The 144,179-nt window shown below is 37.7% G+C and overlaps 1 protein-coding gene and 1 non-coding gene across 4 annotated transcripts; both read left to right on the plus strand.

Moving 5' to 3' along the window:
* The first annotated feature begins 1,307 nt into the window (after positions 1–1,307).
* On the plus strand, positions 1,308–119,856 carry EMCN (endomucin). Of its 3 annotated transcripts, none has more exons than XM_065907278.1 (12): positions 1,308–1,534; positions 40,545–40,661; positions 46,247–46,324; positions 55,134–55,244; positions 70,234–70,272; positions 83,351–83,443; positions 83,876–83,929; positions 89,343–89,438; positions 93,552–93,576; positions 94,737–94,798; positions 100,706–100,779; positions 119,231–119,856. In XM_065907278.1, the coding sequence occupies exons 1-11, from the start codon at positions 1,465–1,467 to the stop codon at positions 100,738–100,740; spliced, it is 780 nt and encodes a 259-aa protein (XP_065763350.1). In that variant the 5' UTR covers positions 1,308–1,464; the 3' UTR covers positions 100,741–100,779; positions 119,231–119,856. The 3 variants fall into 3 exon arrangements, with proteins under 3 accessions (XP_065763350.1, XP_065763351.1, XP_065763349.1); XM_065907277.1 differs by lacking the exon at positions 119,231–119,856 and adding an exon at positions 109,520–109,965 and having other exon boundaries at positions 1,309–1,534; XM_065907279.1 differs by lacking the exons at positions 46,247–46,324; positions 119,231–119,856 and adding an exon at positions 109,520–109,965.
* LOC136148160 (U1 spliceosomal RNA) lies at positions 65,349–65,519 on the plus strand. Its single transcript, XR_010659455.1, has one exon. It is a non-coding gene; the product is annotated as a U1 spliceosomal RNA (small nuclear RNA).
* Positions 119,857–144,179: the final 24,323 nt, after the last annotated feature.

Raw genomic sequence — 144,179 nt, forward strand, 5'->3', positions numbered from 1 at the left:
GAAGTCTCCACTGTGAGTTCTTGGCCACACCCAATTTATTTCTGGAAAGTGCATGTGACATCTATTCACATACATTGCTATCTTTATACTGTCCAGGATATGCTAAATTGAGTAACAACTGCAAAGGCAGTCTGTTTTAGAAAATTACTTAGAAGGGAGAGTAAAATTAGGCTTTATACACAAAATAGACACTTGGAGGCTCTTCTGGGACTTGGTGTAACTTAGGATAAAATAAGCTAGTGTTTTATGGTGTTTTTCAGTGACTTGTTCTAACCACTCTTGTCATGAGTCCTGCCCAGCACCGTGCAGCAGTGAAATGTGTGTTCTCCTTATGAACAGGTGGAGCTGTAATCTGGGAATAGCTTTATTGGTGGAGCAGATGAATTAGTATTGATCCATTGACACTCTTTTGTCCACAGGGCTTCATGCCTGAAGGTATATAAAAGGATGATTGGCTGAGATTAGATGTGCAGCCTGTGACTGGGAAGAAGTGTAGAATTACTTGGCACACACAGGGATTTTAGCCAGGACTGTGACTGCATTACATGTTTTAATCAATTGCTGCTAACATCAAAGAGATCCCTGATACACCGAAGATCTTGCCTGATTGGTATTCTGGTCCAAGGACTCCATCTCTCTCAACCTCACTGATTTGTTACAAGAGCATTCTACCCACCCCAATGCCTTTTCAATCACATTTCCTAGAGAAGAGTATCTGTGGAGTATTATAAGTAATTTTTCCTTTTCCTTCATCAGATTCCAACAATAAGACTAGGAATGACCAGTGGACTTTCACATGATTTTACGTAATTCTATGAGAAATATCCTGAAAAACCTCCTTGGCCATTAAATAAGAAGTCTTTTCCCTTACTCAGAGCATGATCTACTTTCATAAAGTTTTGCATTTATCTCCAGAAGGTGGTTTTTACTAATTTGGCTTTCAAGTTGGAAAAAGAGAAGCCGATTCCTTGTGAATTCTGCTTTAAAATTTAACCCTCAGGCAGTTAGTTAAAGCCTCTTTATCCAAACCTAGTCACTGTTTAATGAGGCCCCTTTATAATCACTCCGAAACACACTTTCAAAACAAAAGTTAGAAAGCCTGTATGATCCATTCTCAAGAAAGATCTCTTTCTGTTCAAAACCCGTCCTGACCTTTTTGTTGAAGAAGAACAAAATAATGTAGTAACAAAAACACAAATGGCTGCCAAAGGAAGAGGAAAAAAAAAAAAAAAGAGTTCCTGTAAGGGACTGAAACAATAAATCTCCTCTCTGTTGAACTCCCAAAGGGAGTGTGTGCATTTCCTCCCGTTCTTTATCAGAGCCCCCGAAATAAGTAGGAATGGGCAGCGGCTGTTCACATCCAGCACACCTTTTCCATTTGCTAAGAAGGCCCTGCCAGGCTGGGAGGGTGTTGTCCCTGCCTGACTCTGGAGAGAGGAGCTGCTGTGACCGTCCTCGGGCACTATGAAGCTGCTTCAAGGCCCCATCTTTTGTCTTCTTCTGGCCAGTATTTCTAGAAATGCGCAAAACGCAGGTACGGATTTCTCTTGTTTTTCTGATGGTGTGGATTAGAAATCACCCTCAGGCACTCTGAGCCTCAGTTTACCTTCAGGGAGTTTGCCCTGAAATGAAGATGCAGCAGTGCATTTGCTGAGCTGAGCGTGTGCGTGTGGCTGGAGAGTGCATGGAAAAGGCACCACAGAAAGGATGCTTGTTTTCACTGGAGGAAAACGTTTGCTGCGGCAGCGGCCTTCCAGTGTGTTCCGTGGCATCCAAAAGGTGCTGGGAATGTACAGTAGCCTTTTTGGAAAGTCACAATCTGAGGATTATATGCTGGTTAGAAATGGGCTATTTCTCAAAAATGTACTCTTTTCAAATGTAAGTCTACATACAAGAAGTTTGTCATGTATGGGTGAAAGGCTATAATAATCAGAAATGTTGTGTTGCAGTTGCTGGTCAATTATTTGTCCCAACTGTTTTCTGCCTCTGAAAGAGCGGTTGGATAAAGCTCCCTGGGGAGGTGAATCTAAAAATCTTGAGAGGGGAGGGTGAGAAAGGAGGAGAATCACTTGATTAAAGTGTAGAGATGCTTGCTTTAGAAATAAACACATATCTACACATATATGTACAAAATTTTCTGTAACATTTCAGGGAATTTATAGACATAAAAACCCTACTGATTGACTGCAGGTTCTGAAACTTAGATAAAGGATATATATACACCTATATAAGCCCTGACTATATTAATTACCATTTGCAAGTAATGATTACATTTGACTTTTAACCCTTCCAGAGAGATGTACTGTAAGTAATTAAATTTAATCAATATTTATTAGGCTCCCACCATGTACTCAGCAGTACAAGGTATGCAAAAATGAGTGAGACATTGTCCTTGCCCATAGTGGTAAATACACCACTGGGAGAAATAAAACATGCACTTCTAACACAAGACAGATTTAATAAGTGCAAAAACCAAAATACAAAATACTATCATAAAGGAACACAGTTGGGACACATTAATTCTGACTCTGAGGAGCCCTGGAAGAAAAACAATTCTAATTTAATTTTTCCATGCCCTCCTCTAGGGGATCTTCCCAACCCAGGGATTTAACCCAGGTCTCCCACATTGCATGTGGATTCTTTACCATCTGAGCTACCAGCACAGCCCCTAATTTTATTTCGCATGTGCTCTTTTCAAAAGTCCACTGATTACAAAATTCCAATTTGCAGTGATTATGTAAGAAAAAATAAACACACTCCTTCTTGAACAGTATTTATCATTAATTTCTCAAAATATGTGTATACATTTAGGACAAATATCCAAACACTACAAAATCAAATTGATTACAACCTATCTGGGAGCTTCCAGATTTAAGTCGCAGTGGGTATTAAAACCAAAAGTTAGCTTAGATGATTTACAAAGTTCTGATTTTTTCAGAACAAAAATTATTCATGAGGTGACACAGAAATCAATGCACTAGCTTATAAATAACTCTGCAGTTCGCATGGGAGAGATTGATCGGAATTGGTGCTATGAGAAACACTGCTCATAAACACGTGTCAATATAAATTCTGAACGTCTGAGTTCAGCTGTTTGCCATCCCAGGTGTGCAAGCATCAATAAGTATACTACTTCCCTTGCATTGTTAAACTCTGAATGGATTACATGTATTTCTGAAAGCAAATTGGAATAGAATCCATAGAATCAGGCTGCAAAACCTGACTGTAAGGAAGATGGAAAGGTGAGGAATAACCCAGAGATGACCTGGCAGATTTCTTCTGTTATGGTCATGTTAAGAAAATACCGAGGTCCGTTAGCTCACTGGCAATGATCCCAACCTCTCTGTTAGTAGTATCTTCTTTCTAAGGAACTTTTAACCCAGCTGAAATAATTTCTCATTTAAGCAGAGACAACAGTTACATAATGACTATCTGCTTCAGCCTCTGTCAATGAGCCTTTGTTAATTTAAGGCAAGTGTCTGTAAAATCCACCCCATTTATCCTAGAAAAAAGAGCATTAGCTCCAGAGAGCATAAATTGACCAGCTGAGTGAGGTCCAGAAGGAATTGGAAGAGATTTTCCCATCCACGTATATGATTTTGCTGCACCTGGTTCTGCCTGTTTTATGTTTTCCTTCCCAGATATGGTACAGGAAATGAAGCATTTCCTAAGCTGATTTATTAAGTTCTTTTCCTAATCCCCTGTACCGGAAACACATTGATTTCAAAGCTTTATATGTTCCCCAAGCTTAGAATACTTAACATACTTCATCAGCAGAGTTTATTATAGGGGTACTGCAGGAGGCATTTCATCTGCCTTAAATTCACAAGTTATCAAGAAGGTCCATGCCTTTTTTTTTTTTTTTTTTTTTTGGCATGGTAATTTATTCCCAAATAATGATCTTTTAGAGAAATTACTACTTTTCTTTTTCTTTCTGATTTTTTGTCAGTCTCAGATTTAAATAAATACAATATAGCCTTTTGTACTCTTCATGAAAATCAAGGAAATCTTTCTGCATGGCAGTGAGTGACTTTTTCTATTACTTCATTGGTGGTATAATATTTTATAATCTCTGATTTGGAGAGTTGTTCTATTGAAATATGTATGGGAGCTTCCTGAAAAAGAACTGTCATTCTTTCTCAAGGTTTTCTAAATTGTATTTAAAACTGAACAGACCCCTACAGTGACCTTTAAGCTCCTCAGGCTTTTAAGTCTAGATCGATGAGTTTTTGACTGTCAGGAATGAGAAAAATTAAATGAAGAAGGATTCCAAGAAAAAGGAGGCCCTGGAAGTAATTTATTTTTCAAGTGTCATTTGCCTCTTTGAACTTTGCATTAACTTAAGAAAGATTAAAATGTTTAAGGCTTTTGCAAGCAGGAGCAAACATCACATTATTGGTATCTGAAGATGAATTTAACTGCTTGTTGAAAGTTATTTGTTAGGGGTTGAACATTCTATTTCACAGGAAAAAAATAGATTGAATACACTATAAGACAGATAACTATGCTAGACACTGTAGGTTTATAGAGATCAATAAGACTCAACTCTTGCCCTAGAAGAGGGGAAGAGGAGGATTAGTCAAATAATTGGCTCATCCTCCAACCTTAACTCTAACCCCAATTTATAAGTTTGATTATATTAGAAGTCTTAAGTAGTAGTAATGTTTATGGAGAATTCACAACTAGCTTAGTTTGGAGTATAGGAATATCAACAAAGTCTTCATATAAAAATGGAAATTATGATAAACTTTGAGACTTGAAAAACTGGAGATCCTGGATGGATGAAATGTCTTGAGTAGGAACTTTAAAGCACTATGTTCTAGTCTAGAAATATAAGGAGATGACAGGTTGGACAGAGGTTAAGTGTTGGAAATATAGTCTCAGAATATAGGTTAGAAAGGTTAGAAGGTTAGAAATATTGACTCAGATAGTTAACTATTTTGAAGACTCTAAATGTGTTTGAGCATGGGAATTATGTATTTGGGGCTATGAATTGAGAAGATTAATCTGTCAGCAGAATAAAGATTAGACTATTATAGTCAGGAGAAATAAAAACTAAAAAAAAATGGTGCAAATGTTATTACAAATCAATAAAATGAAAAGAAGGGTCAGTGAAGAGCTTTAAGGAGGTAGACAGTTTGTGATTTGACATATTATTGACTGATTATGAGAGAGAAAATAACTGAGATGTAGAGAGAATGTTATTTGAATAACAAATAGGGAAATAGTTTGGCACCAGGGCTGGGGAAAGATAGGAGGAAACGGTTTAGGTGAATTTGATTTTGGACATGGTGAGTTTGAAATCCTAATAAAATACTCAAATAGAGATGTCCAATGATAGATTAAATTTGTCTGGTGCATAGTTGCCCACCTGTGCCTAGAGGTGATGGTGAGGAATGAGTGTTCTTTACACTTGTTTCCCAAGAGTTTTTAGTCTTGTCCTGCCCAATGGAAGATTAGTAATGTAGAGAGGCAATTTATTTTTCCTCTGGATGTTGATACTTATAACTGACTTGTGGCAATTATTTTCATAGTCATTTGTGTGCATATCTCCTCTATCAGACTATAAGCACCTTGAAAGTAAAGGTCATATTTATTATAATTTGTGTAGTAACAGTTCTAAATATAATAAGGATATAATAAGCTGAATGAATACATAAATGCATGACATATTATTCCTTTTTTTCCCATTTTTAATGTCTTCATCGGATAATCACATTGTTTACTACCTTATCTTTGAGAAAGGGCTTCCCGGTGGCTCAGATGGTAAAGAATCTGCCTGCAACGTGGGAGACCTGGGTTTGATCCCTGGGTAGGGAAGATTTCCTTGGAGGAGGGCATGGCAACCCATTCCAGTATTCTTGCCTGGAGAATCCCCAGGGACAGAGGAGCTTAGCGGGCTACAGTCCATGGGTTCACAGAGTCGGACATGATTGAGCAACTAACCACACATCTTATCTTTGTGAAAAGATTATGGACAGGTAAGAATCACAGAACATAACATGGAAACAAGTGAATTATTTTGATTCCTGGCTATGGAAGTGAGCACCAAATATAAGGAAAGGGGCTTCTCATCAAAATAAGTCTTTTCCAAACTGTAGCAGAGGAGATGATAGGGATAGGTAGATGACCGAGTATCAGGTGATAGTAATTTACAACAAATCTGGAAGGATAAGCTATTCTGACCATAATCACTGGGAGAAAGAATATCTAAATAGAATTGGTTCTGTTGGGTAGGCCAGAAACTTCATTTGGATTTTACTGTAAGATGTTATAGAAAAACCAAAATGAATTTTGGGCCAATTGAATGCTTTGTCTCTTTTTTGGATGTCAAATATTTTATGTAATATTTTCTTAAAGTTATACATATTCAAGGAGAAACCTTGCTCCTCACTTCTCAAGCCATTACAAAATGGCTTTTTTTTCTTAAAGCAAAGTTCACAAAAGAGAAGTTGGAATAAAATCAAATAAATATCATACATCATTAATTCATATGTTATTTTAGGTAACATATGAGTTACTTCAGAGCAGATTATCTTACTTATTACCTTCTCTTAGATACTTACCGATAGAACTTACCTGAGATGGGTGACCTACTGTAAAAAGAGTGAACCAGTGTGGAAACAAATTAAATGGGAAAAGTATTCAATTTCCAAACCATTTATTTTGTATTTTTTCTTTACTCCACTTTTTTTTTCGTCAATGATCTCTGTCTAAAAATAGATGTGGTCATTCTAGAATTTTTATTTTCAAGAGATTCATAACAGTTGTCAGCAAATTGTCTGGCAGTTTTATCTTGCTGATCATAATTATTTATATATTGACGGTAAAAAGATAAACATTTGAAGGTTTCAGAGAGCTTCTAATTTACTGGATAATTGCCCATCCTTTCCTTTTCATTGATGAAGCTGTATTTCAAGCTTCAGGGAAATACTTTTACTTGCGAATAATTGTCTAATCCAAGTTCTTTATATTCTTTTTGTCTTGGTCATTACTTTCCAACTTCCTCTTCATCTTTGAGAACAATTTGAGATATGCTTTTCTAAACACTGAATGTCAAAGCAGGAATTTACTCTAAGCGACATTCCATTCAATTCCTGTGTAATGAGTGTCTCCTTTCCTGTTACCGAATTCCTGTGGGTCACTATAGCTCTATCAGGTTAGGATGATAATGGCTGTTGAGTGTTTAAAGAAGTTCTTTTAGTTGACAAATAAGATCTTTTTGCACCCACATCAGCAGTAGCAAGGGAAACAGTAGTGATGTCAGTTACATTTAGAGAGGCCACTATATGATTCCCCAATTTCAGCAACCATAAAAAAGTAGTTTTCTAAACATCAATAGAGGTTTTGTGTCTTGTAGCATACATATCAGTAGGGATAATCACAACCAGTCTCTAAATAGAAGCAGCCACCTACATCCTCTCCGGATGTGTTTAGTCTAACCATTGCTATGGCAACCTGTCAGGTGTAGCCTGACAGTATCTTGTCTCACATGAATGAGTATCTCTTGCTTTCCTGTCTGATATTGTTCTGATCCTAAGGCATGCTTCACTTACAGAACCGTGCATGGCCCAGTTATGTATCTGAGCTAGACATATAAGAGCCTTAGCACTGCTGCTGCTGCTGCTAAGTCGCTTCAATCTAGCGTTTGCCAAAAAGAAGAATGGGACCAGTGAATAAATGCTTTCCTCTTCTATGGCTGCTCCGATTCCACTGTTTTAGTCCTCTACTCCTTTTCCTGTGAGTACTTTCCTCTACAAATTGCACACAAACCCTTGTTTGGCCCTGCTTTTTGAGAAAGCCAGGATTTATAACTTTTTGATGGGAACATTTTGGTTTGGATGGTAATGTATATAAATTATACCCGAATTTCTCTGATACTCTAATTAATATTCACTACTTTCTTCCTCTTCACTTCAAGAAAAAAAAAATCTAAAAAGCTTTTGTTGAATAAGTTAAACAGTATTCCAAGCAGGTCCTTTTCTAAGGCAATCATCTGTCTGTATTTGAGTTAGTAATGAATTATATTGTAAGGTCGATAGTCAAAATGTCAATGACATTGATTTTACTCTTAATGTGCTGCTCATCTGAAATGTGGCTACCCACTCCAGTATTCTTGCCTGGAGAATTCCATGGACAGAGGAGCCTGGTGGGCTGCAGTCCATGGGGTCACAAAGAGTTGGACACGACTGAGTGACTAACACTTTTACTTTCATCTGAAATGTAAAGTGATTTGTATTCTGTTTAATCAATCATATTCTGACCCCAACCTAAATTAATTGTGTCAAAACCCAGAGAATGGCAATCACAACGGGGTCTGGTCTAAGTTAACCCAGATAAATATTGTCACAACATCTGCTGACATCTACTGTTTGTGATGGCTGGCACTTTACATGCCTTACTTCTTCTATCACAACATTTCAATGCCTATTTTATCATTTCCATTTTACTGATTAGAACACTGAGGCTTGAAAGTTATCATAGAGTGATAGTGCTTAAAATCAGAGAACACTGTTCTTCAAAATTTCCCTTCTAGCTTGCTATCCTCCAGTGTAGTGGAACTGCAATAAGTTGAGTTTCTCTGACTGAAAAGATTAAGGGTAGAGACTCACTCCTTGAGTAATTTAGAAGCACTGCTGCCTCTTATAGCGCCTTCAGTACCTGTAAACATCAAACTAAGGCTGCAATGCAGTGAATGAATTTCTACTTGGTGATAATTAGCCTCTGAATATCTTGAATTCAATTAATTATTAATAATTGAGTTGAAAGAAATTTTAGGCATTTCCCTACCTACCCACTATTGTGTTGGTTGAAAAAAAAAAGTTCTTTGTTCTAGTATAAATGTCAGTGAAGCTAATATAGGACTTAAAAGAGAAGGAAAGAAGTGAAGAGGAAATAACTACTGGTAATTAATTACCTAGTGTCACATTTATAATTCTCCTGGAGCCAGACAGTCTGGATTCAAATTCCAGCTCTGCCACTTACTATCTGTGTGAACTTGGGCAAGTTACTTAACCTTCAACTTTTTCAGCTATAAAACATGGATGAATACAGTCTTACCTCATGGGGACATTAGAAAGATCATGTGAGGTAATATATATAAACACCAAGAATAATATCCCAGCATATAGTGACTCTATGTTTTGCTGAACTTGAGAACTCAGAATCCTACAGTTTATAATATCTCATTCCTTAGATAAACTTCTTCATTGCCAAGTTGATTTCAATCTAGGATCAGCAAATATTTAAATAATTACAATGTGGATTCTCACAAAGAGAAAAATCAGCACACAAAAAATGTTCACAATAGAACTGATGTTGGATTGGAATATGATTGCCAGTTCTGTTCTTAACCGCATTATATACAGGCATAATTTGACATATACAGACTAGTGTATTATCTAGTATCCCTTTAAGGTTCATAAGTTATTTAACTCCATGTATAAACTAATCACTCAAATTAATAAACAAAATTGTATATGTATTTAATGAAAATTCTAACTTTTCAGACTGAGATTGTGAACTTCCTCAAATATGATTTCCTATCTTAAAACATTGAGCATTGCTTACTCTGAGAGGTGGGATATGTTAGTGGAAGGAACTTTGGTCTTAATGTGAGAACCAACTTTGAATCCACCTTCTTAGTACGCTAAAGTTGACCAAGATCCTATATGCTTGTTATCCTCAGTTTCTATATCTAAAAATGAGAAAAACAATCATTGCTGACAGAATACTGGTGTTAAATGCTAAGTGGAAAACAGATTTTAGATGCTCTGTAGGTCATACATCACTATTAACATTTAGTTATTAATATGCAACCTAATATTTAACTCATGGAATCAACAGATGAAGAACACATTTAATAAATTTGAGAATTCTTTCTAACTGGCTGGGCCTTTAACTGCCAACCCATTATAACTGTTTGAATCATATATCTTTAAATATGTTTATGGCTGCTACACATTCAAATTACCATGTGTTGAAATCATACCCAAGTTATAAAAATCACACACACAAAACACAGGAAATCATTTGTATCACACATTGAACTTATTTTTAACTGAAGTGGGAAAAGAAACGACTTTGTGTGTATATGTGTGTGTGTTTGTGTATGTGTGGTTTGAACTGTGAAGTCGGCCCTCGAGGGAATTTAGAAAGTGTCAGGACATCCATACTGAACTCTTGGACACTTTCCCTGGGGAACTGAGGCCACTCCTGCAGTTGTCAGTTCAAGGCTATTGTGACTATCCCTCTATCCCACAATGAGGCATCCCTTAATTATCCCTCCTTCCAAAACTCCAGTGGTTTTTTATTTCTTTTAATTTATTTTTTTATTGAAAGATAATTGCTTTACAGAATTTTGCTGTTTTCTATCAAACCTCAACATGAATCAGTCATAGGTATACATATATCACCTCCCTTTTGAACCTCCCTCCCATCTCCCTTTCCATTCCATGCCTCTGGTTTATACAGAGCCCCTATTTGAGTTTCTGAGATATACAGCAAATTCCTGTTGCTATCTATTTTACATATGGTAGTGTAAGTTTCCATGTTACACTTTCCAAACATCTCACCCTCTCCTTCCCTCTCCCCATGTCCATAAGTCTATTCTCTATGTCAGTTTCTCTATTGTTTCCCTGTAAATAAATTCTTCAGTACCATTGTTCTAGATTCCGTATATATGCGTTAGAATACAATATTTATCTTTCTCTTTCTGACTTGCTTCACTCTGTATAATAGGTTTTAGGTTCATCCACCTCATCAGAACTGACTCAAATGTGTTCCTTTTTATGGCTGAGTAACATTCCGTTGTGTATATGTACCACATTTCTTTATCCATTCATCTGTTGATGGACATCTAGGTTGCTTCCATATTCTAGCTATTGTAAATAGTGCTGCAGTGAACAATGGGATACATGTGTCCCTTTCAATTTTGGTTTACAGGGTATATGCCTAGAAGTGGGATTGCTGGGTCATAGGGTGGTTTTATTCCTAGTTTTTTAAGGGATCTCCATACTGTCTTCCATAGTTGGCTGTATTAATTTACATTCCCACCAACAGTGCAAAAGTGTTCTATTTTCTTCACACCCTCTCCAGTATTTATTGTTTGTAGACTTTTTGATGATGACCATTCTGACTGGTGTGAGGTGATATCTCATTGTAGTTTATTTTTTGTTGTTGTTCATTGTAGTTTTGATTTTCATTTCTCTAATAATGAGCACTGTTGAGCATCTTTTCATGTCTTTGTTAACCATCTGTATATCTTCTTTGGAGAAATGTCTCTTTAGGTCTTTCTCCTACTTTTTGATTGGCTTGTTTGTTTTTCTGGCATTGAGTTGGATGAGTTGCTTATATATATTAGAAATTAATTCTTTGTCAGTTGTTTCATTTGCTGTTATTTTCTCCCATTCTGAAGGTTGTCTTTTCATCTTGCTTACAGTTTTCTTTGCTGTGCAAAAACTTTTAAGTTTAATCAGGTCCCACTTGTTTACTTTTGCTTTAATTCCCATAACTCAAAAACTAGGAGATGGGTCATAGAGGATTTTGCTTTGTTTTATGTCATTGAGTGTTCTGCCTATGTTTTCCTCTAAGAGTTTTATAGTTTCTGGTCTTACATTTATGTCTTTAACCCTAAATTTTGAGTTTATTTTTGTGCATGGTGTTAGGAAGTGTTCTAACTTCATTCTTTTACATATGGCTGTCCAGTTTTCCCAGCACCATTTATTGAAGAGGCTGTCTTTGCCCCATTGAATACTCTTGCCACCTTTGTCAAAAATAAGGTACCCATAGGTGCAAGGGTTTATTTCTGGGCTTTCTATCTTGTTCCATTTGTTCATATTTCTGTCTTTGTACCTGTACCATGCTGTCTTGATGACTGTAGTTTTGTAGTATAATCTAAGGTCAGGAAGGTTGGTTCCTCCAGCTCCATTCTTCTTTCTCAAGACTGCTCTGGGTATTCGGGGTCTTTTATGTTTCCATATGAATTGTGAAAGTTTTTGTTCTAGTTCTGTGAAAAATGCCGTTGGTAATTTGATAGGGATCACATTGAATCTGTAGATTGCATTTGGTAATATAGTCATTTTTGCAGAATTGATTGTTCCTACCCAGGAGCATGGAATATATATCTCCCTATCTGTTTATGTCATCTTTTATGTCTTTCACTGGGGTCTGATAATTTTCTGTGTACAGTTCTTTTGTCTCATTAGGTAAGTTTATTCCTAGATATTTAATCTTTTTTGTTGCAATGGTGAATGAGATTGATTCGTTAATTTATCATTCTGATTTTTCATTGTTAGTAAATAGAAATGCAAGTGACTTCTTTGTATTAATTTTGTATCCTGCAACTTTGCTAAATTCACTGATTAGCTCTAGTAATTTTCTGATAGTATCTTTAGGGTTTTCTGTGTATACTATCATGTCATCTGCAAACAGTGAGAACTTTACTTCTACTTTTCCAACCTGGATTCATTTTCTTTCTTTTTTCTTCTCTTATTGCTATAGCTAGGACTTCCAAAGCTATGTTGAATAATAGTGGTGAAAGTGCACACCATTGACTTGTTCCTGATCTTAGGGGGAATGCTTTCAGTTTTTCACCATTGAGAATAATGTTTTCTATAGGCTTATCATATATGGCCCTTAGTATGTTGAGGTAGGTTCCTTCTATGCCCATTTTTTGAAGAGTTTTAATCATAAATGGGTGCTGAATTTTGTCAAAGCCTTTTTCTGCATCTATTGAGATTATCATATGGTTTTTATCTTTCAATTTTTTGCTATGGTGTATCACATTGTTTTATTTGCATATATTGAAGAATCCTTGCACCCCTGGAATAAACTCAACTTGATCATGGTGTGTGCATTTTTTGATGTGTTGCTGAATTGTGTTTGCTAAAAGTTTGTTGAGGATTTTTGCATCTATGTTCATCATTGATATTGGCCTGTAGTTTTCTCTTTTTTGGGGGTGTCTTTGTCTGGTTTTGGTATCAGGGTAATGGTGGCCTCTTAGAATGAGTTTGGAAGTGTTCCTTCCTCTGCAATTTTTGAAAGAATTTTAGAACGATAGGCATTAGCTCTTCTCTAAATGTTTGATAGAATTCTCCTGTGAATTCCATCTGATCAGGATGGAATCTGATCCATCTGATCCTGGGCTTTTGTTTTTTGGGAGATTTTTGATCATAGCTTCAATTTCAGTGCTTGTAAATGGGTTGTTCATAATTTCTATTTCTTCCTGATTTAGTCTTGGAAATTTGAACTTTTCTAAGAATCTGTCCATTTCTTCCAGGTTGTCTATTTTATTGCCGTATAGTTGCTCATAACAGTTTCTTATAATCCTTTGTATTTCTGTATTGTCTTTGTAACCTCCCCTTTTTCATTTCTAATATTTGTTTATTTGATTCTTCTCTCTTTTTTTCTTGATGAGCCTGGCTAAAGACTTGTCAATTTTGTTTATCTCCTCAAAGAACCAGCTTTTAGTTTTATTAATTTACTATTGCTTCTTTCATTTCTTTTTCATTTATTGCTGCTCAGATCTTTATGATTTCTTTCCTTCTACTAATTTTGGGGGGTTTTGTTCTTATTTTTCCAGTTGTTTTAGATGTAAAGTTAGGTTGTCTATTCAATATTTTTCTTGCTTCTTGAGATAGGATTCTATTGCTATAAACTTCCCTCTTAGAACTGCTTTTGCGGCATCCCATAGGTTTTGAGTTGCCATGTTTCCATTGTTATTTCTTTCTAGACATTTTTTAATTTCCTTTTTGATTTCTTCACTAAACTGTTGGTTGTTTAGAAACATGTCATTTAATTTCCATGTGTCTGTGTTTCTTACAGCTTTTTTTCTCATAGCATTGAGGTCAGAGAAGGTGTTTGATACGATTTCAATTTTCTTAAATTTACTGAAGTTTGATTTGTGACCCAAAATGTGGTCTATCCTGGAGAATGTTCCATGCGCACTTGAGAAGAAGGTGTATTCTTCTGCATTTGGATGGAATGTCCTGAAGATATCAATGAGATCCATCTCATCTAAGTATCTTTTAAGACTTGTGTTTAGTTATTAATTTTCTGTTTTGATGATCTGTCCATTGGTGTGAGTGGGGTATTAAAGTCTCCTACAATTATTATGTTACTGTCAACTTCTCCTTTTATGTCTGTTAGTGTTTGTCTTATGTATTGGGGGTTTCCTATGTTGGATGCATGGAGATTTACAATTGTTATGTCTTTCTCTTGGATTGATCCTTGATCCTTATGTAGTGTCCTTCCTTATCTCTTGAAATATTCTTTATTTTAAGGTCTATTTTATCTGATATGAGGATTGCTACTCAAGCCTTCTTTTGCTTTTAATTTGCATGGAATATATTTTCCATTCTCTCACTTTCAGTCTGTATGTGTCTTTAGGTCTGAAGTGGGTTTCTTGTAGACAGCATATATATGGGTCTTGTTTTTGTATCCATTTAACCAGTTTGTGTCCTTTGGTTGGAGTATTCAATCCATTTACATTTAAAGTAATTATTGATATATATGTTCCTATTGCCATTTTCTTAATTTGGGGGGTTTGATTTTGTAGATCTTTTTCTTTTCTTGTATTTCTTGACTATATAAGTCCCTTTAACGTTTGTTGTAAAGCTGGTTTGGTGGTACTTAATTCTCTTAACTTTTGCTTGTCTGAAAAGATTTTTATTTCTCCATCAATTTTGAATGAGATACTTGCTGGGCACAGTGATCTTGGTTGTAGATTTTTTCCTTTCAGTACTTTAAATATATCCTGACATTCCCTTCTGGTCTGCAGAGCTTCTGCTGAAAGATCAGCTGTTAAGCATATGGGGTTTCCCTTGTATGTTACTTGTTGCTTCTCCCTTGCTGCTTTTAATAATCTTTCTTTGTGTTTAGTCTTTGTTAGTTTGATTGGTATGTGTCTTGACATGTTTCTCCTTAGGTTTATCCTGTATGGGACTCTCTGTGCCTCTTGGACTTGATTGACTATTTCCTTTTCCATGCTGGGGATATTTTCAACTATATTCTCTTCAAAAATTTTCTCAGACCCTTTCTTCTCTTCTTTCTGGGACCCCTATAATTTGAATGTTGCCATGTTTGATATACTCCCAGAGGTCTTTGAGACTTTCCTCAGTTCTTTTCATTCTTTTTACTTTATTCTGCTTTTCAGAAGTTATTTCCACTATTTTATCTTCCAGCTCACTGATTTGTTCTTCTGCTTCAGATGTTTTTCTATTGAGTCCTTCTAGAGTATTTTAAATTTCAGTAATTGTGTTGTTTGTCTCTCTATGTTTATTCTTTAATTCTTCTAGGTGTTTGTTAATTGATTCTTGCATTTTCTCCATTTTGCTCTCAAGGTTTTTGATCATCTTTACTATCACTATTCTGAATTCTTTTTCATGTAGTCTGCCTATTTCCTGTTCATTTATTTGGACTTCTGTGTTTCTAGTTTGTTCCTTCATTTGTGTAGTATTTCTCAGCTTTTTCATTGTTTGTTTTTTAACTTATTATGTTTGAGGTCTCCTTTTCCCAGGCTTTAAGGAAAGTTGAATTTTTTCCTTGAAGAAGGTTGAATTCTTTCTTCCTTTTGGTTTGCCCTCCTAAGGTTAGCACAGTGGTTTGTGTAAGCTTTGTATAGGGTGAGATTTGTTTTGAGTTTTTGTTTGTTTGTTTTTCCTCTGCTGGGCAAGGCTGAGTGAGGTGATAATCCTGTCTGCTGATGACTGGGTTTGTATTTTTGCTTTGTTTGTTGTTTAGGTGAGGCATCCTGCACAGGGTGCTATTGGTGGTTGGGTGATGCTGGGTCTTGTATTCAAGTGGTTTCCTTTGTGAGAGTTCTCACTATTTGATACTCCCTGGCACCCCACTTCAGTACTCTTGCCTGGAAAATCCCATGGACGCAAGAACCTGGTAGGCTGCAGTCCATGGGGTCATGAAGAGTCGTACATGACTGAGCGACTGTACTTTCACTTTTCACTTTCATGCATTAGAGAAGAAAATGGCAACCCACTCCAGTGTTCTTGCCTGGAGAATCCCAGGGACAGCGGAGCCTGGTGGACTGCCATCTATGGGGTCACACAGAGTCAGACACGACTGAAGCAACCTAGCAGCAGCAGCAGCAGCAGGGTTAGTTCTCTGGTAGTGTTGGATCTTGGAATCAGTGCTCCTACTCCAAAGGCTCAGGCTTGATCTCTGGTCAGGAACGAAGATTTCACAAGTGGTTTGATATGGTATTGAGATTAGAACAAATATCCAAAAACGAGAAACCAAAGATGAACCCCAGACAAATGGCAGTTACTAAATCAGGCAAATGATAATTAAAATAATGAAATATACACATATACATATACATCCATGAGCAAAGTCAAAATAGTCCAACAAAAATAAAGTACAGTAGATAGACCAGGCAAACAAAGAAATAAAAAATTATATTTACAAGTTAAGAACAAAACTAACTAAAGCAAAAACTGGAAAACAAAACTAAACAAGGTTCCAAGTGGGGAATAAAACAATGAAAACAATCTAACAAATACGTTGAGAGGAAAGAAAAGAAAGAATAGATATCCAAAGTTAAGTAGAGGTAGATAAAGAAGGTTTATCTACATTAAAGATTAAACTGCAAGGGGAAAAGAACAGTAGGAAAGGCAAATAAAGGAATAAATGTAGAAAAAATAATAGGTTTAAAAAAATTAAAGTTATAAAGAAAAAAGAAAAAAAAAGGAGAGGAAAGAAAAAAGGGGAAAAAAGGAAAACTCTGCAGAACTGCAAAGCACAGCATAGAGGCAGAGGTTTATAACAACAATAAAAAGTGCTGACTGAATGTACACAGATACATATACACCCATAAGGAAAATCAAAACAGTCCAGCAAAATTAAAGTATAATAGATTGACCCAGTGAACAAAGGAAACTAAAAATTATATCTACAAGAGCAAAATTAACTAAAGCACGAACTGGAAAACGAAACTAAAGCAAGGTGCCAGTTGGAGAATGAAGCAATGGAAATAAAAGTAATAAATATATTGAGAGGAAAGGAGAGAAAGAAAAGAAAGAATAGATATACAAAGTTAAATATATGTAGATAAAGAAGATTTATATGCATTAAAGATTAACTGCAAGGATAAAACAACAGTAGGAAAAGAAAACAAAGGAATAAATGTAGAAAAAATAATAGTAGGCTTAAAATTTTTAAATTAAAAAAAGAAAAAGAAAAAAAAGGAAAACTGCAGAACTGCAAAAGTTCAACATAGAGGCAGAGGTTTATAAGAAGTATAAAAATTGTGACTAAGGAAAAAACAAAAAAAGCTCAAAAGCTTAACTGGATTTCTCAGTGCCAATAAAATTGACAACTACAACGGGGGGAGGGGAGGGGGAGAAAATCCAAAATAAGCTACAGAATAAGTCAAAAAATAAGAATAATAAATGTTTTTCTTGAGTCACTGTTGTCAGAGTCCTTTCCCTCGCTGGGAGTCACAGTCCACCTCACCTCCCTAGGATGTCCTCCAACACTGTGCTGATCTCTGAACCTGCTGTGGGGGCAGCTCAGATTCTGACCTGGTCCTGCTCCTGTGTGTTCTTGCTTCCAACATCTGCAGCTATCAGAACTAGTCTGTTTTCTTTTGTGGGAGCTCTCAATGTCCTCTTATATATTCCATAGACACAGAGTCTGCCTAATTGATCGTGTGGATTTAATCTGCAGCTGTACAGCTGGTGGGAAGGTTTTGGGTCTTCTCCCTTAGCAACACTGCCCTTGGGTTTCAACTGTGGTTTTATTTCTACCTCTGCATGTGGTTCCACTGGGGTTTGCTCCTGAGGCTGCCCTGGAGGACTTGGGTTCGCCCCTGTGAGGGCCAGGCGTGGAGGTGGGGCTGCTGCTTGGGTCGCAGGGGTTCTGGCAGCACCGGGTACTCAGGGGATTGGAGGCTAGGGCAGCAGGAAATATAGTGCTCTAGAAGGGTATGATGACCAGAATTGGCCAATACACTCCAATATTCTTGCCTGGAGAACCCCCCTCTCTGACAGAGAAGCCTGGTAGGCCACAGTCCACAAGGTCACAAAGAGTTGGACATGACCGAAGCGACCCTGTGCACATATACCCAAGATGTTTTTTGCCTGTGGCAGCTCTGCCCCAGTGAGAGTTGAGCGTGAAGGGGGCGCAGCTGCTTAATTTGAGGGGACCCTGGTGGCGCCAAGTGTGCAGGGACACAGACTGCCTCTGCCACAGGAGTTATGTCCCTATCAGAATCTTTTTTCAAGCCTCTTGTAGCTGGTGATCAGAAGGCCTCTTTGGCCAGTCTTTCTCCATAGCTCTGCCCATTCAGGCACTTAGAGGGCTCCCTTGGGGTCCTTCTCTGTTGTTTGAAGCATCAGGCACATAGAGGGGTCCTTCAGCCTTGGGTTCTACTCTGTAGATCAGCGCGTCAGCCACTTAAAGGGGCACCCTGGGTGGGGTTCTTGTCTGTAGTTCAGTGCGTCAGGCGTTTGATGGGCCAGCCTCTCTATTGTTCACCTGCTGATGCTGGCCTGTGGGGAGTGAGGCTATGGTGATGGCTCCACCCCCTGCGTGTGACTCAGCAGTACTGCCTTGCATTCATGTCTCCTTGGCTTTCCTCCACCAGCATTTCCCACCATGATCTCCCTCATATCCCCTCAATCTGTCTCTCCGCAGTCAACAGCAGCCCTCACCCTGGGATTGCTCCACAATCCCTAAACTCCAGCTCCCAGCTGTTGCGCCTTCCAGGGGACCAGCGTTCCTGTCTGGGGTATGTATGGCTGCAGCAAGGACTGTCTGATTCTCATTCCATTTAGGCTGCCACAGGTCAGTTTTTTCACTCTCAGCCTTAAATGTTTCTCCTCTGACTCAGACAGTTGCCCCTTTGTGGGGGTCAGACCCCACTTCAGTTCCCCCACCCACCAAGGGCAGGTCCAGTCCTACTAACACCCCTGTTTTTTCCCCCTAGTTCCTTTGTCCTACCGAATATTGCATGGTTCTATATATTCTTTCCCACTGGTCAGGGTACACATTTCTGTTCAGCTGGTTTTCTGCATGCACTTCTGTGTCTGAAGCTGTATACATCAGAAGATGTATCCATAGAGGGAGATGTACTCCACACCCACCTACTCCTCCACCATCTTTGTATATCTGCAAATCCAGTTTTAAAAGTGAGAATCATCTTTTTAAATGCATAGAATCAATTACTTTAAAGGTTTAGTAATAGTAATTGCATTATTGGGATGAAGATAATTAAATTATGAGTCAATAAGCTTTTCCTTATTTTTCATTTTCTAACAGCCTCATTTGTTGGGTACAAGTTTTATATCAAAGTTTAAAACTCTATAGATTTGCAAAATAGAAAAAAGAAAAATGACAGTGCTATTTCTTAAAAACCTGTTAATAGACTTTATTACACCCCAACAGAATATAGATCTCTTGAAAGCAAAGACAGCATCTATTGATTATGTTTTTTTCTGAATATCTGTCTTTGGGCACATGGGTGATGTTTACTAACTGCTTCTTGCCTTAATTTGAAAACCTATATTTCTTAAAAAATCAGCAGAGTTGAAAATACTAAGGCATTCCTGGATTTGTCTTCAGTGACTGAAGGACAGTGTTTTTTATAATCCTTGGTCTGTGTTGGGGAGAAGCTGTGAGTGTCATTTTGGGATACTGTCTTGGTTGGCTGAACGTGTTTGATTTGCTTTATGAAGCTGACCTGCTGTCTTTTTGTTGTATAAATAGCAGAAAGCGCCTGCCTTTAGTTTATATTGACTGTCCAAATCACAAAAGAATGGAGTGATTATCTGAATGCAAGTATTGAATCATTCCTTTGTCTTGCTCGCAAGAAAAAATTGATATCCTATTATTCTGGGCACCATTCATCAGGTAATCCTGATTCATTTAGGTCAGACTTATTCTCACCCCTGCTATAAAATTATAGAAATTCAAGACACACTAGTTACAGATTTCACCTTTCCATCTCTGAAGGCTTCTTTCAGAATGCTGAATAAATAACTTCGTCCTAACTAATCCAGTCCAAAAGTAAAGTCATCCAATAATTCAGTTATCCCTAGGTTTTAAAATTATCACCAATCAATAAATAATCAAAATGCTCTAAGGGCCCTTGACATAGGACTAACATCTTTTTGTTTGTCAAGTAAAGACACAGAAGTCCTACAATGTATATACTATTTATGAGCATATTTCATAAGGAAAGGTTGGTTGTTGTTCCATCCCTCAGTCATGCCTAACTCTTTGAGACCCCATGACCCTATGGACTGCAGCATGCAAGGTTTCCCTATGCTTCACTGTCTCCCAGAATTTGCTCAGATTCATGTTCATTGAATCGGTGATGCTACCTAGCCATCTCATCCTCTGCTGCCCTCTTCTTTTGCCTTCAATCTTTAGAAAAGATACTTTCTTCATTAGAAAAGACCCTGATAGTGGGAAAGATTGAAAGCAAAAGAATGCCTACTTTATATATAAGTCTATATACTTGGAATATAATACTGTTCTTATCCTTTTTTCTCATTGAACCCTGGCTGGTGTCACAGGCTAACTCTGTGCAGTCGTGAGGGGTGCACTGTCCTCTGAACCAAGACTCACTGGTTTTAGTCACCAGTGACTATGAGTTCGCTGCATGACTGAGCCAAGCAATCTTTCAACCTATCAATGCTTTCATTTCTCCATCTATAGAATGTTGCAGTTTGACTGAATGGTACTGAAGTTCTCTTTCAGATCTCCAATTGCATGATCTTACTATAACATGCAATTTCTGTATATTTAGCCTCAAGTTATCCTGCTTCATTTGCATTCTGTTATTGCTAGATATGTTCATTCTGGAGCAAGATTTCCAATTCTGTTCCTTAATGTTTACCTCCTTTGGGAATTTTCAGCTAGGGCTGTTAGAACAGATCTGCTTTGCATGGAGAAGAGTCAATTCTCTGCCATGAGCAACATTTCTCAGCGTGCACAACGTAAAAGACATTACCCCCACCATGTTTTTCTACATGGCATTATTTGTATTTAGTTTGGATGAGGGAGGGATAGAAAAAAAAAAAAAAAGGACTGAGAGAAACAGAGAGGGAAACTCAAATCAGAAAAAGATTCAGAGTAAAAATAAGGTTAAAAGAAATTGAGAAAGCGATTGAGACTGGGAAAGAGAGCCTTTTTGAAAGAGCCTCTTCTCCTTGGAATGGAAATAAAGGTCTAGAATGACATGAATGAGAAGGAAGTTCAAAAGGGAGGAGTTATATGTATATGTAAAAATATCTACTTCTGCTTTATTGACTACACCAAAGCCTTTAAGTGTGTTAATCACAACAAACTGTGGAAAATCATTAAAGACATGAGAGTATCAGATCACCTTACCTGCCTCCTGAGGAACCTGTATGCATGTCAAAAAGCAACAAAGCCAGTATTATTTGTGCTCATTATCAGAGGAGAAAAGCCTAAGGACATGTGCTTTGTGACTCAAACCTCAATGTTTATTACTCATGAGAATCACCTAAAGTATCTATTAAAATATTTTTTTCCTAATGTTCACTCCCAGTAATATCCAGGCTACCCCCTTTCAGTAACACTCAGAAAAATATGTTTCCAGTAATTAACTGCAGATCATTTTGGCACACTCATACATTGACACACACTCTGGGAAATCCTGGAGTAGACTCAAGTTTGTGACTAGTCATCTGAACTCTTTTCACTGTCGCTTACAGCAGGATAACCAAAAGTGTTTATCTTTCAGAAAAGTGCTAGGGTATAGTGCCCTCAGGGAAAATTTTGGTATTAATTCAGCGTAATCTACTTTTTTTTTTTTTTTTTGCTTATGCTACTTTAGGATAACAGGAAATTTGACTTGGCCAAGACAAATATTAGTGGAAACATTGAGATCTCCCTAGTCACATAGACTCAAATTTCAGCTTTTTTGGATTATCTCTTTATAAGGAGATACTCTTCATTCTCAGTTAATTATAAGATCTTATTGCTTTCAATTCTACTATTCATCTCCCTTCCGTTTTCATTGACACCAAAAGACTATGAGCCTCTGCTGAATAGGCTGCTCAAGAAAATTAGCCTCTTTGAATAATAGTTTGATTACAGAAACAGATACAGTAATCCTATCGAAGTTTCAAATGAGGTCAGGATGTGTTTGATAATCCATAGAGCCAGAGGAGTTTGAGAAAGTAGGGAGGATGAAATGACTAGCATTGGAGCATGAAGAGAAATGGAGAAGCTGTGAGGTTATGAATCTGGCCTAATTATACAGGAAAAATTCTAGCATTAGAAAACGACAAACTGAAATCTGTAAACTGGTCATTATCCTGCTGTTACTTTATAAATTAGGATAGGAAGAAGTCAACAGCCTCTCCTCCAGAGTTTCACAAGCTAGAAACATCTAACATCTAACCAGCAGACGTGTGTTGTTTGGCCACACCATGTTTTGTGGCTGCATGCATGTGTACTAAGTTGCTTTGGCCATGTCTGAATCTTTGCGACATTATGGATTGTAGCCCGCCAGGCTCCTCTGTTCATGGAATTCTCCAGGCAAGAACACTGGAGTGGGTTGCCATGCCCTCCTTCAGGAGATCTTCCCAACCCAGGGATCGAACCCGCTTCTCTTATGTCTGTGCATTGGCAGGAGTGTTCTTTGCCACTAGCGCCACTTGGGAAGCCCGTTTTATGACTACAGGATACTGTTTAAAAATCAACAAGTTTTAAAAAACAGCAAAGAAAGAAAGAGAAAGTCTTATTTTCAGCTCTTTTGGCAACTCCGGGTCTCACGTTTCCTCACAGCAGCATTTGGCTAAACCTGAGTCACAAGTGCCTCCTTTAAGTTGGAAGATGGTCTCATACCTACATACCTACATGTGTTTACAGCCAACCTAAGCCTCTCATTGCTGCCCTGCCAAACCCCTGTGGGCACCAGGTTAATCCCTTCACTTGTTTCCTGAACCTGTAGGATTTCATCTAAGTGCTAGGTGTGCAGAGTTATCACTGTGTGTATGGTTGTTCAACAGATTTTAAAAGGACAGGGTTCTGGGACAATTTTATGCAACTAACTAGACTTGCCAATTCAGCCTCAGAATTTTAAAGACATTCTAGTCATCATTTTTAAAATTTTCAGTAAGGAATAATGCTTTTATTACTATATGCTATAAATAATTAACCTAATGCTGATTGCTATTTGTGTTTCATAGTGTTAAGAAAACATAAAATATAGAAAATAATTTAAACAATTTAGAAACCACAATTCATAGTATATGATTAAAATGCTACTTTATTTTTTTCCTATCCCATCTTTACAATTTATTTGATGAACATAAAATTCCTACCCTTGATAAAAATACTGAAGGTCCATGATTTTTTGCAAGTATATGGTTGACATCAAAACCTGCTAGGAATATTATAGGAAAGGAATACTGTACCAGTTTCATTATTTTAAAAAGATTTTAAAATCCAGTAAAATATTTTAAGAGTCCCTAACTGTCCCCAAGTTGGGATTATATCAGCAATATGAAATTGGTTTAACACTAGGACATCAATCAACATAATTTACCACACTGAGACAATGTGTAAAAAAATATATGATCATCTGAACACACACAGGAAAAACACTTTTAAGGATTCAATATTCTTTCTTTATTAAAAAAAAAAACTTAGGAAACAAGACTACAGGGGATTTTCTTAATCTGATACGGTAGCTTCAAAAACTACAATTACCATGCATAATGGAGAAATGTTAGCTTTCCCTTTGAGAATGAGAAGGAAACAATCTAGTCCAGCAATGCTACTTTTATGAAATGTTGTACTAAAGATGCTAGCTAGTGCAGTAAAATCAGAAAAATAAAAACCAATAATTAGAAAAATAAAGGCAGCTATTATGTATGTGTGTGTGTGTGTATATATATATATTTGAATCACTTTTCTGTACGCTTGAAACTAATTGAATTGAACTGAAAGTCACTCAGTTGTGTCTGAGTCTTTGCAACTCCTTGGAATTCTCTAGGCCAGAATACTAGAGTGGGTAGCCTTTCCCTTCTCCAGGGGATCTTCTCAACCCAGGGAAAGAACCCCAAGTCTTCTGCATTGCAGGCAGATTCTTTACCAGCTGAGCCACAAGGGAAATCCACTGAAACTAATACAACATTATAAATCAGTTATATTTTAATTTAAATAAATAAACAAAAGAATGACCATCCTTTGTAAGTCATTCTTTCAAGTAAAAATGGTGATCTGTAGAAAATGCATAAAGTTCAGTTTGTAACTCAAATTGCATTAAGTGTTTTTCCTGGAGACACAATTGTACTTGGTATTCTAATGAAGAGTTTTATGAATACTTCTCATTTTGTCACAAATAACAATAAAAAGATGTGTATTTAAATAATAACTAATAACTTTTACTGTTCATTAAAAAGATTCTTAAGTGGGAAAAATAAAGAGAAAACCTTAAGAAATACCAAGAAAAAGACTATGGAGAGAAATGTCAGCAACCTTCTGAAGCATTTTGTGAGAAGCACAACCTTGTTTTAGCAAATAAATCTCTGTTGTCATTAATCATGCACTATTTGTGGGTTCTCCATTTCCCCTGAAACTCTGGAACACATCCCTTTATGAATAGGGAAGACACTGGATACTTGAAGTTCTAATTTAGCTGTTACTGATTTCCTCTCGGTCTCATTCTGTTACACTCTTAATGCAGGCTGTCATTCACCTTTACTTATTTAGGGTCAGAGGCCTTCCAAGTAAGACTTGCCTTTGCTCAGTTTTGTCCTCTTGAATTGAAGTAGCTTTTTGTAAAATGTTTCTACCTGGAATTACTGGGTTGACCAAAAAAACTCATCTGGGTTTTTCCCATGATATCTTACAGAAAACCCTGAAGGAGTTTTTGGCCAACCCACTATTTAGTAGTCAGAGGCATTCATCACATTTAATTGAACATGAGCGTTGATTTGTAAATCTGCCCCGCTAGACTTGAAGGCTGACTTGACCCGCATGTCAGTGCACCTCGAGACCTCTGGTCTCCCCGGGCCTCTTTGTGAGGTTAGAACTGCACTTCTGAAATCTAGATTGAAGCTTGTTGTTTATGCCTTTTGGTGATTCAGACAGGCTGTCATGAGATGAAACAATGTTTAATCCTCTTTAGGACTTAATTTCATTCAAATTCACCTTTCTCTTGTATTCATCTAATTTAATGTAAAAGAAGTACTTTAAAAAATGTAGCCATTTTGAAAAACTGATAAAACATTTATTAAAAGCACTTATGAGCAAAGTCATGTGCTTTGTTTTCTATAAAATTATTTCAGCATGGTACCACATCTGACTATATAATTTAACAACAATAATGCCGTATTTGCTTATTAATTAAGGTTTTACAAAGTACTTTTTATATACGTTATCTCTATAAAACCCTAAAAGGCAGGCAAAATGATAAGTTATTTTCAATTGATGAATAGAGTTTTAAATACTTAAGGGTTTTGTTGTTGTTATTGTTGTTATTTAGTCACTAAGTCGTGTCTGATTCTTTGGGACCCCATGGACTGTAGCCCACCAGGCTCCTCTGTGCATGGGATTTCCCCTGCAAGAATACTGGAGTGGGTTGCCATTTCCTTCTCCAGGGGATCTTCCTGACCCAAGGATCAAACCTGTGTCTCCTGCATTGTAGGCAGATTCTTTACCACTGCATCACTGGGGAAGCCCCTAGTCATCTTTGTACTTGAAAGTAATCCAGCAAATTTTGAGTAGTTTGGTAGCCAACCTCCATGATGGCCTCCAATAATCCTTCCCTATTGTATTCAAGTACTTGAATGGCCCATTCTCACATTTATTTAAGATTGAATTGTGCGACTCTTGGAAGTCAGTGGAAATGTTGTGTAATTTCCAGGACAAGGAAGTAAAAGACATGTGACTTTTGCCAGGGTCTCTCAGATTGCTCTCTCAGGGAGAAGCCAGCCATCATGTTGAGTTGTGGGAACAGCCAGGCAGAAATTCCCAGTGGAGAAAACCTGACCTTCCACTGACAGTCAGCACCTAGTCGTCAGCAAGGGGAGTGAGCCACCATGTAAATGGATCTTCCAGATCCATCAAGCCTTGAGCTGATGGCAGAAACTGTGAGAGACAGTAAATAATTGTTGTTTTAAGAGTTGTGCTTAGGAATAATTTGTTGCACAGCAATGAATAGCTAATTAAAGTGTTATCCAATAAAATTTGTAATACATTCAAGGTTTTGACATAAATTTGATATTTATATGAACAGAATGAACACCCTGTATCAAGTGAATTTTTCCCAATTAGCAAGGTAAATTCTTTTCTCTTAAGCAACATTCACAGTAAATGTTTGATTAATATTGGCTGAATTTATTTATGATTCATTATTTATTTGCTTCATAAAGCCAGAAACATGTTTAGGATTATATGCCTTGACTATTAAATTCATTAAATCAGAGCTTTAATTTACCATTGAATAAATGGTACAGAAGAATGATGCTTTATTACCATTTTACAATACTATATTACTACTAACAAAAATAATAGTAGTATATTTTATAAGCATATAGTTTTTTCTATTCTTCCAGCATAGATAATTAAAAAAATTATGCATTGTAATTATGGAAGTTATTATGTTTTTTCATGGCAGATATATTTTACTAATTAATTTAGTTTATAGTTATCATTGTGTTTCCAGAGGTACTTACATGAAAATTAATTTGTTAATGAACTGCATTTTACTAACTGAATATTAGTAAAAGAATTACTGATTTTTTTCGTCTAGTGAAACAAAAAAGTGAAATTTTAAGGTGAAATTCTTTTAACTTTCTTTTGCATATTGGGAAATTAAGTTAAATAGACAAACAATATTAAAGAAATAAATTTGAAAAAGATTAAGTTAGTTTCAGATATTATTTCCTCAGATTAAACAGTGTATCATTCCAACTCCTTTTTCTTCTCCTCCCAGAATTCAGTTTACTTCTCTACTCACATTAGTTTCTGTTCTTTGACAATTTTGCTCCTACTTGTTTAGACTGCAGGGATGGAAATTAAATCCATGTTGTAATAAGAATCTAACCACTCTTAAGCAAAATAACGATAGTTACTACTTAGTTGTATATAATGATCTCACCACACAGTTTTATTTGTAAGTATAATTTTAAGATAAAATGTCATACTAATTATTCACTTCTTGCTTGGGATTTCCTTTGCCTTTACACCTTTTCTTGATGTATTTATTCTGTACTGTTTTACTAAATTTATACATTTTTTGCTTTTGTTGTTTTGTTGTTCACTTTATATTTATCCCTACTAAACTTTGTCCTATAAATGAATAATAATTTACCTAGTTATTTTTCACTGTAAATTTCCTTACTATTATCCAAGATATTAAAAATGTAGCTCAACACACTGTCCTTTAAAAACCTGATTTTGATTCTAACTGGATTGTGATAGGCTATATGGCTCCTTTTTTATAAACAGTTGATCCTTAAACAACAAAGGTTTGAATTATGCAGATTCACTTATATGTGGATTTTTTTAAATAGTAAATACTATAGTCCTACAAGGCTTCCCATGTGGCCCTAGTTGTAAAGAACCTGCCTGCCAATGCAGGAGACTTAAGAGATGTGGGTTTGATCCCTGGGTTGGCAAGTTTACTTGGAGGAGGGCATGGCAACCCACTCCAGTATTCTTGCCTGCAGAATCCCATGGAGCCTGGTGCGTTATAGTCTCACAAAGAGTTAGATACAAATGAAGCAATTTAGCAGGAACGCTTGCATAGTCCTACACAATTGGAGGTCAGTTGAATTGGCTGATGCAAAACCTCAAATACAGAGGTGAAGGAGGAACTGCAGATCAGGAGGGAAGGCTATAAGTTATGTGCAGACAGTACAAGGGATCAGGACCCCTCACCCCCTAATGGTTTAAGGATCAGCTGTACGGCATTTTTTCCACGTAGGCTTTGAGGACATTAACGAATTGTTGATCACCTATTCAGTCCTTCCTTTATACCTATATTATCAGTAATGAGCTTTGGGCTCTTTTGACCTTGATTCTTAAACAAAGATGGGAATAATATATGGTGGCATGAGGTTAAAAAAGGAAGGATAAAAATGGAGTCAAGGCTGACTTTCTGTCATATGGAAAAGCTAAAATTTTGTACATTCAAAATAATTTAAGACTTATTTAGTGGTCTTAAAAAACTTTCACCTAGAGCAGTATTTCCAGGTACTTGAGATAATTTTAGGCATCATTGGAATTAAACAACATTAACTCAAGTCTCTATGATACTTATAGTTATCTAGGTGTATGTTTGGTGTTATGTCTTTACTGCTAGTAACACTCACAAATTTCACTTTTCAATATAAGGAGAGCAGGACTCAAGCATAGAAACATCATAATCAATGACATCTTTATCGAATATGAATTTTGTCATGCTACTTATTTTTATAGTTAAGTTTTAAATGATTTGATTTTAAGGAAAAAGAATAAAGAAGTAATAGTAGATAAAGAGTATGAATAAGCTCATAAAGGTGGTAGAGGAGTGAGTGAAATTTTGGACACAGTTTCCAAAAGATTAAAACTTAGGAGACTGCGACAGCCATTTCCTTTTGCCAGTTTCTTTTTCTCACTAGAAACCTGCTAAAATGGACAAGAGTTTTGAAGACACTTTGAAAGTTGGTAAGTGACTCTTTTGAATTTAGCAAACACATTTCCCTTCAACCTTTATCACCCATGAGAATAGGAAGTGTAATACTTTCAAATGTTACAGAAGTCTCACTGCAAATAATAATAATGCCAAGAACATAGAAAATGCCCCACAAATTCTTCCCAGATTTTGAAGTGACCCTATATCAGAAAAAAAAGCTCATAAATCCCAGTTTATGAACCATAAATTCAACACTGTTGAATTCACACAAAAAGCAGAGACATGTTTACAAATAGTAATAAAGCAAAAAGGAATAATGATTTCCCAATAAATTAAAACTCAGAAATTTTATTTCAATATGAAGTTTCAATAGTAGATCGTATGTTCAATATAAATACAACCCAAGTTTTACTTCCTTTTTTAGTTAATGGTAATCTATTTAAAGTGATAGATTATTTATAAAATTCTGAAGATTCTGGCTATTCAGGTAAAACTTAAATTTAGCATATAAAAAACAGCTAATAAGCACCTACTGTCAAGTACGAGTAGCAGGAGATACACAGATAAATGTTAATGTTATCTATTAGAATTGCTTGAAAATTGATTTTTCTGGTATATTTTACATAATGATTCTAAACTAATAAAAATGTTTAGTTATACCAAGCACCATATTTCTTAAGCATGTTGGATAAACTAAGCTAATTATATATTTATAATAATGCAACATTACATCTATTGGTTTTCTTTTATTAATATTTCTGTTAGGAAAGTAAAATTCAATTGTTCTGGCATGAAGTCATCTTTAAAAATGAAAAAAATCAGTTTACAATTAATTCAACTGTAATATAATGGTAACTTTCATGCTTAGAAAACACTTTATACTTAATACTGGTGGTACCTTAAATACTGGTGGTATCTTAAATACTGGTGGTATGTCAGATCTAAATCTAGATTATCTTAGATCTAGATAATGAGATAATCACTGCTGCACTGAAGTGCTTGCTCTATAGCTCCAAAGTCTATTCATTTTGATTATCCATCCTGCCATATTTGGGAAGCAAATGATTTATAGCCAACCTTGGATTGATTTGCTATAGAATAAATTTACAATTATTTTCTGCCATAAACACATAATTGTGACTCAGCAAATTTGATTCTGAGTCTAGTAAACAGCATTTAATAAAATAAGAATAATTTTTTATAAGAAGAATGGCTCCTGGATATATCAACCTTTAATATAAAAACATGCTCAGACTACAGACTTACTTGTTGCTCTGGGAAAAAGTCCATTGCCCCACATTTCCTCAAATACTTCTTGTTGGAGAAAGAATTAAGTTTTCATGTTCATCTTTATTTCCACCTTCCTGCATCCTTTGAATCTTGTACTCTGTTTGGTTCCTTGTGACATTTTCTTCATCTTCGCACTGGCAGCAACCAAAATGTAATTCCCCATGCTTTCCTGCATGCCCAGAAAGATCCACTTAACTAGAGTCTCGCTGGATATTTGCAGACTTCATGTGGAGTACATTCCTGCGAGCTGCATGCGTAGGTGACATTATGCATAGGGAGGGGGGCTTTACAACAGAGAGGTGCAAAGTGAAGGATGAGTTTTAGATACCATCATTCTTAAAAGGTTTTAGATGTTTCACCTTCTTTCTTGGCCTATTCTCTCTTCTCTTCCTTTACATGTTCTGCTCTCTCACCCTTGAGGATTAAAAATAACAAATCATATTTGCTTTCTTGGGAAGAGCAATTAAGTTCTTGCTTACATCTCTTTCAGTTTTGGGCATCCTTCTGAATTTCCAAAATCACTTCTTGCAAGTGTACCCATGAATATTTGTTCCTGTGCTAGTGCTAAGTCGCTTCAGTCGTGTCTGACTCTTTGCGACCCTATGGACCCGCAGCCTGCCAGGCTTCTCTGTCCAAGGCATTCTCCAGGCAAGAATACTGGAGTGGGTTGCCATTTCCTCCTTCTCAACCCAGGGATCGAACCCACCTCTCTTATGTTTCTTGCAATGGCAGGTGGGTTCCTTACTACTAGTGCCACCTGGCAAGCCTAAATAAGATAAGAAAAACTTTTCGATCCCAGTCTTCATCTTGGCACTTGGGAAAGGAATTTGGAGAGGTTCATTCTTCTTGCTAAATTTTAATGATATTATACAAAAGGGTACTATTTTAAATAATAAGGTGAATGTGAGTTGATTGAGAAATAAAAATATATACTTTACATCTTGCTTTCCTTCTCTTTAAATATGGATGTCCTGATTTCTTCCACTGTCAGCAAAGCAGATACTTCCCAACCAAGCTTTGAAAACATATTCTGTAAACGTGTCTGTTGCACACTATTAAATAACAAAAATCTGTTGCAGTGTTCAGTGTAAGCTCTCTCTTTTTCCAAAGGCTGCATCTGTCCCACAACATGCAGAGTTATTTTTAAATGTGTTAGATTTAATTAACCCACCACAAGGGACTCCTTTGATGGCATCCTGAAGGAGTGTTCAAAATATTTTTAATTTGGAAAATAAACCATATAAAAGCTAGAAAGCTAGTCTCCAAAACAAGAAAGTAGACACCATGACTTCTTTTCTGTTCTTATATAAATACATGATGGGCATCTACTGGGTATGTGGTTCCATATGAGCAAAACTGAGCAATTTTTCCATCTCCAGTGTGGAAAACTGGAGAAACAGATTCACAGAAGGAAAGATAGGCTTTTATTCTAGCACTTGGAACTGGTATGTATTGGAAACAAAGGGCTGTAAATCCCCTGCTCTGTTAAGTCTTTGCTTATTTGTTTCTGATTAAAAGTATGTCATGAGTGTTTAAAGACTGTCCTTCACTATTTGCAGGGAATGAAAAGGCAAAGTATCAAATTCTGGCTCAGCTTGTAATGCTATACAAAGCCATTAGTCAAATGAACAAGAGTATACTGTTATTGATACACCATGATCCACAAAGTAGTGGTCCTCCAATGTTTTGAAAATAAATCCTTCATTTACATGAAAATTGTGAACTACCTTCCCAATAAGATAATAAATGGCACCCACTAGTTGAGAAAACAGAATGCTGCTAAATATCAGCAGGCATGTGTCTGACTCTTTGCAACCCCATGTGTGTGTGCTAAGCGTGCAACCACAGACACGACATTGCAGTTCTAAGACTAGCCAATGTAGAGGAACAGAACAGCAAAGATGGGATTAGAACATCTGAATATAAGCGAGACTCTCACACCTTCTACTCTGAGTCTTGACAAGTCACAATCAGACCTCTATTTCTTCATCTATAAAATGGAGATAATAGTAGTGTCTGTTTTACTGTTCTATGAAATTGTTAAAATCAAGTGATAAGAAAGCGATTATCATTACACATGTTTAATTCTTGAAATGTCTATTATTTAAAGTTATTTGTCTATTCAAATCATTCTTTTTAGGGTAAGAAAAGGTTGTCTTTGATTTTTCAGAAGATAGAAATAACTTTTGTCCTCTTATTTTACCCTTAATAACTGAAATTACCATCTCTCAACAGATACAAATTAAAAAGCATTTAAAATCAGCTAGAGAGTTTTTCTTTACATTTAGAGAAGACAAAGGTAAGAGTTAATGAAATAATAAATATGACATCTCAAATTCAAGCAAATATCATTTTCTAGCTTCAAATGCAATACTGTAGACTTTTTACAAACTCAGCTGTCACTAATCAAAATTAGACATGAACACACATACACAGACCTACACATACACATTGTTGAGGAGTTGTGTAGCTTACTGTATATGAGCTCTATTCATTCATGTTGGTATTAGTTTTAGCTATGTAAAATATTCCATCATTTGCTCTTCTATGTTAAAAAAAAAGAACATTCCAAAGCAAAGTAATCTAAATATCTATTTCAAATTTTGTCTTTCACATCTTCTCTATTTCCAGGTAGACTAACACCTAAAGGGAAATATGTTTTGACCAGATAACATTTTCAGATTGCATATAGAGGTAGTCATTTTGTCCCTTGTAATATAGAATTCCTTTGGGGACTTAGATTTCTCCCAGGTGATGAGTTTATAACTCCATGAAGCCTATGTATATAACTGCTGAAGTACAAACCTCCTTCTTGGTATGTAGAAATGCAACTTATATTTTGTTATTTGCAGTAACGGATATTTGCATTGTAATTTAATCTTAGAAGTATTATAATTTTGTAGCTGAAGTAACTCTATTCAATAGACACTTTTCATAGACAGGAAACCAAGGCCCAAAGCAGTGAAGTGGCTCACGCAGTTACATCGTTAGCTGTCACAACTGCAGAATCTCTGTATCCTTCTACTTTCCATGGTGTCGTTTCTTGTAAGTCACTCTTCTAAACTAATGTCACCTGCTGGAGGAGAGTGTCTAGGGAGACCTTCCCTGTTCCCAAGGAAATGCCAGGAGAGCCAGGATTTCAAGTGGTGACAGTCTGAGCTCAGAGGAAAGCTGGGGGTGCCAATGGAGAGAGCGAAGGTGCTCTCCGCGGTGATTGCTGCCCCTGAGTGGAGCCCAGCGCTGCTCCTCCCAGGACTGAGGGTGTCTGTGGTTTGTCCCCTCCCCTAGACAAACCCAAGAGACTTGCTTGTAAAGTTTGCTGGAGGTGACCAGGGCCTGCGTGTGAAGCCTAAGCATCGGGTTTCCCTGGGAGATTTCAGGATCACAGAATCACATGTCTTCTCTGGGATCCGAGCAGAGCAGAGCTGGAGGGGTCTCGGGATGGTTGTCTTAGAGCCCCGGAGGACGGCCAGGTCACTCCTGTCCCTGAATATTCCCGTTCTTACAAATGTTAAAATCCAACCTTTGTCTTTTTATACCTCAAAGAGCTGACACAAACCTGGTACAGTATATAAAAAGTCCCCTTATAATAGAGCCCACAATTATGGGTCTTGTGAAGGAAAAATACCTGCAAACTCCCATAATTTCAAACCTGACACCCGGATGAATGGAGAAAATTTGCCTTGGGAGCCTCCGTCCATCTGTCAGCCAGAGCACCTTGGGTCCGCGGGTCCGTTTTGCAGATATTATTGCCTTCTGTTTAAGAGCCTCCCCAGCGCGGTGCTGCCTTCCCGTCCTCCCCACGGGGCCAGGTGGCTGCGACACCTGTCCACGCCGGGGCCTGCCGGGCCTGGCGCCCCCGCCCTGCCTCACAGATGGCCGGCGCCTGAGGAGAGTCCCCTGCGGCGCAGAGCGCTCGCCCGCTTATCCGCATGTTTTCTTCCTGTCAGAGATGAGATTCTCCTCTCATTCCCCAAATTCATTCCACCTACGAAAGAGAAGCATTCTCAAACCCTTTGAGTTTGCTATAATATTTTGTTAGCCTTAATTGAAAAAATACTTTAAACTTCAAATCCCTTTTTTAAGAGTTCCCACTAGTTCTAATGCGTTCACTTAAAATGAAATTTCCCTGTTTTCCTCTCCCAAAAGATTCTACTTTTAAGTGTATAATATCCTCAACGCCCCATTTCAGGCCTTATATTGTATAGTCTCTTTATTACTTGGCACTATTGACCGTTCCCCTTCTTTTTGAATATCCTAACTGCTTTTTCTGACGTGAAACAATTTTTTTTCTTTCCTTCTCGTGCAAAATTATCTGATTCCTCTTGAAATCTGTTCCACCAGGGGAAGGATTCCGTTTACCCCAGACACATAGAGACATAACCTTATTTTGATTTCACTGAACTGGCATACAGCCAACTAAACACAGTATTAATTATAGCACCACTAAGAAACAAGTTTATTGATTTATTTTTGGCTGTGCTGGGCCTTCATTGCCGTGTGGACTTTTCTCTAGCTGTGGAGAGCAGGGGCTACTCTTTTGTTGCAGAACACCGGAACTAGGGCACACAGGCTTCCGTAGTCGTGACCCGCACCCCGCCCCCCCCCAGGCTCTAGAGCGCAGGCTCGGTAGTTGTGGCGCATGGGCTTAGCCACTCTATGGCATGTGGGATCTTCCTGGGCCAGGGATTGAACCTGTGTCCCCTGCACTGGCAGGTGGATTCTTTACCACTGAACCACCTGGGAAGCTCCAGCAACATTTGTATACAGCACCTTGACATAACCTTACAGTTGTTTCATATATGTGTAGCTTGGGTATCAAAATAAAGTCTAAATTCTTCTAGGTAAAACATATTTTAAATTTTTCTTAGCTTCTATTAAAATAGACAAATGTTTGTTGAGGTGAAAGTCTCATTGGCTAGTAGCTTACTTATGCACTTCATATAGAAAAATCTTGAAATTATCAGACCAACGCAGATAGAAGAAATCATCATGAATACATCATCACGTAATAATTGTTTTCTTTGAATTGAGGAAAAAAAATTAACTGTATTTCATTTGGTTGTAAGTAAGCCAAAGTGACCTTTGCTGGGTCAAAGGGCAATGTGTTGTTATGACACTGATAATTAAAAGGAATCAATCCCTTATCTTTCATGAAAGTTCTGTTTTGATGGGAATATAGAAAGTGGTATCATATTTCACTATTTGTTGTTGTTATATTAATATACAAATATATTTTATTTATCCTTGTATAAATTTATAGTATACTATATTATATAATATTTTAACATATATTCATGTGTGAGGGAAAATTGAAATTTTCCACTTAAACTTTATTAATTCTTTGTTACTTCTTTTCAGACAAAGAAGATATAGGGTACAATATTGAGCAAAAGTTATTCTAGCCATTACTGACAAAGTACTACAAAAAAGGACCTTCTCACTATTTATAACATCCAGGTTTATGCACTTCCATCACATATAAATATAAGAAGTGGATCTGTATTCATTATAAGCTGTAATACAAAGTGGAGAAGCAGTTACAAGTCATAAATGAAAATTGACAACCACTTTATTTCAATGTATAATCTGTAAAAGTTTCTAAAAGTCTAAGGAATGGTCTTTATAGGAAGTGGCATTGCATGAAGACAATATAAAATAGTAGAAGCAATACATTCTAAGTTTTTGAAATATAAAATTATCTATTTTACCTTCAGTCCCATAAAGCAGTTAATCTAGTTTATGAAGTTATTGTCTAATAATGGTACTTTGAAGGTTTATAAAGAAACCATTCTGTTTCCTTAAAGAACTTAAAACCTTCTGAAGTTGTCTTTATGGTTAAAACTGGCTAAAAAATATGTTTTCTCAGATAGTTCAAAGGAAAACTTCAGCAGTGTCTCTGCCACAAGTGCATTCCACATACACAAATAGTAGAATTAGAGAAGGAATTTAACTAACTGGTGCCGTGATCTTTGAAACTCCCTCAAACTCATACATTTTCTAAGCTGTAAAATGTATGGATTCTATTACATTAGGGTATTTTTGAAAAGTTCTTTCCAGGTTTCAAGTTCTAGAATTTTAAGTTATCATCATTCAGTGTTTGTGCTAATTTAGAAGAAGCAAGATCAATCATCTTTAGTAGTGGATTTTCAGTGGACTTTAGACACAAACTTGGTAGGGGAGAAGGTAGATGGGGAAGTAGTTTTGAAACAGAGCAGAACGCTATGGTCCTTACTCCCCCACCCCTACCCCCTGGCCTGCCTTTTGTCTGTGGATAAACTTTAACCAAACAATAAGTTCAATCAGAGAAGTGAGAACATGAAGACACAAAGAAAAGCAGTCCAATAAAACTAAATAATAACAGTCCAGTCATTAAGCATAGTTAAGGACCTCTAGTTCCTCCTCAAGGGCCATAGATAATATTCTGAGCCATATCCTGTGAGCTGTCTTATAGATACTGAAACCCCCACCAGGTAGGAGAAGTTAATTGCATTATGACCAGATTGTAGCCATGATGTGAGGTGCCACACTCTTGAGAACTGGCCTCAAAGAAATCAGAACAAACTGAGCCTGGAACTGAAGATTACCTGTACTTAAAACAGTCAAGATGACACTGCTCAGACCACCAATGACCAATTTCAAGATGACTGTAAGAGTCAGCCGTGCTGTTTCTGCGTATAGCACATTTCTTCCATCTATAAAAGCACTTCCCCATTGATTGTCAGAGTCGACCTTTGGATAGGAGTCCACCTTCCCCTCACTGTGGGTTGCCAGCATCTGAGATAAAGCAAACTTTCCACCAACCTTGCGTCTTTATTGGCTTTTGAGCGGCAAGCCACTGGACCCCCTTACTTCTGGTTACAGTTGCTCATTATGAGGATGGATGAAATTCTAACTCTCAGAGATGATTTGCGAGTTACCTATAAATGTAATTACAAAACATGTTAAGAAGATTGGAGTCAATGACTTGATCATTTGAAAACAGGAGAAAATATGATACCTGGTTTCTAGCCATAAACTGAATTCTCAAAGTTCTTATTTCATAATTAAAACAGTGATTGTCATTAAAATCCCAATAATGCTTCATTCTTTCATAATGTAGAAAGCTGGTGCTTTGCATCCCTTCTGCTCTCTCAGCGTAAGCATAATGTTATAGGAACTAAAGAGTCTCTTGATAAAGAGGAAAGAGGAGAGTGAAAAAGCTGGCTTGAAACTCAACATTCAAATGCTAAGATCATGGCATCCAGTCCCATCACTTCATGGCAAATAGATTGAAGTCCTTGTAGTCAGTCAATCTTAAAGGAAATCAACCCTGAATATTCATTGGAAGAACTGATGATGAAGCTCTAGTACATTGGCTACCTGATGTGAAGAGCTGACTCATTGGAAAACACCCTGATTCTGGGAAAGACTGAGAACAGGAAGAGAAGGGGGAAGCAGATGATGAGATGGTTAGATAGCATCACCGGCTCAATGGACATGAATTTGAGCAAATTTCAGGGGATAGTGGAGGACAGAGGACCCTAACATGCAGCAGTCCATGGGTTCACAAAGAGTCACTTAGTGACTTAATGACTTAACAGCTCAAATATCTCAATCTTACTATGTTAATTATGTGGTAGAAATTTGTGGCTAGAAATTTGCCTACTAGTTTGCCTCAAACTATACATGTGAACTTACTGATTTCACATGACAACTTCAAGAGGGCCAACGACATTGGTAAACATAAAAATGGGAGCTTTTAGTTCAAGCTCAACTAGTGTCTTCTCATTCTCTGCCCTCCTCATTCCCCAATCATGCTTTCTACAGTTGAATTTCCTTTTGGTCTCTTCCCATTGCTGCAAACAGACTTATAGGTAAAGTCCCATGTCTCTGGGTTGGTATTCAAAGTTTTTTATAATCTGGTCTCCAGAATTTTACGAGATACATCCACCATGTCTTGTCATAGCAATAGCAGTTCAGCCAAACAGAACTCTTTGCCATGCCCTCAAATCCCTCTCATTCCCCCATTTCACACCTTCACTCATGTTCTTTCTTCTTTCAGCGTGAACATGTTACTCACTCTTCAAGCTCCAGCCCCTGTCAACTCTCTCATGAAGTATTCCTTACTCATGCCAGAAGAGCGGTCATCTTTGATAAATTCTTGCCTTAACTTTTTCTTGCCCCACAGTTTTCAAATTTTTAGCTGGAAACACTGTTAAGAAATACATTTTGCATTGACACACATTTCATTCAGACATACACACCACATACACACACACACACACACACACACTCCTAAGCAAAAGCTTCATGAAACAATACCTACTCTCATTATTTACAAAATTACACTACAATATTGTAAAGTAATCAGCCTCCAACTAATAAAAATAAATGAGAAAAAAAAAGAATTTTTCAAACTTCAAAAAAAAAAAAACCTACTCTAATGTTGTCTGTTTTCTCTTTCATTTGGGGAAAAAGCTTTGACTGGAATGCATTAAATAGATTTAAATTTCTCTTTAATTGTTAATAACCCAAAGTTTGAGAAACACTGTTATACACATCTCAGAGTATTCTTTGTTATTTATTGGGTACAGACATATTCCCTACCATATTAAAAGCTCCTTAAGTGTGATACTGTTTGGTACACATAAAGTCTTCCACTGTATTTAACTGTGCTTTTCATATTAGCTACCAGTAAGTGTGCGGAAGCAAAAAGGAAAGAAGGAAGGAAAGAATGAAGTAAGGAAGGGAGAAAAGAAATATGAAAAATATCTCTGGAGTTGTGGATTATACTCAGAAATTAAGGCTGTTTTCTATTTAGTAAGTCAAAGATAGAAATCATTCAAGCTATTTACAGATAAAGTTCCCATCCAAGTAGCATATGCTTCTTTGAATAACTTCTTCTTCAATCTCAATTTAAACTTAGAAGTTAGTATTATATCATGGACTCTAGAACAAAAAGAAAGATAGCAAAAACAATGACTAATTAATAGAGCGAAGGTAACTTCATATGTGCTGTGTTCCTTTCATCTGCTAGATATTGCAAGGCAGGAGGGGAGGGAAGTAAGACCAAGGGTGTGAATGTATCTCCACAGGTGAAAAAACCTTTGATTTGGTTTAGGTAAAGCCTGTGAAAAGGCAATGTTGCTGTTCCTGTGTGCGCAGAACACGTCAGTATATGCTGAACACGTCAAGCAATTTCTGTGAGCTCTTTGTAAACAAAGACAGAGCTAAGCACTGACTCTCTCAAGCCCCTCAAATCTACAAAATGAAGCGTGAAGAACACTCTTATCTCATGACATCTCAAATATTGCTTTTCACTGACTTTCAAGATTAGTGTTTTTTCCTCAAATTCAAAGAGGAAAATTTTGGACGAAATTTAAATTTGACAAGTTATCCAAATGACATGCATACCCAATTTGACTGGAGTTTGAACATAAATTTTTGTTATTCAGAGTGCACCCTCTTATCAACATGTGTTTCTCTGAGTCTATATACAACTAACCTTTGAACAAAATGTGTTTGAACTACTTGGATCCACTTATATGATTGTATGTTTGTGTGTATATGTACTCACTCATGTCCCACTCTTTGTGACTCCATGAACTGTAGCTCCACCAGGCTCCTCTGTCCATGGGATTTTCCAGGCAAGCATACCGGAGTGGGTTGCCATTTCCCTCTCCAGGGGATCTTCCCGACCAAGGGATCAAACTCATATCTCTTGTGTCTTCTTCACTGGCAGGCAGATTATTTACCACTGTGCCACCTGGGAAACCCCATATGCTTGTATAAATGTTAAAAAATTACAATAATATTATGTGAAGTAAATCTTTCCATAGATCACTGAGAAGTCCTACATGCTTCCCTTTAAAAAATAATATTGCAATGGAAGTTTTAAGAGTTATTGTAAGACAGTGACTTTCTATTGCCAAAAAATAATTATTAAAAATAAATATATAATATATATAACATGGTATAGTCTTCACTTCTGTGCTTTTGATTATTACAGCTGAGAAAAATAAATCATTTTAAAAGGCAGATTTATGGGGCTCTATCGCCAAGAATTTAGGCTTGTAACAATTATTGAATTTTTTAATCTATTGTCTACTAATATATTCCCAAGAGACAATAAATTTACATATATAGTTAGACACACACACATATATCTATATCTATATATAGAGAGAGAGAAAAGGGGAGGAGAGAAAGAAAAGAGAATGTATGTCCCAGGTAGAAATGAATTAATACTGAGATTTTAGTATTTAGTAACAATAACTTGCTGTAAAAACACTTGGTAAAATATTCACTGTCCAGAGAGTATTTGTTTAATTATTTCACCTGACAATGTTACTTTAGTTGCCTTAATTAAGTGTCAAACTTACACATGTATTCCTCACTAGTTTTGTAAGATATTATTTTCTTTCAGAACCACAGACTGCTCCTGCAACCATCTTAAAAATTCATGCCATCAGTGAGAAGCTGATGGAGTTAATGAATGAATACTGAACTCAAGGTTGAGTTCTTTTACAATTAGAAAATTAATTCCAAAACCATACATACAGTTTATTTTGTTTAAATATATTATAATGTTGATTGGCAAAATAAATGTAAATTTTAATGAAACTACTTTAACACAATTTATTTTTTTCTGAAGAACCAACTACATCCGTTTCACTATCAACAACTTCTGAAAGAATCACAACGTTGCCAGCAATAAACTCAGCAACATCACCAAATGTTGAGAAATCAGCAGTTGAAACATCTACTAAAGGTAGGATTAATTTTTCATGGAATTTATTCTAACTTAAACAATAAAATTATCACCCATATAATTTAATCATAGGAAAATAATTTGGGAATCTTGTATCTATGGTATGAAAGTCTGGGTTATATCCCTATTTTGAAATGTATGTGTTATTTTGGGTTGAATACAGAACTCTGAGATCATAGTGGACTTCTTTTTTTGGATCACTTTTTGTTTGAGAATGATCTTATTGTAAGGGTTATGCATACAAAGTTTATTTTTAGAGAATAAAGAATTATCATTTCTCAGTCACAAAAATATCTTTCTAACTATTCCAGTTCCCCCACTTAAGCAGCACAGCTTACATGGTGGAACTGTATTAATAATAGACTGATTTTATTAGTTACATTGGGCTGATAGTAGATTTAATCAGTAAATTTCAGTAGCAGTGTCATCATTATGGTTACTGGACTGAGTGACACCTGTATCATGTTTTATGGCTCTTGGTATTAAAGAGAATCACCTTATCATCTATGAAAAATAAAATGAGCCATTAGTATCATTCAGCTAAAAACTCAAGAGATTATTAACCCAGCACATAATGCATTTCCCATCCTGAAAAAAACATAAAATGAGGCATATCATTCAGGTCCAGTAATCAGTGGAGCAGGGGAAATATAAGTGTTTGTTGATTACCTATGGGCAGAAATATGATTAGCATGCTAGGTCACAGAAAGACCTAAAAATCATGTACCCTAATGAACTGAAATCTCCACTACTGTCTTTCTTGCCCTCCTATTCCTCATTTAACTTCCATTCGAAGACATACAGAAGATTGATAAGGGCTAGTTCACTGGACTTGAATGTGATGTTGATACTCAAGAGAAAAGGAGTATTGTGAATATAGTTCATTGTTTCCAAACTGTCTAATTCTAATGTGAAACCAAACCAACCCTTAGAACTTCTTTACCAAACTAAGAGAGAGCATTACATTGCACCTTGAGAGCAGCACAGGGGATTTATTCTCAAAATGTGGTACAATCTGCATTACCAACTAGGGGAAACTCCAAATGACCGTCAGGGAGCCAGGGACCATGAGACCTTCAACCAACACTCCACAGGTTGAATTATTTCATTGCCTATTTTAATTTTTACAAAGCACATCTCTTTCTCTTTCTCTCTCTCTCTCTCTATATATATATAAATGTGTATATTTTTATATAAAAGTATATAATATACTATCACTATCTCCCTTCAATCTCTGTGAGTTGCCAAACGAGTCCTTAGCATAAAATTATTTGATTTTAATAAAACATATTACTTTTGCAAGCAATAGTGTGAAAATGCTAGTCACTCAGTCATATCCAACTCTTTGCAGTGCCATGGACTATACCCCACCAGGCTCCTCTGCCCAGGCTAGGATACTGGAGTGGGTAGCCATTCCCTTCTCCAGGAATCTTCCTGACCCAGGGATCAAACCTGCACCTCCCACATTGCAGACAGATTCTTTCCCATCTGAGTCACCAGGAAAGCCCTTGTAATCAATCATATCCCCCCAAAAGAACCAGAAAACAGAGAATACAAGTGTGGATGTTGCATGAAGCCCCAAAGAGTTAAAGTTCCACAGTTTTTGTTAACTACTTGGAACATATGCTTTCTAAGTGGGAAGATCCCTACCCTGCCTACAATGGTCTATGATGAATAACACTGTCTAAATAATAACACAAGTCCTGACCACTATGGTAAATGATCATGAAAGGGTGGAGGTGGAGGTTTCACTGAAAAAATCCGGAATTGTAATTTGTGATACCAAGAATTCATCTTCCCTTTTTCACTTGAAAGAGAAACTGTACCTACTCTTGTGAAACATAATGGGGAAGACCTTTACATCAGCTTTACCTTTGGTGGCTCCTGTCGAGGGACACTTGATAGAACAGTTGAAATCATGTGTACACACACACACACACATTTCTCCTAATTCCTTTCGAGGGACATTTTTACTGTTTTATATTACCTATGTAAAAAAACTAAACTAATCTGTCTCTGTTTTTCAAAAGTCGTCTAAGTAAGTTCTAAATTATTCACATCCAATTATTAAAATGGTAATAGACCAGAATAGTTTTTCTTTTTTTAAATTTTCATTATAAAGATGTCCATATGTACCCACAAATAAAGAATACTGTAATTCATCTCAGAATCAATAATCATCAAGCTTTTACCCCATTTGCTTCATTTTTCTTTTTCTTTCTCCTTCTTTCCATCCTCCCTCCGTCCCTTCTTTCCCTCTTTCCTGCTTTGTACCTTCCTCTTTTCCTTCCTTCCTGCTTATTTTCTTCCTTTATTCTCTCTCTCTGTGTTTTACTTTTGGATTTTTTTTTAATATAAATTTGTTTATTTTAATTGGCAGCTAATTACTTTACAATATTGTAGTGGTTTTGCCATCAGACTTTATGCCATTTTACTTCTGCACACTAAGAGTGCATCACAAAAAATAACAATAATTTATTACAAATAATAAATAATTTATTACATTATCAAATTTTCCAAATTAATAACAATAAATTAGTATCATTTAAAATCCATTTCACAGGGCTTTAAGGGTTAAAATCTAGTAACCATAAATAGAACAGTGGGAGAAAGAAGGAAATGAGCACATTCTGGGGTCATGATGAATGAATGATCATGGAGAAGAATGATGAAGAATGATGGTGGAGAAGAGATGAAAAAGGAAAGACAGCTTCTGATGTCCACAAACCCCCTGGATCCAGGATGAGAAACAGAGAGTCTGGCATGGTGGAAGAGATGGGTGAAGACATCAGGCAGTCGGGGGTCCATTGCACTTGAAGGAAAATGAGGGAGAAACAGTGGAGAAGAGAAAGGAACTCCTTATCTGATTTACTTGATCACCACTTATATATTAAAGGCATAAGTTAGTTGGACTTAATATATGGATATTGCCTGTGTTCCTAAAAACAATATATTTAATACACAGATGAGGAATATACATCAGAAGGACTGATGCTGAAGCTGAAGCTCCAATACTTTGGCCACCTGATGTGAAGAGCCGACTCATTGGAAAAGACATGCTGGAAAAGATTGAAGGCAAAAGGAGCAGGGGGCAACTGAGGATGAGATGGTTAGATAGCATCCGTGACCCAGTGGACATGAATTTGAGCAAACTTTGGTAACTAGGGAAGGGCAGAGAAGCCTGGTGTACTACTGTCCATGCAGTCTCAAAGAGTGGGACAAAACTTAGTGAATAAACAACAAAGAACACCATGAAAAATTTGCCTCAAATTCTCATACTCTAACCAGTGTATCAGGATATATGGCTTTCTCTTTTCAGGTTTGTGAGGAATTTTATATGTTGTGTTGTCTCATTCTTCAAAGTAACCACTTTTAAATTATATAATAATACCATAAAAATATATCTATAGTGAAATCATTTTTATTCCCCATTCCTCATGGCCACCAAGGTCATTTTAGACATAAAGGATTTACCAAAAAATACAACATGGAGAAATATTTTTATTTTCATTTTAAGTTGTCCCAGTCAGATTTTCTTCTTAAAGATCAAAAGATAGTTGATTTAAGCGTTCATGTTTATCTAAAATATGTACATTTTTCTCCTTCTGACAATGGCAGAAATTCTATCATCAGAAAAATGGTAAATGTGCAGCCAAGATGGGAATCCTTGCAGTGCCGTAGTCACGGTGGCACAGGTGCTGGTAGAACTTTGCCCAGAACAGGCTTGTTTTCAGAAGTTTACTCAATTAGAGAGATGGGATTTGATCTATCTCTAGATGTGTATCACATGCTCTGCCCTTTTTGTTCAAAGGCCAATTGTCCAGAGTTAAAATCAACATTTGGTCAACAATGAATGTCATCATTATAAAAGGAACTTTTAAAAATAAACCTGCAATTTCATTATTAAAATGTTACTATTATTCAACATTTTAAAAACATTTTATAGTCAGATATATAAACTGAATCATTGTGCAGAAATAAAAATTCTCAGCACAGATACTTGCCTTGAGAACCCCATGAACAGTAAGAAAAGGCAAAAAGATAGAATACTGAATGATGAACTCCCCAGGTTGGTAGGTGCCCAATATGCTACTGAAGATTGATGGAAAAATAACTCCAGAAAGCATGAAGAGATGGAACCAAAGCAAAAACAACACACATTTGTGGATGTGACTGGTTATGGAAGCAAAGTCCAATGCTGTAAAGAGCAATATTGCATGGGAACATGGAATGTTAGATCCATGAATCAAGGCAAATTGAAAGTGGTCGAATAGGAGATGGCAAGAGTGAAATACACATTTTAGGAATCAGTGAACCAAAATTGACTGGAATGGGTGAATTTAACTCAGATGACCATTTTATCTACTACTATGGGCTAGAATCCCTTAGAAGAAATGGAGTAGCCCTCATAGTCAACAAAAGAGTCTGAAATGCAATACTTGGATGCAATCTCAAAAATGACAGAATAATCTGTTCGTTTCCAAGGCACACCATTCAATATGACAGTAATCCAAGTCTATGCCCCGACCAGTAATGTTGAAGAAGCTGAAGTTGAATGGTTCTATGAAGACCTACAAGAACTTCTAGAACTAACACCCAAAAAGGTGTCTTTCATTATAGGTGACTGGAATGCAAAAGTAGGAAGTCAAGTAACACCTGGAGTAACGGGCAAATTTGGCCTTGGAGTATAGAGTTTTGCCAAGAGAGTGCACTGGTCATAGCAAACACCCTCTTCCAACAACACAAGAGAAGACTTGTGTTCAACACAAGAAGACTTGTCCACACATGGACATCACCAGATGGTCAATACAGAAATCAGATTGATTATATTCTTTGCAGCCAAAGATGGAGAAGTTCTATACAGTCAGCAAAAACAAGACAGGGAGCTTACTATGACTCAGATCATGAACTCCTTATTGCCAAATTCAGACTTAAACTGAAGAAAGTAGGGAAAACCACTAGACCATTCAGGTATGACATAAATCAAATCCCTTATGATTACACAGTATATGTGAGAAATAGATTCAAGGGATTAGATCTGATAGACAGAGTGCCTGATTAACTATGGACAGAGGTTCGTGACATTGTACAGGAGGCAGGGATCAAGACCATCCCCAATAAAAAGAAGTGTAAAAAGGCAAAATGGCTGTCTGAGGAGGACTTACAAATAGCTGTGAAAACAAGAGAAGCAATAGGCAAAGGAGAAAAGGAAAGATATATCCATTTGAATTCCGAGTTCCAAAGAACAGCAAGGAGAGATAAGAAAGCATTCCTTAGTGATCAATGCAAAGAAATAGAGGAAAACAATAGAATGGGAAAGACTAGAGATCTCTTCAGAAAATTAGAGATACCAAGGGAACATTTCATGCAAAGATGGGCAGAATAAAGGACAGAAATGTCATGGACCTAACAGAAGTAGCAGATATCAAGAAGAGGTGGCAAGAATACACAGAAGAACTATACAAAAGTTTGCCCAGTATCTATAGGAAGATTTTCACTTTCAAATTAGACTTACTTTTATTTACTGCTTGACCAGCAAGATGAAATTGCAACTAATAATAACATTATCTATCTTATCAAATTAGGAACCTCCAGCAAGGAAGCCACACAAATGCCTCACCTATCAACACCGTCTCCAGTAACCCCAAAAGCCGAAGGTGATGGTGAGTAATAGCCATTTGTCTTGCCACCAGTTTTCTTTTATCGTTCACATACCATACTATTCAGTATTCCATTCAGTGCATTTTAGTATATTTACAAGCTTGTGTAATCACCGGGAACATTTTCATCACCCCTAAAATAACTCTAAATCTATCACAATCACTCCCCATTCCACCCTTCCTTTAGTCCCTGGCAACCATTACCCTACTTTCTACTTTTACAGATTGACCTATTCTAGAAGTTTCATATAAATGGAATCATATAACATATGATCTTTTGTGTCTGGCTCCTTTCAGTTACTATAATGTTCCTAGGTTCATCCATGCTATAACATGTATCTGTAGTTCATACTTTTTTATGACTAACTAGATTTCATTGTGTAAACAGATCACATTTTCTTTATTTATTAGTTGATGGACATTTGGATTATTTCTACTTTTAACCTATTGTAAATAACGATGCTAAGAACATTTATGTACATGTTTTTGTGTGATCATGTGTTTTCATTTCTTGGGTATTGTCCAAATTTAATAAACAAAACTTGAATATTTTAAATAGAGTTGATGGGCCAGAAGAGGGCCCTCTTCTGGGTCAATAGCAGAGCCCAACAGGAAGAAAGACCATCTTCTTTCCTGGCAATTACTCAATGAAAAGCCATACACTTTTGTTTACTATAGCCATTCTCACTTCTTCTTCTTCTCTATAAAACTGTTGTTTCCTCGCTGTGTGGTAACTTGCATGTGGCTCACCAGGGTCGCAGACTCTGAATTGCAGTTCCTTTCTGATCCCAAATAAATGCATCTTCGCTTGAGAAATATCTGGTAGTCCATTTGTTTCAGGTCAACAATGAACAGCTTGATGTGTAATTGTGGAGTCACGTGGTAACACTATGTATAACTCTGAGGAACTGATTTCCAGAGCAACTGCATTATATTAATTCCCACCAGGAATGAACAAGGGTATCAGTTCTTCATTTTCTAGCCAATACTGTTGTCTCTCTTTTTTGTCATACCTGTTCAAGTGAGAGTGAAATATTACCTCACTGTGGTCTTGATTCACATTTTCCTAAGGACTGATAATGTTGAGTATCTTAGATGCTCATGGACCATTTATATACCTTGTTTCAAGAAGTTTCAGCTCTGTTTGATTCTTCACTATATTTTCCAGCTCTTTATTAAACTTCTCACTGTGATTCACTCCTGAGTTCATTGAGCTTGTCGTTCTTCTCCCAAGTTCACTGACCATCTTCATTATCATTACCTTGAGTTCCTTATAATGTAAATTGCTTATCTCCACTTAATATCTTTAGTTGTGGAAAATCTTTTCTGCTAGCCATTCAGAGATGGTTTCACTGTAAATAGTTGTAATTTCACTGTACCTGTAGACAGAGATGAGCTCAGGATCTTCCTAATCATCATCTTGTTCACACCTTAGGTTGTATTATCATTTTTAAAGATTATTTTAAAATTATTATTTAAACAGAATGAGTTTCAGAGAGGTTAAATGACTTAAAAGTGCAAATTCAAAACAATTTAGAATTTGAAAGTTAGTCTTTTAATTTCAAATTTTTTTCTCCATTGAACTAATTCATAGTCAAATATTATCTGATGAATAAGTATTATTTGACCTCAGCTATTACACTTGGATATTAAATAATGAGCCTTTCAGGTGTTAGCTGCTTATATAGCTTACTTTTCTTACAACACTAAATAGTCACATAATTTTATAACTTTTTCTTTTCTGTTTTTAGTACATATTCTGATTCTTTCCCTGCTTATAGGATTCTTTTCCCCTTGGGTGAGATTGCTAGCCTGCTATGAATGGTTATTTTAGGTTGCTTCTTTAAGTGGATAACATGTATACACATACATAAATACACACAACAAACTTATTAGAATTGTGTTTCTAAAAGGGTAAATACGTCCAAGTAAAAGGTGATATTCCTGGGCATTGTGTAGAAATAGTAGTAGCATATCAATTTCATAATAATGAAAGGTCTTATTATTTCTGCCTACTGTGATCTTGTTCATCTGACTTTCAGTGTGGACAGACAAGGTCTGAGTTTAGGACCCTCATTATTAAGGCAATAGTTGTCTAAAATTGTTTGTAATTAGCAGAAACATTTCCTCATAAAATCTTTTGAGAAAGTCCAAAATGTGAATATATCAAACAAATAGAATTTGAGCTGCTGTGTTTGAAGCCGTGTAGTTGTGGTAAGTACAGAGTGGACTGCTAGCTATTTTTCTCTCTTACCATCAAAGACAGCCTGCAAGGCTTCCCTACAGAGCCCTTCAGGCTTTAGTGGTACAGTTAAAATTTACTGAGGTAGTCATCATTTTGTTTACTTAAGTTCTATTTATAGTAAAATAAAAAATGAATGTGTTCTGCAACTGGAAAGCAAAGCAACTCTTTTTCACCCGTCACCTGACCTGGGAATGACCTCATTGGTAATCACGAATTAGAGTCTTCCAAAGGGGCAGCTCAAGTGCTGAGAAACTTTTAATGTCCTCATAAACATGATTGCTGATTTTTCATATGTAATACTTTATGAGTAAACAATATCAATAGATAAGAAAAAATAAAGAAGAAACTCCTACTAGTATTTGCTATGGCTCTAAGAAACACTGTTAAAATAGAGTTTAAGGAAATAGAAAGTCAATATCTATTTGTCAGTGAAGTCTCTAAGAAAGAACGAAGAGATGAGAAAATTACGACATTGCTCCAAGGTCCCCAAATATCTCAGCCCTCTTGAGTTGGGTGGTGCGCTGTATGTGCTTGGTCGCTCAGTCGTGTCCAACTCTTTGTGACCCCACGGACTGTAGCCCGCCAGGCTCCTCTGTCCATGGAATTCTCCAGGCAGGAATACTGGAGAGGGTTGCCATGCCCTCCTCCAGGGGATCTTCTCAACCCAGGGATCGAACCCAGGTCTCCCACATTACAGGCAGATTCTTTGCCATCTGAGCCACCAGGGAAGCATACAATGCAAACAGCCACTCTAAGTACAGATAAAAGTTTACTCCTAACCCAGGATCAGTCTCAAGTTCCTATAAGCACTTACCTTGCTAAACTGGGTTAGAGAATAGATAGATCTGGAGATGCCTAAACACCCCATTAGGCCAGTCCTAAGCAATAGGGAGCTCTCAGCCATCTGCTCAGCCTACTTTTCTAGGGTTACTCTAGGTGGTACTTGATGGTTTGGCAAGAGACGTGCTAAACACACCATTCAAATAGACCCTTAATGCCTACCTTAGTCCAGCCTCTAAATAATATGGACAAGAAAAAGGAAATGTAATATAAAGAGACGTTCTCCTCTCCCTGTGTTCCCCTGGAGGCTGCATGCATTGCTTCCTCGCCACCACCCTGTGCTCCTCCGGAATCTTTGGGGACCCATCAGAGTCTCATTTCGTTATTTGAGTTCCTCTTCTTTTGGCATGGGTGTTGGAGGACATGCCATCTTACTTTTTCTCTGAATTGTTCAGATATCTGGACAACACTCCACATCTTTTTTCCCCTTGGACTTGGTATTTTCACTTATTTTCATTCTGAGATATTCCTTTCCACTCCAAGGGAGGTGTTCTGAAGAGACTGAGCAAAACCTCAAGAAACTTCTTTTCCAGCCTTCGTCACTGCTTTGGCATTTCTCCCTAAGACCACTGGTATACACATTTAGGCTCCTCAGCACCCGTTTATGGGCTCCTCAATGTTACCTCAGAAATCACTTAAATGAATCACGATCAATTAGTTTATCCCAGACTACCCTCGTTGTTACGGGTACAGAGTTTCTATGGGGCAATAGTCCATAAAATGATCTGTGAAAATGGAGTGGCTTGGGTAATTATTTTAGAAAATGCTACCATCTTAGGGTTTTACAGTGTATAATAGCATTTATAAAAATTCTTGGTAATCCATTTGATGTTTTTAAAAAATCTATGCAGCTCCTAATAGTTAGACTATAGAAGCATTTTTTAACATAAACAAAACATACCAGAGTACTAGTATTCTATAGCATATGTTTCAGTAAATGTTAACTGTCGAAAATTCATTGATCCCATATTCTATTTCTGAAGACAATGTGACCACACAAAATGTTTTGTGCATTGGATACTGTAAGACAAATTATGTAATTTCAAAGGAATAAAGCTGCTTAATCCCCTTCCTTGCGCAAGTTAACTCCATAAATCCTCTCTCTCAAGTCAGTCTGCTATAAACACACCTTAAATTCCTAATAAGATTAATGTCCACATTTATTGTTTACTTCCCCAGATTTAATCCCCCAAAATATACAGAATGAATCTCACATTGATAATACCAACACAGATTATAAAACAGCCCATATTCCTCACACTCATTCTACTTAGTTCTAGTCAATGGTCTAACATAAGACTCTGGTTGGAGTCAAAGTCTCTTCTCTATGCCTACCCTCTAGTACTGATAAGACTTTCTCAAGTATCTGTTACATTAGATTCTCTTTATCTCTAGTTAATTATTGTATAACAATTTCTTATATTTTGTCTTCCATGCATTCCACATATTGTTGTTGTTGTTGTTCAGTTGCTAAGTCATCTCTGACTCTTTGTAACCCCATGGAATGCAGCATGCCAAGCTCCTCTGTCCTCCACTCTCTCCCTGAGTTTGCTCAAACTCATGCCCATTGAGTCAATAATGCCATCTAACCATCTCATCTTCTGTCGTCCCCTTCACTTTCTCCCCTCAACCTTTCCCAACATCAAGATCTTTTCCAATGAGATGGCTCTTCGCATCAGGTGGCCAAAGTTTGTAGCTTAAGCTTCAGCAACAGTTCTCCAATGAATATTCAAGGATGATTTCCTTTAAGATTAACTGGTTTGATTGTGTGTACAAGGGACTCTCAAGAATCTTCTCCAGCACCACAATTCAAAACATCAATTTTTTGGCTCTTGGTCTTCTTTGTGGTCAAACTTTCACATTCATATATGACTACTGGGAAAACCATAGCTTTCACTATATGGATCTTTGTCATCACAGTGATGTCTCTACTTTTTAATACTCTGTCTAGGTTTGTTATAGTTTTCCTTCCAAGAAGCAAGCATTTTTAAATTTTCATGGCTGCAGTCACCATCTGCAGTGATTTTGGAACCCAAGATATGAAATCTGCTACTGCTTCCACTTTTCCCCCTTCTATTTGCCATGAAGTGGTGGAACCACAGGCCATGTTCTTCCTTTTTGAATGCTGAGTTTTAAGCCAGTTTTTTTCATTCTCCTCCTTCACCCTCATCAAGGGGTCCTTTAGTTTCTCCTTTCTTTCTGTCAATAGAGTTATATCATATGCATATCTAAGGTTATTGATATTTCTCCCAGCAATCTTGACTCCAGCTTGTGATTCATCCAGTCTGGCATTTCTAATGATGTACTCTGCATATAAGCTAAATAAACAGGGTGACAATATGCAACCTGATGTATTCTTTCCCAATTTGAAACCAGTCTGTTGTTCTATGTCTGGTTCTCACTATTGCTTCTTGACTTCATACAGCTTTCTCAGGAGACGTGTCTGGTGGTCTGGTATTCCCATCTCTTTAAGAATTTTCCAGTTTGTTGCGACAGACAAAGTCAAAAGACTTTCTCGTAGTCAATGAGGTAGAAGTAGCTGTTTTTCTGGAATTCTGTTGCTTCCTCCATCTCCATGATCCAGCAGATGTTGGCAATTTGATCTCTGCTTCCTCTCCCTTTTCTAAACCCAACTTGTACATTTAGAAGTTCTTGGTTCTCGTACTGCTGAAGCCTAGCTTGAGCATGAATTTGCTAACATGAGAAATGAGTTCAATTGTATAGCAGTTTGGACATTCTTTGGAATTTCCCTTCTTTGGGATTGGAATGAAAACTGACCTTTCCTAGACCTATGGCCCCTGCTGAGTTTTCCAAATTTGCTGACATATTGAGTGTAGCACTTTAATAGAATCATCTTTTAGGATTTGAAATAGCTCAGCTAAAATTCCATCACCTCCACTAGCTTCTTAGTGATGCTTCCTAAGGCCCACCTGACTTTGGACTCCAGGATATCTGGCTCTAGGTGAGTGATCACACCATTGTGCTTATCTGGGTCATTAAGACCTTTTTTGTATAGTTCTTCTGTATTCTTGCCACCAATTCTTAATATCTTCTGCTTCTGTTAGGTCCCTACCATTTCTGTCATTTATTATGCCCATCTTTGCATGAAATATTCCTTTGATAGCTCTAATTTTCTTGGAGAGATCTCTAGTCTTTCCCATTCTATCATTTTCCTCTATTTCTTTGCATTATTCACTTATGAAGGCCTTGTCTCTCCTTGCTTTTCCCCAGAAATCCGCATTCAGTTGGATATATCTTTCCCTTTCTCCTTTGTCTTTCACTATCTTCTTTCCTCAGCTATTTGTAAGGCCTCCTCAGACAACCACTTTGCCTTCTTACATTTCTTTTTCTTGAAGATGGTTATGGTCACTACCTCCTGTACAATGTTATGAACCTCTGTCCATAGTTCTTCAGGCACTCTACCACATCTAATCCCTTGAATCGATTTGTCACCTTCATTGTATAATTGTAAGGGATTTGATTAGGCCAAACCTGAATGGCCTAGTGGTTTACCCTACTTTCTTCAATTTAAGTCTGAATTTTGCAATAAGAAATTCATGATCTGAGCCACAGTTAGCTCCCAGTCTTGTTTTTGCTGACTGTATAGAGCTTCTTCATCTTTGGCTGCAAAGAATATAATCAGTCTGATTTTGGTGTTGACCTTCTGGTGATGTCCATGTTAGAGTCATCTCTTGTGTTGTTGGAAGAGGGTGACCAGTGTGTTCTCTTGGCAAAACTCTGTTAGCATTTGCTCTGCTTCATTTTGCACTCCAAGGCCTAACTTGCCTGTTACTCCAGGCTATCTCTTGACTTCCTACTTTTGCATTCCAATCCCTTATGATGAAAAGGACATCTTTTGCTGGTGATAGTTCTAGACAGTTTTGTAGGTCTTCATAGAACCATTCAACTTCAGCTTCTTTGGTATTAGTTGTTGGTGAATAGACTTTGATTATTGTGATGTTGAATGGTTTGCCTTGGAAATGAACTGACTTCATGCTGTAGTTTTTGAGATTGCACCCAAGTACTGAATTTCAGACTCTTGTGTTGACTATGAGGGTTACTCCATTTCTTCAAAGGGATTCTTGCCCACAGTAGTAGATACAGTGGCAATTCTATTAAGTAAAATTTTTGGCATTGTAGCCCAGCTAGTCCATTTTCTGGTCTTCTCTTTGTATTTATATAAACTGGTAGCTCCTCTCATCTTTCTTAGCTACATATTCTTTTCCCCCCATCACCAAGACTATTGAATCTGCTTCATATTAGAGAATTCTTTAGGCCATCAGGATAGCTTTTTCATGGTTTCCAATTTTAGCTCAGGAGAATAATTCTCTGAAGATTTATGAAGAACTCCTGTTCTGATGTTTTCCAAGCATCTTTTCTTGTAGTTCCAGTGAAAAGCAAAATCTTTATCCCCATGGATCCTCCATCCTCAAGCATTGAGTTTCTATACCTTTCCACTTCCATCCTATGGCAAAGATAAATTTCTGCTTTCCTGCTATAAGAATAAGACATTCTTTACTTCCTCAAATATTTCCCTCTCAATTTAATACTTCAAGATTCCTCTGAAGTTTGTGCCCATTTTTACTCATTCTTTCTCATATGCAACATTAATCCTTAGCCTATGTTCAAATTTTTTCACTTTCTTTGACATATCAATTCCTAAAGCCTTTTTTTTTTGCCAGAAGACACAGTTACCCATCATCTGTGAGGTCTTTCTACAAACTATCAACTTCTTCAGCATGAATCTCTCAAGTGGAGTAAGAATTTGCAGTACACTATTCATGCCTGGAAAATTCCATGGACCGAGGAGACTGTGGGGCTACAGTCCATGGGGTCACAAAGAGTCGAACACAACCGAGTGACTTCACTTTCACTTTCACTTTCATAGATGCTTAATGCCACAGAATGAAACCTGATTGGTGCTTCTGGAAGGTACCCACAATTCAGGCTTCCAGAACTCTTTGTGATGGAAATCTATTAAACTGTTTTCCCCTCATCTCCAGCCAACACCATATCTAGCTAATATTAACACTAGTCCTATGCCAGACTTTGAAAAACCTGGAGGTCATTGATCATTTTGTTTTATAATATTCATGCAAATATAGATGATTTAAAATATCCCAATGTGATTTTTGAAAACTCAGCTTATTTTTCTTTGTTTCTTTGTTGTTAAATTTCCTTCCCCACTCCTTAAAATGTACTAAATATAATTAAAAGTTTATTCTATTCACTTCCTGTCATCTCTTTCCTCCTAGCTACCCCACCTACATGAAAATTCTCTCCTAGACAGCATGAGAGCCATGGTACCATTTTCAACTACTACTGCTGCCTTACCATCCCCTTTCTAGGGTAGCTGAGAACCAGTTTCACATCAGGAAAAATTTGACTTGCTCCCATTATATGACCGTGGGAAAATTCTACAACTTTTCTGAGTCATACATAAAATTATGATCATTAATTACTACTTAATTCATAGAATTACTATTGTGATCAAGTGAAATAACCTATATCAGACAAATAGGAGAGTCTAATCTCCCTCCACTTTAAAAAATGTAATTAACTGACTCACAAAAGGTAGACATCAAAACACTGAATTTCTATACCTTGAGCAGAAGACTTTAAGTAGCTAATCTTCAAGTTGTAACTAGATGCTTATATTAATATTAATGATACAATCTAGTGATTGATTACACCCCTGATGACTACTCATTCTTTTTTCATAATTAGGAGCTAGAACCGAAAACATCACGGAGACCAAGTTGAGTACTACAAAAGCAACAGTGATAAGTCAATCACTTTCAAATGCTGTTTCCACATCACGAAGTTCCGACTCCAAGAGTAAGTACAAGAATCTGCTAAAATGTTAAACTAGTATATTGGGTAGAACTAAACTCAGAAAGTTTTCCAGCCCACACTTACCGAAGAGCCTTGTCTCACTTATACTCTTCCCTTGTTGTTGTTGCTTAGTTATTAAGTTGTGACCAGCTCTTTTGTGACCCCATGGACTGTGGCCAATCAGGCTCCTCTCTCCATGGGATTTCCCAGGCAAGAATACTGGAGTGGCTTGCCATTTCCTTCTCCAGGGGATCTTCCTGATCCAGGGGTCAAACCCACATCTGTTGCACTGGCGGGCAAGTTCCTTACCACTGAGCCACCAGGAAAGCCTGTGTTCTCTCCTAATCGCTACAAATAAGACAACAATTTGGCAACTTTGCTTTGTATAGTGACACTCTACCCCTCCATAGCTACAAATACGTGGATGCCAAGGAGGATCAGTTGAAGCCTGGGTGATAATCTATGATATCACCTAACACAAAAAGGTAAGGTTGGCCAAAGCATCAGACAACTTTGATGAAATAGGAAAAAAAATTAGAAAGGAACAAATTGTTAAAACTGACTCAAGAAGTTAGGAAGACTGAAAAGACCTAAAACAAATTAAGATTCTCTATTAAAAATTTAAACAAAGAAAGCTCCAAGCAGAATGGCAAAAATTGTGAATTCTACAAAAATATTCTCAGAAGTAATACTAATTTTTCTCAAACTCTTTTGTGACATAGAGGAAACTTTGCACAAATAATTTTCTGAGGCCAGTATTGCCATAACACCAAAGATAGAAAAGAATGAAAAGAAAATGCAAATAAAACTATAGACCAATATCCTTCATGAACACAGACACAAATATCCTTAATACAATATTAGAAAAAATCAGTAGCATATGAAAAGAGATAAAAACATGAACAAATAGGATTTACTTAGGAGTGCAAAGTTGGTCTAAGATATGAAAATCAAGTGTTGTAATATACCATCTTAGTAGAATTAACAAATGTAGAAAAAGCATTTGACAAAATAAGATACCGACTCAATTAAAACTCTCAATTAACTAGAAATAAGTAAAACTTCCTCAAACTGATCAAGGATCTCTATAAAAAATATATAGTAAATGTCTTACTTAATAATGAAAGACTAAATACTTTCCTCTTAAAATCTGAAACACAACAAAGATGTCTACTCTCACCAATACTATTCAAAATTATAACCAGAGGTTCTTTATACTACAAAAAGATTGTAAATAGGTAGAGATAGAAACATTCATCCAGATTGGAAAGGACAAAATAAAAGTGTTTTTCTCAGCAAACTACATCACTATCTATATAGAAAACCTGAAGATTTCACAATAAATCTACGAGGACTAATAAGGAATATTCTATACCATTCTACTATATCCTATACCACAGGAAATAATTCCATTCATAGTAGCATCAGAAAGAATAAAATATTTAAAAGTAAATGTAACAATAGAAATCCAAGATTTGTACACTAGACTAGAAAACACTTCTCTGAGAAATTAAATATCTAAATGGAAAAATTTCTGAGCTGGTGAACATGTGACCGTTTTTTCACAGGAGAGGACATGGGAGCATCATGTCCTTTCCCATACCTTGCCCTGCGCATCTTTCATTTGGCTGTTCCTGAAGTATATCCTTTTATAATTAGTGATCTAATGAGGTAACTGAAAGTGAATCATCAAGAAAGATTGTTTCCATCAGTAGGGCTAGTGGGTACCAGAATTAACAACTTGGCATATCTGATTACTTGCCCTGTGTTCTTGTCTTTATTCCACGCTGCTACCTCCTTAGGTATTTTTGTTGTAGATCGATAGTCACATGAGCACACCTGAACTAAGTAAGGCTAGTCAATGATACCTAGCACATCATCTGGAGGGGCTCTAGTGGTTCTGGGACTCTAAAATGGACACATGATGGGATCAGTTTCTGGGCAAGAGGAGCAAAAGGACTAAGGGACCCTCAAAACCCACAGCAGAGCTGAACCCCTTCTGATCACAATCTCTGAATATTCACACTGTGGAGCCTGGCATCAGAGCACATCTGGAAGACATGGCACCTATGAGCCAGCAGGCCAGACACAGCAGGGCAGAGAGGGGAAGGCAACTTGTGTGCTTTTAATGTGATGCACACATGATTTAAATAATTCATTTATTTTAGCATCATGTGAAAAGACCACTTGTTAATTGTAGTGATTTAGACAAGCCCACTAAGCATCAAAATAGAAAAATTTTCATTAGTACTTGAGCAAAGACATCAGACATTTAAAACATTACCGCCAGTGTGAAAGTGCTAATGAGATGCAAAAGTGGCGTCATTTTGATTCTGACTTTAGCCACACAAAGCCATTTCCAGGGTTCAAAAGAAAGAAGAAATTGTGGTGGGGGTGTGTAACATGTGATTTTAGTTGCTGCTGTATGTTTAAAAAATTTTAAAGGCCTATGATATGTGTTTTGAACATTTACTTGTTTTATACCATAATAATCTACCATCAATTTTCAAAACAAATGTATTTGTTTCTAAGTATATAACCATCAACAAAGACAGAAATAGAAAATAATTAAATGCAAACAGAAGACACTTTACCTAACCATATGTGAATTGTTAATAAAGCACACAAAAAAATGCAAAAAGAATCCAAGTTCTTTAAACAACATAGTCTTAACTGCACACCCTCCCCAGAAGAATGGATAAAGAGGGAGAGAAAAGAAAAACACTGAAAAGAAACCTTGAACTTCACTTGATGAATTTGTTTTATTGAAATGAATATATTAGCTCTAAATACTTGATACAAATGAAAAAACAGATGTGTTCTCAAGGTGAAAAGGGGAGATACAAATACAGAATGGGGGAAGGAAAGTTAAACATTGCACTATCAGATTGAAACTGAAGGCATCAGCATAAATTCATCATTAAAATACAAATATGTAAAATTGCAAAGAACATAAAATAAATAGACACTACATGTTCATAGTTTGGAAGACTTGATGTTTTAAGATGGCAATTCTTCTCAAGTTGATCAGTAACTGATAAAATCGTGAGTGCAATTCCTATTAGAATACCAGAAAGTTTTTTTTCTAGAAATAGATAAGCCAATCTTAAAATATATATGGGCTTCCCTAATAGCTTAGTTGATAAAAGAATCCGCCTGCAATACAGGCGACCCCAGTTCAATTCCTGGGTTGGGAAGATCTGCTGGAGAAAGGATAAGCTAACCACGTCAGTATTCTCAGGCTTCGCTTGTGGCTCAGCTGGTAAAGAATCAGCTGCAATGTGGGAGACCTGAGTTCGATCCCTGGGTTGGGAAGATCCCCTGGAGAAGGGAAAGGCTATCCATTCCAGTATTCTGGCCTAGAGAATTCTGTGAACTGTATAGTCCATGGGGTTGCAGAGTCGGACACAACTGAGCAACTTTCACTTTCACTTTCAAAATATATATGGAAATAAAAGTGACCTAGAATAGCCAAAACACTTTTGAAAAAGAACAGTGTTGGAAGACTCAACGACCCCCAATTTCAAAACTTACTCTAAAGCTATAGTAATCAAAACAGGGTATGGTGAGTTAATGAGTGTTAAGAGTAGCATTATTCATAATTGTCAAATGCTGAAAAAACCTCAAGTGTCCATTAATTGGTGAAATAGAATATCTCATTGGATTTTCCATTTGAAATGAATTTGGAATGTTCCAAAACATGGGATATCCATATAAGACAATACCATTCAACAATTTGAAGATACAAAACACTGATGCATGCTGTAACAGCATGAATCTCAAATACATTATGCAGTGAAAGAAGTCTTTCACAAAATATAACATATGCAATTCCATTTCTGTGAAATATCCAGGATATTTTTATAGGGACAGAAAGCAGATAAGTGGTTGCCTACACCTGGGGACCAGCCTGGGGACTGACTGCAGAAAGGCTCAAGGAAGTTTTTTACCTTGAAGAAAATGTTCTAAAACTGGGTTATAGTGATGGTTCGACGACTCTGTAAATTTCCAAAATATTATTGGGTTGTATACTTACAATGAGTGGATTAAGTGGTGAGTTTTCACCACTTAAATATAAATATTCATTTAAGAACAAAAAGAAAATGTTGATCTAGGCCAATCAAATTTCCTTCCTGGGTAATCTGAACTGAACTAGAAAACCCAAAGAAACCAAAAAGCAGGGGGGACTGGAGCAGCGCAGTGTTAGTAGAGAATCTGAAATGGCCATGATGATTCATGCGCTTGCCTCTGGCTTCAGGAGGCTGAGTTGGCAGAGTCAGTAGAGAGGACTACTGACTATAGAGAGATTATGTGAGGAAATGGAGAGACAAGTAAGGTTAAGTTGCAGGAAAAGTAGCAGGACCTGGAGATCTTCTGATTCCTGACAGATCTTTAGTTCCAGTCCACACATTTCTCCACAAGTACTTCCCTTATTCTGACCTCCATGATTTGAAGTAATCTGTGTGTTTAGTCAAAATACCCTGACTAGAAAAGATACTAATCATCTATAAGAGCCTTATCAAATGCCGCTCATTATACATACTAGATGCATTTTGGGCATACCCATAGTCCTTAAATGGAGAAGGGCACGGCTACCCACTCCAGTATCCTTGCCTGGAGAATCCCCATGGACAGAGGAGCCTGGGGGGCTACAGACCATGGAGTAGCAAAGAGTCGGCCACTACTGAGCAACTGAGCACATAGTCCTTAAAGACATCTCTACAGCTGACTCTCAGTCTGCAAGTCTCTTCTTAGGAGACCTCTAAGATAGAAGGAGACAGCAAGTGGGAACTGTGGACATTCAAGGCTCACTCTTGTCTAGAATTTGTTGGGAACATCCATTTTCCCCCTTTCTATTGTAATCATCTTAGACATGACATGAAGAAGGTTATTTAGAAGTCTGATTCCACACCATAATTGTAAGCTAATAATTGTATATAATTAGTTGCCATGTTCAGAAATTTGAAGAGGAGGGTCATTTTCCCTTCATAATGAGAACATTTCTCTGTGACAGTGTTTTGGGTTCTGATAAGTAGAATTTATATTGTAGACAAATATGTGTCTGAAAAGTACCTTTGGCAAACCAAAACCTCATGCATTTTATAATATAAGTGCCCCAATACAAACCAGAATAAAAGTTACTATGCGTCTGCCAAATGTGTAACAGTTGATGATTCATCTCCGTCTTAGGCATATGAGCAGTGGGTGCTTGAATAGTGACCCTCAGATAAAGGCACTGTGGGGACATTATCTCAAATGCAGGCTTGATTTTAGAATAGAGAGGAGTTAGTGAGGTATATTGACAGGGAAAGAAAGATTATTGATTTCTCCTTCTGGTGGATTCTGACTTAGCTAAGGAGAGTATGTATAATAAGATTATAGGTAGGAGACATTGAGATGGGCATGTACCAGTACATAATTCTACTAAGGCAACTGTGTGGGTGGGATGAAAGTGAAAGTGTTAGTCACTCAGTCATGTCCAACTCTTTGTGACCCCGTGGACTGTAACCCAACAAGTTTCTCTGTGGAATTCTCCAGGCAAGAATACTAGAGTGGGTTGCCATTCTCTTCTCCAGGGGATCTTCCCAAGCCCGGGATTGAACCTGGGTCTCCCGCATTGCTGGCAGATTCTCTACTGTCTGAGCCATCAGGGAAGCCTCAAGTGTGTGGGTAAAAATACTTCTAAACAGTTTCCCATGTCAGAGCCTCTGCTACTACAGAATATATAATATTAGAGACTTGAACTCGGAAGGGAAAAATCTGACTTTTGTTAATTAAAAATAAGTAACATTTATAAGAAATTAGTAGGTTATTTAGTCAGGGTTAATAACATTTATCTCTAACAAATAATTTATCTTGTATGTTTCCCTTCTGCATAATCTATCCTAGTTTAGTATAGAGTTTGTTTTTAATACACAAAGCATATATAATTGTATAAAGAGCAAGACCCACTTCAGATATACTACTGGTTGAATGTGAGAATGGCTTCGGCACAAGCCTGTGCTTTCAAGGCACCGCACCCTTCTTAAAAGAAATGGTCACTCCACTGATGCCAAGAGGAAGTTGGCTTATTGTTTACTAACAATGATTCTGAAATCACGTAAGAAAGTGAAAGTTTTAGAACACTTACTTAGTCCTGTTTGACTCTCTGTGAACCCATGGACTGTAGCCCACCAGGCTCCTTTGTCCATGGAAATCCCCAGACAAAAATACTGGAGTGGATAGCCATTTCTTCCTCCAGAGGATCTTCCCAATCCAGGGATTGAACCCTGATCTCCCACATTGCAGGTAGACAATTTACCAACTGAGCCACCAGAGAAGCCCTTGAAATCAATTAGCTTAGATTCAAGTAATAGCACAACCATTTATTTGAACTTTGCCAAATCAAGGCAAATTGGAAGTGGTCAAACAGGAGATGGCAAGAGTGAATGTCAACATTCTAGGAATCAGCGAACTAAAATGGACTGGAATGGGTGAATTTAACTGAGATGACCATTATATCTACTACTGTGGGCAGGAATCCCTTAAGAAGAAATGGAGTAGCCATCATGGTCAACAAAAGAGTCCGAAATGCAGTACTTGGATGCAGTCTCAAAAATGACAGAATGATCTCTGTTTGTTTCCAAGGCAAACCATTCAATATCACGGTAATCCAAACCTATGCCCCAACCAGTAATGCTGAAGGAGCTGAAGTTGAACGGTTCTATGAAGACCTACAAGACCTTTTAGAACTAACACCCAAAAAAGATGTCCTTTCATTATAGGGGACTGGAATGCAAAAGTAGGAAGTCAAGTAACACCTGGAGTAACGGGCAAGTTTGGCCTTGGAGTATGGAATGAAGCAGGGCAAAGACTAATAGAGTTTTGCCAAGAGAGTGCACTGATCATAGCAAACACCCTCTTCCAACAACACAAGAGAAGACTCTACACATGGGCATCACCAGATGGTCAACACCAAAATCAGATTGATTATATTCTTTACAGCCAAAGATGGAGAAGTTCTATACAGTCAGCAAAAAAAAGACCAGGAGCAGACTGTGGCTCAGATCATGAACTCCTTATTGCCAAATTCAAACTTAAACTGAAGAAAGTAGGGAAAACCACTAGACCATTCATATATGACCTAAATCAAATCCCTTATGACTATACAGTGGAAGTAAGCAATAGATTTAAGGGACTAGACCTGATAGACAGAGAGCCTGATGAACTATGGACGGAGGTTTGTGACATTGTACAGGAGACAGGGATCAAGACCATCCCCATGGAACAGAAATGCAAAAAGGCAAATGGTTGTCTGAGGAGGCCTTACAAATAGCTGTGAAAAGAAGAGAAGTGAAAGCAAAGGAGAAAAGGAAAGATATCCCCATTTGAATGCAGAGTTCCAAAGAATAGCCAGGAGAGATAGGAAAGCCTTCCTCAGTGATCAGTGCAAAGAAATAGAGGAAAACAACAGAAGGGGAAAGACTAGAGATCTCTTCAGAAAACTAGAGATACCAAGAGAACATTTCAGGCATAGATGGGCTCAATAAAGGACAGAAATGGTATGGACCTAACAGAAGAAGAAGATATTAAGAAGAGGTGGCAAGAATACACAGAAGAACTGTACAGAAAAGATCTTCATGACAATCACAATGGTGTGATCACTGACCTAGAGCCAGATATCCTGGAATGTGAAGTCAAGTGGGCCTTAGAAAGCATCAATATGAACAAAGCTAGTGGATATGATGGAATTCCAGTTGAACTATTTCAAATCCTGAAAGATGATGCTGTGAATGTGCTGCACTCAATATGCCAGCAAATTTGGAAACCTCGGCAGTGGCCACAGGACTGGAAAAGGTCATTTTCATGCCAATCCTTAAGAGAGGCAATCCCAAAGAATGCTCAAACTACCACATAATCGCACTCATCTCTCACGCTAGTAAAGTAATGCTTAAAATTCTCCAAGCCAGGCTTCAGCAATACATGAACCGTGAACTTCCAGATATTCAAGCTGGCTTTAGAAAAGGCAGAGGAATCAGAGATCAAATTGCCAACATCCGCTGAATCATTGAAAAATCAAGAGAGTTCCAGAAAAACATCTATTTCTGCTTTATTGACTATGCCAAAGCCTTCGACTGTATGGATCACAATAAACTGTGGAAAATTCTGAAAGAGACGGGAATACCAAACCACCTGACATGCCTCTTGAGAAACCTGTATGCAGGTCAGGAAGCAACAGTTAGAACTGGACATGGAACAACAGACTGGTTCCAAATAGGAAAAGAAGTACGTCAAGGCTGTATATTGTCACCCTGCTTATTTAACTTATATGCAGAGTACATCATGAGAAATGCTGGGCTGGAAGAAGCACAAGCTGGGATCAAGATTGCCGGGAGAAATATCAATCACCTCAGATATGCAGATGACACCACCCTTATGGCAGAGAGTGAAGAGGAACTAAAAAGCCTCTTGATGAAAGTGAAAGAGGAGAGTGAAAAAGTTGGCTTAAACCTCAACATTCAAAAAACTAAGATCATGGCCTCTGGTCCCATCACCTCATGGGAAATAGATGGGGAAACAGTGGAAACAGTGTCAGACTTTATTTTTGGGGGCTCCAAAATCACTGCAGATGGTGATTGTAGCCATGAAATTAAAAGACACTTACTCCTTGGAAGGAAAGTTATGGTCAACCTAGATAGCATATTAAAAAGCAGAGACCTTACTTTGCCAACAAAGGTCCATCTAGTCAAGGCCATGGTTTTTCCAGTGGTCATGTATGGATGTGAGAGTTGGACTGTGAAGAAAGCTGAGCACCTAAAAATTGATGCTTTTGAACTGTGGTATTGGAGAAGACTCTTGAGAGTCCCTTGGACTGCAAGGAGATCCAACCAGTCCATCCTAAAGGAGATCAGTCCTGGGTGATCATTGGAAGGACTGATGCTGAAGCTGAAACTCCAGTACTTTGGCCACCTCATGGGAAGTGTTGACTCATTGGAAAAGACCCTGATGCTGAGAGGGATTGGGGGCAGGAGGAGAAGGGGATGACAGAGGATGAGATGGCTGAATGGCATCACTGACTCGATCGGCATGAGTTTGAGTAAACTCCGGGAGTTGGTGATGGACAGGGAGGCCTGGCGTGCTGTGATTCATGGGGTCGCAGAGTCAGAGATGACTGAGTGACTGAACTGAACTGAACTGAAACTGTTTAACTTCTCTGTGCCTTAGTTTCCTCATCTGTCAAATAGTTGTAATGACTATAGTTTTACAGGATTCTTGTGAGGATTAAAAGAGATAAAAAAATATGAAACTTAAAATGGTGTCTGAAAAGAAAAGAATACATTTTAGCTATTAATATTATTTTATTAATGATAATCGTTAGAAAGGGCAAGCAAAGATGGTATTTATGATATCAGTTTCATAAATAAGGAAACAGTTTTGAAAGATTAAATGACTCACCCAATGTTAAATTAAAAGATGTAATTCAAATCCTGTTTTTCTTGCCTCAAACTCCGTAAATATCAGGATACCACACTTTCTCTCATTACAACTATTACACATAAAGTATCTAAAGGAATTAAAAAGTGAGTAGCTTTTAAATGGGTGCATCATATGCTTGACAAATAGGAGTTCAATCAGTATAACACTGACCAATTGACTGAGTATAAACCTGGGATTCTCACCAGAACCTGGGATTCTCACCAGGGTGGTTCTCATGCTGTTGCCAACCATGCCAGGTTTATTCCTGACTGTGTGATTTGTTCAACCTGTCTTCCTCATCTATATGGTCATTCCTTCTTTCCCTTGTCCTTCCTCCAAGTGATTATTAAAATTCTACACAACCATAAAGAGCTTCTACAAAATATTACCTCAGTATTTCCCACAACTTAATGAGGTTACCAGATATATGTACCATCTGCACTATTATTCATTTAGTACTTTATTTAAATGGATGCACTTTTTAATTCTTAAATTTGTTTGAAAAGGAAACCATCATGAATGAAAAACCAGTTTGAATTGGCATAAGCAGAAGCTAGAAAGTTGCTATGATGTAAGCAAAATAAAATTCTAGCTAGAGTTTGTTGCTTACCAAAGGCTCTGAGTTTTAGCCTTGCTTAATAAATAAATCAAATACTTACCTGGCAGGGGAGATACTGGGATGATGAAGGTGATTTTCACACCCCACCCGCGCCCACAGCGTGGCTTATCTATCACACTCCGGATGTGCTGACCCCTGCAATTTCCACAAAACTTGACTGCATAATTTGTGTTTGTGGGGGACTGCATTTGTACTTCTCCCTGTGGGGTGTAAAATAAGATAAGTACATTCTAGGTATTAATGACGTATTTGCATAAAATTTAAATTTTGAAATTTCTTCATTGAAGTAATTAAACTTACCAAAAAAATGGAAAATAATTACTTTCTCACTGAGTGTTTCAATCTTATTTAATGCCACTTTCCAGTATAGAGTCTCTCTTATAATGCTATGCATCTCATGCTTTGGAAAAGTCTAATTTTTCTGATCACTCAGGCTCATTATTTCTTTTGTGAATGGCACCATTTATCTATGACATTTATCAGGGAACTTAATTGCAATGTTTCTTACATGCTATTTAATTAGTTTGTATCATTTCATGTGGGCAGATAAAAGAGGAATTTTCAGGATAGCAAAGTCTTAGTCACACATCACAGTTTATCCAAACCAGAACTAATCTTTTGTACGATGACTCAGTCAGTGCTTTGTTGGGGGTATGGGGGACGGTATGTATGAGGAGGAATGAGAAGGAAAATTTTAATTGGCCATAGTGAATTATTTTTAAGCAAATTAGTAAAATATTATATATGGGAATAACTATATATTTTTTCCTGGGCCTTTTAATGATAAATCATATTCTGTAGGTAATTATATACAGCTATATATAGCTGGAAATACAGTGGCTTTTGTAAGGTAATATTTAGCAAAGTTATGTGTATTATTGCTTAAGCTTTCTATCTTAAAAGCTGATAGTTTAAGCAAAGTTTAGTTTGGGATTAAATTGTGGATTAAAGTTTAGCATTTCAAAGTTCATTTGCATTTCATAAGACTTCAGTTTCATTAGAGACTCAAATTCAACCAAGAGATTTAAGTTGCCAAACACCCTGATTAAGGACTTGGTCTTTATTCAACAACTAAGTTTGAGACTAACAGAATGCACTACACTCATTTCTATTTAACTTCCACTTACTCAGCAGATAAAGAACCTGCCTATAATGCAGGAGACATGGGAGATGCAGGTTTGATCCCTGGGTCGGGGAGATCCACCGGAAGAGGAAATGGCAACCCACTCAGTATTCTTGCCCGGGAAATCCCACGGACAGAGGAGCCATGCAGGCTACAGTGCAAAAAGGTCGCAAAGAGTCGAACACAACTGAATGACTAAGTGCACTTACTTCCTCTCCAGATCAGAATTTGGTCTTTTCTTAAAGCACATTTGCATTATGAAACTTAAAAACACACACACAGAGGAATAACTACAAATGTCTTCACTTTTCATTAGTTTCCACAACTTTAGCCATATTCCATAGTATTCATCTCTATTAAGATTTTATATTCACAAAACTGAGTCAAAATTTGAAAATAGAATGCTGTATGAAAATGTTTTATTATCTTCAAAATAATGCATCCTTGATTTAAGGATAACAAGGTATATATTTCCCAGTACTGATTAAGTATTTAAGATTTACAAAATTTCCTTCTCAGAATAACAATATATTCATTCATATAGAAATATCTGGACCTCTGAAGACTGAAGAAAAGGATTTTTAATTGCTGTGCTTTTTTTCTTCTTCTTTTTTTTTTTTTTTACTATTCCACTACATCTTAAGGCATAGTCATTTTTATTTTATGGAATATGTTCCTGAAAAGCCATTATGCATTTTTGAAGGATGAAAAAAATGCAAAAAAGGATAGTCAGGAGGCTTTATCTGATATGAGTTTAAAATTTTTCATTCTCAATAAAGTCTATCAGCAGGAAAGATTATGACCTTATATTAAAAGCAGAAGGAACAAAAGGTTTTGATTTCATTTATATTCTAATCCTCTAGCAGCTAATAAATATTTTAACTGCATCCTCCAAATATAGCATTATGCCATGTACAAAATTATTTTAACTAGTTATGAAAAGTAGAAATTAATTACATAAGCTTTCCACTCAGAACAGTTTAGTGGGAAAAAAAACTGTCTCTTAGTAAAAGAAGATGGACCTTAGAACCAACGGACCTGAATTATAATCACGGTCCTCCCTTTGAGAACATAGTTTCACTTCTTTCAACTAATACTTGCAGATCTGCAAAATGAAAATAATAACATCTTTCTCATAGACATCAATGATTAATATATGGAACTGATCAGAAGAGTTGCTTTGTAAATAGTAGCTATCATTATCCAACTAGCAATTTTTAACAACACATTCATTTTGCCTTAAAAATTGAATTCAGTAGGTAGAATTAGTTTTTATTTTTATTATTATTATCAATTATTATTTTATATTATTATTTGTTCTTTCCCTATGTTTTTACCAAAGACCTAGTCTGGATAGTAGATGCTAGAATTATGACTCTGAGTAAAATAATAAATCTCTGTCCTCCTGGACTTACATGCTAACAGAAAACAAAGCCATTTAAAAAAATTAGTGCCCCTGTAGTGATAAACTGTTGAGCAAAAAAAGCATTGTGGTGGGCTGGGATGGAGGGAAATGAGGAGAGAGCTTTCAACAAGGTGGTTGGAGAAGACTTCTCTGAGTGGTGACACCTTAACAGAGTCATGAAGGGTAAGAAGGAGCCAATGTAGGCCTGAGAGCATAGCCCAGAGGCTTAGGGAAGGCCAGCAGGCCGCCTGAGGGAAGAGGGTCCCTGCAACATTTATCTACCATGGAGAGGCCAAACAGGCTGAGACAGCTGGAGTGAACTGAGGAGCAAGGCAGGAGTCATGTCCTATGGAGAATCGCTAGCTCTAGTGAGGAGAGGAAAAAGGAGCCATTGGAATAATGAAACTTAAATTAAAAATTTTTTTTTCTGGGTGGCTATTGCATGTACTAAGGAGAGAGATATAGGTGCTAGATGAATAGTAGTCTATTGAATGGTGAGGCATATGTGGAATATATTTTGAAGCTAGGGCTGATGAGGTGAGAAAAAAAAATGAATCAAGAAAGGCCACTACTTTTTGGCTCATGCACATGGGAGGCAATGGTACAATACTTTGGTTCAAGAAAGTGAAGGGGGAGGTGTGTTTGAGGATACAAGTCAAGAGTTAGGAATGAATAAAGAAGTGTGGTGTATAGATACAATGGAATAGTACATGCATGCTAAGTCACTTCAGTCGTGTCCAACTCTTTGTGACCCTGTGGACTGCAGCCTGCCAAGCTCCTCTGTCCATCAGATTCTTTAGGCAAGAATATTGGGGTGGGCTGTCATACTCTCCTCCAGGGGATCTTTCTGACCCAGGAATCAAACACATGTCTTTTATGTTTCCTGCTTCGGCAGATAGATTCTTCCCACTAGTGCCAACACATTACTCAGACATAAAAATGAATGAAATAACGCCACTTGCAGCATCATTGATGGACCTAGAATATATCATGCTAAGTCAAACAGAGATAGACACATATCATGATACTACTTATATGTGGAATCTAAAACAAAAAGATACAAATGAACTTATTTACAAAATAGGAATAAACCCCCAGACTTAGAAAACAAAGTTGTGGTTACCAAAAGAGAGAAGGGGGAGATAAATTAGGAGTCTGGGATTAAGATATATATACAGTATTGCATATAAAATAGATCACCAATGAAGATTTGCTGAATAGCACAGGGACTTATGGGCTTCCCTGGCGGCTCAACAGTAAAGACTCCACCTGCAATGCAGGAGCTGCAGGAGACACGGATTTGATCCCTGGCTCAGGAAGATCCCCTCGAAGAAGGCATGGCAACCCACTGCAGTATGTTGCCTGGGAAATCCCATGAACAGAGGAGCTTTACAGGTTACAGTCCATGGGGTTGCAAAGAGCTGGACACGACTGAAGCAACTTAGCACTCAATATTTTGTAATAACCTATAAGGCAAAAATCTGAAAAAGTATATTTAGATATACTCAGATATCCACAGAATCACTGTGCTGTATGCCTGCAACTAACACAGCATTTTATATCAACTCTACTTCAGTTTAAAAAAAAAAAGGAGTTCTGTTTTGGGCATGCAAAATTTAAGATGCTGTTAAGATAGTCAAGAGAAGGAACCAAGTGGATATTTGTATTCACCATCATTATTGGGCTTCTATTTATCTCAAATATTTCTATATTTTTTCATGTGGAAAATCTTGATTCGTGGTGCAAACACTCAAGTTTGTTGAAATGATCTTTGATTATAACTCTCTCAAGCAATTTTACTTGTAGAAAGCTCTTCTGAGCTCTATTCCCTTTAAGGAATTTATTAAGTTTCAAAGGTATCTGTCTGAACCATTCTGAATCGTCCTCAGATCAGGAGATGCACAATATCTTAGGAGTATGACATATGGCAGTACCACTCATGAAGCACCCACCGAAGTTTCTGTAGTCTTCTGGATTCTTCTGGCATATTCAAGAACTGGCGTTGTACCAGATGCCCCAAAGGAGGATGCAGCAAACTTTGGCTCACAGGCCAAATCCAAGCCCCCATCTATTTTTGTAATTAAAGTTTAATGGAAATACTGCCATACCTATTCTTTAGATATTATATACGGCTGTATTCACACTACAATCGCAAAAGCTGAAGAGTTGCTAGAGACTTATGGCCCACAAAGCTAAAATACTATCTGTCCCTTTAAGAAAGAGTTGACTGACCCCTGCTCTGAAGTTTCTTCTATTCAGGAAGCCTCATGATTTGGTGACTTGAGTTATGAACTAAGATCTCTATGCATTTACCACCTGAAACAACTGTGAGAATTGATATTTGATATTCAGTGTTTAATTTTAGCAATTTTCTTTCTTTTCTCTAAAGCTGAGACTTGGAGTTCCATCAAAGCAACAGAAACACCAGGTAAGTTCATTTTCTTTTCTCGGAGAATATTCCTGAGCAAAATCCCAAGAAGGAGACAAAGTAGATCAATCAGTTTGAGGACAGGGTGAAATAGTATAAAAGAAAATATTACAATGGCAACTAAAATATTTAGGAAACTTTGTATTAAAAAAAAATGCAGACAAGGAGAATATGCAACAGTGTGTCTCAGTACTCTTGGGCTTGGGTTAGCGGAACCAGCCCTGGGAAATGCATAAAGCTTGTGGAATTTTCCTGTCCCCAGAACCTACTGTTCCTGGTCTGTTTGTGTGGTCAGCTTGCCCTCTCCCAGAAGTATAGCATGTGTTTTTGCTGTCGTCTCTACTTTCTAACATAGCCTGGTCCTGGCATCCAAAGAGATGATGTTATAAACCACAGTTAACAGTCTAAAATGCTATCACTTCGAGAAGCGCTCATGCTTTGCCATCCTTAGTTTTAAGCTGAAAATATTTTGGATGATGGACCAATGGAAATTGGAGAAGATTATTGGCAGAGGAAAATGGGCATGTTGAATCTTCATATTGTTTTGAAATTATAATTATTTGAAGATTTTTATTTTCCTAATTCCTATCTGGTACATGTACAAGTGACAAATCTCTTAGGTTATCAATATTAACCACCTTTGCTATATACAAAATGAGAAATACATGAAATAAACCTAGGAGATCATGAAACTTTTTTTTTTTTTTGGACCAGAGAAAGATTTACTGCAGGGCTGAGCAAGGAGAACAGGTGGCTTAGAAACACAGAGATAATGTAGCTTTTTTTAAAAAATGGAAAAATAAAGCCATGAAAATTATGAGTGACTCTAGTAACATTTTCACAGCAAATGTCCTCAATAGTCATCATGGTCTACCCTCAAGAATTAGAAATGGGAATTATATGCTTTTAACTTTTAATTATTTATCTTCTACATAATACATCAAATAATAAAGGAAGTTATTTTTATATTGTTAACGCTCTCTATTTCACCTCATCACCATATTTTTTATCTTTTATTTCCATCTACACAGTCTAGAAATGCACTGGAAAAAGCCCTGGGAAAAACAAAACATAAAAATAGTGCATCCAGGCAAAGAGGGCAGCTTTGCGTTGGCTGATGCTTTGCACTGTTCTGGAGAAATCCTGTCCCCTGTTTCATGGATTGGTTATCAAGGAGGAGTTACAGATGGAGGAGAATCGGGAGGCTGCCAAATTGTCAGCTCTTTTTAAGGAGAGACCAAAACATCTTTTATTTTGTTTAAAAAATAGTATTTACAAAATGCCAGCTTAAACTACAATTGATTTTTACATGTAATAAAAATCGCATTTAGATTTTAATTTTGAGTTATAGAAACTAATTCTCCTAAAACAGATAATAGATAAACCATTGATTTAAACAGTGAATTAGAAAGAAATAAGGCTGATTCTATCAACTGCAAGAAAGGTCAGTCTTAAACTTCTGATATTTAGGGCTAAAGCCTAAATCCAGGTTCACTCAAAAAAAAATTAACAACTATCCCTCATCTTCCTTAAAATAATTAGTATTTTCTTTTAGGTAATATAGAGCCAAATGTCTAGCCCAAAGAATTTTTAGCAATGCTTACTTCTGATAAACATTAGCTAATACACATTTAGTCTCTGACTAGAACATTCATAGCTCTCACATTTGACATTTTCTTTCATATAATGCATCTGGCTTTAATTTCCATGAAAAATTGTGTTTTTACCACTCTCTTCAAAAATTATTATTGAGGGTCTAGAAACTGGTAATTGTTTTTATGTAGAATCTTTTTTTGGAATTCAGAATAAGGCAACTGTATGTAAAATGTGAATTATAAGCAATTATATGTAGATATGGACTTCCCTGTTGGCTCACAGGGTAAAGAATTTGCCTGCAATGCAGGAGACCCAGGTTCAATGCCTGAGTTGGGAAGATTCCCTGGAGAAGGGAATGGATATCCATTCCAGTATTCTTGCATGGAGAATTCCATGGACAGAGGAACTTGGCAGGCTATAGTCAATGGGGTTGTAAAGAGTCAGACACAACTGAGCAACTAATTCTTTCTTTTTCTTTTCTATATGTAGATATGACATTCAATTCTATATAATAAACATACAAGAAAGATAGTCACAGTTAGAGGGACCTGATTGATCGAGGTCAGAAGACATGTCCATTCATTCCATTCAATAGAGCAAAGGTTGTATGAATGGACAGTTCTGTTTAGTAATGCTAAGCTTGAGAAAGAATTCACACCCAATATCTACAACATGTGGGAGAGCCAAACTTCAACTGCCCACTGTAATGTACTTCGTAAGATTCCAAGTTTAGTATAATCCCTTGCTAAATATGCAGAAGGATATATTCAACCAATCACTACTAACCAAGGCATTCAATCTTTGTTCTGTTCCATCACATGTAGTACTAGCTAAGATTTTGAGTGATACATGGAGCCTGCCATGAAGGGTTACTAAAGACTAGTCAATATAACAAATAACTATAATAACTCCAACAGTCATGTAGGTATAAAGTCATGTGTCATTGATAAGCCTCAGATAATCTTATGTTAGGATCAGAGGAGGGAAAGAATTTTTTTCCCTTTATCTGTGGTTGTAGCATACACTGGCTGGGATAAAAGCAGTTTAAGAAAGATGAGGAAAGGGTTCATGAAAAAAGTGGTCTTCTAGCTGCCAGATTTTTGTGCCTGCTTGATTTTTAGCTCTGAGTTCAGAGCTAATGAGGATAAGGAAAGACCCACTAAAAAGTGTTGAAAGACTGTTTATTCCCTGGAGATATATGCAGACATTATGTGGCCATTACAACAATTTAAAGCAATAATAGAATTCACTTTTGTTTAGCCTTATCATTTTCCCACAGACAGGCAGAGCTAATAACTTGTCCTTGAAAATTAACCTCTTGATTTCTTTGTTAAGAGACCTCATCTTAAAGAAAAATGGGCCAATATGCCTCAATATATTGGAAAGGGAATAAACCATTTGCCCATAATTTCCTGAAGATACAACTATATTTGTCCAGGTTTTCCAGAGAAGCAGAACAAAGAGAATATGCATATATAAATATGTATTTATATAAACATATAGAAATCGCTAAAGAGATGTATTATAAAGAATTGGCTCATGCATTACAGAGTCTGAGAAGTCCCGAGACCTCAGTTGGCAAACTGGAGGCCCAGAAAGCGGGGAGAGTGCATGGTGCAGTTCTAGTCCCAGTCCAAAGTGCTGAGACCAGAAGAGCAGATGGTGTAAGTTCCAGGCTGAAAGCTAGAAAGCTCAAGATCCAAGAAGAGCCAATAGCTCAGTTCGAAGGCATGGAAACACTGATACCCCAGCTCAAGGCAATCAGGCAGAAAGAATTCCTTCTTACTCCAGGGAGCCTTTCTGTTTGTGTGTGAGTGCATGTTTAGTCATGTCCATCTCTTTGCGACCCCGTACAGGCCTTCAACTGATTGGATGAGAGCCACCCTAATGGAGGTAATATATTTCACTCATCTACTCATTTGAATATTAATCTCATCCAAAACCACATTCACAGGCACACCCAGAATAATGCTTGACCAATACCTAAGAGGCAAGTTCAATAACTGGGTTGGAAAAAATCCCTTGGAGAAGGAAATGACAACCCACTCCAGTATTCTTACCTGGGAAATTCCATGGACAGAGGAGCCTGTCAGGCTACAGTCCATGGGGTCACAAAGAGTCAGGCACAACTTTGTGACTAAAAAACCATATCAAATATCTGAGAACCCCATGGTCAAGTCAGCACAAAAAATTAATCATCACAACATGCTCACTGTGACCAGCACAGCTTGTGAAAACTCTTGTACACATCTTCTTTAGTTTCTCAACTGTGTTTCAGGGCCTCAGTTGTTTTTTAGACATTAATTTTTGTATGGAAAACCAGAAGCTAGTACAGACAACTGCCGTCAAAGCTGACTACTGGCCTTTGGAAAGGAGGATTCTCTGTCCTGGTGCATTCATTGTGCATGACATCTTATGCAATGCCTCGAGCTGGTTACTGGCCTCTAGAAATTCATATAATGTGAAACATGAACTATTTTATACAGAGGATTATTTACCTGAATATTCTAACTTTGAATGACAGAATCTTGATACCATTGTTCAGTTAGAATGTACTCAAACTAGAAATATAGCCATAGCAAATGATATCCTGAGTTGTTTTAGTAACTTGGAAATTTTATGATGTTTAAAAATTAGTTGAGAATAAAATAACTCAATTATGGAATGAGAAATAGAAACTAGCCTAGAGCATGGCATAAGCTTCCACTTGGGAAATTACATGAACCTGTAAATCTAGGTATGGCTGAATGGTTTCTCCTCTGGTTCAGGGATCTGATAAGTCTCTGAGAAGTGCTCGACACTGTTCTTGAGACTCTCTAGTCTACACTGAAAGTTCATAAAAATTCACAATCTTGGACTTCCCTGGTTGCGCAGTGGATAAGAACCCACCTGCCAAAGCAGGGGCACAGGTTTGTCACTTTCCACTGTCTCCCCATTTATTTGCCATGAAGTGATGGGACCGGATGCCATGATCTTAGTTTTCTGAATGTTGAGCTTTAAGCCAACTTTTTCATTCTCCTCTTTCACCTTCATCAAGACGCTCTTTAGTTCTTCTTCACTTTCTGCCATAAGGGTGGTGTCATCTGCATATCTGAGGTTATTGATATTTCTCTCGGCAATCTTGATTCCAGCTTGTGCTTCTTCCAGCCCAGCATTTTTCATGATGTACTCTGCATGTCAGTTAAATAAGCAGGGCGGCAATATACAGCCTTGACTTTCTCCTTTTCCTATTTGGAACCAGTCTGTTGTTCCATGTCCAGTTCTAACTGTTGCTTCCTGATCTGCATACATATTTCTCAGGAGGCAGGTCAGGTGGTCTGGTATTCCCATCTCTTTCAGAATTTTCCACAGTTTATTGTGATCCACACAGTCAAAGGCTTTGGCATAGTCAATAAAGCAGAAGTAGATGTTTTTCTGGAACTCTCTTGCTTTTTCGATGATCCAGCAGATGTTGGTAATTTGATCTCTGGTTCCTTTGCCTTTTCTAGAACCAGTTTGAACATCTGGAATTTCATGGTTCATGTATTGTTGAAGCCTGGCTTGGAGAATTTTGAGCATTACTTTGCTAGCATGTGAGATGAGTGCAATTGTTCAGTAGTTTGAGCACTCTTCGGGATTGCTTTTTATTGGGATTGGAATGAAAACAGACCTTTTCCAGACCTGTGGCCACAACTGCGTTTTCCAAATTTGCTGACATATTGAGTGCAGCACTTTCACAGCATCATCTTTTAGGATTTGAGATAGCTCAACTGGAATTCCATAATGTCCACTAGCTTTGTTTGTAGTGATGCTTCCTAAGGCCCGCTTGACTTTGCATTCCAGGATGTCTGGCTCTGAATTTGTCAATAAGGAGTTCATGATCTAAGCCACAGTCAGCTCCCCATCTTGTTTTTACTACTGTATAGAGTTTCTCCATCTTTGGCTGCAAAAAATGTAATCAGTCTGATTTTGGTGTCAACCATCTGGTGATGTCCATGTGTAGAGTCTTCTCTTGTTTTGTTGGAAGAGGGTGTTTGCTATGGCCAGTGCATTCTCTCGGCAAAACTCTATTATCCTTTGCCCTGCTTCATTCATACTACAAGGCCTAATTTGCCTGTTACTCTAGGTGTTTCTTGACTTTCTAGTTACATATTAAAAAGCTTCTCTATGTTTTCGGATCATATTATCCACATTGTGATTTAAGGTAAGACGATGTATATATTTGGGAAGAGAGATGAGAACATTCTAAAGCTTTCAGAATGCTGCAAAAAAAAATTCATTTGTCTCATTGCTAATGATGACATTAGCAAGTGAAACATGAACTCAACTCACTTAAAATCTGTTGGTTGCATGGCTTCATGGAAAGGAGTTTTGAGTCACGTTTGCCTTATGTTTTTTGCTCTCCCGCTTCTTGTCAGATGTGTTACCTCATCTCTGTAAGCCACAGTACCTCTCATTTTTACACCACAGTATAAAAATGTTTAAGAATAAGGTAAGTTAGCATGTATGGAAGTAATTTGCACAGTGCCCCATTTATTCGTTATATATGGTGTATAATTTTCTGGAATTTAATAACTATATTAAATCACAAAAGAAAAATATGTCCTCCTTCTACATATATTTCTTCAGTTACTTAAAGTAAACAAATCTCTAGTCACGGGTACTACTGGGTTTTAGAAGGTGCTATTACCTCTGCTTAGTTCTGCTGAGGACCCAAAGCAAAGTGAACAAAATTTGAGATAAATTTTTTTTGCATAGCTTGAAGAATACAAGTAGGTCAGAATGTTAAGGTCCGATGATAGTAAAAATTAATTTTTATCATGTGAAGGCAGGAAAGTTTCCTTTAAATATTTTGTCCATTGAGTACATGGGGTGTTCCTTTAAGGGTGAGAATGCAGACTAGCAAGGACAAAATCTGGCTTAAAAGGAACCCTGATAAAAATGACTTTAAAATCTTAAAGCTAAAAGTCACCTCAGTGGGGGGAAAGAAAAAGAGCTACTTCTGAAAATCACATACAGGCTATGCTGGTGAAGGAACAGCAGACTACAAAAGTAACATAATTTCAGTGAGTCAAGAAAAGATTAAAGGAAATCTGTATTTTGTGAAGGCAGTCTAACTCTGCTATCAGAACTTGAGATAAGTGACATAAAACAAAACCACACACCAGTTTTACCTGCTACTCTTGGCATCAAAATCCTAACTTATTAAAATGCTTATTAATGATATATGAATAGTTGCAGAGACATTTCCCATCTCTAAAAAAGCTTAGGCTTGCTCACATTTTTGTTCTTTTAAAATAAGTGAAGTTCTTCAGTATAAGAAGTGCTTGCTCCAGAAGATGTGCTGTATATACAATGGAATATTACTTAACCATAAAAACAACTGAAATAATGTCATTTGCCGCAACATGGATGGACCTAGGGATTATCATATTATGTGAAGTAAGTCAGATAGAAAGAGACAAATATCATATGGTATGATGTATATGTAGAATCTAAAAAAAAAATGATACAAATGAACTTATCTACAGAAGAGAAGTAGAGTCACAGATATAGGAAACAATCTTATGGTTGCCTAAGGGACTAATGAAGGGTGTGGGGAGAGGTAAATTAGACATTTGGGATTAACATGTTCACACTACTATATATAAAATAGGTAAGCAACAAGGACCTACTGTGTAGCACGGGGAATTATACACAATATCTTGTAATGACCTGTAATAGAAAAGAATTTGAAAAAGAATATATATTTGTATCTGTGCATATGTATAACTGAATCACTGTGCTGTATACTTGAGACTAACCCAACATTGTAAATTAAACACATGTCAACATAAATAAATAAATGAAGTTAGAGGAAAAGCATTAAAAAAGTAAGAGTGACCTCAGGGATATATCAGCATATTGCCTCTCAAAACACAGGGTGGGACCAGCTATACTTATAGCATTTATTGACTGACTGAACTGCTGCTGTGCCGCTTACTTATATAATAGATCATATTCCGTTCTGATAACAAAAGCCTAGAGTAAACCATGCTCTCCTTTCCTGAATGTCAGGAGGCTCAGAATCAATTCTTACGGCCAACATCAGCAACCGTATTGATGCTTGGTATTAACTATTAGAAGGAGTTTTTTTGTTTCTTCCATTTGTCATTGCTTTGATTTCTTATTTCTGTTTTATTCATCTTATGCTATGTATCATTACTTAACTAAAGTTAAAAGTTCGAGAAAGCCGTAAGGGACTCCTCCAGCTCAAGTCCCTCCTCAGAGAAGTCCACAGTCCCCAGGGGAGGACTGCTTTCGTATCCTTGCCAGGCTCAGCCACTGGCTGGGCGCTGCCTGCAGGAGGTATGAAACCAGTAAAAACACAAGATGGAATTCAGAGAGCAAGTGGAGAAGCTCAGTCAAAATTTAGACTATCGGTACTGCGCCTTTCATGGCGCGCATTCCCATAGTCACCAGAGTGCCCTGGGGCAGCAATAAGGTCTTCTGTCTTAAAAACTTTTCATAATTTATCTAATAAGTTGCTTCAGTCGTGTCCAACTCTTTGCAACCATATGGACTGTAGCGGGCCAGGCTCCTCTGGCCATGGGATTCTCCAGACAAGAATACTGGAGTGAATCGCCATGCCCTCCTCCAGGGGATCTTCCCAACCCAGGGAGTGAACCTGCATCTCTTTTGTCTCCTGCATTGTCAGATGGGTTCTTTGCCACTAGAGCCACCTGGCAAGAGCCAAATGTGTACCACTGTCAGATGCCAGTCGGGTAAATTTGGATATGAATTATTACAGTAGACTTGACTCTGCAGGTCTCTTTATTACAACAGAGTTTGTTCCAAGCGTCTCTGCCTCAAACGGCCTGCTCCAAGTTCTAGCTTGAAGTTTGCAAACTAAATTTAAGTCATAACTTATCAATAATTTGATGCTGAATACAGTCAACAAAAGTAAAAGTCTAAGAGAAAATTTATATCATCTAAGAGCACCATACACTCAGGTTTCTCCAGTTTCTGACCAGACTAAAGAAGCTTCTGGAAACTTTTAAGTGTCTGCAGGGTCAAATACCTTTATACTTAGAAAGTCTGAGAAAATTAGATAAATTGACTTTGGTTGAAAGACACAACTCTCTAGGTGCCTAATCACAATATAACAATTGTACTTATGCTATAAATATTATGTTATTATACTATTATAAAATAATATGGGCTTCCCTGGTGACTCAGATGGTAAAGAATCTGCCTGCCAATGGAGAACGCTGCATTTGATCCCTGGGTCGGGAAGCTACCCTGGAGAAGAGAATGGTAACCCACTCCAGTGTTCTTGCCTAGAGAATTCCATGGACAAAGGAGACTGATTGGCTATAATCTATGGGGTTGCAAAGAGTCGGATACCACTGAGCGACTAACACTTTCACTTTCATAAAGTAGTATATTAATGTAATATAAATTAACATGTATATTACACTTCTATATTAATTATATATATAATAAATATTAGTATCAACACTTCTAAAGAATTTTAATTTATTTTTACTCATTTAATTTTCACAACACTATGATGAAGTAAAATTATAATCACCATGTTTTTATTTTGAAATCCAGTTTTATTATTAATTTTTCTGATCACAGAAATACCACATGCTCATAGTAAATATTTTTATTTATTTTTTTCATTTATTTTTATTAGTTGGAGGCTAATTACTTCACAACCTTTCAGTGGGTTTTGTCATACATTGACATGAATCAGCCATGGAGTTACACGTATTCCCCATCCCAATCCCCCCTCCCACCTCCCTCTCCACCCGATTCCTCTGGGTCTTCCCAGTGCACCAGGCCTGAGCACTTGTCTCATGCACCCCACCTGGGCTAGTGATCTGTTTCACCATAGATAATATACATGCTGTTCTTTCAAAACATCCCACCCTCGCCTTCTCCCACAGAGTCCAACAGTCTGTTCTGTATATCTGTGTCTCTTTTTCTGTTTTGCATATAGGGTTATCATTACCATCTTTCTAAATTCCATATATATGTGTTAGTATGCTGTAATGTTCTTTATCTTTCTGGCTTACTTCACTCTGTATAATGGGCTCCAGTTTCATCCATCTCATTAGAACTGATTCAAATGAATTCTTTTTAATGGCTGAGTAATATTCCGTGGTGTATATGTACCACAGCTTCGTTATCCATTCGTCTGCTGATGGGCATCTAGGTTGCTTCCATGTCCTGGCTATTATAAACAGTGCTGCGATGAACATTGGGGTACACGTGTCTCTTTCAGATCTGGTTTCCTCAGTGTGTATGCCCAGAAGTGGTATTGCTGGGTCATATGGCAGTTCTATTTCATAGTAAATGTTTTTAAAGTGATCTAGGTTTAGAGAAGTATATAATATTGTAGACAGTTAAAATCCTCCATTAATGTTATCACTTGTTCTCAGAATACTTTTCAGCAATTTGATATATCTTCTTGCATATTTTTTGGAGAAGGCAATGGCACCCCACTCCAGTACCCTTGCCTGGAAAATCCCATGGACGGAGGAGCCTGGTAGGCTGCAGTCCATGGGGTCGCTAAGAGTCAGACATGACTGAAGCAACTTAGCAGCAGCAGCTTGCATATTTTTATATTCTTTGGTAACATTTATTACTAATATTGATATTTTATCAAATGCAAGATTAGAGTACATGTATTTTTAAACTTATATTTTTTCACTTACTACTGCCGTAAACAACTTTTTAGATGTGGAAACTCAGACACAGAGTTGAAGTGCCTTGCCTAAGATTCCACAGCAAGTAAGTGCTCAAGTCACATTTGAGCCCAGGGACTCAGTCTTCAGAATCGTGCTCTCAACCATCCCCTGCACCTCTCTTGTACCTCCTCTGCTGATAATGCTTTAGGAGTAATTTGGGATAATAAGAGTCTCAATGAGATCCACATAAGTCATCAACTCTGCCCATATCATGGCTCCCTCCATCTTAATTGCAGAAAGAATCACATTAAACTGACAATTGATGAATTTAGCCAAGATCTGTCATTTTATCAGTGTGGTCGTGCTAATGGACAGGGTTTCTCAAACTGTAAGTTAATTCCCTTTAGTGGGTCATGACTAGTATTTTTAAAAATGAAGTAAAAGAGACTAGAAAACATAAGAAGGTATTCAATGTAATAGAGGTGAAGTGTGTGTGTGTGTGTGTGTGTGTGTGTGTGCTGGATTCAGAAATTATTTTTTAACTAAAGGTTGTGGTTATAAGAAAAAAATCACTATTTATTCAAGAAGCCACCATATCCTCTTTTAAAAATAATTAATTAAAAAAAATTAATTCTAGGGACTTCTGTGATGGTCTAGTGGTTAAGAATCCGCCTTCCAATGCAGGGGATTTGGGTTTAACTCCCGGTTTACCAACTAAAATCCCACATGCCACAGAGTGGGACAACTACTGTGCCAAATAAATAAATATTTTTAAAAAGGGTTAATCCTATTGCCCACCCGTGAATCTTTAACAATAACAGCACTGGATAGTCAACACATTTTAAGTAGAAAAGCTTGGAGTTTCATCTGATCCAAATAGATTATACTCAGAACTGTAGCCACCACTTAGCCTGCCTATGAGAAGGTAATAAAGTAGAATGTGGAGTGTTAAAAATTACTGCTACTGCTACTGCTAAGGCACTTCAGTTGTGTCCGACTCTGCGACCCCATCCCTGGGATTCTCCAGGCAAGAACACTGGAGTGGGTTGCCACTTCCTTCTCCAATGCATAAAAGTGAAAAGTGAAAGTGAAGTCGCTCAGTCATGTCCGTCTCTGCGACCCCATGGACTGCAGCCTACCAGGCTCCTCCGTCCATGGGATTTTCCAGGCAAGAGTATTGGAGTGGGGTGCCATTGCCTTCTCCGTTGGGAAATCCCAGGAGGATTAATGCCTTTGGTTATTTAATCAGGCATCTCATTCTCTACCAACACAACCAAAAGAGCATTCATCTTTACTAGAACACTTGACACTGGTAAAAGCAGCTAAGTACCAAGCTTTTAGCTAGTTCCTACTCTTATCTTTCAAATTCCTTTTTCTGCCTGCTTAGTGCACTAGCCTGACATTTTTCTTTGTTCTTATGGGCATATATCTAGCTTCCTCCCACAGATCTCTTGCATAGAAAGAACTGTACAGACTCTTAACATTTTTCTTCCCCCACGGATGTCAGAAATGCATAAGCATGCAGTGTGTGCTGGGCTGTGGGTGGCAAAGAGAGAAAGATCTCAGGCAGTCACAGGCAATATCTGTTTCTTTTATGTACTTATCCATGACCTTCCTCTTACATCATCTAAGCAGTCACTTATACTTTATTGCACACCCACTGTAGTCAGAGCTTCATGTGAATGGTGGGAAAGATGGCCCTCACACTCAGGAACTTGCAATGCATTGTAGAGACACGGCAAGCAGGTGTGATTAAAAGATACTACTTCATGCTTCAAGAAAAATAGAATGATTTTTCAAAATCCTTTCCAGATGCAAATTACATTTTATTACAGATTCACAAGAATAAATGCTGTACACTTAGAAAACATTTAATTATCTATATTTCCTTGAAATTTATTAAGATTTATGAATTTTGAATAATGCATTTTTATTTATTATTTTTTTGTTTGAGTCCTTCTGATGAAAGATGGCAGATATTGACCTAAGCCAACAAATAATGACAGTCAATTTAAAAATAACATTTTCCATGGAGAAAAAGAGCAGTGGACATGCAACCAAGAAGCAGTTGCTCTGGAGAAACCAAACAAGTATAAATCACTGCTGAGCTTTCAAGATAAAAATGAAGGGATCTTCCATCATTTTTTCCCCCAGTTCTTCCAGTCAAAGCCTCCATTGCAGTCTTTCTCTCTGACCATCAAAGAACCCTATAAACTGCATTTCTGTCCAGTTTAAGTATTTATAATAATAAAAAAAAATCAGTATCACTCAAGATTGTAATATCTAAAATGTGATGAATGCTTTTGCATTGATTTGCATCCCATTCCTTGGTGGCTCAGACAGTAAACAGTCTGCCTGCAATGCAGGAGACTGGGATTTGATTCCCTGATCAGGAAGAAGCCCTGGAGGAGGAAATGGACAACCCACTCCAGTATCTTCTATCTTGCTTAGAGAATTCCTTGGACAAGGGAACCTGGTGGGCTATAGTCTGTAGGGTCACAAAGAACTGGACACGACTAAGAGACTTACACCTCTCACAGTAGGTATACGGGCTATAGCCTAAAATGAAAAAACTTGCTCAAGTTTTATTTTTGACCAGTTCTTGAAGATATAATACTAACACCCAGGCTTTGTCATTCCAAACTTAATCATCTATACAGGAGGAACACATGATTTAATGTATAATTGTATGTATCCCATATTCAGTGATAAATGGTTTTTACAGATGATCTGAAATGCAAATGTTTTGAATCTGCAAAGAAATCCGGAAAGAAAAGTAAATACTTTAATCTGACTCTCACTCTAAATTTATTGTTTTCCTACAGTTAACACTTCACCACCAGAAGTATCATCTTTCAGAACCACTACATTATCCTCAATATCAGTTACAACTCCAGAAAACATCTCCCAGTCTCAAGGTATGAATTCTGTGTGCATGAGTGGAAGCTTGCTTTGTTTAACTACTCCTCACCTAGAAAACATCACCAATTGAAATAAACAGATTACTGAGATATAACTGATATAGAAAAACAGACTGAACATTCTCAGAAAGGGAGGGGACATGAGGAGACTTTTGAAGGTGATGGCTATGTCTGTTACCTTGATTGTGGGGATGATTTCACGGGTATGTGCTTGTGTCCAAACTCTTCAGACTGTATACATTAACTCCCAACCAATCTCGAGTCATAAACAGAACTCTTTCGGAGTGAGATAAAATGTTTTCACTTGAAGCTTCATACCTATCCATCACAGAGGCTACCTAAATAGAGAATGGGGAGGTGAAGGAAGCCTTATGAGGGCTGGCACACATTACCTAAGGTGACTTTTTTTTTTTTTTCTTAAAATAATAGGCCTTGAGAATGCAAAAAATGCAAGCACTTCTACAACCAGCTCCTCTTATTCCAGTGAGTAACACATATATCTTCATTCAATGCAGTAAGTAGATGTGCAGAATGTGTGAATGTCACCAGTAAGGGAAGGGATTCAACTATAAACAGCCTTTTTGAAAATTCACTTAACCTGCAATCCCATTATAATCCCATATAACTGCTTTGAAAGTTTTCTTCTATTGAATCTTGTTTTAATAAATACACTTTGAGCATTTTTTTCCTTACCGTCAGTTCAGTTCAATCTCTCAGTCGTGTCTGACTCTTTGCACCCCCATGAATCGCAGCACTCCAGGCCTCCCTGTCCATCACCAACTCCCGGAGTTTACTCAAACTCATGCCCATTGAGTCAGTGATGCCATGCAGCCATCTCATCCGCTGTCATCCCCTTCTCCTCCTGCCCCCAGCCCCTCTCAACGTCAGGGTCTTTTCCAATGAGTCAACACTTCGCATGAGGTGGCCAAAGTACTGGAGTTTCAGCTTCAGCATCAGTCCTTCCAATGATCACCCAGGACTGGTCTCATTTAGGATGGACTGGTTGGATCTCCTTGCAGTCCAAGGGACTCTCAAGAGTCTTCTCCAACACTGCAGTTCAAAAGCATCGATTTTTAGGCACTCAGTCTTCCTCACAGTCCGACTCTCACATCCATACATGACCACTGGAAAAACCATAGCCTTGAACAGAAAGACCTTTGTTGGCAAAGTAATGTCTCTGCTTTTTAATATGCTATCTAGGTTGGTCATAACTTTCCTTCCAAGCAGTAAGCGTCTTTTAATTTCATGGCTGCAGTCACCATCTGCAGTGATTTTGGAGCCCCCAAAAAATAAAGTCTGACACAGTTTCCACTGTCTCCCCATCTATTTCCCATGAAGGAGTGGGACCAGATGCAATGATCTTAGTTTTCTGAATGTTGAGTTTTAAGCCAACTTTTTCACTCTCCTCTTTCACCTTCAACAAGAGACTTTTTAGTTCTTCTTCACTTTCTGCCATTAGGGTGGTGTCATCTGCATATCTAAGGTTATTGATATTTCTCCCAGCAATCTTGATCCCAGCTTGTGCTTCTTCCAGCCCAGCATTTCTCATGATGTACACTGCATATAAGCTAAACAAGCAGGGTGACAATATACAACCTTGACTTTCTCCTTTTCCTATTTGGAACCAGTCTGTTGTTCCATGTCCAGTTCTAACTGTTGCTTCCTGACCTGCATACAAGTTTCTCAAGAAGCAGGTCAAGTGGTCTGGTATTCTCATCTCTTTCAGAATTTTCCACAGTTTATTGTGATCCATATAGTCAAAGGATTTGGCATAGTCAACAAAGCAGAAATAGATGTTTTTAAGGAACTCTCTTGCATTTTCAATGATCCAGCGGATCTTGGGCAATTTGATCTCTGATTCCTCTGCCTTTTCTAAAACCAGCTTGAACATCTGGAAGTTCATGGTTCATGTATTGCTGAAGCCTGGCTTGGAGAATTTTGAGCATTACTTTACTAGCATGTGAGATGAGTGCGATTGTGTGGTAGTTTGAGCATTCTTTGGGATTGCCTTTCTTTGGGATTGGAATGAGAACTGACCTTTTCCAGTCCTGTGGCCACTGTTGAGTTTTCTGGCATATTGAGAAATTTGCTGGCATATTGAGTGCAGCACTTTCACAGCATCATCTTTCAGGATTTGAAATAGCTCAACTGGAATTCCATCACCTCCACTAGCTTTGTTCATAGTGATGCTTCCTAAGGCCCACTTGACTTAACGTTCCAGGATGTCTGGCTCTATCTGGGTCATGAAGATCTTTTTTGTACAGTTCCTCTGTGTATTCTTGCCACTTCTTCTTAATATCTTCTGCTTCTGTTAGGTCCATACCATTTCTATCCTTATTTGAACCCATTTTTGCATGAAATGTTCCCTTGGTATCTCTAATTTTCTTGAAGAAATCTCTAGTCTTTCCCATTCTGTGTTTTCCTCTATTTCTTTGCATTGATCGCTGAGGAAGGTTTTCCTATCTCTCCTGGCTATTCTTAGGAACTCTACATTCAAATGGGAATATCTTTCCTTTTCTCCTTTGCTTTTCACTTCCCTTCTTTTCACAGCTATTTGTAAGGCCTCCTCAGACAACCATTTTGCCTTTTAGCATTTCTGTTCCATGGGGATGGTCTTGATCCTTGTCTCCTGTACATGTCACGAACCTCCGTCCATAGTTCATCAGGCACTCTGTCTATCAGAATTAGTCCCATAAATCTATTGCTTACTTCCACTGTATAGTCATAAGGGATTTGATTTAGGTCATATATGAATGGTCTAGTGGTCTTCCCTACTTTCTTCAGATTAGGTCTGAATTTGGCAATAAGGATTTCATGATCTGAGCCACAGTCTGCTCCCAGTCTTGTTTTTGCTGACTGTATAGTGCTTCTCCATCTTTGGCTGTAAAGAATATAATCAGTGTGATTTCGGTGTTGACCATCTGGTGATGTCCATGTGAAAGTCTTCTCTTGTTTTGTTGGAAGAGAGTGTTTGCTATGACCAGTGTGTTCTCTTGGCAAAACTCTATTAGCCTTTGACCTGCTTCATTCTGTACTCCAAGGCCAAATTTGCCTGTTACTCCAAGTGTTACTTGACTTCCTACTTTTGCATTCCAGTCCCCTATAATGAAAAGGACATCTTTTTTGGGTGTTAGTTCTGAAAGGTCTTGTAGGTCAACTTCAGCTTCTTCAGGGTTACTGGTTGGGGCATAGGCTTGGATTACTGTGATATTGAATGGTTTGCCTTGGAAACGAACAGATCATTCTGTCATTTTTGAGACTGCATCCAAGTACTGCATTTTGGACTCTTTTGTTGCCCATGATGGCTACTCCATTTCTTCTAAGGGATTCTTGCCCACAGTAGTAGATAGAATGGTCATCTGAGTTAAATTCACCCATTCCAGTCCATTTTAGTTCGCTGATTCCTAGAATGTCGACATTCACTCTTGCCATCTCCTGTCTGACCACTTTCAATTTGCCTTGATTCATGGACCTAACATTCCAGGTTCCTATGCAATATTGCTCTTTAAAGCATCGGACCTTGCTTCTATCACTAGTCACATCCACAACTGGGTATTGTTTTTGCTTTGGCTCCGTCCCTTCGTTCTTTCTGGAGTAATTTCTCCACTTATCTCCAGAAGCATATTGGGCACCTACCGACCTGGGGCATTCCTCTTTCAGTATCCTGTCAATTTGCCTTTTCATACTGTTCATGGGGTTCTCAAGGCAAGAATACTGAAGTGGTTTGCCATTCCCTTCTCCAGTGGACCACATTCTGTCAGACCTCTCCACCATGACCCGACCATCTTGGGTGGCCCCACACGGCATGGCTTAGTTTCATTGAGTTAGACAAGACTGTGGTCCTGTGATCAGATTGGCTAGTTTTCTGTGATTATGGTTTCAGTGTGTCTGCCCTCTGATGCCCTCTCACAACACCTACTGTCTTACTTGGGTTTCTCTTACCTTGGACGTGGGTATCTCTTTACGGCTGCTCATGCAAAGCGCAGCTGCTGCTCCTTACCTTGACCTTAGTGCCAAGCAATTACCACCAGAGGTCAAGGTGAATTGATGGGGTTAGCCTCAAATAAGCCAAATGCACAGGCAGAGATCTCCATAAAAATGAAAATTCACTTTTACAGAACTTTATCTTAATGCTAAAAACAGCCTTTTAAGAAATGTTCCATTTTAGCAAAAATATATATATGTCATATAACATACTGTATATACTAACACTGAATAGAGAGGATATTCATGAATTTCCCTGGAAATTAAGAATAAGATGAATATATATATATATGCAGCTGTGATTATAAAAGATTATCTTAGGTTTAGGTAAAGTCATCCCATTCAAGAAGTTAGCATTGCATTTATGGAGCTGCTGTGTCATGGCGCCTTCATTTCAGGAGGCACTACTGATCTCGTGCAAGATCTAATATGAACCCAGCAAGACCTACTTAAAACAATTATTTAACTGTAAGAGTGAAGTGTAACCCACCCTACAAATGAATTGGAGAGCTAATCTCAACCCCTGATAAATATAAGTATTATGTACACAAGTAGATGAGAACACCTAACTGATTAGTAACTGTAACTTCTGTATCTCTACTTAAATTCCTATGACAGCTTTTTCCTTTCATCACTCTTGTTTTAACCTGGGAAATCACTGCCAGAAAAGAAGGCAAATTCTAAAACACACAGCAAGCCCCCTCTGTTAATAAGAACAGGAAAAACTCACCCTACATACTATTGCAGCAGCACCATACCCACAAGTAAACATTCATAAATACACACATATTTCTTAGACTATGTTGTTGCACTGTAATGTTCATTTATATTCAGTTATGTTCTAATTTAATGATATTATTACAGAAAGATATTTGTGGTTTTCTTAGGAAGTCAGCTTTATGACCAGAATATTTTCACTAGAACCAGTAAGAGATATATCTTTTTTCCTTTCAGCTTTATTGAGATACAATTGACATACAACACTGTATAAGCTTAAACTGTACTTATATCATAAAACTTATCACAATAGTGAATATCTATCATCTCATATAGATATAAAATTAAAGAAATATTAAAAAATTGTGATGAGAACTCAAGATTTTGTTACTCTCTTAACTTTCATATATAACATTTGTTGTTGTTGTTCAGCTACTTAGTCATGTCCAACTCTTTGTGGCCCCATGGACTGCAGCACGCCAGGCTTCCCTGTCCTTCACCATCTCCCAGAGCTTGCTCAAACTCATGTTCCTTGAGTTAGTGATGCCATTCAACCATCTTGTCCTCTGTCATCCCCTTCTCCTCCTGCCTTCAGTCTTTCCCAGCATCAGGGTCTTTTCTAAAACGTCAGTTCTTCACATCCGATGGCCAAAATATTGGAGCTCCAGTTCCAGCATCAGTCCTTCTAATGAATATTCATACATACAACAGTGAATATATAACATACAACAGTGTTAATTATTAATATGTTTAGCAAGTTGTACATTATATCCCTAGTACTTTTTATCTTCTGATTAGAAGTTTGTGCTTTTGACTCCCTTCATCCAAGCTATACATTAGTAGCTTCATTATAAAGTAGTGAAGAATATAAATCATGTATATGGATCTGGCTCTACGGGACATCGTCTGTGTGGTCAGTCTCCCATTTCCTCATTCCTTTAGTCACCAAGAGAGTCTTAGATTTGGAGTTTTATTTCAGAAAGGCTACAAGACTGACATCAAGTGGGTACATCAGAAATAACAACTAAAGCATAGCCCATGAATCAGATATATCTTCTTTGCTTAAAAGGTAATGTTTCTAACAGAATGGTGTTTAAAGAAGAAAGGAAGCATGCATGCTTTTTCTCAGTTCATAAACTATGTGTTGTGAGATTCAATACCCACTCTAACTGACACTGTCTCCAATACTTTTTAGGTGTTATTTTGCCTGTGGTTATTGCTTTGATTGTAATAACACTTTTAGTCTTTGCTCTGGTGGGATTGTGTCGAATGTGCCGGAAGACAGACCCAGGTAGGTAACCATGTTTTGTTTCATTTTGTTTTCCTAAAAGGAGAATATGCTTGCTCAGCCTAAACTTGAATTTAAACTCTTAGTGAGAGAGAGGAAATTTACTCAGGAACAAAATGCTATATTGGTTGATCACAGAAATAGAGGGAAAGGGCAAGAATCAATTGAGTGCTGGTGAATGTAAGAAATTAACTACTAATGGCAGGTGGGGGGTTTCCTGGTGGCTCAGATGGTAAAAATTCTGCCTGCAATGCCAGAGACCTGGGTTCTATCCCTGGGTTGGGAAGACCCACTGGAGCAGGGAATGGCTACCCGCTCCATTATTCTTGCCTGGAGAATTCCACGGACAGAAGAGTCTGGCAGCCTACAGTTCATGGGGTCACAAAGAGTTGGACACGACTGAGCGACTAACACTTTCACTAATGGCAGATATTATTGAATATGGGCACAGTCTTTTTAATGAAAAAGCCCTAGTTTTGTGAATGGTTGGGGAGTATGGTACTAAAGATGGCATAAAATGACATGCCTTAGCTATAGTGAAGACTTGTTCCATTACCATGTAACAGAATAAAGAGAAATACTGGGATCCACAATTTCCCTTTGGGGTCCATAATTTCAAGAAGAGTACTTTGTGTCTTACTTCCCTCTTGGAAGGCACAGCTTCCTTCCTATGAAGGTGTCTTCCAGGACTGTTGTGTTCTGTTAATTTAATCAGTTCTTCTAGATTGAACACTATTGCCATTTTTAGAGGGATTCTAGTTCCACAATTCTTTGTGATCCTCTTTAATGAAAGTCTTAATGAGAAGTCTTGCCTCTTCCATTTAAAACGACACTGCCTTCTTTTACATCCTGTTTGTTTTCTTCTTTTTGTTGTTTCATCTTCTCCTCCCTGCCTCTTGAATATTTATGGTTCCCCTAATTGCATTTTACTTTAAAGTGTTTTTTAAAATACACTTTTAAACTTAAGGATAGATTTAGGTTTACAGAAAAGTTGTGAAGATAGTTACAGAGAGTTCCCATATACCCTTTATGATTAATATCTTAGATTAGTATGATATAATTGCCACATTTAACCAAAATTGATATATTATTAACTAAAGTCCTCATTTTATTCAAATTACTTTCAATCTTTATTCAGTCTTTTTTCTGTTCTAGGAACTTGAGCACTCTTTTCATTTGATGCTTGTCTAAATCCCCTTTCAGTTCCCAGGAACTCGCCTATGTTTCCTTAAACTTTAATCTGTCTTTTCATTTCAGACACTTTCCTGGTTGTATTAAAATAATGGAGCACCATGTATTCTGTTTTATCCATGTTATTCCTTCTCCTAGAATATCCAGCCCTCTTCTTAACTTTTATAATACACCTAATCTCCATCTTATTCACTAGGATTTACCTTAAAAGCAGATTTAATCTATACTTCTTTTTAACATCACATCTCTTTAAGCAGAGAGGAGTGTTTTGACTCTATAGAATTTAATGATATTATTTATCACACTATAGTGTAGTTACTTCTGCATAAGCCTACTTCTTCTGCAAGTCAAACATCTTATTCTGTTTAGGCTGTTGTAACAAAAATGCTGTTGACTAGATGATTTAAACAAAAAAAATTATTTCTCACAGTTCTGGAGGCTAAGTTCAATCAAGGCACCATCAGATTTGATGTCTAATAAACACACTCTTCCTGGGTTGATACCTGCCTGTGTCTTCACATGGAAGAAGGGACAAGAGAACTCTCTGGGTCTTTTTTACAAGGGCACTAAGCCTTTCCTGAGGACTCTTCCCTCATGACCTAGTCGCTTTCCAAAAGCCCAGCATCCTAATACCATCACACTGAACGTCAAGATTTAACATATGAATGTTACGGGGACACAAACTTTCAGTCCATAGTGTCAGGCAACCCCTCCAAGTCACAAGCTATATATGACTCATGTTGTATTGTGGGTAACATAGAGCAGAGAGAGCCTTATTGAATCTTGTAATTTTTAGTGAAATATAACCTTTCCTTTCCTCACTTTAATTCTAAATAGTTCACTAATAGAACTCCCCCTAAAACTCATATACTGTTAAAAAAGTAAAAATCAGTCATTTTTATAATGTAGATGAGCCATGCTCTTCTTTTTTACCCTGTGGACACTGTGCCCCAGGACACTAATGAATGCTGTTCCTGAGGCCGATCCCTGAACCTGCAGGGTGTGGACAGTTTGGCGCCTGTGCATGACAGTGCGAAGGGAAGCAATGAGATGAAAACAGCAGTGTTCACTTTAGCTCTTGCTGGAAAATAAGAAGAAAACAAATCAATGTCTTTCCCTTTGGGAGTTAAGTGAATAAACTTCTTAATAATGTCTGAAATATGTTTCCTCACTCAGTTTCCAGAGGGGAAGTAGCATTTTTATAAATCAGTTTGATTTCTCTAAGTTCCTAAACCACCAATCAGGAAATCAACCAACCAAGTGGAAAACAGAGAGTGCTGAGTATATAGAATAGGGAAAAAATTTGTGGACTAAATACATTTGTAAAAATACCATGTACTGAAAAACTGCTTTGCATAGGGAGATTTGTAAATAAATTATTTGAAAAGTTGGTGACGATGAAACATACCATTTAGGGAAAAAAACGTGTAAGATTCCTACCGCTATGAAATTGTTCTGAAGACAGGCAATAGTTTATAACCAAGTTGGGCAGTTGGACAATTAGCCAAATCTATTTGATTGTTGTCAGCTTTGTTTTCAACACAGAATTTACAGCATTGTTATCATTAAATTAGCACCATAAAACACCTGCAGTTAATCGCTCTTCAAGTATGTGGGTGAGACTTCATTAAGTTCAGAAAATTCGTAAGCCCACTCTGCTCTCTGGAAGTCAACATGAATCAGAGGTTCTTGTATGAAACTAAGCTTAACTGGATAATTCTGACAGTAGTGTGAACCTTAACCCTATGAAGAATGGCATATATGCATAAAGTAATCTGCTGGTGTGCATCTATCTGCTAGTGAACCCGTATTACAGTCTTCTAAGGAAAAATATGAAAGCAAGCATACAAGAAAACATCTGTTCATCCTGCAACAAGGCTATGAGCATTACAGGTGATATCATAGGTAACAGTTATAGTGGGGATTTTTTAATATTGTTAAAGTATTTAACTGACGGTAGGCAAGGTGAGGTTAGATCTAGTTGGTAAATAGCATATGTTGGAGTATCTTAGCCAAACTGACAGATATAGAAGTAGCCAAAATTTGAGTGGAAATCAAGGTCTTTATAAGACAATAATGGTCAAAGTCAGGAGTATGATAATCAAAGGCATATCCTGATGACCTGAGCTATCTTAGATGTGAAAGGAAATCCAAGAGATAAGAACCAGTATCCATGAAGTAAATCACAGCAAAATCCAGAGGAAAGAGAGGACTTTAAGCAATTCTATTAACTATTTTGACTAATAGGCCATAGATTAATGCAAGTTTTGACCCCACAAGGCTATGGTCTTGTGCAAAATGAATCACTCTGTGTTCGCACTCTAACCAAATGCTTGTGGAACAGCCTGGCAAAGCGGGTGGAAGATTAGTTGCAGTTAGTAACCTCAGTGACATTTTTCAGGGTACTTTTGAGAGGCTGAATCAGTGGGCTTCAGATGTAATTAGAAGCAATATCTGCCTCCTCGTGACTCACAATAGATATGGAGATTTGGGTACCCAGGAAGAGCAACGTACAAAGAAAAGCCAAAAAATCAATTCTCAGTTCTAAAAGGTAATTCAAGACTCTGAGACTGATTCGTTTTCAGTGATATTAAAATAAATGGATACAGTTCTTGATGTTTGTGGAATGTGTGATAATGGATAATATTCCACACTGTGTTATGAAACTATAAGGCTAAAATCAGTCCAGAACTAAGTTCAGTGTATTTGGCCTGGTTGAGACTATACCGTGAATGTATTAGCCTTGACTGAGGAATGAGCGGTAACCATCTCCGAGGAAATGATCAGTGGGACAGGAAATAGGGGGAGAGATTAAAAAGTTAAGAATTGGCTTTAGAAGCATCTTTGCATAGAAAGTGGCGGGAGTCTCAGAGTTTTTGTAGCCAAGCTCTTAGCAATTCTAATAAAAATTTCCTTGTCTCCTAGGCACACAGGAAAATGGAAATGAACAGTAAGTAACTCTGCACCATTTTTTCTTATCTAGAAGCTCTATTGTTTACAGAAGGAAAAGCATTGATCCTCTACTCATACTTCTGTTTTTTAAAGCGTTTGGGTAGAAGGTACAATATCTGGGATTTGGCCATCTATATATCAAGGAACTTTCTCTATTCAAAAGAGAAATTCCAACAACTAAAAGAGAAGATTCCTCTTAAGCTTGGATAAAGCGGTAAAATCAGAAATCAAATGTTGAAAAGGAAGATAGAGGAGTGAATACAACCATGAGGAAAAAATCATAGACAAACATATCTAGATTTTTAAAATAGCTTTCCCATAGAAATTTTCAATATGCTTTTCACAGTTAGGTAAAATCATGCCTGCACCTTGAGAGGGCTCTGAGTGGCTTTACCGTAACAGCAAATGGTTTCCCTGCTTGGTCTTTATTAAAACAAACAAATCAGTCCTTAGCAATCCAGCCAAGTGCTACCATCAAGATGCGGCAAAGAGACACACTATTTTAATGTCAAAACCAAATTCTGTGGTTAAGTTTTCTGTGTTGACCTGTCTTTGTAGCCTGCTTTATTGTGGGTGTTTTTGTATATTCTTTGGGTCGTGAACTTTAAGAATAATGTCCTTATACCACCTGGCCTTCTGAATTTAAAGTAGATGTTCTGGAGATGTCCAAGGAGAGGAACTGGGGTTTGAAACTATTTTAAACTGAGAAGGGGTAGGTGGGAACTCTTGTTGAAATAGACAGTTCAGACACTGCACTGCAGTATACATGACCCCATGAAAATGAATGTCTGCAGAACTCAGACCAGTCTAAAATGTTCGGAAACTCTTCTCTGTCTTCCCCCTCACAATTCAGAAATGAAGGCATGTGTAATATGGAGTCTGAGACAAGTGTTTCATATGACCCATCTTGACGTTTAATTTATCTGATGATCATCACTGTAACAGAATGACAGAGATTTATTGACTTGATTCCAGAAGTGAAAATGCTATAAAAGTTTGTGTCTATATCTGAAGAGACACAAGTTTTGCAATAGAAACACCTAAAAATATATATGCACATGTATCTTTGTCTTTCTGTTTATATAGTGTTTTCTTTCTTTCACAGATATGTAATACTAATTACTGTGGTGTTAACTTAATGTTTTTTGTTTCAAATAGACCTCAGTCCGATAAAGAGAGTGTGAAACTTCTCACTGTTAAGACAATCTCTCATGAGTCTGGTAAGCTCCCAATATGTTGATTAGATGAAAAATGATTATTTCAAAATCTGACTTGAATTTTGTTCACGTTACCACAATAAAAAAACATAGCTTCTTTAGAAATAATTATTAACCCCAAGAAATAAATTCTCCTATGAAGGAAAAGTGAGCCCTAGAGATACCATTTGGGGTAAGATATTAGACTATCTGATTTTAATAGATTGCATGTAGATGTATTCTAAAGAATGAGTGATGACTAGAGGCATTTTCTATCCTGCAGTAGTGGCAAAAAAAAAAATTAAGCATGCCACAGGGTTTTTTAAAAAGTATTGTTGTTGTTTTGTTATATTTTTGGTAACAGTTGTGTATAACCACTTGGAACTTGGATTCATCAATTAAAATGTAAATCATATCTTGTATCATTTCACATCATTTTAATTGAGCTTCTCAGTGAGGACAAAACACAATTTCCTATTTATATAGTTTATATTTCTTTTTCCAGTTTCTTAGGTTTTGATTTTGTTTGGTTTGAAATGTAAAGTTTTTCAACATATAGATATGATCTGTATGAGTTATATTTGTATCAAGAATAATGAAAAATGGAATGCTAGATAGCTTTTAAAAATTAAAAAAAGGCAAATTCCTTTTTTGTACTGAGCAGACCAAATATTTAAAAATCCAGTATTCCAAAACAAATAAAAAGTAATTTTAGTTTTACAAAACAATCTAGGTGGATCTAACAAATATCAAGTTATATCCAAGACACTTAAAATATTCAATCACCCCAACTTTACCTATACAAAGTAGTCCCAGAATACATATGTTATGTTAAAGTGAAAGATATCAGATGATAAACATTGTAAATATATTGCAGATAACAATTTTGTAAAACCAAAGACTAAATATAGTCCCAATTCACGAGCAATATATCAAACACTGGGGTTTGAATTTCAGGTAGAGGATTCAAACTAGAACAAATTACAAGCAAGAACTGAGAAGCAAGGGCACCCGAGATCTGCAGAGACATGGCCAGATCCCTCATGTGAGCCATTTTCTTGAGAGCTTCAGTCTTGTATCTTTCTGTTCTTTATTCCCACACTGTTTTCTTAAAGGTAACCATCTGAATGAGTGAAAGAGTAAAATTCATTCACAGGATAATTGGAAAACACTCACCAGTTTCTCCTAGCTGTTCACCAGCTTTGGACAAGCCTATTCTACTTGGTCAGGAAGGGACAGGCCAGAAGCCTGAATGTGAACTAATCTTGAGTAAGCTCATGGAGGATCTGGAGCATGACCACACCATTTATCAGGAAAAGTTCTCAGAATCTGCCTATATCTTGTAAGCTGTATCACAGTAATTTCATGCACTCTCCTTTATTTCCTGGGGAATTTAACCAAATGCTCAGTGGCTTCTGGGGCTCTCCAAGCTCTGAGCTAGAAGCCTCTGGAAGGAAGCCCATGGCTGTTCTGGGGATGAGGGGGCTGGGATCAGGACCACCTGCTCTACCAGGGAAATGATAATTGACACCAGAATCAAGACTTTTGGGAGGGGAAATTGCCAGAGAACCTTGTGTTTCTTGCTTGCAAATTTTCTGATTCTTCTTTAAAGCCCAAGGATATTTCTGTATAAGCTGATATTGCTTATATAGTAACTGCAATAATAAGTGGGTAAACCATGATGGGATGGTTCAGAAGGCCCTTAACTCTCCAAACTTCCTTTTCTTCAGAAGTAGCTTTTCTGGTCATAGGTCTAAGGGGGAAATATTACTATGGAAATAAAAAGGTCTAGTCTCTGGTACTTTTATTTCTGCCAAGCTTCTCAAAGGTCAACCTAACTGATTATAGAAAATATTTGGTAATAGAGCTAAAGTGAAACTGGTGACTCAGTTGATTTTCAATAATCTAGATCAGATAATCTAAAATATACTGCTCTCCAAATGCTCTTTGGACTACCACAGTTTTATTAAACTTGATTAAAGTCTCTCCACCATTAACAGGACTTGATGTCTTCTGAAACATCTGAAAACAAATCTCTTTCCATCTCTTCCCATCTTTTGAGACTTATTTGAATATGCTTTCTTTATAAAATTATTCTCACCACACTCAAGGGAAGTTACAGTATCATAATTATTTTTACTTAAATATCCCTTCCCTAATAGTTACATCTTTCTTAAAATATAACTAAAGTCTGAAATAATTTTAAAAATAAAGTCTAAATTTCTACTATCTCATATATAAAAATTTTTAAATAGTTAAAAAATAGAGAAAAGAATTTGATAGACCAAATATGTGACTACCCACCACTCAGAATTTATGGTTGTTACATTTCATGGTATTTGCTACATGGCCTAAGAAATGTACCAACAAGCATACATTAATTAACGCACCAAGGTTAGTAACATGAAATTTGAGCTTCAGTGGTCTTAAGAATTAATTGGATTAGTCAATAGGTCAATTTATAAGCTCCAGTCTTGTATCTCAAAATAAATTTTGCCATTTTAGGGGTCAATAAATCATGTTTCCAAGAAAACAGAGCTCTGTAGCAACCCACCTTCAGAGAAATTGCCAGTGGATGCTAAACTTCCTGGGTTTCTATAAGCCTCTATGCTTAACGGTTATTGTTCAGAATGTTTTCTCTGAATAAAGCAGTTCCTTGACCCCAATTTTCCTCCTCTGATTGTCTTGATATTTATCTGTCCATATTTTCTGATTCCTCTAAGTCTGATCTTTCTCAAGCAGATGTTTTTGTTGAAAATATAGTCCATAAATGTTTAAAGTTTGATTATTTCAATTGGGAGCTTTCTTTATTGTAAAAGAAAAAGCCTGAGTACACATGAAAATGTGCTTTCAGAAAAAAAAAAACAAAAAAACAAGCACCAAACATAGCAGATCATAAGTCCTTTATAAGAACATACAAGATACCTCTCAGATTTAATTAAAAATCTTGCCAAATTAAACATCATCATGATTTATTGCAAAATATACATGTGACATGAGGCATTTTAAACATGATTCCTACTTACACCATGTGTCATAAAGTTAATATAGGGTATCTCATTTTTAACATGTGAGGTTATAAAAATATGAACAAAATTACCTAAATTAAGGAATACATGATTCCACAAAAGAAAGAAAACAGTAATGCTGAATTTAACTTCAAAGTATTACTTGATTTTGAACCTTTTGAATGGAGAAAAAGCAGATCTGAATTTATTGTAATTTTCCTTTTCTTAGAAAACTATAATAAATTTGTATTACCTTATATTAAGTTCCAACATTTTATCATGTCTACAAGGCCTTCCATGATGTGCCAGACTTCTCTTGCTCGATTTTTGAACCACTTAGTATTAATAACAGAAACTCTTCAGGTGTCACTCACCTCCTATCCACTGTCCTCCTCACTGAACTAAGGAGGAGACAGCACCTTGGTCTTCTTTGTGATTCCTACCTTCCCCTCCTACCCATTGTGGTAATTACACATTATTCATTTATTGTTAGTATATTAGCACTAGTTAGTATGTTATGGTACTTACTCATTAAATATACACTTTTCTGTTTATTTTTACAAATAAAAGTTCATTTATAAGTAGAAATGAACAAAATTATAAAGATGAGCAAAAGATTCATAGATATATAAAGCCATACAGAGATGCAAAATCTATCTTTTTAGCCCTTCAATTTTGACTCAGTCTCTGATGAAGGTGAAAGAGGAGAGTGAAAAAGCTGGCTTAAAACTCAACACTCAGAAAAAGAAGATAATGACATCCAGTCCTATCACTTCATGGTGAATAGATGAGGAAAGAGTGGAAACAGTGTCAGATTTAATTTTCTTGGACTCCAAAATCAATGTGGACGGTGACTGCAGCCATGAAATTAAAAAGACACTTGCTCCTTGGAAGAAAAGCTATGACAAACCTAGACAGTGTATTAAAAAGCAGAGACAGCACTTTGCCGATAAAGGTCTGTGTAAGTCAAAGCCGTGGTTTTTCTAGTAATCATGTTTGGATGTGGGAACTGGACTATAAAGAAGGCTGAGCACCGAAGAATTTATTCTTTCAAACTGTGGTGCCGGAGAAGACTAGCACCCTCTTGGACCCTCTTGAGGGTCTCTTGGAGAGCAAGGAGATCAAACCAGTCAATTCTAAAGGAAATCAACCCTGAATATTCCTTGGAAGGACTGATGCTGAAGCTGAGGCTCCAGTATTTTGGCCACCTGGTGTGAAGAGCCAGCTCATTGGAAAAGGCCCTGATACTAGGAACGACTGAGGGCAGGAGGAGAAGAGGGCAACAGAGGATGAGATGGTTGGTTGGCATCACTGACTCTATGGACCTGAGCTTTAACAAACTCTGGGAGATAGTGAAGGACAGGGAAGCCTGGCGTGTTGTAGTTCATGGGAGTGCAATGAGTCAGACACGATTTAGGGACTGAACAACTGCCTTTGCACTGAGGCTTCCTTGCCTGTCCCAGATGTACATGATCTTTCCACTAACTGTTGATTTGGCAAGTCAGCATGCACTACTGCCTTGGAATATTTCTTAATGGCTTAAATTGCCATTCTAATTTGACCTCAATATGTATAATGGAGAATGGAGAAAATAGAGAACAGAAAAAATTAAAAATTACTTATAAGAGACAACCTGGCATCAATACTGGCATTTCCTTCCAGTTGTGTTTTTCCAGGTATAATTATATTTTGTTTGCTTTTACCATATATGTCATTATTATAAGTATTACTAGAATCATATAATTATTAATCTCTCCACACTTTTTCTTCCCAGCTAGACAGACTGTGTCTAGTTATTAAGGGAGATATTAACAATTGTAGTAATTTTCATATGAGTTGTTTATGTGACTTCTGGTGGATGGTAGGGGTTCAATAAATGTTTCTTTTGTTTACTTCTTATTCCTGTACTTTATAGCCGTGGATTCCAGGAGGTGCTGTGCGTTTTGTAAAATACGCAATAGTGAGCAAAGGGTTGTGCTGGGCCGGGAGCTATGAGGGCTATTGCTCAGAGCCACACATTTCTTTTTTTTTTTTTTTAATTTTATTTTATTAGTTGGAGGCCACATTTCTTGAAACACAAAGTTTAAGGAGCTCTTGAAGGATAGTCCCAGGTTTGTTCTTCTTAGCTCTCTGGTACTATTATCCCCGTGACAGTGCAGGTAAGAGATGACGTCAATTGAGTCCTCAGAAGATGGTCCTACCTGGCAGATAAAAGCTGGAGCAAAGCAATGACATTTATTCTCAGAGCTGGAGACCTTGACCCATATTGCTTTTATAAAGCATGACTAATGTTGATACTTGAATCTACATGAAAGACACAGGTAATGTGAAAGGCTTTGACCACAGATCCAAGAGCGCATGAAAATGCTCATGGTCTTTCAGCTTCGCATCATCATAAGTTAATATTTATCTTTATATTGGATGATGGAAAAACGCTGTTATTTTGAGTAATGTTCCCTGTGCTGCTTTGTATGTCATCAAAGGATTCATGTTGGCCTATAAATTCATTTTCACAAAACTCTCACTGAATTATTTAAACAGAGGAACCTTGAATGTTTTTCCGATAAAATGGCACTTTAAATATATGACATAGTTTTGTTTAGGCAGAGCCAGCTCATGGACCAAGCAAAATTCAATAACTCATTCTCTTGGGTGCCTCTCTTGCTATCATCTCCCAGTTCACACCATCTACCCGCAGGGAGCGAGTTAGCATCACTCCTTTAGGGTAAAAATAAACAATGGCCAAAAAAGCTCATAAATCTTGACCAAGGATTTCCAGGCAATAAATACCAAGAGGTAAATTGTGGCTCTGATGAAATTCTTGAGGGGAAATTGGACTTTCCTTGAAAAAAAAAAAAAAGCTGAGAAACTTTTATTTTCATCCTTATTCACTCTCTGAGCAAAACATATCTTCTGTTTTTAGGGGAGCACTCTGCACAAGGAAAAACCAAGAACTGACAGCTTGATGAATTCTCTCCACACCTGGGCAATAAATATGTAAGTTTCCTAATTTCATTCACTGAGATACTCATTAATATCTGTTTTGTTAGCCTGCTGCAGCTCAGATTATTTTTATACTTTTATAACCTGAAATGTTAATGGCTTGTGTCAGTGAAACCATCATTTTCTATTTGTCTAAAAACAAACACGAAGAACACTTGCCAGAGAAATAAATGTCTTGGGGGCTGTAGAAGATTTCTTCCAGTTGTGCTGCCTGCTTCAGGGACAATGCAGTTCATTCTTTCTGCCTTTTGTTAGTGTTCCCTCATAGATGCTATTTGCCTCTGCCTGGGTCAGCATATGCATACTTCCAGTGGCGGGTAGACAGGGTTCTGTTGCTGAGGAAGGATTGCAGGACCCCAGATAACTGTGCTTACAAATTTGCGATTTATCGTGAAAAAAAAAAATTGACACATCAGCTACCTAAAGGTAAAGATACACATCACAGTCAAAGGTTGGCTCAGGGCAAGGGGTCCAGAGATGCCAGATGGGAGATTCAACTGTGCTTCCTCTGTAGGGACCACACCCATGTGTACTTTCTCTTTGGGACCAGAAATGATGGATGTGCCCCCAAAGCACCTCAAACAAGGTGATCCAAAACATGCTCTCAGCTGGGCTTCCTTATACTTGGGTATTCAGGAAGGCACGTTCTTGCTAAATAGCTGGATGAGTGACAGAGCCTTCCAGGTGTCTCAAGGAGACCAGTGCAAAGTGTTCACCCGCATTACACTAATTGTTAATCAATGAATAATTGAAAGCTCTCAAACCTCTGGTTATGAGCAACAGTCATTCTGTGTGACCCATGCTTTGGCCAGGAGCCCATGCAATGCAAGTATATGTCTCATTGCAGTAAAACAACTCAGTCCCATTTCAGGCCTGCTGGAGTTGACCTTTCTGGCTTAGGGTGGGATTGTCTTTTGCTGTTCTAGAATTGCATAAGAAAATTTTCTTCTGACTTTAGTTTTCACAAGAAACATTAAGTACGTGCCCTCACAGTGTCTTATAATTTTTAGAATCTGCAGAAAAATTTACTTTTTGGTAACTAATAGTGAAAAAAGCAAAAGAACAAATAAGCATATGCCCTGAATTGGCCTGACCACAATGGTAGTCACTCTGGGTAGCGTCCAGGGGAGAGGGGGATATCACTGTTACATCCACTACCTACGTCTACTTCCTAGCACAAGTTCAATGCTGTTATGGATACTCAGCCAGTGTTTATTGAGTAAATGATACTTCTTTGGCTAGGAGCAGGAGACATACTCAAAGGAGTATCATCCAGACATATGCATCAGGGTCAGAATTTCATGCTTCTGTAGTCAGCCAAAGGTAGGTTAGGATGAGAGAGGACGCTCTTTCAGATGCAAGATTCGAGAAGCTGAGAAGTTAAAAATTCACGGAGACATGTGTTCAAGCCCTCACTAGTACATGGAAAGCTTCCTCCCATACCAGCTATGGTTCCTTTGCAATCCTATGCCTATTGAAACACAATGCCTTCCAGATTATTAACATGCTCAAATCTTGGTAACTAATTGTTCACTTTGGAGGAAGATGAAGTGTTCAGTTGGAAAGAAAAAAAAAAAGTCTCTGTATAGGGGGCAGCCTCAACAGTCTCTGTACAGAAAATAAGGACAAGTGCTGATCCAAACAAGCTCAGCAAAATGAATTATCACCCAATTCCTGTTCCTTTCCACTTTTGTACTTTAAAAATTATTGCTAAAAATATTCTTAGCCTCTAATCTCTTGTCTTTGGATTTGCAGAGGTAAATAATTTCTCTTGCCTTTCTGATTAATTGTGGAATTACATAACAATGTTCTGATGAGTAAAGATGAAAGTAATGAGAAGAAACATGCTTGACCTTGGTCAATTCTATTGTCTATTTGTCTTACCCTTTTTCATTTTATTTCTCTTGAATGGTTGAACTTTAAATGTGGTAACCAATAATTGCTTTCTAAGGTATCAACTACAAATCAAATATCCGCTCAGAAATTCAAGATAAACAGAATACATTTGTGGCTCTGAGGTAAAGAATCCGCCTGCAGTGCAGGAGACACAGGAGGCGTGGGTTTGATCCCTGGGTTGGGAAGATCCCCTGGAGAAGGGAATAACAATCCACTCGAGTATTCTAGCCTGCAGAATCCTATGGACAGAGGAGCCTGTGTGTCACGGACATGCTTCAGTCATGTCCGGGTCTTTGATACCCCCATGGACTGTAGCCCACTAGGCTCCCCTTTCCATGGAGTTCACCAGACAAGAACACTGGAGTGGGTTGCCCCACCCTCCTTTAGAGGATCTTCCCAACCCAGGGATCGAACACATATCTCCTGCAGCTGTTGCATTGCTGGTGGATTCTTTACCACTGAGCCACCAGGGAAGCCTGGGCCACAGTCCATAGGGTCACAAATAGTCAGACACAACTGAACTGACTTAGCACACACATTTGAACTAGAAGTTGAAAAAAGAAGCTGAGAAGTCTTTGGATCTGCAGGTTAACAGCGAACACTTATCTGGAAACATTAACTCCTGTTAAAAATGTTCATCTCAGTATAAATTTCTAGATGTATTTAATGCCTGCTGCTTCATATAATGATCATCTATTTAGTGCAGAGTACTATATTTAATGGAATTCCATAATACCTTTCATCTATGATCATTGCCTTCTCTGTGAAGTTTGTCTAGTGAGAACATGAAATCACACACAAGAAATAAGAAAATAATTAAGAGAAAAAGATTTAAAACTACATAGCATGATTGATATACTTCATCACTTCAGTCTAGTTCTAAAATCTGAGACCTTCATGTCAACAAGAGGAAGGTCAGTAAGAGTTTCAAAAAATATCCTTTCTTTGTGTATTTATTACTACATTTAGGAACCATAATTTTTCAGAATAAGAAAATGATTATTTTAGTTTAAATTTTCCCTGTATAATTTACTTTGCTCACAGATATTAGCTGATACCACCCTTAAAATGGCTATTAGTGCAAAAACAAACTTTTGTTAAATTTCTAATTTTAGAAATGTATTAGCTGTATGTATTTCTATACATATTTGTGCTCTTTTATAGTGCAAATATGCTTTGTTATCTTCTTCTTAGATTTATTTTCTCATGATTAATTAGTAGTGACAAGGGTGACATAGCTAAAGGAATTGATTTGCTGTTATATAGAACTTCTACTTAGGTCAGAATTTCTATGCAAAAATGCAGAGCAGGAAAGCACATCTTTTTTCTTATTGATGCCAACAAATATTCTGAAAAAAAAACTGGTTAATAATGAGTGTGAAGGATCATTAGCTAATATTACTTATGAAAGTGAAAGTTGCTCAGTCGTGTCCGACTCTTTGTGACCCCATGGACTATACAGTCCATGGAATTCTCCAGGCCAGAATACTGGAGAGGGTAGCCTTTCCCGTCTCCAGGGAATCTTCCCAACCCAGGGATTGAACCCAGATCTCCCACATCGGAGACGGATTCTTTACCAGCTGAGCCACAATTGAAGCCCGAGAATACTGGAGTGGGTAGCCTATACCTTCTCCAGTGGATCTTCCTGACCCAGGAATTGCACCGGGGTCTCCTGCATTGCAGGCAGATTCTTTACCAACTGAGCTATAATGTTATCTATACGTTGCTGTTAGTTGCTCAGTCGTGTCTGATTCTGCAACTCCATGAACTATAGCCCACTAGGCTCTTCTGTCCATGGAATTCTCCAGGGAAGAACACTGGAGTGGGTAAGCCATTCCCTTCTCCAGGGGATCTTCCTGACCAGGGATCGAACCTGGGTCTCTGACAATGCAGACAGATTTTTTACCATCTGAGCCACCAGGGAAGGCCATATCTATATGGGGGAAATGTATAAAGAACTTAATGTAAAAGAAAGACAGTAGAGGAAAATTTAGTTAGGTTTTATTATGTGTCTGATTAAGAATTTTCAAACCATGAAACAATATAAGAAAATTCAATTTCCAAGACAGAAATTTCTACTACATCATGACTTAATTTTCAAACATAAAAGAGTATCATAAAGAAGACTATACTTTGGAAAACATTTGCCATAAATATGAGACCAATTAATTAATATTCTAAATACCCAAAGACATTTACACAAATTGGAAAATTTTTAAATGAGCCAAGGCCATGAACAGGCAATTCATAGAGGAGGAAATAGAAATGGTAATATAAAACTATAACCTTCAATTTACTTGAGCTTTCTTTTTCCAGTATTTAAAAATCATACTGGTGAAACAGATAATTTCATATGCTGCATTTGACAGCCTAAATTGGATAAATTGGATTAATCTTTCTGAAGAACAGTTTGGTAATTTTAGCTAAGAGACTTAAAATATTCACATTTATCACCTAGTAACTTCACTTTAGGAAATTTTCATAAGGAAATTACTGAAACATTATTAAAAATTAGCATACAGAGAACAGTAGCAAACATTTAGAAACAGCATGTCTAATAGTATGGAAATTTCAAATAAATTATTTTTCATCTTATTGATGACATTACACAGCTAACAAAAGCAAACAACTCTCAAGACAATTTTTTAATTGCACATAAACATGTCTTTTGAACTGTGGTGTTGGGGGACTCTTGAGAATCCCTTGGACATCAAGGAGATCCAACCAGTCCATCCTAAAGGAAATCAGTCCTGAATATTCATTGGAAGGACTGATGCTGAAGCTGAAACTCCAATACTTTGGCCTCTTGATTCAAAGAACTGACTCTTTTGAAAAGACCCTGATCCTGGGAAAGATTGAAGGCAGGAGGAGAAGGGGATGACAGAGGATGAGATGGTTGGATGGCATCACCGACTCAGTGGACATGAGTAAACTCTGGGAGTTGGTGATGGACAGGGAAGCCTGACATGCTGCAGTCCATGGGGTTGCAAAGAGTCGGACAGAACTGAGTGACTGAAATAAGCTGAACTAAAACAAACTGAAACATGTCCAAGATATAGGGCACCCCAGATGGCTCAGTGGTAAAGAATCTGCCTGCCAATGCTAGAGACACAGGTTCAATCTCTGGGTTGGAAAGATCTCCTGGAGAAGGAAATGACAAATCACTCTGGTATTCTTGTCTGGGAAATCCCATAGACAGAGAAGCCTGGCAGGGCTACAGTCCATGAGGTCATAAAAGAGTCGGACACTACCGAGTGACTAAACAACAGTGTCCAAGATAAATCTTAAATGAGGGGGAAAAGATTTTAGACTTGAACTGCTGCTGCTACTAAGTTGCTTCAGTCGTGTCTGACTCTGTGCGACCCCATAGACGGCAGCCCACCAGGCTCCCCCATCCCTGGGATTCTCCAGGCAAGAACACTGGAGTGGGTTGCCATTTCCTTCTCCAGTGCATGAAAGTGAAAAGTGAAAGTGAAGTCGCTCAGTCGTGTCCAACTCTTTGCGACCCCATGGACTGCAGCCTACCAGGCTCCTCCGTCCATGAGATTTTCCAGGCAAGAGTACTGGAGTGGGCTGCCATTGCCTTCTCCTAGAACTGAGCAGAAGTCCTTTTAATTGCTCTGAGACCAGTCCTATCTGTAGAAGGCAGGGGACTGGCTGCCACCTGGTCACTCCCTCGCTGGTAGTTCTCGTGTCCATTCTGTTGTGAGTCACCTGCCCATTTAAGATATGAGGGGAATTTCAGACCAATAAAGAACCAAGAATAAGCAAGACCAGTAACTTGTATAAAAATCTTATCCCACAGATCCTCAACAAAGTGGAATATTACCCATTTCTACTTTTCCCCCAGATATAATTCACTGTACTTCTGTAATTTTCTAAATGATACCCTTGATAATCTAAAAGCATCTTCATGAACTTCCAGAAGAGCTTAATATGCTTTTCAATTATTTTTCTTACATTTAAAATGAATGATGAGGGCTAAAAAGAAAACATCACAAGTAAAAAGAGATTTATATTCCAATCCTAGTCTATAGCCCTGAACGAATTTCTTCACAATGCTTTACACTGTGTTCAACATCTATAAAACCAGGACAGAACCACTGTGCTCCTTTGTTTATGGTTAAAGAATCTAATATGATACTTTATTAGTAAAGCAATAATTAATTTTTTAAAGAATCACAAATGTACAATATTTAGGGTTATGAAAGATTCCATGATCATAAAGTTCTGTATTATCATTGAAGCTGGCACATTGAATTTTAGAGGGATTATAATGCTGGAAAGAAAGTGTATGCTGATATTGTATACACATTCAAACTGAAACATCAACTAATGAATAAAATCATTAATGAAGCAAGCAAAATCTGTTTCTTGAGGAAGACTGTCAATGTGGAATACACTCTGATGAGAACCCCACTTTGTTCCTATTGTTGATTTCTTATCTTTATGGAGAAAAATTATCAGTACCATATTAATCCTGACCGTTATCCTACTCACACAAATCAAAATGTTTACCTAGCTGAGTTATGTTGCAAACACTTAGCTTCACTTGGAAGCTCATCTACAGAGGATTATGGTTCAGTTGAAGACAAAGTGACAGAAATATTACTCTGCTAAGTACTAGACCAGATATTAAGAGGAACATGACATGGTTGCTGCCCTGAAGGAGCTTAGACTAGTGACGAGATATACAAATAAGATCATTGTAGCAGAATATGGTAAATAAGATAGATGGTAAAGAATCTGCCCTCAGTGTGAGAGAACAGGGTTCAATCCCTGGATCAGGACGATACCCCAGAGAAGGGAATGGCAACCCACTCCAGTATTCTTGCCTGGAGAATCCCATGAATGGAGGAGTCTGGTAGGCTATAGTCCATAGGGTCGCAAAGAGTCAGACATGGCTGAGTGACTTTCACTTTATGTAAAGATAGCCATAGTACTTTGAAGTTTAATGATAAATTTCTTAGAGAATTTAGTATTTAAGTTGAGACTTACAGGATAAAAAAAAAATGTAACCTAGATTTTTCTAGACACAGGGAACATCATGTATAAATGCAAAGAATTGTGAAGCTGCATGGGGTATGGAAAATTTTATAGAAAACTGTTTACCCTAGAGCTGTTCTTTATGTATGTGCTGCAGGGCCAGTGAACCGTTGATTCTGTTCCACAATGAGATTAAGTACAGACTCTGAGTGTAAGCATTTAAAATTGTTATAGCGATCTGATATTGCTTCAACATTTTACTCATGTGATTTTATTTTGAAAAATACCAGTTTGCAACTGATTAGAAATGTTTGAAAAAGCCAACCTGGTCCACAGATAATGTGGGAAGCACAGTTCTAGAAGATAGAGCTCAGTGCCAGCAGGGCTGATAAGTGAGGCTGGTAACTCACTCGTGTTCCTGCCTGGAGAATCCCAGGGCTTCCGTCTATGGGGTCGCACAGAGTCGGACATGACTGAAGCAACTTAGCAGCAGCAGCAGCACAGTCATTTCCACAGACTAAGGCTTGACATGGACCCTCTGTCCACTCTCTGCTTTTCAAAGCGTCCCCCAAACCATGGCAACTAATGGCCATCTTCCTCCTAGGCAAGGCAGCAGTGCACTGGTTCCCACCAAAGGCCCTGCCTCCATCAACCATGCCACGAGAGAGTAAAATGCAGGTCTCCACCCTGGTTCACCTGCCCACCCACACCCCCACCTTGTCATTCTCCTCCCAGATTCCAGCAAACCACCAGCACTGCCGCCAGCAGCATGATGGCACCAAAGCCCTTCCATGTGGGGGCTGGGTGCCCTTTTCCCAATTAAAGCACAGAAACTTCAGACTCCTGCTCCTTCTCAGACCAACACAGAAAGTTGCTTCTGTACTGCAAATGGGAAAACCCAAAGTTATTAAAGCCCTGACTGTCCTTCCTGTGAAGGAGAGGTGGAGAGTGCCCCTTCGTTCTTCTCCCTGATAAGTACACAGCAGCAAAGCATGAAAGTTGCCAATAAATTTCATAATGACTTATATTGTTACCCCAAGCAACAGACCTTGAATAATGTCCCATTAGTGATGGGGTACAGCGAAGTGCTTTAATCAGAAGACGAATATGGTGAGATTTGTGCTTGAAACACATCACCGAGTATTTAATGTGGAAGACTAATTCAAGAGTGATAAGGCTAGAAGCAGAGAAGTCAGAGGGCTCTTGCAGTTTTGACTATCCCAAGTCTGTAGCTGGAATGGAGATGAAGCAGCAGTATGGAATAGAGAAGTGTCTGGAAAATAAAATTCTCCGGAGGTGGTGATTGTGTGAATGTAAGCATTGTGGGTGAGGACTGTTAAGGGTATAGATTATGGCCATGCTTATAGCATGATTGTCTGCATGGATCGTGGAGGTAAGAGAAAAGATTGAAATTACTGAGCAAGAGGGAATGGGTTTGGGAGGCACTCTAGTGGATTTCCTTTCAGAATTGTTGAGGTTGAAGTGCATATGGGACATTCCAGTGACTCTATATGTGTGTATGTTAGTTGCTCAGTCGTGTCTAACTCTTTGCAACCCCATGGACTATAGCCCACCAGGCTCCTCTGTCCATGGAATTCTCCAGGCAAGAATACTGGAGTAGGTTGTCATTCCCTTCTCCAGGGGGCTTCCCAACCCTAGGGTTGAACCCAGGTCTCCCACATTGCAGGCAGATTCTTTATTGTCTGAGCCACCAGCGAAGTCCCGTCAGTGACTCTACTGGGTGGAAAAATTCAGCTGGTCACTAACATTCCTTACCAAGCGGTGGTCTCCCTCCAGCATCTCTACTTCCTCCCTTTCTTGTAATCTGAACTTTTTTGTTTTCCCCTAACAGGCTTACTCTTCAGCTTCAATGCCCCATGGGGAGAAAGCCCTGTGGAATCAATCCTTACTGCCAATCCTGCTCGCCGGTCCCCTGTCCCAATGAAGTGATGTCCAGATGACGTGCAGTAATCTAATAGAATCAGAAAGAATCATGCAGCTCCCCTATCCTCTAGGATGTGAAGAAGTGCATTACCACATTTTATAGGAATACCATATTACTAGGAGAGTGGATTTTAGGAGGGGCATCTGTGAGCAGTTAGCCTGACAGACCAGTAGGTGGTTTCACTGATGGAATCTGCCCCTTGAGTTCAAAGTTTTCAGAACCAACAGTTTTCATCCATGGAGACTTTTCTACTTTTTCATTGTTCTTATATTACCTAACGTTTGTATTTATTGTTTTCCACTATGTTAACACAGGGAAGATTCGCAAATATATTATTAAATGTTGGATCAAAATCCTGCCTTGCTACTTTGTACATAAAAACATTTTATTCATACCTTCATGTGTTGCTGTTAACAAATAATTATTGTACTCAACACACTAAAAATATCACAATGTGACTGTGAAAATGGCAATAATATTGTCTTCCCATAGTCATGAATATTTGGGGATTGATTATTAGACTATGAGAACTCATTAATGAAAGGCATCTAAGAAGTGAGAAAGCGACAAAGGATTCACACACTAGACCCTGTTCACGGGAAGTCAATTTCCCATCTCTTTGGTATTTCTCTTTGTAATTCACACTGTGGCAAGGATGTAAGGGCATTTATGACACTCTGTACTGCATTCATTAAGAAGATAACAAGACTGAGACTTCTCATACTTCATTTAATTGATACTATCTCTGTGCATATTTTATTTCTTTTAGAAATGTAACAATTTGTTCTAGCAATCATTGTTAAATCTCCAGTTTATACCAACATTTCATAAATACATAATTATGATATTATTTTTCAGAATATCACTTTCCTAAAAATACCATATGATTATAGCTACCACTCCATTGGGGTATATTCTTCAGTTGAAAGTTGAAAGCTGACTGATTAACCTTGACCACTCCTTGGACAGAAGGGGTCGAAACATCATGTTGGTTGAAGTCCATTGGAAAGCTGTGGAATTCACAAGTTGTCAGTGACAGCTCTTTAACTTTTATGGTTACATAAGCTGATTGCCCAATGGCTCAGCAGGTGAAGAATCCACCTGCTAATGCATGAGACGCAGGTTTGATCCCTGGGTCAGGAGGATCCCCTGCAGGAGAACATGGCAACCCACTCAGTATTCTTGCCTGGAGAATCCCATGGACAGGGGAGCCTGGCGGGCTACAGTCCACAGGGTCACAAAGAGTCCAACATGACTGAAGCAGCTGAGCGCACACAACACAAGTTTGCTTCAGTGTTAAATTATCTTAGTGATATGAGGACAGTGTACCTGAGAAAGGAGAGTATATTTAAACCTACCTTTTACAATTGATTTCGTTGCAGTGTACTTTAAAATGGTCAGCATTAAGGATTATGTAAATAATCATTTTGGTTTTCGCCTCTCAATGTCTGGGCAGCTTCTAATCAAGGACATCAGAAAGCATACTTGTATTTCTGACAGGTGTCTGTTTATGTTTCTTTGAGAAGAAAAATGAAGTAAAAAAAGTAAAAGAAAAAAAAGTTTAAAAAAGTAAAAGAAAAGCAGTAGGGTATGCATGTGTGCTAAGTCGCTTTAGTTGTGTCTGACTCCATGCAACTCTATGGACTGTAGCCCGCCAGGCTCCTCTGTCCATGGAATTCTCCAGGCAAGAATACTGGCGTGGGTTACCATGCCCTGCTCCAAGGGATCTTCTTGACCCAGGGATCAAACTCCTGTTTCTTATGTCTCCTGCATTGGCAGGTGGGTTCGTTATCAATAGCGCCACCTGGGAAGCCCAAGAGAGTATAGAAAAAAGCAAAGATCTCCAAAGCATACACTTTCCTTTGAGAGGTGCTTTGCCTATGCTCAACTCTAATCTAGAAGTCTTCAAATGGGTGCAGCATGCCAAGTGTGGAGCATTTGTCTTTAAAAGGAAAATATTCCAATACCCCTAGAATGCTTTACAGAGCTCCTCAGCAAAAAGGTACAAACTCTTCTGCAATTTAAATTACTACAAGTGATATGTTATTCTGGCTTTTATAAAAACCATTTTCTTGACCTTTAATAAAGATTGTTGGAAGAGAGTTTATAAGGATCAGGAAAAGGGAAACCTTTTTCATCATAATGAAAGGATGAAATTTATTCTAGTTCAAGAATTATACATAAAGAACATGCTTTATACTTACAACTATAGCGTTAAATCTTTAAAAAGTCAAAGTGATAAGAGGATTGAGGAATTTGCAGATATATTCAGGGCATTTTATAATGTCAATCTCAGAGGTAATGTCTGCATTTTTATAAGTCAACTTGAACTTCTGTTGAAATAGGATATTTGGTTTTCAAGCCAAAATTACCTTTAGTCATATGTTTTTTAATTATATGATTTAGATCAAAGGCAAACCTTTCTGTGCATTTGTTCTGCACAATAATATGAATATAATGTAAGTCTGTCAGTAGTCAAAACATAAACAAGAGCCAATTAACTAGCACGGCTGCCATTTGAGAAGAAGCGGTGTTGTTGGCGGACACACTGGTTGTGATCGGCCAGCAGAGAAAGACTTCTGACTTCCCCTGACTGAGCTGAAATATCCCCTTACAATCTGACAGATCTTGAGGATCATCTTTGGACAATGATAAACTGCATGCTAGCTTTTCCTGGTTTTTCTCTACAAAGCCCTTCTTGTGATCATTCAAGATTTTATGGGGTTCTAAAAAGAAAAGTGGATAAGTCCTTTAAAACTTGTGCTTTGAGGGACAGTCTAAGAACTATGAATTTGTTCATTCTTGCTTGGAATTGAAGATATCCATCACTGGGAGTAGGTAACTAGTATGGACCCTGAACTGAGAATATGTCAGCCATTACCCACAAATCTTCCAGTCAGAATTTTCCTGCAAAAACAAACAAGACTTCTCATGTACCTATGAATGAGTTTGCTTTGTCTTTTCTTCAAGGGGATTTATCCTATGGACTTGAATACACATTTTTCCTGTTCTGGATACTTTTTAAAGGAAAAACAGTTTTGATCAAGAATGGGTAAACATCTATCTTGTTCATCAATATTACATTCCTAAACTTGAATTCAGAAGTCTACCCAAGTATCATTGGTTGGTGTCTGAGGCACTGTGCTAAAACCTTCACATTCAGCATCTCGGTTAATATAACAACAGTAGTAAGACACAATTTCTAACATTAAATTATTTCTTGCATTATTAGTTTTATCAGCATCAGCATATTTATGTTAAATATGTAGAAACCAAGACAGAAGAATAATTTACCCAAGGTTGTACAACTAGTAGACAGTAAAAATTTGGATTCCAGCCTAAACCCCAAATCCCTTCTCTTCATCACTTTACCACTCAATCTTTCTAATCTCAATTTACTTATGTATATAAGGAGTGAAAGCATTATGCTCCTAGATATAGTTAAAACAGGGGCCATTTTATCATTCTTTTATAAACAAAGATGACAAAGTCATGCATTAATCCTAGCAGATATCCAAAAATGCTACCAAACTTAGGAAGCTAATTTGTAACAGTTGCAGAATATAAGATCAATATACAGAAGCAACTGAATTACTTAGTAGTCAAAAAAAATGAAAATTAACATATACCATTTACAACATCGCCAAAAATATAAGACTCTGAAGGATAAAGTTTACAAAATAAGTTCACTCCCTGTACACTTAAAACTGTCAAATTTCTAGGGGAAATTAAAGAATAGTAAATCATGGATTATAAAACAACATCATTAAGATGGTCTATTCAAATTGATCTACAGATTTATTACAGTTTCAGAACAAGTCTAGTTTTCTTCTTTGTAGAAATTGATGACTCCAATGTTTATATGGATAAATAAAATGGACTTAGAATAGTTAAAATATTTTTTAAAAGCATAAAGTTGAAAGACTCACACTACTGGATTTAAAGACTTACTTCAAATCAAGACAGTTTAGAACTGACCTATGAGTTGAATTTAATCAATAAAACAAAATAGAGATTACAGAAAGAATTAAATGTATGCCTTCCCCCATATGCACATGAATATATGATCAACTGTTTTTGACAAGGATGCCACAGTAATTCAATGGGAAAGGACACTCTTCTCAACAAAATGTTCTAGAATTCAATGTGCAGAAAAAGCAAAGCTCAACACTTACCTCATACTGCAACTCTAAATGTGTCATAAACTTAAACATTTAATCCAGACCTATAACACTGACCAACCTAGATAGCATATTAAAAAACAGAGACATTACTTTGCCAACAAAGGTCCATCTGGTCAAGGCTATGGTTTTTCCAGTGGTCATGTACGGATGTGAGAGTTGGACTGTAAAGAAAGCTGAGTGCCAAAGAATTGATGTTTTTAAACTGTGGTGTTGAAGAAGACTCTTGAGAGCCTCTTGGACTGCAAGGAGATCCAACCAGTCCATCCTAAAGAAGATCAGTACTGGGTGTTCATTGGAAGGACTGATGCTGAAGGTGAAACTCCAATACTTTGGCCACCACATGCGAAGAGTTGACTAACTGGAAAAGACCCTGATGCTGGGAGGGATTGAGGGCAGGAGAAGGGGATGACAGAGGATGAGATGGCTGGATGGCATCTCCGACTCGATGGACATGGGTTTGAGTAAACTCCAAGAGTTGGTGATAGACAGGGAGGCCTGGCGTGCTGCAATTCATGGGGTTGCAAAGAGTCGGACACGACTGAGTGACTAAACTGAACCGTACTGATAACATTTGCATTCTTTAATGTCGGTAAAGATTTCCTAGACAAGGCCCCTAAGGCCAAAATTAATGACAATATGGTAAGTCAAGCTTTATCTAAACTAAAAATTTTGCTCTTCAAATGAGCATTAATAAGCTGAAAATGCAAAGCCAAAGAATAGGAGAAAACATTTACATTATATTTGTCTGACAAATGGCTTACATCTAGGACATAAAAGGAGGCTCAAAAAAAAAAAAAAGTCAATCCACTGAAAAACAGAAAAAAATTATGAAAGACAACTCACAAAAGAAGATTATATGATTTCCTGATAAGCACAGGAAAAGATATTCAGTATCATTTAGTCATCAGGAAAATGCAAATTTAAAACTACATTGATAGAAACTAAAGCAGTATGGAGGGTAACCTCTAAGGAAATTAATAGATTATAACAATGTTTGTAGTTTCTTTTCCAGCCTTGTTTGTTGGCTGATCTGTCGTGTCCAACTCTTTTCGACCTCATGGACTGTAGCACGTCTGTCTCCTCTGTCCCTGGGATTTTCCAGGCCACAATACTGGAGTGGGTTTCCACTACATTCTCCAGGGGATCTTCCCGACCCAGAGATTGAACCCATGTCTCCTGTGTCTCCTGCATTGCAGGCAGATTCTTTACCCACTGAGCCATCAGGGAAGCTTGTTGTGGCATAATTGACAAATAAAATTTGTACGTATATATTTAGAGTGTATAATATGATGATTATATATATGTGTGTGTGTGTGTGTGTGTGTGTATGCATGTGTGTTTGTATGTGTGTATAGTATATAGGGCTTTGGTTTCTGGTAAGAACACTTAAGATGTAATCTCTTAATAAATTTCAATTATACAATACAGTATTATTAACTATAGTTACTATGCTGTTGGAGAAGGCAATGGCACCCCACTCCAGTACTCTGGCCTAGAAAATCCCATGGACAGAGGAGCCTGGTAGGCTGCAGTCCATGGGGTTGTGAAGAGTCGGAAACGACTGAGCGACTTTCACTTTTCACTTTCATGCATTGGAGAGGGAAGTGGCAACCCACTCCAGTGTTCTTGCCTGGAGAATCCCAGGAATGGCGGAGCCTAGTGGGTTGCCATCTATGGGGTCGCACAGAGTCGGACACGACTGAAGCGACTTAGAAGCAGCAGTACTATGCTGTACATTAGATCCCAAGATATATTCATCTTATGCCTTAAAGTTTGTACCCTTTAACCAACATTTCCCATTTTCCCTACCCCGTAGTTTTTTGTAACCACCATTGTACTCTCTGGTTCTATGATTTCAACATTTTTAGATTCATTATATAAGTGACATCACACAGTATTAATTTTTTCATTATCATTTTTATTTAAAAAATAAATTTCATGGATTTATGACTAAAAAATAAAATTGTAGTAAGATACCACTATATAGCCATAGAAATAGCTAAAATTACAAAGGCCCATAATGCCAAATGTTGATGGAAATATAGAGAAACTAGAACTCTCCTACACTGCTAGTGGGAATGTAGTCATTCAACAATCTGGAAAACAATTTAGCAGACTCTTCCTGAAAGAAAATTTAAAAATTAAATGTATACTTCTCATATGACACAGCATCTCTATTCATGTGTATTTACCAAAGACAAGTGAAAACATGTGTCCTGGCTATTCAAAGATCTGTAAACAAGTGTTCATATTAGATTTATTCATAATAGCCAAAAGCTTCCAAACAAACTATGTATGGTATGATCACACAATGGACTACTACTTAGAAATAAAATGGAACAGTTTACTAATACAACAAAAGCAATATAAAAACATTATGCATTATGCTATAAAAAAAGAAGCCAGATATAGTGGAGTGCATACTTTATGACTCCATTTATATAAAGCATTAGAAAAGAAATCAGATCAGTGGCTGTCTTGAGCCAGAATATAACGGAAATGTCAACCAAGAGGGAATTTTTTGAGATAAGAGAAATTTCCGTAGTTTGATTTTGGTATTGATTATATGTGGGTACATATTTTCCAAAACTCAAACTGTAGACTTAAAATGGGTGTATTTTATAGGTAAAATATACCTTAATAAAATAGACTTTAAATTGTTTAATTATTTTTAATAATTAGAGATATTATGCATCTTTTCATGTGCTTTTTGGCCATCTGTATGTTTTCTTTGGATAAATGTCTATTTATCCAAATCTGCTTATTAAAAAAAATTTTTTTTTAATTGAGCCGCTGACCTATTTGTATATTTTGGAGAAAATCCCTTGTCAATCACATCATTTGAAAATATTTTCTCTCATTCTGTGGGTTGTTTCTGATTTCCTTTGCTGTGCAAAAGCTTTTAAGTTTGATTGTATCTTGAGCAGACTTCTCTAGTATCAGGTTTTTGTGGTATCTCTGTAACTCCTTGTTCAAGGTCTGTATGTGTGTGTGTGTGTCTGTCTGTCTGTCTGTCTGTGTAATAAAGGAGAGAGTTTCTTCAGTGTGCTGGCAAGATACTGTCAGAGGGCTTCTCATTCTGTTTTTATAATACAGCACATTAATGTGTTCATTCAAATTATAAATTTAAGTACAGTTCAGGATTTATAGTATTTTTCTTGGAACTAAAACCGAAATAAAGGCATTTAAAACAAAAACTGTCAGCCACTGCATTGCCATTCCCATTGCAATGCCATTTAATTATCTCAAAGAGTTTGGATGATTTGATTGATTAAAAGAGGCACAGATGAGATTTTTGTTGGCTTTTCAGTAGAACCCACTTATTTGCTGAGTGTGATACCACTGTTTGTGATGTGTGTGTTATGAGAGGCAGGTTTTAATTAATATGTGTATTATCTAAGAACTGTAGTTTAGGAAAGTATCAAACTTCACTTTGGCATCCTTGGCAGATGTGCCCAGTCTCAGTTCCTTATTGTTGCTAGGATATAACCCACTTCCTGAGACTGGCATGTGTTTTTATTTCAAAAGAAGACTAGTTCCTAAAATCTGATAGCTGAGCTTCCCACTCTGTGGAGGTTCTGGGTGTGAAGAATAGAAATGAAGTTGAACTGCCTGGATAGAAAAATGTGGGAAGATTTCAAAGGTTGAAGTTTTAAGAAGTGTGTGTGGGAAGAGAATAGAAATTGAAATCACCTCTTAATACCAAATGTTAATAGTTATCATTATCATCATCATCCTCAATAAAGCTTTTTTTTTTTTACCACCTATTAGACCAAGGTATTTTTTTTTTGACACAGGAGTTACCATAGACACCATAAGTGATAATTCTAGGTGCATACTCTACAGAAGAGGGGTTCCCAAACTCCAGAATCTAAAGCCTGATGATACGAGGTGGAGCTGATGTAATAATAATAGAAATAAAGTGCACAGTTTCTGAAGTTGAACAGTTCTATGAAGACCTACAAGAACTTCTAGAACTAACACCAAAAAAAAAAAGAAAAAAAAGATGTACTTTTCATTATAAGGGACAGGAATACAAAAGTAGGAAGTCAAGAAATACCTGGAGTAACAGACAAATTTGGCCTTGGAATACAGAATGGAGCAGGGCAAAGGATAATAGAGTTTTGCCAAGAGAAAGCACTGGTCAGAGCAAACACCCTCTTCCAACAACACAAGAGATGACTCTACACATGGACATCACCAGATGGTCAATATCAAAATCAGATTGATTGTATTCTTTGCAGCCAAAGATGGAGAAGCTCTATACAGTCAACAAAAACAAACCAGGAACTGACTGGCTCAGATCATGAACTCCTTATTGCCAAAAACAGACTTAAATTGAAGAAAGTAGGGAATACCACTAGACCAATCAGGTATGACATAAATCAAATCACTTATACAGTGTACATGAGAAATACATTCAAAGGATTAGATATGATAGAGTCCCTGAAGAACTATGAACAGACGTTCATGACATTGTACAGGAGGCAGGGATCAAGACCATCCCCAAGAAAAAGAACTGTAAAAAGGCAAAATGGTTGTCTAAGGAAGGCTTACAAATAGCTGTGGAAAGAAGAGAAGTGATAAGCAAAGGAGAAAAAGGAAACATATACCCATTTGAAGCAGAGTTTCAAAGAATAGCAAGGAGAGATAAGAAAGCCTTCCTCAGGGATCAATGCAAAGAAATAGAGGAAAACAACAGAATGGGAAAGACTAGAGATCTCTTCAAGAAAATTAGAGCTACCAAGGGAACATTTCACACAAAGATGGGCAGAATAAAGGACAGAAATGAAATGGACCTAACAGAAGTAGAAGATATTAAGAAGAGCTGGCAAGAATACACAGAAGAACTATACAAAAAAGATCATCATGACCCAGATTAATCATGATGGTGTGGCCATCTAGGTGTGGCTCACCTAGAGCCAGACATCCTGGAAATCAAAGTCAAGTGGGTCTTAGGAAGCATCACTACAAACAAGCTAGTGGAGATGATGGAATTATAGTGGAGCTATTTCAAATCATAAAAGACGATACTGTAAAAGTGCTGCACTCCTGAGGTTTCCAAATTTGTTGGCATATTGAGGGCAACACTTTCACAGCATCATCTTTCAGGATTTGAAGTAGTTCAACTGGAATTCCATCATATCCACTAGCTTTGTTCATAGTGATACTTTCTAAGGCCCACTTGACTTCACATTCCAGGATGTCTGGCTCTAGATGAGTGATCACACCATTGTGATTATCTGGGTCATGAAGATCTTTTTTGTACAGTTCTTCTGTGTATTCTTGCCACCTTTCTTAATATCTTCTGCTTCTGTTAGGCCCCTACCATTTCTGTCCTTTATTGAGCCCATCTTTGTTTGAAATGTTCCCTTGGTAGCTCTAATTTTCTTGAATATTCAACTTATTTCTTGCTTATTCAACTTATATGCAGAGTACGCCACAAGAAATGCTGGGCTGTATGAAGCACAAACTGGAATCAAGATTGCCAGAAGAAATATCAATAACTTCAGATATGTAGATGACACCACCCTTATGGCAGAAAGCAAAGAAGAACTAAAGAGCCTCTTGATGAAAGTGAAAGAGGAGAGTGAAAACATTGGCTTAAAACTCAACATTCAGAAAACTAAGGCAAATGGTCCCATCATCACTTCACGGCAAATAGATGGGGAAACAGTAGGAACAGTGACAGATTTTATATATTTGGGCTCCAAAATCACTGCAGATGGTGACTGCAGCTATGAAATTAAAAGACGTTTGCTCTTGGAAGAAAAGTTATGACCAAGCTAGACAGCATATTAAAAAGCAGAGACTTTGCCTACAAAGGTTCGTCTAATCAAAGCTGTTGGTTTTTCCCGTAGTCATGTATGGATGTGAGAGTTGGGCTATAAAGAAAGCTGAGAGCCAAAGAGTTCATGCTTTTGAACTGTGGTTTTGGATAAGACTCTTGAGAGTCCCTTGAACTGCAAGAAGATCCAACCAGTCCATCCTAAAGGAAATCAGTCCTAAATGCTCATTGGAAGGACTGATGCTAAAGCTGAAACTCCAATACTTTGGCCACCTGATTTGAAGAACCGACTCATTGGAAAAGACCCTGATGCTGGGATAGATTAAAGGCAGGAGGAAAAGCGGATGACAGAGGATGAGATGGTTGAATGGCATCACCGGACTGAATGGACATGAGTAAACTCCGGGAGTTCGTGATTGACAGGGAGGCCTGGTGTGCTGCAGTCCATGGGGTTGCAGAGTCAGACACGACTAAACGAATGAACTGAACTGAAAGTGCATAATAAATGTAATGTACTTGAAACATCTTGAAACCTTTCCCTCCTCCCAGTCTGTTGAAAAACCATCTTCCACAAAACCCATCCCTGGTGCCATAAAGGTTTGGGACTCACCACTGGATAGAAGATGATACAGATAGCTTAAGAGGAGAGCTCTTTGACTTGTTGCTAATGTATATGGGCGGGTGAAGTGAAGTGATTAAACTGTAAACTAAATATTATGTGGCAGTGCCTGTTCTCCAAGCTGTGTACATTGGGCACAGAGCACGGGCATGGAATAAACGATGAGCTCTGCATGAGAGAGGAGCTGGCTTCCATCAGTCATCCTCTCAATTCAGAGATGGTGACATTAAGGTTTGGGAGAAGATTAAGCAAAATAATGCATGCAAATCGTTTAGCACAATGACTAGCATATAAACAAGCATGAAAACAATAACTTCAAAACAGAAAGAGATTAAATGTAGCAAAGGATGAATACAGACTTAATAAGTAAGTGTATGAAGCTGGAGCATAAATATAAGGCCCCATCCTGGAAAAGTTTTGCCTCTCTTTCTATAGGCACTGAAGAAACTACAAATGTATTTCAGCCAAGTAGAATCTTAGGGAGGCAAGAAACAGTTAAAGGATGATGCAGAATCAGATCTTCTTATTTTGCTTTTTAAATTATTTTTTAATGCAGAAAGGAAGGAAAAGAGCACAGTCAAAAACATTTCCAAAAGAATATATGTGATTTTGATGCTTAGAATAGCTCCTTTGAGTAGCACAATTTAACCACACGGGATTATACTTTCTTTTCTTGATTTATTTTAGGGGATAGTTTTGGCCAAAATTCAAGAAAGGCTATCTTCTCCTTGCTGAGCCTAGTTAATTAATAAGGTATTTTACTAAAGAAATAAAAGGTTCACACCATTAAGATATAAACATTAATCTAAAGATTTAGAGAAAAGGCCCCTTTATTTGCTATTCAATTCAGTATTAGTTAATAATCAACTACTACTCAAACTTGATTCTCAAATTTCAGTCACTTGAGTCTCCCTCCTTAATTGTTTCAAAGGCCTGAGATTTACTGTAACTCACCCCACTCTACCTCCATTTTAAAGGGGGTGGATTTTTAAAAATTGATTCATCCAGGATCAAGATCAACTAGTCACTAGATATGTGCTTTAGGGTAACTGCCAACTTCTTTTATCCCAAGGCAATGGACAACAATAATAACCAATTACAATCTGTACTGGCCCTTTATGGGCTTTGGGAAGGAAGTTCCCATTATTCTTTAAAAAACCCTACAAAGTTTCTTATAGGCCAAAATTCTTATGAAAGTGCAGGCTATAACTTAAGCGCATCTTGTACTGTAATTGTCATCTTATACATAAACTTGCCACAATAACCTTGGAGATCAATTGGGTTGCTATTACCATTTTCCTCCTTTATATATATATGGAAACACATTGTTGAATCCCAGCAAAATAATTTATTACTGGAGAATATGCAAGCTGCTTATAAGTGGCCAAGAAAGCTTTGGCCGTAATCCGGATCTTCTGACTTCTAGTTCAAAGCCATTTCCATCACAGAAGCTGAAATTTATCTTTCCCTAGACTTGAAAGATCAGTTAGCCTACTGCCCTTGCCTGAAATGTAACTGTGACAGCTAGGTTACCAAAATTGTCGTTATCTCAACAAAAAGTCATTTGGTCAAAGACTTAAAGAGCAAATTTTCTTAACAAAATTTTAGCTTCACGAGAAAAGAAACAAATTTAATAGGTACTTATTTGGAGATATGTATTATCAGAATGTTCTGGGCTAATAGAATAATTAAAGCCCACCATATTCACTGACATCTAAGCAAATTATATCACTAGACTCACAATCCTATGACAATTTTTCTATAGTCTAAAGCAATACTATTCAATAGAAATATGAGTCACATTATTTAAAATTTTCTAGTAGTCACATCAAAAACTAGAAAAAGATGAAATCAGCTATTTATACATATGTATATATTTAACTATGACAGAAATATGTTCCTTTTTCCAAATGAAGTCTTTGAAATCAGATGTGCATTTTACACTTACAGTCCATCTCAATGAAGACTTGCCACATTTCAGAGGTTCAACAGCTACCACGTTTCATGGCTACCATATTGAACAGCACAAGTCGACAGAGTCTAGGGCCCCCAATCCTGAAATCTAGTAATTCTAACAACCAAAACTGAACAGGGGGATCCAGGAGACAGAGCAAAACTGTAAAATATCAAATAATTCAGAACCAGTGCTTAGTGACAGAATTAAATGTTTGTTAAGATATACAGTTCTTCAAAATAAAGTATTGTCTATATGATCTTTATTAAAGGAAAACCATGTTAATTTTTTTATTAAAGGAAAATCACAAATCAGTTGCCTTACTGGATATGCCCATTCTTCAGTTTTCTTCTCAAAAACATTACAACTAGGTTTTTAAGTTTAATATCCTGCATGTGGACCCAGCAGATATTTCTGCTTGGTATCAATAGCGAGATAACTATTAAGAATATAGTTAGAGAGAGTTCCCTAGTGGCTCAGTGGTAAAGAATCCACCTGCAATGCAGGAACCGCAGGAGACACAGGTTCGATCCCTGGATGGGGAAGATCCCCTGGAGGAGGAAATGGCAACTCGCTCCAATATTCTTGCCTGGGAAGTTATACAGACAGAGGAGCCTGGTGGGCTATGGTCCATGGAGTTGCAAAGAGTGACTAAACAACAGTAACAAGGTAAGACCATTTTCAATTTTATCACCCACTCAGCGTGTTGCAAATTCTTAAAGAGCAACCACCCATAACTTGACAGGGGCTTATCATTCTTTTGCTCTTACACATGATAATGCTTCCTCTTACACTCATTTATGTATTCTATATTCAATTATTTGTATATGCATTGAATTTATGAATCTTTTGTCAGTGCATGCACAAATTAGGCAAACCAAAAAATCTTTCCCAGTCATTATCACTCTGGCTTATGGTCTACCACCAGTCTGAATCTAGTACTGTCCATGAATCCTAGGTGAAAGTTATCATCAGTGACCCATGCATGGGTAACTGAATTTTCAAACCCTTCCGGTTATTTTCCATCCTCCTATTTCAATCACAATTAACTACATGCAAATCTCTGACCATTTCAGAGCACAGCTTTTATTATCTCCCCCAGAAATGCTCTTTCTTTTAGATCACCATCCTCCATAACTCTTAGTCTTTATTCTCTTAAGACCCAAAACATAACTTAAATATCACTCTTTCTGTGTCTCACTATACATTTTATATAACTTCATCATATCTCAAATTGATTGCAATTATTTTAATATAAAATATATTTGTATATTTAATCTGTGCTCTTCACATTTACATATGTATGTACATACATTTAGTCGCTCAGTAGTGTCTGACTCTTTGTGATCCCACGGACTATAACCCGCCAGGATCCTCTCTGTCCATGTAATTTTTCAGGCAAAAATACTGAAGTGGGTTGCCATTTCCTATTCTACGGTATCTTCCTGACCCAGGGATTAAACCCATGTCTCTTGTGTCTCCTGCACTGATAGGCAGGTTCTTTACCACTGCGCCACCTGGGAAGAGCTGGTGGCTCATTCAGTAAAGAATCATATTTACATAGCCACTTCCAAATTCCCATTCCTCATGGGACTGGAAGGAATTCTACCCTGGCATAGAACCAACCTAAATTGGCACATATAATATATTCCAGGGCGTACATGTGGAATGAATGATTGACCTTAATTTGGTCATATCAAATTGACCTTAATTTCTGGCATATCAAAGTTCCCAGGTCAAGTCATTAGCGTATGTTATAATTTTCGCCTTCTTACTAGGTGGGGAAGAAATAAAATTGGCCCTGAGATTTCCGATTAAGACAGGAAAGCCTAGTTGAAAATTTCCCCTGGCTAATTGTCCTTGATACATTTTTTCCTAATACTTCAATAATGTAACAATGGTGACAAGTATACACTTATTAGATTAATTATTTATTGGGAACCTAAGATATTCCAGACACTGTCATAAGTAAAATGACAAGGCATAAATAGCTATTGCCCACTTAGAGGTCAGAGAAAAGAAGAAAACGCAGACATTCGCTGAAAATTAGAATTAAAATGATGAAATGAGACTGGAAAATGTCCCACACACACATTATGCTTCTAAAAAAGAGAACAAACCTGTTTTTCTGAAAAGCAAGATAATGGAAAGAAAAGTATATTTTTATTCCCTCACTGCTTGTCCCACTCAGAAAGAGGATATGACCTAACTAAACACTGAGCATGAATCCTGCATCTGCGTGGATTCTATTTTTTGAAGCCAGCAAGATGGTATTCTCGTGTTTTCTCTTCCCCAAGACATCTTGCCTCTCTTTCTATAATACCTCCCTATTCTCTATATAGAGGTTGCAGCACTCAGAGAACAACAGGCTTAATAGGAGGAACATGCATAAAAAGAGTCATGGGAGTGGAATTTCTGAGTGTTCTCTTTTTCATCTAGCTTGTGGATTCAAATTTTTACAGAAGGAATTTGGAGTGGGGAGCTGGAGGAGGGGTGTCACAGGATTAAACCTCAACAGGGTTCATCAGGCAGAAGGCTGCCAAACTCCAGAAATGGAAATAGGAGCTGTATAACAGTTTGTTCTCTCTTGTCATGCACATGAGAAGATTGAACAAACACTCAGGTACATGGTGAGTGAGATGAAGTTGGCCTATATATTGGATGTGATTATAAAACCCAGGTATAAATCCATTTCCTTCAAGGACGAGTAAACATAAGCTAGTAAAATACAGCCTGTGAAGCAAAGCTGCAGGACAGAGAACAAGATGGTGGAGAAGTAGGTCCACATGGAGTACATCTTCTCTCCACGGATACGTCAGGAATACACCTTCAGACACAGAAATGCATGCAGAACACCAGCTGAGGGTGGACAGGAATACCTGACCAGAGGAAAAGAATATATAGAACTATGCGAAAGTTGGTAGGATGAAGGAACTAGGGGGAAAAACAGGAGTGTTGGTAGAACTGGACCTGCCCTCGGCAGGTGGGGCAACTAAAGCAGGGGTCCAGTTCCCGAAAGGGGGCAACTGAGTCAGACGAGAAACATTTAAGGCTAAGAGTGAAATAGCTGACCTGTGGCACCTTAAAGGGAATGAAAATTAGACAGTCCTTGCCACAGCCATACACACCCCCAGACAGGGATGCAAGTCCCCTAAAAGGCACAGCAGTTGGGAGCTGAAGATTAGGGGCTGTGGAGCAATCCCAGGGCGAGGGCTGCTATTGACTGTGGAGAGATAGATGAAGGCGATGTGAGGGAGGAGACTGTGGTGGGAAATGCCTGGGGATGAAAGCCGGGCAGCCATGGAAGCAAGGTGATACGGCTGAGTTATGCATAGGGGGTGGAGCCATCACCATAGCCTCTCTCTCTCCACAGGCCAGTATCAGCAGCTGAACAATAGAGAGGCTGGCCAATCAAGTGCCTGACACTGGGATCTACAGAGTAGGACCCCAGCCAGGGTGCCCCTTTCAGTGCCTGATATGTGGATATACAGAGTAGGACCCCAGCCAGGGTGCCCCTCTAAGTGCCTGACATTCGGATCTACAGAGTAGGACCCCAGCCAGGGTGCCCCTCTAAGTGCCTGACATTCGGATCTACAGAGTAGGACCCCAGCCAGGGGGGCCCCTCTAAGTGCCTGATGTGCGGAACAACAGAGAAGGACCTCAGGCAAGGGAGCCAGGCCTCTAAGTGCCTGAATGGGCAAAGCTACAGAGAAAGACTAGCCAAAGAGGCCTTCTGATCGCCAGCTACCAGAGGCTCAACTAAAGCCTCTGATGGGGCCATATCTCCTGCAGCTGAAGTGGTCCATGTCGCTGCAGAGTGCTGCCATGGTCCCCGCATCACAAGCAGCTGTGCCATCCTGGTGCTCAACCCTCCCTGGGGCAGAGCTGCCACAGGCAAAGAAGTCTTTCGTCTATGCACACAGGGTCCCTTCAGTCGTTTTCAACTCTTTGCAACCCTGTGGACTGTGGCCTGCCAGGCTTCTCTGTCAGAGAGGGGGGGTTCTCTGCCCCCACAGCAGGCCCACAGATCAGCAGTGTTGGAGGGCATCCTAGGGAGGTGAGCTGGACTGTGACTCCCAGCGAGGGAAAGGACTCTGACAGCAGTGACTCAAGAAAAACATTATTCTTATGTTTTGACTTGCTCTGTAGATTCTTTTGGATTTTTTTTTTTCCTTCTTTTTTTTTTTCCCCCCTGGCTATGGCAATTGTCAATCTTACTGGCACTATGAAACCTAATTAAACTTTTGAGTTTCTTTTTTTTTTAAGTCACACTTTTTATTATTATAAACCTCTGCCTCTATGTTAGGCTTTTGCAGTTCTATAGAGTTTTCCTTTTTGCTATTTATTTATTTTCTTTTCTTTTAAATTTTAATTTTTTAAACCTATTATTAATTTCCCTATATTTATTCCTTTGTTTGCTTTTCCTACTGCTCTTTTCCCCTTGCAGTTAATCTTTAATGTATATAAATCTTCTTTAACTACCTCTATTTAACTTTGCAAATCTATTCTCTTTTATTTCTTTCCTTTCCTCGCAACATATTTGTTAATTTTGTTTTCATTGCTTAATTCCCCACTTGGCACCTTATTTAGTTTTGTTTTCCAGTTCATGCTTTAGGTAATTTTGTTCTTAACTTGTAAATATAATTTTTGGTTTCCTTTATTCACCAGTCAATCTATTGCACTTTATTTTTGTTGGATTGTTTTGATTTTGCTTATGGGTGTATGTGTATATGTGTATATTCCATTATTTTAATTATTATTTGCCTGATTTTGTAACTGCCATTTATCTGGGGTTTATCTTTGGTTTCTCACGTTTGGGTATTTGTTTTAATCTCACTTAATGCCACAATGAATGACTTGTAGAATATTCATTCCTCACCAGAGGTCAAGCCTGAGCTTTTGGAGTAGGAGCACTGATTCCAAGATGCAAGACTACCAGAGAACTAACCCTAGGGAGTATCAAATAGTGAGAACTCCCACAAAGGAAACCACTTGAATACAAAACCTGGCTTCACCCAACCACCAGTAGCACCCTGTGCAGGATGTCTCATCTAAACACCAACAACAAAAACAAAAATACAAACCAAATCATCAGCAGACAGGATTACCACCTCAGTCAGGTTTGCCCACCAGAGGAAAAAAAAACAAACAAAAAACTAAGCACAAATTTCATCCTATAAGAAGCTTACACAAGTCACTGGACCAACCTTAGGAGGGCAGAAATCAGAAGGAAGAAAGAATTCAACACTGAAGCCTGGCAAAAAGAGACTATAAACACAATAAGTTAAAAAAACAAAACAAAACAAAAAAGCAGAGAAATAGTGCACAAATGAAGGAGCAAACTAGAAACACAGAAGTCCAAATAAATGAAGAGGAAATAGGCACACTACCTGAAAAACAAAATCAAAATAATGATAGTAAAGATGATAAAAAAAAAAAAAAAAAGATGATCAAAAACCTTGAAATGGAGGATGGAGAAAATGCAACAACTAAATGGAGAAAATGCAAAAAATCAATTAACAAAGACCTAGAAAATGTATAGAATAAACATACAGAGACAAATAACACAATTGCTGAAATTAAAAATACTCTAGCAGGAATCAATAGCAGAATATCTGAAGTAGAAGAAAGAATCAGTGAACTGGAAGATAAAATGGCGGAAATAACTTCTGAAGAGCAGAATAAAGTAAAAAGAATGAAAAGACCTGAGGATAGTCACAGAGACCTCTGGGACAATATCAAATGTACCAACATTCAAATTATAGGGGTCACAAAAGAAGAAGAGGAAAAGAAAGAGTACAAGAAAATTTTTGAAGAGATTATAGTTGAAAATTTCCCCAACAAGGAAAAGGAAATAGTCAATCACATCCAAGAGGCACAAAGAATCCCATACAGGATAAACCCAAGGAGAAATATGCCAAAATACATACTAACCAAACTAACAAAGATTAAATACAAAGAAAGAATATTAAGGGCAGCAAGGGAAAAACAACAAGTAATATACAAGGGAAACCCCGTACACTTAACAACTGATCTTTCAACAGAAACTCTGAAAGCCAGAAGAAAATGACAGGATATATTTAAAGTACTGAAAGGGAAAAATCTGCAACCAAGATCACTCTACTCAGCAAGGATCTCATTCAAAATTGATGGAGAAATAAAATGCATTACAGACAAACAAAAGTTAAGAGAATTCAGTACCACCAAACCAGCTTTACAACAAATGTTAAAGGGGCTTATATAGTTAAGAAATACAAGAAAAGAAGAAGATCTACAAAATCAAACCCCCCAAATTAAGAAAATGGCAATAGGAACGTATATATCAATAATTACTTTAAATGTAAGTGGATTAAATGCTCCAACCAAAAAACACAGACTTGCTGGATGGACACAAAAACAAGACCCATATATATGCTGTCTACAAGAAGCCCACTTCAGACCTAAAGACACATACAGACTGAAAGTGAGAGGATGGAAAATATATTCCATGCAAATGGGAAGCAAAAGAAAGCTAGAGTAGCAATCCTCATATCAGACAAAACAGACCTTAAAATAAAGAATATTACAAGAGATAGTGAAGGACACTACATAATGATCAAGGGATCAATCCAAGAGGAAGACATAACAATTGTAAATATCTATACAGCTAACATAGGAGCACGTCAATACATAAGACAAACACTGACAGACATAAAAGGAGAAACTGACAGTGAAACAATAATGGAAGGAGACTTTAACACCCCACTCACATCAATAGACAGATAATCAAAACAGAAAATTAATAACTAAATACAAGTCTTAAGTGATACATTAGATGAGATGTATCTCATTGATATTTTCAGGACATTCCATCCAAATGCAGAAGAATACACCTTCTTCTCAAGTGCACATGGAACATTCTCTAGGATAGACCACATCTTGGCTCACAAATCAAACTTCAGTAATTTAAGAAAATTTAAATCATATCAAGCATCTTCTCCCACCACAACACTATGAGACTAGATATCAATTACAAGAAAAAAATTGTAAAAAACACAAACACATGGATATTAAACAATGCATTTCTAAACAACCAACAGGTTACTGAAGAAATCAAAAGGGAAATCAAAAAATTTCTAGAAAAAAATGACAATGGAAACACGAAAATTCATTGCCTTTTCATCTTGTTTAGATTGCTGTGTCTGGAGTGGGCTTTCTGTATTCTGGAGGTCTGTGGTTCCTTTTTATTGTGGAGGTTTCACCCAGTGGGTGGGGTTAGACGATTGGCTTGTCAAGGTTTCCTGATTAGCGAAGCTTGCATCAGTGTTCTGGTGAATGAATCTTGATTTCTTCTCTTTGGAGAGCAATGGAGTGCCCAGTAATGAGTTTTGAGATGGGTCTATGTGTTAGGTGTGACCTTGGGCAGTCTGTATGTTGACGTTCAGGGCTATGTTCCTGCGTTGCTGGAGAAGTTGCGTGGTATGTCTTGGTCTAAAACTTATTGGCTCTTGGGTGGTGGTTGGTTTCAGTGTAGGTATGGAGGCTTTTGGACGGTCACTTATTACTTAAAGATCCATGTAGTCAGGAGTTTTCTGGTGTTCTCAGGTTTTGGGCTTAAGTCTCCTGCCTCTGGATTTCAGTTTTATTCTTCCCGTAGTCTCAGGACTTCTCCAACCATACAGCACTGATAATAAAACTTCTAGGTTAATGGTGAAAAGTTTCTCCCCCGTTAGGGACACCCAGAGAGGTTCACAGAGTTACATGAGGAAGAGGAGAGGGAGGAGGGAGATAGAGATGAGCAGGAGGAGAAAAAGGGGGACTCAAGAGGAGAGAGACAGATCTATGAAGTTGTCTGATCCCAGAGTGTTCTCCGTAGCCCAGACACCCACAAAGATTCACAGAATTGGATTGGGAAGAGAAGGGGAAAGGAGGAAATAGAGGTGTTCTGAGGTAGAAAACAGAGAGTCAAGATTGGGAGAGAATAATCAACACACTCCTGAATAAAAATGGGAGCTGAATATTGGATTCTTAAATGTTCACAATTTATATCATATACTGAAAAACAAAAATTAAAAATCTAGAGTAGAGGTTAGACTCTTAAAAATACTATATTAAAAACAAAAACCAAAACATACAAAAAAAATTTTTAGAAATATATATGAAGTTTGGTTTAAAAATAGGGCTTCTCTTCTTTTTTTTTTTTTCTTCCTGTAAGGTTATAGTGTATTGAAAATGAAAATTAAGGAGTAGTAAGAGGAGTACTAGAGGACTTTAAAAGAAATAAGAGAAAAAGAAAAATAGAAAATAGAAGAGAAGAAGAAAAAAGAAAAGAAAAAAGAAGAAGAAGAAAAAGAAGAAAATGAAAAAAAAGAGAGAGAGAGAAAAATTGTTTTACCTAATTAAAAAAATCATAAAAATCTATGAAAGTGAAAGTTAAGGAGTAATGGGGGAGTAATAGGGAATTTTAAAGGAAAATAAAAGAGAAAAAAGAAAAAAGAAAAAAAATTTTTTTTCTTACTTAAAAAAAAAAGAAAAAAAAAAAAGAAAAAATATATCTAGGAATTTCTCTGTTGCGGTCAGTGTGGGTTCAGCTCAGTTTCAGATATCTCCTCGTTCCAGCTTACACTTCTCGATATCTATAGGCCCTTCCGGTGAAGTCGGTGTTTTCTTCAGGGATTTTAATCTGTTGCACCAGTCCCTTCTGAAGCGGTTCCCTTTGTTTATTTGGCTTCTGTTGCCGTTTTCTTCCGCGTCTAATTTCCACCCTGACACAGGCGGGCGGAAGTGGATTCTTACTCAGGTAGCTAGTTCCGTCGCGTTGCGGGGAGGGGCCGGCACTATTTTCTCCGTCTGGGCTGCTCAGGCTCCCGGCTGCTCTGCATGGAGCGCGCCCCACGCTGTGTGCGGTTCCAGCCCTCGGGTGATTCACAAAAGCGCGGAACACAAAGCTCCGCCTGCGTTTTGTCCCTACGCCACCCGAGTGGCTCAGGCAGCCAGGCGCTTGTCGGGTGCTCTCTCCCCAGGTGTGGCGCGTCTTCTGTCCTGCGCGATCCCAGCCTCAGTTTCCGCCCGCACCAGTCGGGTGCATGTGCCTTCTGCCCTCCGCGTCCCCAGCCCCAATCCCCGTCCGCACCGCCGGGCACGGAAACACGAAAATTCAAAACCTACGGGATGCAGCAAACACATTCTAAGAGGGAAGTTTATAGCAATACAATCTTACCTCAAGAAAGAAGAAAAACATCGAATAGACAATCTAACTTTACACCTAAAACACCTGGAAAAAGAAGAACAAAAAACCCCCCCAAAATTAGCAGAAGGAAAGAAATCATAAAGATCAGAGCCAAAAAATTGAAAAAGAAATGAAATAAGCAATAGTAAAGATTAATAAAACTAAAAGTTGGTTCTTTGAGAAGAAAAACAAAGTTGACAAAACTTTAGCCAGACTCATGAAGAAAAAAAGAAGTATCAAATCAATAAATTAGAAATGAAAAAGGAGAGGTTACAGCAGACAGTACAGAAATACAAAGGATTATAAAAGACTATTATGAACAACTATATGGCAATAAAATGGATAACCTGGAAGAAGTAGACAGATTCTTAGAAAAGTTCAAATTTCCAAGACTGAACCAGGAAGAAATAGAAATTATAAATGATCCAATTACAAGCACTAAAATTGAAGCTATGATCAAAAATCTTCCCAAAAACAAAAGCCCAGGAACAGATGGCCTCACAGGAGAATTCTATAAAATATTTAGAGAAAGGCTAATGCCTAGCTTTCTAAAACTCTTTCAAAAAATTGCAGAGGAATGAACACTTCCAAACTCATTCTAAGAGGCCACCATCACCCTGATACCAAAACCAGACAAAGACAACAACAGCAGAAAAGAAAACTACATGCCAATATCACTGATATTGTGCAAAATTCCTCAACAAAATTTTACCAAACAGAATTCAGGAACACATCATAAAGCTCATACACCATGATCAAAATTGAGTTTATTCCAGAGACTCAAGGATTCTTCAATATACACAAATCAATAAGTGTGATATACCATATTAACAAATTGAAAGATAAAAATAGTATGGTAACCTCAAGAGATGCAGAAAAAGCCTTTTACAAAATTCAGCAACCATTTATGATTAAAACTCTTCAAAAAATGGGCAAAGAAGGAACCTACTTCAATATAGTAAAGGCTATATATGATAAGCCTACAGCAAACATTATTCTCAATGGTGAAAAACTGAAAACATTCCCCCCTAAGATCAGGAGCAGGACAAGGGTGTTCACTTTCACTACTATTATTCAGCATAGTTTTGGAAGTCCTAGCTATAGCAATAAGAGAAGAAAATGAAATAAAATGAATCCAGATTGGAAAAGAAGTAAAGCTCTCACTGTTTGCAGATGACATGATACTGTACATAGAAATCCGTAAAGATGCTATCAGAAAATTACTGGAGCTAATGAGGGAATTTAGCAAAGTTTCATGATTAAAAAATCAGTTCACAGATAACACTTGCATTTCTATATACTAACAATGTAAAATCAGAAAGAGAAGTTAAGGAATCAATCTCATTCACCATTGCAACAAAAAGAATAAAATATCTAGGAATAAACTTACCTAATGAGACAAAAGAACTGTACACAGAAAATTATCAGGCACTGATGAAAGAAATCAAAGATAACATAAGCAGATGGGGAGATATTGCATGTTCTTGGATAAGAAAAATCAATATTGTGAAAGTGACTGTACTACCAAATGCAATCTACAGATTCAGTGTGATCCCTATCAAATTACCAATGACATTTTTCACAGAACTAGAACAAAAACTTTCACAATTCATTGGGAAGCACAAAAGACTCTGAATATCCAAAGTAGCCTTGAGAAAGAAGAATGGGGCTGGAGGAATCAACCTTCTTGACTTCAGATTATACTACAAAGCTACCGTCATCAAGGCAGTATGGTACTGGCACAAAAAGAGAAATACAGATCAATGAAACAAGGTAGAAAGCCCAGAAATAAACCCATGCACCTATGGGTACCTTATTTTTGGCAAAGGAAGCAAGAATATACAATGGGGCAAAGACAGCCTCTTCAATAAATGGTGCTGGGAAAACTGGACAGCTACATGTAAAAGAAAGAAATTAGAACACTTTCTAACACCATACACAAAGATAAACTCAAAATTTAGGATTAAAGACCTAAATGTGAGACCGGAAACTATAAAACTCTTAGAGGAAAGCATTGGCAGAACACTTGATGACAAATCAAGGCAAGCTCCCCTGTGACCCATCTCCTAGCATAATGGGAATAAAAAGAAAAGTAATCAAGTGGGACCTGATTAAGCTTAATACCTTTTGCACAGTAAAGAAAACTATAAGCAAGGTGAAAAGACAGCCCTCAGAATGGGAGAAAATAATAGCAAATGAAACAACTGACAAAGGATTAATTTCCAAAATACACAAGCAGCTCATACAACTTGATACCAGAAAAACAAACAACTCAATCAAAAAGTGGTGAAAAGACCTAAACAGACATTTCTCCAAAGAAGACATACAGATGGCTAACAAACACATGAAAAGAGGCTCAACAGCACTCATTATTAGAGTAAAGCAAATCAAAACTACAATGAAATATCACCTCACACCGGTCAGAATGGCCATCATCAAAAAGTCTACAAACAATAAATGCTGGAGAGGGTGTGGAGACAAAGGAACACTCTTGCACTGTTGGTGGGAATGTAAATTGATACAGCCATTATGAAAGACTGTATGGAGATCTCTTAAAAAACTAGGAATAAAACTGCCACATGACCCAACAATCCAACATTTAGATATATTCCCTGAGGAAACCAAAATTGAAAGAGACACATGAATACTATTTTCATTACAGCACTATTTACAATAGCTAGGACATGAAAGCAACTCAGATGTCCATCGACAGATGAGTGGATAAAGAAATATGGTACTTATACACAATGGAATATTACTCAGCCATAAAAACAAATGCATTTGAGTCAGTTCTAATGAGGTGGGTGAACCTAGAGCTATTATACAGAGTGAAGTAAGACAGAAAGAAAAATGTAAATATTGTATGCGAATACATATATGCAGAATCTAGAAAAATGGTACTGAAGAATTTATTTGCAGGTCAGCCACGGGGAAACAGACATAGAGAATAGACTTACGGACATGGGGAGAGGAGGAAAGGGTGAGATGTATGGAAAGAGTAACATGGAAACTTACATTACCATATGTAAAATAGATAGCCAATGGGAATTTGCTGGAAACTCAAACGGGGGCCCTGTATCAAATTAGAGGGTAAGGTGGGGAGGGCGATGGGAGGGAAATTCAAAAAGGAGGGAATATATGTATACCTATGGCTGATTCATAGTGAGATTTGACAGAAAACAACAAAATTCTGTAAAGCAATTATCCTTCAACTAGAAAAAAAATATGAAAAGCTGCAGGACAGGAGAATAAAACATGATAAGACTCAGAGGAGAGCCAAGGTCTGAAACTGATTTACCCCAAGAATCAGGGCATAAGTTTGGAAAAGAGCAGATCCCCCATGACATGAGAAACCAAAAGTAACTGAACAGGTTACAAGGCAATGAGAGCATGTGAGTGCAGTGGTTAAAGATTCCAAGGGAACCAGATTCAATAGAGGAATTAAAATTCTCTTTTGAGGCCATAAATTGTAGGGAAGATTAAAGTGCCAACACAACATTGTAAAGCAATTATTCTTCAATTTAAAAATTTTTTTAATTAAAAAAGAAAAAAGAGTATGGAAGAAAAAGGAACAAAAAGACAACCAAAACAAGGAATGAGAAAAGGTCTATAAGAAATACAGAAAATTATTTTTTATGAGAAAAGAAAAATCTGTACAATTCTGTACTAATACATTAAAAATTTTGATGAAATTGATTACTTTATAGGGAAATATAAACAACACAGATATACTCAAGAATAAATTTAAAAACATGAAACTGCTAAGAATGGGATTTTTTTCTCTTCTATGTACATTCCTCCTGCATAACCAACTGGAGGCTAACACTGGTGTGAAGTCAGTAAGGGAAGAAGGCCTCCTTCTGTTCCCCAGCCCAGCAAGCCAGAGTTCCCCAGTGGAATGCAGCATCAAGTCATGCTCACCACAAAGTGTTTCCTTCTTGCCTTTGGTGCATGTGTGCCCTGATGCCTGGGGAAGAAGAGTGCTGTGATTGGATGGCGGATTTACCTCCTCCTGTGACTTCTTGAACACCACTCTCTAATAGCCCAATCTTGTTGCAAGTTATCAAAACCTTCAAGTGCACTCCTCCTCCTTCATTTGTAGTTATCTTTCTGAATCCCCTCTTCTCTTCCCTCATTGAGGTGTATTAGTTTGCTAGGCCTGGCATAACAAAATACTGCACATAGGGTGGTTTAAACAAGAATTTCTTTTCTCACTACTTTGGAGGCTGGATGTGCAAGATGAAAGTGTAAACAGGGTATGTCTCCTCTGGTGCTCTCTCTTTGGCTTGTAGATGGTCGCACTTCTTGCTGCATCCCTGATGTCTGTTTCTTTGTGTGCTAATCTCTGCCTTCTAAAGATACCAGTCAGACTAAACTAGGGCCCACCTAACAGCCTCCTTTTAACCATAATTACCTCTTTAAAGACCTCTTCTCCAAATACAGTTACATTCTGAGGTACTAGGGCTTAGGACTTCAAAATATGAATGTTGAGAAGAAAAAGTTTAGCCCATAACAGATGTTTTCAAACAATGTAAGTATTATGAGTTTAGGCTTCCCAGGCACTTAACCTATGACCTTTCACTGGAGTATCTAATCCGTTTTCTCTGATCTTTATTTTTCACGTGACTATGAGCAAGTTACCTATGGGGATTAGATTTCCTCTTCTATAAAATAAAAGGATTTGACTAGATATAATTTATGGGCCTCAAGCCTCAACAGAATCAGGATCCTAAGTCACTGTGTATACATTCAGTCAGGTGCTATAACGAGAGGGTAAGAGGCTGGTAAGAAAAGTGTCAAAACTCAAAAGAAAGGTAGAGTCAAGTGTCCTCCATGGAGAAGAGCCCTCCAGCCCTCTCCTCCCTCCAGGCCTACAGAGGTAGGAAGCAAGATAAAGAAGAAGGTACACTTCTCCTGCCTTGATCTCTAAGATCTCAAGAAGGCTGGCTATACCCAATCAGATGTGGCTTCCTCATTTTTCACAGATATATTGAGCATGAAATTTCATTGCTATCTACCAACCTACATATATACACGCATAGAACTTCCTATGTACATTTAGAGACTTTGTAGTATTTATTTGGCTAATGCCATGCTTGTTGTTTCACTTTTTCACTTTCAACAATCCCAGAAATAGGATGCATCTTAAAATCACTTTGGCCCAGCAGCAGTCATAATGGAGCTGTCATGGCCTGGGTGTGTATATACAAACTCTTGAGGGATGGGTATAGATTCTGCAAGAAATTCTCAGAGACAATAGTAGATCATGTTTTTAAGATGTGTTATCACCAATGCTCTTGATGGCACAGAGAATATTTTAAGGGTGGGAGGTGGGGCAGAGAAGGAAAAAACTAAACTAGATGTTAAAGAATAAATCTCACAATAATGGGAATGAATTTAATGCCACTGAAATGTACATGCTACATTTTATGTGATGTATAGTTCATCACAATAAAAATAAAATAATCAGATGAGATTCTGAATACGAAGAGGATTAGGAAATGTATTTACCAATTTATCCCAATTTTCCTTTAAGTACAAGAATGATATGTGATTTTAAAAAAAGCAAACCTATGTCAACACAAGACTGCATGCTCAGTCACTAAGTCGTGTCTGACTCTGCAACCCCACGAACTGTAGCCCACCAGGCTCATCTGTCCATGGGATTCTCCAGATGAGAATACTGGAGAGGGTTGCCAGTTCCTTCTGGAGGGGATAAGCAATGTCTTCTATTAAATATAGAGTAAAAATGCTAGATGTTAAAAAAAATCATGTCATAGTTTATTTGGAAGTTTTTTTTCTTCCTATCAGTAGGTGAAATACTATTGTGTCTTACAATCAATGCATCTTAGATTTGAGACCCTATTATGTGTTGGGCACCATAGTAAGAGCAGAGAACATGGAATGAACGCAAGCCCTGCCCTTCAGGAGCTTACATGATTTTAGTATACAGATATTAAAATATATGATAAAAAAATAGTTAAGAGAGTTGAGTCCTACAATTTAGGACTACACATGCTCTTGGAGCATACATCAGAGAGATCTGATCTTGTCTGAGGAATCATGGAAACCGCTTTGAAGAAATGACACCTAAACTAGGACAGAAGAACAAGAAGGAATTAGGCAGGAGTCAGGAAAGTGCATTCTCCACAGAAAGGGTAGCTATCCCTGTTAATTATGAAACTAAGCCCAGCCTGAGTGAAGGAGACACAGTGGGAGGAGGCAGAGTTAGGTCGGTAGCGTCCGGATCACACCCAGGCCCAGGTCTCCCCAGGTTACCCAGGCTGTGGGTCTATGTGTTCATGGTGGCAGCCTTGAGGGGAGATATACTCTGCTCCTGTCACTTTGCTCATAGGTTTTAGGAATCTCCTCTGGGTCTCTTTTAGTAAACCATCTGTGATGCTTCACAAATTCCCCTAGCAGTCAAAGATGCTTTGCTGGCAAGAACTCTGACTTAAACGAGCTTTTTAAAAAGCTGCTGTCCAACTGATGCCTTAAAACTCCAGCACTTCAAGAAGGTCCTATTATTTTTTGTACATTGGTCTATGTTGCATATACTGTCTTTTCACTCAACTCATTATTCTTAAGTTCAGTTCAGTTCAGTTCAGTTCAGTCACTCAGTCGTGTCTGTGGTGCCTAAACAAGATGTTTCTCTATGAGAACACATTTCCTTGAAATTGTAGTTGAAATTATTTCATCAGCCAAACAGATTAGTCTTTGAATGATGTGTGTGTTCACCTAAGAAATTTAAAATATTACACACATTATCTACATTAGCCTTTTATACTTGGTTATAGTTCAGTGGTGATGTGGTTGATTTATTTGCATAGATTTCAGCTCCATGAAAGAAGACAGTGCAATAGCAACAAAAATGACCATATTGTCTTGGATAGTTAATGTTACACAGCAACTTGACCAGGCTGCTGGGTGCCCAGATACTTGGTTAAGCATTGTCTACTGGGGTTGCTATAACAAAAGGGCACAGAGTGGCTTATAAACTGCAAAAATGCATTACTTACAGTTCTGAAAGCTAGAACTCTGAGATCAAGACACTAGGAGATTCAGTGTCTTTTGGGGGCATGCCTCCTAGACACCGTCTTTTCCCTGTTACCTCATATGGTGAAAGGAGGAAGGGATCTTTCCTGGATCTCTTTTATAAGGGCACTAAACCCATCTATTAGGGCTCCACCCTCAGAACCTGGTCATCTTTCAAAGACTCCTCCACCTCCTGGTAGAATTACCTTGACATTTAGAATTTCCACATATAAATTTTGTTGTTTTTGTTCAGTTACCCATTCGTGTCTGAATCTTTGTGACCCCATGGATTGCAGCACGCCAGTCCTCCCTGTCCTTCACCATCTCTAAGAATTTGCTCAAGTTCATGTCCACTGCATCAATGATGCCATCCAGCCATCTCACCAGGTAAGACAGGTAAGATGGTCTGGTATTCCCATCTCTTTAAGAGCTTTCCACAGTTTATTATGATCCACACAGTCAAAGGCTTTAGTGTAATCAATGAAACAGAGGTAGATGTTTTTCTGCAATTCCCTTGCTTTCTCTGAGATCCAGCAAATGTTGGAAATTTGACCTCTTTGTGCCTCTGCCTTTTCCAAATCCAGCTTGAACATCTTTAAGCTCTTGGTTTATGTAACACTGAAGTCTAGCAGAGAGGAGCTACCCCACACAGTGGCCACAGGACTGGAAAAGGTCAGTTTTCATTCCAATCCCAAAGAAAAGCAATCCCAAAGAATGCTCCAACTACCACACAATTGCACTCATCTCACATGCTAGTAAAGTAATGCTCAAAATTCTCCAACCCAGGCTTCAACAGTATGTGAACCATGAATTTTCAGATGTTCAAGCTGGTTTTAGAAAAGGCAGAGGAACCAGAGATCAAATTGCCAACATCCTCTGGACCATCGAGAAAGCAAGAAAAACATTTATTTCTGCTTTATTGACTATGCCAAAGCCTTTGACTGTGTGGATCACAACAAACTGTGGAAAATTCTGAAAGAGATGGGGATACCAGACCACCTGACCTGTCTCTTGAAAAATCTATATGTAGGTCAGGAAGCAACAGTTAGAACTGGACATGGAACACCAGACTGGTTCCAAATAGGAAAAGGAGAAAGTCAAGGCTCTATACTGTCACCCTGCTTGCTTAACTTATATGCAGAGTACATCATGAGAAATGCTGGACTGGAGGAAGCACAAGCTGGAATCAAGATTGCTGGGAGAAATATCAATCACCTCAGATATGCAGATGACACCACTCTTATGGCAGAAAGTGAAGGAACTAAAGAGCCTCTTGATGAAAGTGAAAGAGGAGAGTGAAAAAGTTGGCTTAAAGCTCAACATTCAGATAACTAAGATCATGGCATCTGGTCCCATCACTTCATGGCAAATAGATGGGGAAACAGTGGAAACAGTGTCAGACTTTATTTTTTGGGGCTCCAAAATCACTGCAGATGGTGATTGTAACCATGAAATTAAAAGATGCTTACTCCTTGGAAAGAAAGTTATGACCAACCTAGATAGAATATTAAAAAGCAGAGACATTACTTTGCCAACAAAGGTCAGTCTAGTCAAAGCTGTGGTTTTTCCAGTGGTCATGTATGAATGTGAGAGTTGGACTGTGAAGAAAGCTGAGTGCTGAAGAATTGATGCTTTTGAACTGTGGTGTTGGAGAAGACTCTTGAGAGTCCCTTGGACTGCAAGGATATCCAACTAGCCCATCCTAAAGGAGATCAGTCCTGGGTGTTCATTGGAAGGACTGATGCTGAAGCTGAAACTCCAATACTTTGTCCACCTCATGTGAAGAGTTGACTCATTGGAAAAGACCGTGATGTTGGGAGGGATTGGGGGCAGGAGGAGAAGGGGACGACAGAGGATGAGATGGCTGGATGGCATAACCGACTCGATGGGCATGCGTTTGAGTAAACTCCGGGAGTTGGTGATGGACAGGGAGACCTGGTGTGCTGCGATTCATGGGGTTGCAAAGAGTCGGACACGACTGAGCAACTGAACTGAACTGAACTGAACATGCAAAATTGTAAGCATGACCTTACTAACAATGGGAAATGAGTGCAGTTTTCCGATGATTAGCACATTCTTTAATGCTTCCCTTCTTGGGAACTGGTACGAGGATTGACCTTTTCCAGTCCTGTGGCCACTGCTAGATCTTCCAGATTGGCTGACATATTGAGTGCAACACTGATAGCATCATCTTTTATGACTTTAATTAGCTCTACTAGAATTCCATCACATCCACTAGCTTTATTGACAGCTGTGCTTCCTAAGGTGCACTTGACTTCACTCTCCAGAATGTCTGGCTCTGGGTGACTTACCATATTAATTTTAGAGGCACATAAATAGTTTTTTACAAAGATTATTTCTAAGTGTGTCTGGGAGAGTCTTTCTGAATGTTAACACCTGAGCTAGTAGTCTGAGTAAAACAACACGCTGAATAAAATAGAAAACTGATAAAGAATGCTTTCTACTTGACTGTCTTTGACTTGGCACATTAATCTTCTGCTTTAGACTCAGACTCAGATTGAAATTTACACCATTGGCTCCCCTGGCTACCCATCTCTCTGCCTGCAGATCATAGACTTATTTCTCAACTCTACAGTTGCATAAGGCAACTCCTTATAGGTCCAAATCTATCCTATTCCTTGCTACATTTATATAATTTGTTCTGTTTCTCTAGAGAACCAGAACTTGTTCAATAAATAACAAAATTTGAGCCCTTAGTAAGTCCCTGGTAGTGAAATAAGGTCTTTACATTAAGTCCAATTAACTCTGTAAACAACTGTAAGGTAAATACTAGTATTATCTCCATTTTGCACATGAGTAGAAATTGAAGCTTAGAAAGGTCAGGTAGTAGATTTACTAATGTCAGCTTATTCAAATTCTCAGAACCAGTGCAGTATAATTATTTATTTTACAAACATGGATATATTATGTATGCTGAGCGTGGCTGTAAATATTATCCAAATAATTCTCATTTAAGACACACATACCCCATTTTTCACTGCAGCACTGTTTACAATAGCTAGGACATGGAAGTCACCTAGCTGTTCATCAACAGATGAATGGATAAAGAAGTTGTAGCTCATATATACAATGGAATATTGTTGTTGTTGTTCAGTGGCTAAGTCATGTCTATTTGTGACCTCATGGACTGCAGCATGCCAGGCTTCCCTGTCCTTCACTATCTCCCAGAGTTTGCTCAAACTCATGTCCATTGAATCAGTGATGCCATCCAGCCATCTCATCCTCTGTTGCCCCCTTCTCCTCCTGCCCTCATCTTTCACAGCATCAGGGTCTTTTCCAATGAGTTGGCTTTTGCATCAGACAGTCAAAGTGTTGGAGCTTCAGCTTCAGCATCAGTCCTTCATATGAATATTCAGGGTTTATTTCCTTTAGGATTGACTGGTTTGATTTCACTGCTGTCTAAGGGACTCTCGAGAGTCTTCTCCAACACCACAATCCGAAAGCGTCAGTTCCTTGATGCTCAGCCTTCTTTATGGTTCCATCTCACATCTGTACACGACTATTGGTAAAACAATAGCTTAGACTGTATAGACCTTTGTCAGCAAAGTGATATCTCTGCTTTTTAATATACTATATAGGTTTGTCATAGCCTTCATTCCATGGCTGCAGTCCCTGCCCACAGTGATTTTGGAGGCCAAGAGTATAAAATCTGTCACTGTTTCCACTTTTCCCCTATCTATTTTCCATGAAGTGATGAGACCAGTTGCCATGACCTTAACTTTTTGAAGCTTGTGTTTTAAGCCAGCTTTTTCACTCTCCTCTTTCACCCTCATCAAGAGACTCCTTAGTTCCTCTTCTCTTTCTGCCATTAAAGCGGTATCATCAGCATACATCCTTCTATTGCACCATCTTGGGCAATGCCTCTAGAATGGAATATTACTTAACCATAAAAAGGAACAAAATTGGGTCATTTGTAGTGATCTGGATGAACCTAGAGTCTTTCAGACCGAGTGAAGTAAGTCAGAAAGGAAAAATATTGTATTAATGTATGTATATGGAATCTAGAAAAATGGTACTAATAAACTTATTTGCAGGGCAGAAGTAAAGACTCAGAGTAGAGGATGGACTTGTGGATGAAGCAGAGAAAGGAGAGGGTGGAACGAACTGAGAGCAGCATTGAAATATGTACATGACCTGTGTAAAATAGATGGCTAATTGGGAACTGTTGTCTAACACAGAGAGCTCCGCTTGGTGCTCTGTGATGCTCTAGAAGGTTGGGATGGGTCAGAGTGGAAGGGAAGTTTAAGAGAGAGGGGAGATATGTGTCCATATAGCTGATTCATGTTGTTATAGCACAGAAACTAACACCGTACTATAAGGCAATTACCTTCCAATTAAAAAATAAACACCAACCATAAACTCAAATATTAATCCTTTCAATGGTCCAGTGGGGCAGACATAGAGGTTGAGTAATATACCATGGAAGAGTAGAACCAGGATTCAAACCCAGATCATATGGCTTCAAGTTCTGAACCTATTCACTTTTTCAGTCATTAGAGGCCAGACTAGCCAACAGTTTCAATTTTATGAATTGGCAGGTTTATGTTCTTGGTGTTCTGTGTGTGTGTGTGCTCAGTCATGTCTGATTCTTTGCAACCCCATAGATTATAGCCCTCCAAGCCCCTCTGTCCACAGGATTGTCCAGGCAAGAATACTGGAATGGGTTACCGTTTCCTTCTCCAGGGTATCTTCCCGACACAGGGATCAAACCTGCATCTTGCATCTCCTGCCCTGATAAGCGGATTTTTTACCGCAAGCCACCTGGGAAATCTTTATGTTCTTGGTAAAATCACTTAATCAGAATTAAACTCTGAACCTAAATTTTCTAATCTATAAAATACTAACTAGATAGTTTTTACATGAGATAGTTTAAAGATCAAATGAGATGATAATCTCATTATTATTTTAATAGTTATTGTGATCATGCTTAATCCACCACTTCACAACTATTATTATTGTCACTAAACCTATTAATTATATGTTACCATTAATTTGATGATTAACACTCACAACTATGGGTACTTCATTAAAAGTATTGCACATTGTTACTATTTTTAAGAGGCTCTGTGTAAAGGAAGATTTGTCATCTATTACTGACTACTCTGGTTTGGCTCTGTCTCAGCACTCAACAGGAACAAAGAGAGCGAGAAGGACAAAGGGATCAGGGTAAGTGCCAAGAAACAAAGAAATGGCTTGGAAATCCATTCTGAGTCATGGATGGCTCTCAAGAGGGAGAGCCAAGGTTTATATTGCCACCATCCCAGATCCTTGTCCAAGAATCAAGGCCATTTTCTGCCATTTTGTTTTGAAGTTTGGAATAAAAAGTACCAAAGACGATCTAAATGGGTCCAGTACCCTTTACTAAATCCTTAATTTTAGAATAGTATAATCCAAGTATAATATACATATCCAGGCAAGAATATTAATAAACTGACCTCAAATACATAAAATATTAACCACAAAATACTGAAGTTCACCACCAATTAAGCATAATCATGGAAGTAAAACCTTACCATCTCACTTCAGCTGTAGAATACCTGGACACTTGATTGACTGACCTCATACCTGGGTTTGTTCTCAGAATCATGGGACCTTTATCAGCTCTGCTTCCCTTTTTCCAACTCCTACACATCTGGGAAAACTTCAAGGTATTTTTCTAGCTAAAGTCAAAACCTCAGCTGGCTGCATGCAACATTTTTTTTTTCCTCATCAGCTCCCACTCCAAAAGGCCTTAATCCAAAAATGAGAGTTGCCATGG

This window comes from Muntiacus reevesi, chromosome 16 (genome assembly GCF_963930625.1).
Source record: "Muntiacus reevesi chromosome 16, mMunRee1.1, whole genome shotgun sequence".
Classification (NCBI taxonomy): Eukaryota; Metazoa; Chordata; class Mammalia; order Artiodactyla; family Cervidae; genus Muntiacus; species Muntiacus reevesi.

Excerpts from the sequence above, each read along its gene's own strand:
- EMCN (XM_065907278.1), top strand. The coding sequence starts at position 1,465 with ATGAAGCTGCTTCAAGGCCCCATCTTTTGTCTTCTTCTGGCCAGTATT. Across the intron at positions 40,662-46,246 it reads AGTTGAAACATCTACTAAAG|GAACCTCCAGCAAGGAAGCC; the intron begins GTAGGATTAATT and ends TTATCAAATTAG. Across the intron at positions 83,930-89,342 it reads AACCAGCTCCTCTTATTCCA|GTGTTATTTTGCCTGTGGTT; the intron begins GTGAGTAACACA and ends AATACTTTTTAG.